This window comes from Barbus barbus (assembly GCF_936440315.1).
Source record: "Barbus barbus genome assembly, chromosome: 12".
NCBI lineage: Eukaryota > Metazoa > Chordata > Actinopteri > Cypriniformes > Cyprinidae > Barbus > Barbus barbus.
Window position 1 is genome coordinate 21,385,506 of NC_136740.1, and position 121,896 is coordinate 21,507,401.

At 36.8% G+C, this 121,896-nt stretch overlaps 2 protein-coding genes across 2 annotated transcripts; both read right to left on the reverse strand.

The window, feature by feature from the left end:
* Positions 1-22,701: 22,701 nt before the first annotated feature.
* On the reverse strand, positions 22,702-30,660 carry LOC306877678 (melanin-concentrating hormone receptor 2-like; the record flags this gene model as incomplete). The annotated part of the gene is made up of 5 exons (XM_079429580.1): positions 22,702-23,014; positions 24,026-24,145; positions 24,683-24,877; positions 26,681-26,890; positions 30,446-30,660. 5 exons carry the CDS (start codon positions 30,658-30,660, stop codon positions 22,702-22,704), a joined length of 1,053 nt encoding a protein of 350 aa, XP_079285706.1.
* A 1,723-nt stretch (positions 30,661-32,383) lies between these two features.
* On the reverse strand, positions 32,384-120,640 carry LOC306878503 (NADP-dependent malic enzyme-like). Its single transcript, XM_079430937.1, has 14 exons — positions 120,419-120,640; positions 99,352-99,485; positions 94,696-94,845; positions 69,390-69,465; positions 67,963-68,124; positions 46,179-46,282; positions 39,224-39,333; positions 37,781-37,878; positions 37,356-37,469; positions 35,724-35,829; positions 35,490-35,632; positions 35,232-35,405; positions 34,206-34,304; positions 32,384-34,092 (listed from the first exon to the last, which is right to left on the reverse strand). The coding sequence occupies exons 1-14, from the start codon at positions 120,545-120,547 to the stop codon at positions 33,925-33,927; spliced, it is 1,767 nt and encodes a 588-aa protein (XP_079287063.1). The 5' UTR covers positions 120,548-120,640; the 3' UTR covers positions 32,384-33,924.
* Between the last annotated feature and the right edge of the window lie 1,256 nt (positions 120,641-121,896).

The following is a 121,896-nucleotide window of genomic DNA, read 5'->3' on the forward strand; positions in this document are numbered from 1 at the left end:
AGTTACCGAATCAATAAACAAATTTTGATTTTGAGTTCTGAAATATTGACAGTTCAAGGGGGAAAATACTTACAGTAGCAAATGAAGAGTGTGGAAAAACATTGTTTTCTTTTCCCTTTTTATAAGAATGTTAGCATATTTTGAGGAGCCCTTCTTGCATGCTAGCACCACTTCTCTGGTGAACAAACACTTCACAGAACATCTTTATTATGTAGAGGTTTAATAAGATCATCTATTTAAAATCAAACAAGAGTTCAATCATTTCAAGTAATCTTAGAGACCATAAGTCATTAAATTAAATTATTTTTTTTACCTTTATAGAGGGCATTTTCCCACTAATCTCATTAACTTTCATTTCAAATTCTTACACATGATCTATAAATTCAATTATAATAATGTGATTGTTATTATCTATACGTTATCAAATTAAATGATTTACACTGAAAAATACAACTACGTTAAATTATGAGATTCTTTAAAAAAAATTTAAAATACAAACAAGAAATGAAGGTGGAAATTATACTTTTCAACTACATGAAAACGCCAGTAGGAGCCAGTAGTGAGCGTTTAATGAGTTTGTCTTTGAGTTGTTCATTCAAACTACTCGTTCAAACGGCAGATTCATCAGATGTTTATGCATGGGCTAATGAAACTGTGTTCAGGTGTTCAGGTGTGTTTGATTAGTGTTGGAGCTAAACTTGTCTAACGGGTAAGCGTTGTCTACCCCTGCTCTAAGCGCTGGTTATTCACTCCACCTACAATCCCTGCCGTAACTGAGACTCAAACCCGCGACCTTCAGGTTACAAGTTCGACTCTCTATCAGGCCATGACTGCCCCTCAGAGAGCGGCTTCATAAAACCAGGAAATAATCGAAGCGTTTATCAGAGAAGGGACAGAGCGGTGTAGAATAAAGGTTAATTATGTGAATATGAATGCGTTTTAAAAAAAAACAAAGCATGAACACGTTAGACTGCACCCCATAAACACAATCAAGCCTAGAAAAAAAAAACAGTCAACCACCCCTTTCATTTTTTGCAAATGTCACACTTTTTAATTTTAATATAACACAAAGATAATGAAAGCTCATCTCACATTTGCCAAAAAATATCTTGATTATCCCCAAAGATTTTTGGGCAAATATTCTGTGGACTGATGAGACAAAAGTTGAACTTTTTGGAAGGTGTGTGTCCCGTTACATCTGGCATAAAACCAACACAGCATTTAATAAAAAGAACATCATACCAACAGTCAAACATGGTGGTGGTAGTGTGATGGTCTGGGGCTGTTTTGTAGCTTCAGAACCTGGACAACTTGCCATAATTGATGGAACCATGAATTCTGCACTCTATCCTGAAGGAGAATGTCCGGCTGTCAGTTTGTGACCTTAAACAGTCCATTCATGCTCAGAAACCCTCCAATGTGGCTGAATTAAAACAATTCTGCAAAGAAGAGTGGGCCAAAATTTCTGCAGAGCAATGTTAAAGACTTGTTGCCAATTATCGCAAACGCTTGACTGCAGTTGTTGCTGCAAAGGGTGGCACAACCAGTTATTAGATTTAGGGGGCAATTACTTTTCACGTAGTGCCAGGCAGGTTTGGACAGCTTTTTTCCCTTAATAAATGAAATCATTATTTCAAAACTGCATTTTGTACTTACTCGGGTTACCTTTGTATAATATTAAAATTAGTTTGATGATCTGAATCTTTTAAGTGTGACAACTAAAACAATAAAAAAAATAAAATAGGAAGGTGGCAAAAACCTTTTCACGGCACTGTATGTGTCTTAGATTTATCCAACAAGCACTGAATGAGGAGCACTGAAGAAAGCATGGGCTGAAACGTCTGCTCTCTGGTCTGTTTTTAATACACTTTGCACTTATGTCACTTTTTCACTTTTGCATATGAAAAATAAAAACAAAATTTGGGTAGACCTTTTTTGGACTGTTTGAATTTTTCATGTGCGGACAAATTCAGCTACCTATTAGATTTATCCAATAAAGTCTTATTTATATTGAAAAGTATATTGTGTTTTGTGCTTACAAGTTAATGTCTTAAACTGCTGATCTTTTTACTGTGCTAATTAATTGTGTTTTCACTATATTTTGGATTTTGATATGTATTGCAGAGTTGATGTTATACAGCTCATTCACTGAATCGCTGGCCGACTCAGTGATCAGCCATAAAACAGTGATTCTGTCCAAATTCCCTATAAAATAAAAAATTCCCTTTGAGCTAAATTGACCTGTTTCCCTTACACCCAGTTTTAATTAACTTCACTCAAAATGCAGAAAAATGTTGTCCTTTCAGTACAGAATACAGTTCTCACTCCGGTTCATTACAGAACTGTGTGTGAACGTAACCAAACGTGGTACTCTAAAACAGGACTGCCAACTGTATGACTGAATAGAAGGCATACCATCACCAGGACCTTCCATCTCTTTCCCCATTTCCTTAACAGGTCCAAGAAATGTAATGGGTTCTGTCTGTTCTAACAATCATGGTAGTGCCGAATGTTTGGTGAAAAAAAACATTTTCTGTCTGTGGAAAAAAAGACAACCCCCACCAAATTACTTTCCTGCAACTACTAGAGCTTGTAGTAATTACTTTAATGATGTCCCTGCATCTCAGCCGCCATGCCACGAGCAATAGAAAGCCGACCACAAAATAAAAGTTCAATGAAGGCACATGGGAGACACAATCATCTCATTAAATGATGCAGAGACAGAAAGTACAGAAGGAAAGAAATTGTGTTTTTTTTCCTCACACATATAATGCAAAAAAACCTATTAAGGTAATATTTTCTAGGACTCTATGTGTGCCAGGAAAAAGAGGATGTCGAATACTTGCAAAGCAGTAAATTACTTGCAGACATTTTAAAATGTGCCAGTAGTAGGTTTACTTAAGTGATAATGATCCAATTCTGTGTTCTCAATGCCAGATGTATGAGGATGTATCCTATTACGGCCGTCCATAGCAATGAATGCGACAGCTCCAAAAATCACAGCAGACACGGTCAGTGGAGAATTGCACGGGGGCATTGATATCCACAGCTGTTCTATTTCATATCAGCTAGCAGGGACAGAGATCCAGGGCTCACCCTCACTGGCTAACCCTTACCTCCGCAAAAAATATGAAATTTGATTTCAATTGGTCCTGAAAGGTAGATGGCAGGCCTTGTTGCAACAACAATGACATCCACACGCTTCACCAGGTTTTCACGTCAAGGGGCACTGCTGCGCTTTTATTATTTATATGTAACTTTCATTTTTTTCAGAGCAAAAGAACTGCATTTTTTTTGTTTTGGGCTTGGTTGGATGCAGGGTGTGTACAGGCACGGAAGGTTTTTCGGCCAATCTGGGAATCATTTACTTGCATTTTCCATCTGCATAATGAGCTGGGCAGCCAATGACAGTGCTGGCTGGCCGAAGACAGGGTGGCATGCCTTCAGATTTAATGGGCGTGCGGAGGAAACTTCCAATGCTTTCTGACATCTCTCATAGCAAACTAAATGTGCTCTGGGTCAGGGAGTGTCTATTATGAAAATAAGAGACGAACAAGTCAATTATACTTCGCTGACTGCATTGCCAGGGGTCCTCATTAGAATGATCAGGAAGGTCCGTGCCGCTGCGCTCCTCTCCTCTCCTCTGTGTAGCTCCTGATTAAGCTGTGGAGGAATGACAAGACCCTGTGCTACTCTTTATCTTATGGAGTGCATCTACGCAAACGTGTTCATGGAGTGGAATCAAATAGACATGTAATCCACAAACAAACCTCATGAGGCCATACAGGCGCAAGGCCACACACTGTGGGGGCAACGTCTCGCAAGCCGGTAAGAAACAGTTGACATGCTCGGATTAAAAAAGAGAAAAAAAAAGTGCAAGACGCAGGACTCAGAGGTCAGGAAGCTGATAGTGTCATGGATCATGATGCATCCAGGTAACACTTTTGGCAGGGGATGTTGGGAACTGTCATGCACAGACTGGACACATGGCTTAGGGTGAGAGGGCGGGGCTATAGAGTGGATCCAGATGAAAAGCCTGGGGTTTGGTGGGCGGATCGGTGCACACTCCTGTTTCTCATTGTTTGGAGACTGGGATTCACTGACAATGACAGGATCTGTGGAGACAGGGTACAGGGAATCTGGCTTGTTCTAGTGCTTGTATCTTGTTCAGTAGAGTGAAATTCAGGCTCTAATTAATTGATCTGTGCATGTACAAAAACATCTGCAAAAATCCTGCAATGCTACACATAATATATATATATATAAAAATAAATGTTTCCACCTACACTATTATTCAAAATTTTAGCATCTGTAAAATATAATGTTTATAAAAGAAGTCTCTCATGCTCTGCAAGGCTGCATTTATTTGATCAAAAATATAGTAAAACAGTAATTGTGATTTTGCATATTTTAAAATGTAATTTATTGCTGTGATGGCAAAACAGAATTTTCAGCAGCCGTTATTCCAGTCTTTAGAAACTATTCTAATATGCTGATGTGGTGCTCAAATGACATTTCTTTATTGCAGATGAAAATATTGCAGATGAAAATGGTTATTTTTGTGAAAACCTTTTTCAGGATTGTTTAATGAATAATAGGTTCGAAAAAAAAAACCTGCATTTATCTTAAATAGATTTTTTTTTTTTAATTGTATGTACCTTTGCTGAATCAAAGTATAATTTCTGTTAAAACCCCAAACATTTTGAATGGTAGTGTACATTATAACATATCTATGGATATTAAATATTAATATTAGATAAAACATATTGAATATCAATTAGTTTATTTAACAGAAACATGAAAACATCTAGAACTAATTAAAATAAAATAAAAATAATTATTTATATTAATATATCTAATGGGGAAACATTTATACTACAAACTGATAGAGACATGCTGTAATTATTCACATCTCTAAAATTTTTATTTTTTGAATATAGCTTTGTTGAAAAAAAAACGTATGCATTCTTTGCATTCTACTATGGGAAAAACCAATGCCTGCTTTATTTTACTGCATTTCAGCAGAAAATACAAAAGGTTCTCATCCAGCATATTATTCGCTCCCCTCTTTAGGTGCTCTTTGAAACATGGATGATTTAATGACATCTTATTTCCTAAATTTGTTCTGGCACCAAAAGCACTAATAAAACCACTGCAAATCGACATTCCCTGAGGTATTTAAAAGGCCATGCGCTTGTGTTACCTGAAGGGAGACATAGTGAGTACATGCAACCACATCCAGCGCGCATGTTAAAAGACAAAGCCCTCAACCCCCTATCTGTTGTGCAGACTTAATATAGCTCAAGGCTACGCAAATTTACGTCTTGACCTCCTTAAGTTGCCAAATCATGCAGAATAAAAAAAGCATTTTTTTCTGCTGCTGTCTGCCCTTATATGAGGATATTCTTGTTATGATAATTGGAAATTCAGTTCTTTCCCTCCAGTGTGCTTTTTAAAATGTGAGCCAGTGCGTGCAACCAAACCAACTTTAACCAGCATTACAACCTGTGTCTCATCATGATAATTGGGTTTTTGAGTTGATTTGACTGGATGACAGCGATGTCTTGAAGATTCATCATGGCAGTCTTTTTACTCAATAGTGCGTCTCAGGAGGAGGCATTTAATTAGGGAACTTAAAACAAGGTCAGTTTTGCCAAATGTTTGCTTATCCACACTTCCCTCCAAAGCTTAAAATCACAATTGTTTTTAACATCATTCTAGTTTCTACCGTTGCTTTCACTGCTCAAATCCAGGTTGAAATATAATAGATAAAAACAAAGTTTAACATATTAATGTTTAAGATCGATAATAACCACAGGTTTTCACAAATCTTAAAAAATCTGTAGTAATCGAGTCAAAAATTACTTTCACGTCTTGGCCGATAACTAATAAAAAAAAAACTCTAAATTTAAAATAAAGCACTAAAAATTAAAAAAATATATTTTAAATGCTACAAATTGTACAAATTAATTTAAGCATTAAAGCACTGTAATGTACATTTTTAATTTTTTTTTATTTATTTTGAGATTTGCTCAGGTCTACATTTAAAAGTGTTATTAAATTCAGTATTAAAACATGAAAAGTGAGCATTAGTTGAAGGCATAGTCTAAACATAAAAATAGGTGAAAAGTGCATGTACAATATCTACAATAATTATGAAAAACAAATGTCTGCCAATAACATATGAACAATATGATGCTGATGCAACATGCATCTCTATTATAAATCTACTTTATGATTACAGTATTAAACAGAAAAAAGGCCATGCTGCTTGATATGCAAGGAAGGAACTTTTACTAGAAAGAACTACTACTATTAGTTTCTTGTGTTACAAATAGTCTGATAGGAAATAATAAGACACAAAATAATGCTCATTGCATCTGTTTGAGCCTGAGAGGTCAAATGTGCCTCCCTAGGTCATGGCTTATCTAATGATGCTCTTCAAAGACCATCTTTTATCCTCCACCTACACTCAAGTTCACACCTCACAAACCAGAGAAGCAACCTGGAGTGGAACCGTGCAGCGTTCATAATTTCACAAGAGTGGAGATGTCACTACGAGAAGAGAGGGATAAACAATAATCTTTCTAATGCCAAGGATCCACAGCAGCCTAACTATTCTTGGAGTCACTCCAGACCAATGTGTTGTCCCTGTCTGGACAGTGATCTCAAGCTGGGCACACAATCACCAATGCAGCAGAGTTTACAACACCCGAAGCAGCGAGCGATGCACAGAGGAGACCAAACGACAGAAGAGGGAGCGTGGTTCTTGGTGCATCAAAGAAGATAATTAGGAAGCAGCAAAGGTCCTTCAAAAGAGAGAAATCACATCTGCTGTTTTCCCCTGCAGTTATTTTACAAACAAAATATCCATGAGTAAGGTAGAATGTCTGAACATTTACATTCAGAAGAATTGAATCCCTTGATATATCAGTGTCCTCTACAAGACAAACTGAAGATGACTGTGACACTTTCTAACCTCAAGTAATTTTAATGAACTTCATTAAAGTTCTCAACGGTCTTATGAATGGTGGTCAGATTTGACCAAAGTCTGTTATCAAAAGTCAGATGACAATTATATGAACAAATTTCCCATCAAATCCTTTCCCAAACAATTATCTGGCATGTTTTTTTTTTGTTTTATACTTTTACAGCATGTTCACAAATGGCTCCTTAGATATGATAGCGCAACCTCTGAAAAATAAATCAATAATGTTCTTGTAAGCATGGCATTAGCTTGTCCTAGAGAGCTGGATCTAGTGCGGAGACAATTAACCCTACTTCAATCCCTGGTCTCCTTCCTCTGTCCTCGACAAGAAGCAAACACTTTCAACTTTTCACTTTTGGTAATTTGTTTGTTCAATTCTATTTTGTTCATTTTTGTTCAAATACAGTAAATGCTATTTGTAACTCTAATGCCTGCCACAAGCTGGATAAACAAAAACGCAGCCTTGACGGCCAGAAAGAATTAGAAAGACGGAACAAAACATAACAGAGTGTACTTGAAAAAGATGCAAGGCTTAAACTAGTGGCTCTCCTGAACTATTACTGTTGAATCAGAACTTTTGAACATCTCATAAAATATAATAGCATTGGCTTTGCTTTTGGCATTGTTGGGGAGAACAAAATAGATGATGAATTATTTTATACATGTATTTCAGTTCATTACACATGATGCTGACATTTGGGGGTAGATGGTGTACATGACCTGTTCTTTACACCATCCAAATCCATTTACCTGCCTAAAGGTGTTTCCTCATTAACAAACTAATTTACAAACCCAATCTTTGCTCACGACTGTATTTACTGCATGATGGAAGTATTTATGCAGTTATGTGGTTGCGGCCGAGTGATCCTGTGTGGAAAGCTGTCTGGTCCAGATTCTTTCTAGCCATTTAACTCTGCTAATGGCCTCTCTGCTGCACCAAATGGCCCTTCTCTCCGCTCCGCCACACAGTCGTCAAACTGATATGCACTAATGTAAATATTTGGACCTATACCCCCACCCCCTCCAAAGGGCAGAAAAGGTCACAAAAGATCACACTAGTCTAATCCTCTGAGGTGCTGGTGTTAGTGACCTAAGGAATATCAATCTTTCTTCTACTCCAGATCACAAGATAATATGACCCGGTTCATCCCCGAACGGTTCAACTCACGGACAGGACAAAACAAACAAGTGACAGTAAAAGAATGACAGTGGGAAGGGGAAAAAACCTGCTTTAGAAGATCTAGACCAGGGGTGTCAAACTCAGTTCCTGGAGGGCCGGAGCCCTGCAGAGTTTAGATGCAACCCTAATTAAACACACCTGATCCAACTAATCAAGTCCTTCAGGCTTATTTGAAAACTACATGCTTTGTGTGTTGGAGCAGGGTTAGAATAAAACTCTGCAGGGCTGTGGCCCCAACAATCCTTAGCTGTTTCCCGTGATCGAATTGAACATGATATTGAACTTGAACTCAAACTTCTCCTTCATAACTTCTAAACATATACTGTTCAGCAGCCCCAAAAATTTAGCAAACATATATATTAGGTTTCAAAATGTGAAGCATGGAAATTATTCAAAACAAAGACTGAAATATTAAGAATATTATTAATTATGCTGCTTAATATAAAAAAAATAAGCATCATATTAGAATGATTTCTGAAGGATCATGTGACACTGAAGACTGAAGTAATGGCTGCTGAAAATTCAGCTTTGCCAACAAAGCAATGAATTACATTTTTTAAAATATATTAAAATAAAAATTGTAACAATGTTTCACAATATTATTATTTTACTGTATTCTTGATCAAAAAAACTTTACAGAAACACACACACACAGTTCACTGATGCATAAATTGTGGTCATTTTATGAACGGCGGGTTTGATTTTAAAATCAAAAAGTGCCATGAATACAGCATATAGTACACAAAGATATAGTCTGCATATTAAACACATCCTCTGGGTAATCTAGGTCAAAGTGTCAGGAGTCTCATTGAGGCATGTGGTTCTGGATTGTCTTCACACCTCTCTGTGCTTGGGATAATGGACTATAATTAGCAAATTTACTGGTCAGTAATTCAATTTTGATTGTTTTTCCCCTCTCTTTGCTCCAGTGACTTCTGGAGCCCTCGCCCTGCACTAAATGTCACGTCCAATCAACCTGGTGTGAGACAAGACCCAATTAGCACTGTGAGGTGATCCCTCAAAAAAGGGGGCCTAAAGGGGACTTGTCCTGAGGACATAATTGAATGAGACACCAGCTTCCATTTGGGTTTATACATCGGCCAAGCTGGATTTGAGACTCCAAAATGGTTGTTTTCGACTTTTATTTTAGATGGCAAAAAAATAGATAAACATATTTTATAATTTACAGCTTAACAGACACAATGCAACAAAGTACACTAGTCATATAAGCGATTGGGTGACTTCTTGGACTGAAGTACCATGTCTATAGCTGGATTGTTGTTTTATGTAGAAATGAATAAAATGGCCTTCAAGCTCTTGCAGTCATGAGACAGAACATACTAATGCAAAACTTACATTTAACTTAAAGAGTACCACCATCCTACTATTTATATTCACTTTATAGTAAAGTGTTACAGGCACTGAGGCAATAATGTCCTCTCCACAGTCTACTATTCTAACAATCTTCAAGGCAGTGTTGAATCATTATAGGGAAGACCTTCAGATCAAATTACTTTAGAACAGTCCACAGTAAAAGCCTGAACTTCTAACCAGATATGATTCTCCCGGCTAGGTTTAATGGGACACCAGAGTTCCAACCCGCATCCAACCAGCCCAGCGTATTAGCACCATTCAGACCCAATAACTTGTAGTCTCTGGAGCTGGGTCTGTCACATGGACTTTACTTAAATATGAGGTGGCACTGCTGAGCCAATGACCTGCCTCAGCTTACCAGTGCCTGAGGTCATGGCCAGGGATATCTCGGTCCACTCCTGTTACCCCGGGTTATCTTTAGCTGAACGACCCAGAAACCAGCAACCCAGCCATTCTATCACACAACCCCCCTCGAGAACAGCTGGTGGGTGTCACCAAGGGTGTTTGCTCAGAGGAGCAAGAAAGACCTTAGTGGTTAGGCACAAAAGAAAAGACTACATAGTGCACTTATACTCTTATCCAGTGGTCAGCAACCTATGGCACGTGTGCCAACAGTCGCAAGTAGAGGGATAATCACTGGCATGCGAGCAATAGGGAAAACTGCATACCGACGTAAATTTTAAAGTAATCATTCCTCATAGTCACACAGCCTGTTAGGAGTTATACATACTATTAAAGTCTGAAAATTAACATGCACGTCTACAGATGAGCACGCAACCACTGAGCACATGAGGCGCTTCAGATTAATGCCTCGAGCCGCGGTTAGCGGTCTAACAGTGTCAAAATAATTGAGATGGCCAATCAAATCAAAGTAGCAAAGAAGCAAAGAGCGAATTCCAGCACAGCGTTGCCAACTTAGCAATTTTCTTGCTAAATTTAGCAACTTTTCAGACCATACAAGCAACTTTTTCTTCCAAAAGCACCTAGCAAATTTAAATTTAGCTATTTTTAAAATTCATTTGGCAACTTTTAGCAACTTTTGATAAGTTGCCAATAAAAAAGCACAATTTCAATCCGAATTACACAAGAGGAAACTAAAGATGCCTAACAGTAAATGTTAAGTGTGACTTAGCTGCTATTTGCAATTGTTCAATTTAATAATAATAATTGAATAATTGTTCATTTATGATCCACTTTGTTAGTAACTTGTACCTGCGATTGTTGATCAGTTAGTAGGCTACACTGTAAGAAAAATTGAAAAGATTCTATTAATTTTCCAGGACATCCATTATCACCCTGTAACCTGAAAACTAGGGTTGCAAAAAGTTGGAAACTTTCTGGGAGTTTTTGCAATCTTCCTGGGATTTTTGGAAAGTTTCCGGAAATTTACTGAAAATTTTCCACCCTTTTGCAACCCTACTGAAAACACAATGCATAATTTTAAAATGCAGGTAAAAAAAAAAAAACAATACGGAAAATGGTTTCATATTAACATTGTAGATTGTGCCCTATTTTTACAGACATTTCTTAGAGTGTTACACTGCTTAAAGACAAAGACTATACACTGTAAAAAAAAAAAAAAAAAAAGTTAACTTTTAAGGTAAAAACTTAAAATTTTAAGGCAACCAGCTTCAGCAGATTTTTGAGTTTTCTCAACTTCTTGCTTTAAATTTATACAACAAAGTTGACAATCTCCTACAAAAATAGGTTGAGAGAACTCAAAAATCTGCTGAAGCCCTGGTTACCTTAAAATTTTAAGTTGGCTCAAATTTTTTTTCACAGTGTAGAAATCCTTGAAAGGGACTTTGTTAAAGCATAATTTTTGAGAATATGTAGTATTACTAGTTAACTAGCTATTTTAAAAAAAACTTAAATTGTAATCATTAAAAAATATGTAAGTGTTCAATAATTCAATGTATTAAAAATACAGTCATTTATATTTTAATATTATATTATGCATATTATTTTACAAACAGATCTAAATTAACATATATAAAATATTATTTTGCTGAGATTTGATGGTGTGACAATTTTGCGTTGTGATCATGCAATGACGTCATCACACAATGACATCACAACATCATTTAGCAACTTTTAGCAACAAATAGAATTTCCTTTAGCAACTTTCTCTGAAAATTAGTTGGCAACACTGTTCCAGCAGGAAGCAACAGTTTATCGTTTTAACAATGAACGAGAGCGTGGCATGGTGGCAGTTTAATATTCATTTAATATTAGTCAACTGTTTTATACAGGTGCATCTCAAATTAGAATGTCGTGAAAAAGTTAATTTTTTCTTGTAAGTTATTTCAAAAAGTGAAACTTTCATATATTTTAGATTCATTGCATGCGAAGTAAAACATTTTAAAAAGTTTTTTTTTTTTCCTTTAATTTTGATGCTTACAGCTCATGAAAGTCAAAAATCAGTAACTCAGAATATTAGAATATTTACATTTGAGTTTCAATTAATGACCATCCCTACAGTATAAATTCTGGGTATCTCTTGTTCTTTGAAACCACAATAATGGAGAAGACTGCTGACTTGGCAATGATCCAGAAGACGAACATTGACGCCCTCCACAAAGAGGGTAAGTCACAGAGGGTCATTACTAAAAGGTGTGGCTGTTTACGGAGTGCTGTAACAAAGCATATTAATTGCAAAGTTGACTGGAAGGACGAATTTGGGTAGGAAAAGGAGCATACACCCGGAGCAGTGGGCAGCCATTTTATGCTGCAGCGCCCGGGGAGCAGTTGGGGGTTCGGTGCCTTGCTCAAGGGCACCTCAGTCGTGGTATTGAGGGTGGAGAGAGAGCTGGACATTGGGAGAGCTTCACAAGGAGTGGACTGAAGCTGGAGTCAGTACATCAAGAGTCACCACGCTCAGACGTCTTCAGAAAAAGGGCTACCAAGCCACTTCTGACCCAGAGACGTCAGAAGCGTCTTACCTGGGCTGTGGAGAAAAAGAACTGGACTGTTGCTCAGTGGTCCAAAGTCCTCTTTTCAGATGAAAGTAAATTTTGCATTTAATTTGGAAATCAAGGTCCCAGAGTCTGGAGGAAGAGTGGAGAGGCACAGAATACATGTTGCTTGCTGGTGTTGGTCCACTGTGTTTTCTGAAGTCCACAGTCAACGCAGCGATCTACCAGGAAATTTTAGAGCACTTCATGCTTCCTTCTGCTGACAAGCTTTATGGAGATGCTGATTTCATTTTCCAGCAGGACTTGGAACCTGCCCACACTGCCAAAGGTACCAAAAGCTGGTTCAATGACCATGGTGGTACTGTGCTTGATCGACTCGCCTGACCTGAACCCCATAGAGAATCTATTGGGTATTGTCAAGAGGAAGATGAGAGACACCAGACCCAACAATGCAGAAGACCTGAAGGCCGCTATCAAAGCAACCTGGGCTTCCATACCACCTCAGCAGTGCCACAAACTGATCACCTCCACGCCACGCCGAATTGAGGCAGTAATTAAAGTAAAAGAAGCCCCTACCAAGTATTGAGTACATATACAGTAAATGAACATACTTTCCAGAAGGCCAACAATTCACTAAAAATGTATTTTTATTATTGGTCTTATGAAGTATTCTAATTTGTTAAGATAGTGAACTGGTGGGGACAGACAATTAACAGAAGTCGCAGGGCAGCAATGAAAACATGTTCTGAGGGGGTGTTATGGTTAACCAGAAAAATCATGAAACATTGTTGCCCTTGCTCTTATCTATTGGTAAGCCATCCTGAAGTGGATTTTATATCTAGCTTACTACATTAAAGTGATGCTCATGCTAAACTTTAAGGAGGCTAAAATACTATAGAGAATTTTTCCAACAAGAATTAATTATAAGAATAACTGCAGCCAAAAAGAGATCTTCTTCCCACACAGCATTAAAAAAGGCTGTCTCAATATATAAAAGTCTATATATAAGACTATATACACTCACTGGCCACTTTGTTAGGTACACCTTGCTAGTACCGGGTTGGACCCTCTTTTTCCTTCAGAACTGCTTTAATTCTTCATGGCATAGATTCAACAAGGTGTTGGAAACATTCCTCAGAGATTTTGGTCCATATTGACATGATAGCATCACGCAGTTGCTGCAGATTTGTCGGCTGCACATCCATGATGCGAATCTCCCGTTCCACCACATCCCAAAGGTGCTCTATTGGATTGAGATCTGGTGACTGTGGAGGCCATTTTAGTAAAGTGAACTCATGGTCATGTTCAAGAAACCAGTCTGAGATGATTTGAGCTTTGTGACATGGTGCATTATGCTGCTGGAAGTAGCCATCAGAAGATGGGTACACTGTAGTCATAAAGGGATGGACATGGTCAGCAACAATACTCAGGTAGGCTGTGGCGTTTAAACGATGCTCAATTGGTACTAAGGGGCCCAAAGTGTGCCAAGAAAATATCCCCCACACCATTACACCACCACCACCGGCCTGAACCGTTGAGACAAGGCAGGATGGATCCATGCTTTCATGTTCTTTACGCCAAACTCTGACCCTACCATCTGAATGTCACAGCAGAAATCGAGACTCATCAGACCAGGCAATGTTTTTCCAATCTTCCATTTTGGTGAGCCTGTGTGAATTGTAGCCTCCATTTTCTGTTCTTAGCTGACAGTAGCAGCACCCGGTGTGGTCTTCTGCTGCTGTAGCCCATCTGCTTCAGGGTTCGACATGTTGTGCGGTCAGAGATAGTATTCTGCATACCTTGGTTGTAACGAGTGGTTATTTGAGTTACTGTTGCCTTTCTATCATCTCTAGCCAGTCTGCCCATTCTCCTCTGACCTCTGACATCAACAAGGCATTTTCTTCCACACAACTGCCGCTCACTGGATTTTTTCTCTTTTTCGAACCATTCTCTGTAAACCCTAGAGATGGTTGTGTGTGAAAATCCCAGTAGATAGCAGTTTTTGAAATACTCAGACCAGCCCGTCTGGCACCAACAACCATTCCACGTTCAAAGTCATTTAAATCCCCTTTCTTCCCCATTCTGATGCTCAGTTTGAACTTCAGTAAGTCGTTTTTACCACATCTAGATGCCTAAATGCATTGCGTTGCTGCCATGTGATTGGCTGATTAGCAATTTGTGTTAACAAGCAATTGAACAGGTGTACCTAATAAAGTGGCCGGCGAGTGTATATAAAAAAGATGAATGAGCGCAAGAAAGTGTGAAAGCAACCCTGTTAGTTAAAGAAAGTTATAGAACATATACTTTGGCATTAGGTCAACATATTCTAGATTATTTGTATTTGACAAACTCAGACCAAACTAAATATACAATTACAAAACACTAAATCCACTCACAATATCACAATTACACACTTTCAAAAAAAGTATAAAAACTGTCACTTGCAGAACCCTTTCAAACGATACCAATATGCACACCTTTATGGTAAATATAATACAAAATTGAAAGGGTACTACCCCAGTGACAGTGTGTGTGCCTTTTCTTCTGTCAGTACACCAAATAAAAAGAAACACAATATTATCACATCATGAGATATCAATATAATATTGTAACGAGGTCCCTGCTGACTCTGAACCTTTGGACTAGGCTTTTATCTGATTGAATTACCTTTATTAGCACACACTGTTATCCATTCATTCTCTTATTTTGGATCGTTCAGTCTTTTCTTGTCTCAGGTGATGATTGAAGGTGAGTGGTGGTGGAGCTTGTGCCTGTTCAGTGACCTGGAACAGGAGCAAACAAATAAGAACATGTTAAACAAAAAACTCTAGTACACATGTATAGCTGGGAAACATCGCAACATCATTAAACCAGCGTTTTGCTGAGAAACCACAATAACACACATGTACTCTCCAGCAATAGGTGTCTGCAATTTTGATATTATGCACCTATACAAGTCTATTATTATTATGACAGCCTGGTGATCCCAGGGGCCATTTTCAATTAAGCTGCTGGCTGTTTACAGGTATTGTGCTGGACTTGTTGTACCCATGCAGCCGGCGCTCTTGTCTATTGTGCCAGGCCACAATGGTTAATGAGCTATCTACCCACGAGGACCAAGCAGAACAAATAGACAATGTGCTCTTCCCCCCTACAAAACTCTCTTGTCTAACACATACACACAGACAATGCACTGCACCTCTGCCACCGAACACACCAATCCAAGACCGACTACTGTAAATATAGGCCACTGCGAGTTCTCTCCTTTGATCTCTGTTTGCATTTCAACATCAAATGAGCTGACCTAACCTTCTCCTTGGGCCATTTAAATGGTAATGTGTAGCAGGGACTGGTTTGGGCAGCCATTCATCTCAAGGTCAAGAGGGCGATCAGACGTGCTCTCTCTGGGTTAGCGCAAGACAACAAATGTGTTTTTAACCAACCACATGCAGAATGAAGTGCAGTTTTGACACTGTATTGAATAAGAGATGCTTTGACCAGAACTGGTCAATGAACAAAATCATAGAAATGATTGACAGGCAATGAACTGGAGCTTAACTGTTATGTTTCAAAAACAATAGATTAGAAACAGTGTAATTGCAATTTGCAAACATAATTTCTAGCATACAGTTTTATAACATTACAATTGATCCTTTATTTGATTAGACAAGCATATGGAAACCTGCTGACATCAGCATAAAAAAATAAAAAGATAATCATGAATAAGTTAAAATAGTTAAATTTATTACCAGAAACAAAGCAGAAATGACAAGAAATAGGGCCTAGTTACACTGCAAGATATAAATGATGTAACTGCAAGATATAAAAGTTACGAGAAAGTCAAAATTACGAGAAATAAAATTGTAACAGAAATATAGTCACAGTGACACAAAGACAATGTTGTGAGACACACTGTAACAAATGATCACAAACATTGCAAAAAAAAGATAAGAAATATAAAGTCACAATTACAAGAAAAAAAGCTTGTAATTACGAGCAACTAAGTTAACAATAAGAGAAGCATAAATTGAGAAATATTGTGCTTCGCAATATAAATATGTAATAGTGAATTGTCATTAATACGAGACAAAGTCACATTGGGAGATATAAAGCCAAAGTTATAAGAAAGACATAAAAAATTATGAGAAAGTTGAAATTGAGAATTATCACAGTCTGACATATGCAAATATAAAGTCATAATACCAGACAAAAATTACAAAAAACAACATCAAAATGATGAGAAACAAAGTTCTAAATACGAGAAACGGTTGAAATTGAGAAAAAAAGAAAAGAAAATTAAATTACAAGAAAGTCAAAATTCTGAAGAATTGAAGTATTTTATAATAAATACACAATTGTTCATATAAAAAGTTACACTGGGAGATATAACGTTACAATTATGGCAAATAAAGTGCAATTGTTTGATATATAAAGTAATTTTTTCACTCTGTGGCAGAAGCAGGCTTTCATAAAAACAAGCCAGACCAGCACTTGTTACAAGTACTACAAGCCCTTCAGAAATGGGAGTATTGCCCACATGTTCATATTCATGTTTAGTGTTACATTAACTGAATGTCATACAAAGACAAACAGTAACATCTAATGAAGAAAAGCAAATACACTCAGAAGCGCAGTCTTCCCAAAGCGTTTGTGAGTGGCCTGTCGGGTAGGTGACATCTCATGACTCACGCTACAACAAAGTGCATCAACAGGCAGCCAGAGCAAATCCAGTGGCCCCTTGAGCAGGTAAGGAGATAAAATGCTGGCCGGATTTACATGCCACAAGTGATGCAGAGAAAGAGCCACCTCGCTCCACACTGCCACATAAAAGCAGGCCAGGTTATTAATGGGGCATGAAGAGCACTGGAGACCTCACTCGTATTACATCTCACTATTCCGATTTGAAACAGATAACACACACACACACACAATATTTTAAATGTCTAATTCTGACATTAATGTGAGGCCTTGTTCATTGTCAGTGCCCCTCACAATTCATTAAGCAACTTATTGGGCAAAAGATTCAAAATGCATGTTAATTTAATGGGGTTTCTGGTCGGGGGGAAATTATATATATAAAAAAAAAAAGCTTTGATGTTCACAAAACTTGGCAGTCAATCAATTACAGCATTAATGAAGAAACAATAAGGGATGCTATTGTTTCAAGCACATGCTTGTTAATGCTCTCCATTAGAATGCATGTAATCGTTTCAAAAACCATTAAAGCGGCCCGGCTCATGTTCGGTACAGGTGATTTCTGCGCCCTTTGTCTACTAACCTGCTTCTAATGTTAATCTGATCATGTACATCTTAAACTGCCTGACACAAAGGTAGATCAGTTCAACAAACCCACTTAGTTGATACTGATTTCAAAATAAAACCAAGGCCTTTATCTAAAAAAAAAGCAGCTCCTTACACCACCTGTAAAAAAAAGCAATTATATAAGACTTAAGTGTAATACCAAAACAAGCATGCCCATGACAAGCATTTCAACAAGATACACGACAAAAGGTTAAAGCCAAGCACACCCACACTGATTCAATTAACATGCAAATAAACTTTAATGAGGCTGTTAAAACGACTTATAATATGACAACAAGATTACGTCTTACTCCCTGAGTCTTAGAGTGGAAGCACGCTGACATTTCTACAGGCAAATAGAAGTGATAGATTGAGGTCAGATGGAAAACTGTGTCTTGGTTTGTCGCATTTTCAGCATGTGTTGATCCATCTGGAGTTGTGGAGGCTGGATAATCAGCACAAGCCACACGAGCATGTGCCGCGGTTGTGGGAGCGGGAAATGTGCAATGTGCACCATGCTTTTGCATAGTCAAATAACAACTCGGTTGAATCAACAATTTTGGTACACTAAACATCACACATCACACGTTACCTCACACAAACTGAGAGTAGCTTTTACGTGAAAGAAACAGCCTTAAAGGCCTATATTTTTTATAATAATTTCACTTAATCACTCTGAAAATATAACAGCATCCAAATAATGCTTATAATCATCCTAAAAATCATCCTGTCATCATTTGTTTACCCTTATGTCATTTCAAACCTGTATGACTTTCTTTCTTCTGTGGGACATACAATAGGATAATTTTTTCCTCTATATGATAGTAGTAAACACTAACCAGAGCGGTTTACACATTCTTCAAAATAACATCATTTGATTTCCACATTAGAAAGTAAGTCATACAGGTTTGGAACCACACTAAGGTCAGCAAATGATGATATAATTTAAATTTTTGGGTGAACGTTTAAGGGATAGTTCACCCAAAAGTGAAAATTTTGTCAAAATATGCCACTAAAAGAGAAAACATATACACAAATATCTAACAAATACTGTATATTAAACATCTGATACATTATTATACACTATTCTAGGCCTGTTTAATTTTTTATTTATTTAATGCCTCCACTAAAAACTCACGTGACCTGTATTCAGTGTCTTTGGGACAATATGTGTTTTATTAAATAATAAAATGTCTTTAATGTGGATGGAAACCCAAAATAAACATTTTAAAACCAATAAACTACTCACTTACCACTATGGGTGTCCAGTGTTTCAGCTGAGCTCATGTGCAGGTGCAGTGACACATTTATTAGGCCTACAGCCTTCACAGCAATGTAACAATGTCTTTAATCCTTAGGTCAAATCGACTATATTTATGGTTTTCACACTATTCTTGTGAGGCAGGCAGCCACACATTGATTCCACAAACACAAAGGCGCTTCCAAGTCGATGGAATATTGCAATTGCCTGTTATTTCGTCTATTACAGCTCAAAATGTATCACAAACGAGAACAGCGAGGCTCCCAAGGGAGAAAGGAAAATTAATTAAACGCGACTCTACTTCGCGCTCACACTTGTCATCTTATATCTCGGGCTTTTCACCACCCTCGCTGCACACATGGCGAGAAGCCCGATCCAATTAACAAAGAAGTTGTCAGGCATTTTCGCTTGGTTTCTGCGCGTGATACCCGCGCGCGAAACAACAGGCTGTCGGGAAACCTGCGCGCACCATTGCCTCACAGGCGAAAACCTGTGCTTTTCCCTTCACAAGGGTTTCAGCATGTACAGAGACGTCCGACAGTGGGTTGGTACTGTAGTTGATGATCAAGAAAGAATATGTCAGCGGAATGAAGTTCACATAAGATATTTTTAATAAATCAAAAGCTAATTGTTTGTTTATATTTTCCAGTGCATAATATTAGCATATAAAGGGAGAGGGGAGGGGGGTTATTTGCATATGCACAAAGTCTAGCAGGTGATACTAGAAAGGGCTTATGTAAATAATGACCGGTTTAAGTATAGTATCTCTTTTACGGCTAAGTACGAAATAACTAACTAAATATGAAGACATGAAATATAAATTTCAGTAGAAATTATTTGAAGTTTGGCTTTTATTAATTCGCTAAGAAAAATAGTCCTTAACATCTAATCTCTCCGCTTCTAAGTTTTATTATCAATACAACTTAATCAATTTAATACTAAACTGAATTCTTCCTAGACAATTTTTTTTAGTTTTAACCGTTTCTACTTTGATAATTCGCGAAAGTAGACCTGGTTTGTTTCTGTCTTTTTTGAAAAAGTATTCCAGGGAACTGTGTTATTTAACAGAAAATGTATCAGAAGGACAAAAAATAAGGAAATACGCATCATACATATTCAAAGAGAGAAAAATGATTTGATATTGCATACAAGCTGCACAGAGCTTAAAAGACATGATAATTTAACTGATTTGATTCCATTTACATTTTCAAATGAATGTCAACTCTGTATGTTTGGAAAATTATCAGCACGTGCCCTCTACTGGTGAAAAAAAATAAAATAATCAATTTTGTGGTAACTACGTCAAGCAGATGTTTTCAGATATCTCTAAAGTGAGATATCAGAAATACCCGGGATTTTCCATTTTAGTGATATAAACAGGAAATTGTTTCCACTAGTAGGAAGCAAATTTTTCTATTAATCTTCAATCAATTCTACAACTAACAGAATATTGAGGGAAAATTGGCAGAACATTATTACAATGTTCTGCGCATATTCACAAATCCGCAAAAAATAAAATATTCTTAATATAGGCTACATTTAATAATATTTACAAGAAAGTAAATATTTCAAAAATAAAATGAACATAAAAACAAAAGCTGGTGTGTGAAAAAACATGACACAAAAAAGCAGCCAAACTGCTGAGGTGGAAGTAACAAGGTCAATGCCATATGAAGCAAGTCGCAAACAAGGTCAGATTAGTAGCAGCAGCAGTAGTCAGTCACTTCGCTCACAGACCAGAATGATGATTCAAAGTTTGAGAAAGAGAAAACTGATGGAATGGGGAATAAACACAATGTGAGCTACTGTAGAAACAGGAGAATGTAAAAGCACCTTGCTGCCCAGGCTGAATCTTTATTGCTGCACTGGAATCATTGACAAAGCCAATAGCAAAACAGTTTGTATGTTATTGTATTGAATAGTATTATTGAAATGCATGGTCTCAACATGCTATGGTGACACTGAAACACTAATATTGACAAGTATTTGAACACACCAGTTGGTATTTTGCCTCTAGCTGGTTTACTAGGCCATAAAAGGCATAATTGAGAAACAGAGAGAGAGAGATAAAGCATTGGGGTGAGTTTCCAGCCATTGCCGCCAGGCATGCTTTAGGTCAGAAGTGGTCCCTGTCTGTCTCTGGTCTGGTCAGAGAATTGATTCCACTATGGGAGCTGGGCTGCAAACAGATCCCTACATCTCTGCCCGTCTGGTCAGTGACCTCTCTCTTTAGAGCTGCCAGCCACTTCATCATGATGTCCCAAAATGCCCTTAAAGAATTTCTGCATGGTGGCAACTTTTTATCCCGAGCAATACTGATTTCTCTTGTGTGTAACAATGGTGTTGCACTCACACAAGATGAGTGAAAACATGCTCACATGTCTCAATACATTATTAGGAACTAAATACATTTGCTGGTATAATGAATTTTCCTTTAAAACCTGTTGATAATACAATATAACATTCACAAGATAATAACATATCACATTTTCAAAGGTCATATACAATCAAGCTTAAAACCATAAAACAGAGACACATTATAGTACAAAGACACAATGAGATCTACTTCTGTGCCCTGAACACAGTTGTTATTATTATTATTATTATTATCTTTTATTTTCTCCAGTGATGAATACTGCAAACTGCTAAATACCCCTTCAAAACATTATTTCGATTTCAATTAAAGGCAGTGCACCATTCAGAACTGAATTTAATTATGCTTTTTCAAATGAGAACCGCATAATTACAATTCAAATTTGAAATGTAAGGAAATAGAATTTTAAATAATCATCATAGATAGATAGATAGATAGATAGATAGATAGATAGATAGATAGATAGATAGATAGATAGATAGATAGATAGATTTTGCACAACCCTTGAAGTAATAATGCACAGTACTTATGCTGTAGATTGAATTACTAAAACTAAACAGTAGAGGGAGCCAAAACGTCACAAACAATAAATAACAGCACAACATTTACAACATGGGCTTACAGGTACATCTAAAAAAAATTGAATATCGTGAAAAAGGTCAATATTTTTTGTCACTCATTTCAGAAAGTGAAACCCTTGTATTATATAGATTCATTACACATAGAGTGAAATATTTCAAGCCTTTATTTCTTGAAATTTTGATGATTATGGCTCACAGATAATGAAAACCCAAAATTCAGTGTCTCAGAAAATTAGAATATTACATAAGATCAATTAAAAAAGGATATTTTAAACAGAAATGTCAGGCTTCTGAAAAGTATGTTCATTTCTATGCACTCAATACTTGGTTGGGCCTCCTTTTGCATGAATTACTGCATCAATGCGGCGTGGCATGGAGGCAATCAGCCTGTGGTACTGCTCAGGTGTAACGGAAGCCCAGGTTGCTTTGATAGCGGCCTTCAGGTCATCTGCATTGTTGGGTCTGGTGTCTCTCATCTTCCTCTGAAAAATGAACTTTTTCACGATATTCTTTTTTTTTTTTTTAGATGTACCTGTAGTGTAAAGGTGCAAAACATGCATACATGCACATATAAAACAACGCATGCCTCCTTTATGAAATCCCTCTCAGAAACTAGAAATCAAAACAAGAAGCAGGAATCTTTCTCCAAAACAATTGTGCTTTGCCTAAGACCAACAAAGGCTTGTGAATTGATTCATCCATTTACAGTGTTATGTGTGAATTCAGCTTAAAAACTGGAGCGGGGGGCCTGGATTTCCCGTTCCACACTCGGCATACTGGGTGTATCCCGACAGACCAGCCTGTTGCGGAAGTGTCCGCTCAGTAGAATGTAGATGAAGGGGTTTATGCTGCTGGCGGCGTAGCTCAGGCACACAGACAGGTAGTAGCAGGTGTGGTACGCTAATGAGGGGCGAGGTACGCTCAGGTTAACCAGCTGCAGGACATGGTACGGCCCAACACTGACCAGGAAAACTGCTACCAGGACCAGGACCATTTTAGTAAGGCGGACCACACGCTCCCGAGGCAGGCTGGTGTTATATCTGAGAGAAAGTGGGGAATGTAGGATTTTGTCAAACAGTATAGCCTAAACATTCAATCTAAATTTAGGCTCGTTACACACAGTGTTCTAATATATAATTCTATGTAGGCTAATTACAGTTAAAGGTACAGTCCACCCAAAAAAAAAAAGGTCACTCACCTTCATGTCATTCCAAACCAGTATTACTTTTTTTCTTCTGTGGAACATAATACAAGACATTTTGATGACTGTTGGTTACTATACAGTTTTGGTTCCCACTGATTTGTCCTAAAGACAAGAAAGCCAGTGGAAGTCAATGGGAGCTGAAACTGTTTGGCTATTATCTATATTTTTAAAAAATATATATTTTTTTTATGTTCAGCAGAAGAAAGAAATTAATGTAGGTTTGAAACTACATGAGGGTGAGTAAACAACCACAGAATTTGAATTTTTAGGTGAACTATATAATTAACATGTAAATTACCAACACGGAGGAAAACCTAAAGCCATGAAAACTGTGTAAAGTGATTATTTAAACATCTTTACAGCTCAAATAATACACAACTTTTAACAGAAATAATTCTGTAGGTGCTTTTATATAATTCTTAGCTTCACATTTCTGCATTTAAATCCCCTCAAAATCAGTCACATGTATGTCCACTGCATATGCATTTTTGTTTTTTAAGAAAACATTGTATTGAACCTGAGATATTTTTTAATAGATATTAATTATAATTCATGGTTTAGCCCATAAAATCTACATCAGTATGCGCTGTCAATCTAAAACTAAAACATTTCTACTGTATAAGCAGGATAACTTTCAAAAGGGATTTCACATCTGGCAGCTTCATACAAGAAATTCACTTATTCGCTTTGCAGTATATATTCTCTTTATGGATGGCAAATTAAATATTAATGAAAGAAACCAATCTAGACCTGGCTAGAACAGTCTAGCCAGTGACTTCACAAGCCATTAAATTGGCAGATTTGCCAGTTTTACATCACGTACTTGCTGTAATGAAGGTAAAGTCACCTGTGAGCCTTTTTGTTCTTGCGATACATTCTCCAGGAGTAGCAGATAATTAGTATATAGCAGATGAGAATGAGAGGTAATGGCAAGAGGAAGGAGGTCACAGTCTGGTAGAGTGTATACCTACAGATATATGAGGATACATGCTGTCAATCATGAGTGAGAAGAGCTTTAAACCTTCCACATATCCCTACAGTATTTTTCACCCCACTTATTTTAATTAAACAAGAAGGATGGATTCCTCAGACCTGCAGACTTCTGTACATGCAATTTTCTGGTGAAGAGGAAGAGATGTTCCTCCAGAAACTATGGTATTATTGTGTTGCTTTTAAGTGACTATAAGTCTATGTGCCACTATGCTGAAAGGCAGCTTTCACAGCAGATAACAGAAAATGACTTTTTTGTGTGTGTACTTTGCAGGTTGGTAGGAGATCTCAAACAAAATGCTGAAAATGGTACGTTAAAAACAGCCATTTTGTTTGTGAGCCATTTTCGTTTCCTTTCAATAGAAGATTGTGTAACAATAGAGTAACAGAAGGACAGAATTCAGACAGAATTCAGTCAAAGCAAGACTAGGTCAATAAAAAATAAACAGCAGGTGAGAGGATCATCAGACCTGTGCAGCAAGTTATGGTACACAAGTAAAGCAGAATCAATTACCAGAGCAGTTCTTTGGGAGAGACGAGGTTAAGGGAACAACTCTCTAGCCCATCCCTGAAGCGGATCACTTTGGCATGAACCCAGGCAGGCAGAACCATGATGAAAGATGCCGCCCACACAAACAGGTTAATACGGATCGTCCTGGATCTGGTCCTGAGACTCAATAGGCGAAATGGATGAACAAGGGCCAGGTATCTAGAGCACAACAATATAAAACAATGTAAATTTTACTCCCCATATATGTATTTTCACACAAATATGGGTCGTTTTAATATTTAATTAGTTGTCCGACATCTTTGAGAAGCAAAATGTTTGATTTTAAAACATTTCCCATTACTCTGCTGGTGAAGACACAATCTGACATTTACTGTAAAGGACAGACAATCTTGCTGCTTAAAAGAAAAGCATTTGGGAGTGAGCTCTGTGTTAAATCATCTTGTGCCAAGATGTGCTTTGTCATCAGATAATTAAGATTATCTTCTCAAACCCAACAAATAACCCCCTTTAAAACAGGAGAGGAGGAAACAGAGGCTACTGCAGATGCTGGGGTTTGCACGGACATGGACAAATTCCTTGGATATATATATATATATATATATATATATATATATATATATATATATATATATATATATATATATATATATATATATATATACCCTTAATTTTGTTATTTTGCTTTTTGAGTTTCACAGCACTTTGGGTCAAATTCTTGTTCTTAATTGTGCTACATAAATTAATACATTCTTATCTATAATTGTGGTAAGAGTGGCCTCTAGTGGTGAGATTACAGAGTCGCAGCTCTTAATGAGACACTGGTGCACTTGGTTTGGACTTTGTGCTGCATAAAAACAACATTGCTGCACTGCCAGCCACAATACGAAAACCATATGCAATTCCCAGTGGAGAAGCTTCATTAAAATCTAACTGTTCATTTCATTGACAATCATAGGTAATTCATAAAGATTAATTAATTTATTTATTTAATCTGATTAAATGCATACATACACCTTGAAGTCTGCAATACAAAATAATGTTCAATGCAATGGGCAGGTCTTGTGACATTATCTTTGCCTATATTTCTGATGAAAATATTGAAGCATCAAGTGCCAGTGAAATACTGTATTTACTACTATTTTCTATTTCAATACATGTCCCACTCGCTCAAATCTGGCAAAATATATTCTGTATGTATTTATTGATATATTTTAATAAACATTAAGCTATGTTGCATTAACATCAAAATGTGGGGAGATCATTTTGGGGAGAGAAAAAAATAATTATTAATTTATTCAATTAGATTTATATATTCAGTTATACATATTTAGTGTATTTTAAACAATCACATTTTAATTTCCCTTTCCTTCCTGATGTAATAATGAATGTATCAGAGGTTTAAGGACAAAATGTGCACAAATTATCCAAATTTATGATGAAAGAGACATACAACGCACTGTAAAAGGAAAAACAAGTATGAAATCAGACTTCTGTCTCATAGAGGTAAATCATTTTATAACAACTTCTCCTTGTGACAGTTTGCCTCAGATTAATGTGTCTCTTTTTCTTCTTCGGAGAATTCATAGTATGAGCTGTTATTTTCAAAAGAGATTAAATTTAAATTTAACGTCAATGATTCATAGAGGCCACTTTTCACTGAATATTTTTAATATCATGCATCAGGACATTCAGACACCGAATCAAATCCACAACCATTTCTCATCACATGAGGTTTACACAAATACACTTTTATTTTGCGTGCATTAGAGACTATTAAAGCATTTTGATTAGGATAAACATTTTGATTTGATATATAATGATCTGCTTTTGCCAAATAAAAATAATTTTTGAAAAGAAAAATGAATCACTTGTAAAATGATTATTGTTATATTTGCTGAAAAACCCACTTAAAGTTTATCTTAATAAAGATCTGGAAATCTAATAATTTTTTTCTGAGCAAAATTTGAACCACACAGCCTCAGTATTTCTCTGATTACACACCTGTCCAGACTCATAGCAGTCATGACTGCAGCGCACGCCACCTGGTTGCAGTTATCAAGAGAGGTGATGATGGTGCAGAGGGTGCTACCGAACACCCAGTGCCCTCCACGCGCCCACTGGTGAATCAGGAATGGCATGACTGTCACATGGACCAGGTCGGCCACAGCCAAATTCCCCACATACACATCTGGCACTGTCTTTTTGGCGGACCTGCAAGAAAGACAAGAAAGAACTCGCTGTGATCTGTGATCCCTTAATGAGATACTGCTAAAGAAACAACAATTGTGTGATAATAATAATGGCAAGTTGCAAATAGCAATAAACAGGTTTACGTAACCTCCAATGAGTGACAGCGGTCACAGTGGTTGGGTCATGGCTAATTCCTGAATGAATCCATTCACTGGAGCTGTGAAAATCCTCAGAGGAATTCCTCCGCAGCTAATTAAAGAGGCTACTCATATCGGCCATCTCCAGTGTTATGGTCCACAGCTCATATCACTGTTCACATCAGCCTTGTTTTTTTTTTGTTTAGTTTAGTTTAGTTTATTTTGCACAAGGGTAAATACATACAATAAAAACACAATAAACAAACAAACAAAAAATATATAATACAACCCATATACTGTGCAGGGAGAGGCAGAAAACCCAAAGGGCTTATTTAGAGCCTCCACCTAAACAATGAAAAACAAATAAACAAAAAATCTTACTGGTTTGGTGTGGCTGTTATGTGTCATATTTCAGAATATGGAATTATTTACGAATGTATGTTTGAATGTATCCACGTAGACTATGTCTGTATATATGTATGTATTTATGAATGTACTGTATACATGTATGTAGACTATGTATGTATGTCCAGGGGTTAAATTGGGATTAGTTATGTGGGGGGACTCTATGGTATCGAGTTTATATATATATATATATATATATATATATATATATATATATATATATATATATATACAGGTCCTTTTCAAAAAATTAGCATATTGTGATAAAGTTCATTATTTTCTGTAATGTACTGATAAACATTAGACTTTCATATATTTTAGATTCATTACAACACAACTGAAGTAGTTCAAGCCTTTTATTGTTTTAATATAAAAATTGTTTTAATATTCAACACATAGTTGTTTTACCAGCTAAGAAGTTCAGCACTTTTAGAGTTTCATCCCTCTATCTGATGTAAGCATAAGTATTAGAACAGTTGCCTCACAGGTCTTTCTAAGTGATCAGCTGTGTCCTGTTGCATTAATTCTTCAGATATTAAAAGCAGGGAATGTGTCGTATCAGTTATATCCATTACTTCTGTATTCTGAATCTTGCATTCGATGATGACACACACAAACCAGGATGAAGACGAGGGAGCTGACTTTGAGAGAAAAGCAAGCAATTTGGATGCTAAAAGAAAAGAGGAAGTCAGAGCTCTAGCAAAAACAAAGGCATGGAGAAATCAAGAGTTTGTAAACCACCAGCGACACCAGCAACCAACAACAACCTGATCGGCTGAGAAAACAACAGTAGTTGATGACAGACAAATCATAAAAGCTGTGAAAATGAACCCTAAAAGACTTGTCTGTCAAATCAAGCTGGGGTGATGCTCTGACAATTTACTGTCCTTAGGAGACTTTGACACAGAATTACAGATGCTACACAGCAAGATGCAAACCTCTGACCAGCACCAAAAATAGAAAGGCAAGATTAGAGTTTGCAAAAAAGCACAAAGGTGAGCCAGAAGAGTTTTGGAACTGTGTTTATGAACCGATGAGACAAAGATGAACCTTTATCTAAGTGATGGGAAAGCAAAAATGTGGAGAAAAAAAGGGGACTGCAAATGATCCCAAGCATACAGCCTCATCTGTAAAGCATGGTGGAGGTGGTGTCATGGCATTCAACTTTACTGATGACTTAATGTATGATGGCAGTAGCTGAATGAATCTGGAAGGGTACAAAACCATCTTGCCTACCAATATTCAACAAAATGCCACCCGATTCATTTGGAAGTGCTTCATATTGCATCAGGACAATGACCCAAAACACCCTGCCAGTTCAGTCAAGGAATTTATAAGGGCAAAGAAATGGAAAGTCTTAGATTGCCCAAGTCAGTCTCCAGATTTAAATCCGATTGAACATGAATTTCACCAGCTGGAGAGCAGAGTAAAGGCAGAAACTCCCCAAAACAAGCAACAATTGGAATTGGCTGCATTAAAGGCTGGGAAAAGTATTTCAAAGGATGAGACCAAGAGTCTGGTGATGTCTATGGGTCACAGACTCACTGCTGGGATTGTGCGCAAGGGATCTGCAACTAAATAATAGCTTTTAATCTTTTATATCTGCCTTATGTTCAACTGTCCCAATACTTATGCTCACATCAATGAGTGGGATGAACTCTAAAAATGCTGTTCTTTTTATTTGGTACAACATATATGTGTTGAAACAGCTAATAATAAAATGTGACATTCTGTAGTTTTGTCTCATATTCATCTTTTAATCATATTTGCAAATGTCTTGACTCCACAGCCAACAGAGCAATTTTGTCTTTACTGTTCCAATACTTATGGAGGGCACTGTACACACACACACACACACACACACACACACACATATATATATACATATACATATACATTTAAATTGAGTACTTTAGCAGACACTTTTATCCAAAGCAACTTACAAATGAGGACAATGGAAATATATATGTATTGTGTGAGTGTGTGTGTGTGTGGTTGTTTTGCAAATATGATTTATTCTAATGCAAAATTATCTATGCTGAGTTTCTTAGTGTTGCACGTTTTGATTTCTCCTGGAGAGGCTGCGTGAACCTCGCCTCAGCAGCACAACCTTATACTGTCAATAGATGCATTATATACAGCAGCTATATCCACTATTCACCACTTACTGTAAATGTAAGAAAACCAGAATAATACTTGCGTTTTGGTGTTTACATAGTTATTTTTGGTTAGTGATGTTTTATGTCATGTTACATGTCTGAAATTAATGAAGCGTTAATGTCGAGCCGTGGAGTCTATGTGCCGGGGCTGAGTATGTCCAAACAATATTAAATGATACTGTATCAGTTTTAATTCTGCATTTTAATTTTGATACTCAGTGATTATGTTGTGATTATGTTCATAATGGAAAGAAAATGAACAAATGTGCTGTATATATGTATACATATATATATCCTTGTGATTTAAATAATTAAAATCTAGCAAATAGAAAGTAACACCTATTTAATTAATGACTTGGCTAATAAAAAAATGATTAAGAAAAGATTTTTATTTAATCATGAAATTAATTGATCTATTCTTGCCAAACTTTGCAGGAATAAATGAATCAGATGTTAAATGTACACGTATCTTATTTTAATACAGCTATCCAATTAGTAAAGCTACCAAATCCAATTACAACCTATCAATCATGATTCAAAAAACATTCTTAAATCTTCATTAACATTGTTTATCATTTGCTATGATTACATTACGATTTGTTTTTCTTTGTAATTCGAGATACTTCTTTCTAGCTACCTTTACCTTTACACAGGTAGCATATATTCGTCCATGTAGAAAGAGAAAATCTTCACCCACATTCCAGCCCACCATTCCAGGTAGAGGTATTGTGAAATTTGAGGGAAGTGGATATTTTCCATAAGCAATAACAAATTTAACACGCCATTAAGTAAATGTGTTGTTTTATTTTTATACGGACAAATGCAAAGTAAATTCATTAAAACGAGAGTTTTTCCCCATCAACCTGTAAACTCACCTTAAAATAGTCACCAAAACAAGAATATTTCCAACAAGCCCGGTGGAGCACAAAAATCCAATAAATGCAGGGAGAATTTTGGTTTCCGTGACGTGAACAATATTATAATACTCATCTGCTGGATTTCCCGCTACTGTCTCATTAGCGCGCGTGCTGTTGTCTAATTTGAGAGTAAAGTTCCAAACAACAGGCTCCAACTCCACAATGGCGTTCATCATTTGAGTTTCATTCTAGTCGACGAGAATTGGCTAAAATGCGGTAACAGCACACGTACTTGTCTGTCCATGGAAAGTCCTCGTGGGTTTCAGCATCCTCATCAACCACATAGTGCGCACTGGCGTCTCCACTCTCACCAGCGCGCGCATGTTCGCAGCTCCTTACCAGTCCGTGACTCACTCCAACTCGATATCATTAACTGGTATTATGGCAAAGATTTTACGAGATTTTATCGCTCATTGAGCCCTTCCTTCTTCAATAGCCAATCAAACTGTATTGGCTATTGAATCAAACTGTAGCTATTACAAACGATTTTTCATCATTTGATTTTTTACAGTGTATATCAGGCAAGAATGGGACCAAATTCCAACACCAAAACTCCAGAAACTCATAACCTCGATGCCCAGACCTCTTCAAACTGTTTTGAAAAGAAGAGGAGATGCTACACCATGGTAAACATGCCCCTGTCCCAACTATTTTGAGACCTGTAGAAGGCATACAATTTGAAATGAGCTCATTTTGTGCATAAAATTATAAAATTTCTCAGTTTAAACATTCGTTATGTTATCTATGTTCTATTGTGAATAAAATATTGGCTCATGTGATTTGAAATTCTTTTAGTTTTCATTTTATTCAAATTTAAAAAAACGTCCCAACATTTCCAGAATTCAGGTTGTGTGTGTATATATATATATATATATATGTGACCCTGGACTACAAAACCAGTCTTACAGCGCTGGGGTATATTTGTAGCAATAGCCAAAAATACACTGTATGAGTCAAAATTATCTATTTTTCTTTTATGCCACAAACCATTAGGATATTAAGTAAAGATCATGTTCCATGAAGATATTTTGTAAATTTCCTACCATAAATATATCAAAACTTCATTTTTGATTAATAATATGCATTGCTAAGAACTTCATTTGGACAAATTTAAAGGCGATTTTCTCAATATTTAGATTTTTTTGCACCCTCAGATTCCAGATTTTCAAATAGTTGTATCTCGGCCAAATATTGTCCTATCATAACAAACCATACATCAATGGAAAGCTTATTCATTCATTCATCACTCTTTCAGATGATGTATAAATCTCAATTTTGAAAAATTGACACTTATAACTTATAACTTTTGTGGTCCAGGGTCACATATATATTACTGCACAAACAGAAAACTTGTTTTGAGTACATTAAAAATGAATCAATGTCTTAATATTAGAATCCATCGAGGGCATTGGATCGTTTTACATTCATGTATTACTCAATTTATTCAAAATTGCTAATTCAAGGTTTATTTAATCAGTTGGTATTGCTAGCGCGACAGTTTGAGCTACAGAAAAAAAACCAGCCTACCATCTGATCATTTTCATAGGGAAAATGTGCTCTTACCATATTAAATCAACCTTTTGGATGAGAAAAATATTAATGACATTCATTGGCATAGCTGTACCACCATAGGCAAACTCTGATTCCTCTTTGAATGAAAGAGCCTTAATGAAAAGCAAACAGTGCTATCATGCAGTGTTCATGTGTTACCTTGGTTACACTTGTAGGATGTGTCATCAAAGGCCATAAAGCATACATAGAGTAAAGATCATAAACAGGCAACTCCCTTTTAACAATTTTCTTTGAAAAAGAACACTTTTTTATATTAATGTACTGAAGCAATAACTGTGCATAAAGTTAATATGAAATGACAGGCAGAGACAGAAAACTTGTTTTGAGTACATTAAAATTTAATCAAAGCCTTTATCTTAGAATCCATCGAGGGCAGTGGATCTCTTTTCCAGTGTGAGTTCCTTATCTTTATTTAGATTTCTTAAAACATTTATCTGCAATACATCACCTGAGATGGCTGCTGTAAGTAAGGAAACTTCTGATTAAACATGATTAACATGCAAATCGCATCATTTCCCACTGTGTGAACGACGTAAATGTGCAGCTAAAGAATGCAGTGTTAGATTATAATTGCAGTGTCTTAAATCCATAAATGTTGAGGGTATTCCTGAAGGAACAGCACAGATATGAACACTTGGTATATGTGCAACAAATTGCAGTAAATGAGATATCCAGAGTCCCAGTGAGGTAAATAGAGTGAGATAAGCTTGAATCAGTTAACTGAATTCTTTATTAAACACTGTGCACGGCGCAGACTTTTTCAAATGAACAAATGATACATCATATCTCCTTAATGGAATTTTGTATTGTTTTTTCAAAAATTATGTTTACCTGGCCATACCCGGAGTGATGTAATAAGTGGAATGTTTGTATTGATGACAGGGAATGAATATTACACAGTGTACTTTGTTTGAAGAGGAAAGCATGCTTTACTGCAGTCATGTAGGTAAGGTCTTACATGTTAAGAGCTTCATTGCACACTAGCTGAACCAGGTTGAAAAACAATGATTTGAGCTTAAAGAGACAAAATTATTTTACAGTTGTTGCCAGGTTTTATTGCCAATTTGAAAAATGTGATCAAAGCCTAATGCTGACAAACATTTTATTTATTTTACAAAATTTCTCACCTAAAATAGACAGAAAATGTTCTTGTATGAATATTAACTACACAGAAAAAAGCCGGCAACCAAGTATCCCTCAAAGGGACTTCTGTGTTTTTCAAATAGATAATTTAGTCCAGATTTAAATCTAAATCTGTCATTTAAAAAGATAACTCAATGTCGTTTCTAAGTACATCACCTGCAGTAAAACATACTAAGAACAATGACACTCAACTGGCTGTCATGGCAGCTCATTAAGTTCTGCCAATGTTTCAACACAAGCACTTCAGTTTAACTGCTACAGGATGTGTACCAACTAATGAGTAATTGCCCATGGAAATATCTACAGTAATTAGTCACAGTGTTAAAATAATGTACATGAGGATTCTGTATAGCCTATATCTGGTGCCAGAATTCCACTTTTATTAAGAGAATGACTCATTAGGCAAGATTTAGATATGACAAGTATTTTAAAGGTTCAAGGGACTTAATAATTAATGCTATTATAAAACAGCTCTTAATATGGTCTGACGAAAGTCAAACAAAAATATATATAATGAGCTTTCTTGGTGCTACATGTTTCTTATGGATGATGGAAATAGTAAAGAATTCCATAAAATGTATAGAATAACACACTATCACAAAATTACAATAAATGCCATTTTATTGAGGATATTTTATGGTTTACAGTCATGTTTAATTTTATAATCTTGGTAAGAAATCACATTTAAAAGAGAATTGTCATATAAATCTCATTTTGGGAGCTCACAGTTTACATGTTTGGACAGTCATGGCATTCTCAGGCCAGCTGTATGAATCCACCTCAAACTCTTCGTAGTCTGTGCTGTAGATGAGCGAACGCACAAAAGCCTCTTTATCATGCGGCTCCGGATACAGCGTTGCCATTTTGTTTTTGTAGGCATACTCCACAATCTGTCATGATGCACATAAAACGATTACGTTAAAAAACACAAACACAAAGAATCTGTAAATAGCAACATGCATGAATCACGGCTTAGCTTGAGATGTTATTGAGTCTAGCTCACCTTCACAGTCAGCTTGATGGAAACTTCCCGGATGCTGTTGAGAGGAGGATACAGACGCCCCTCTGCAAGATCCTTCTCAGTCACCAGTTCTGCTATAGCCTATAAGCACAGGTCAAAGTTGTGATTATTATGGAAATAGCATATAGACAATGTGTCTAATTACATAATTTGTGCACATGCACAAAAGTTTGAACGTAATTATTCTTATCTTCTTTGTTTATCTGATACAACTGCTTCAAATATTCATCCTGTTCCAAATATTCAAGTGGATTTTTCTTGCCTTTGATCAGCCAGATTCAATTAAAAAGAGAGACAAACCAAAATAATTACTAAAAGATTTATTTCACCTAAACTTAATCCAGATTTCTGTTTGGCCTCTGGAACCAGTGTTGTTATTGTTAAAGGTATCTTACACCCAAAAATGAAAATTCTTTCGTCATTTACTCATCCTCATGTCGTTACAAACCTTTATGACTTTCTTTCCTTTATGGAAGACAAAAGATGGTATCTTGAAGAATGTTGGTAGTTAAAAAATTTGATCACACTTTATTTTAAGGTCAAATCCTCGCTATTCACAAACCATTGACTACAACTTTTGCCCCAATAACTTCTAATTTGCTGCTTATTAATAGATAGTAAGGTAGTTGTTAAATTTAGGTATTGGGTAGGATTAGGGATGTAAAGTATGGTCATGCAGAATATGTGCTTTAAGTACTAAAAAACAGCCAATATGTTTACAAGTCCAAAAGTCTTTTTGTAAATCTTTTTTGACCACTAAGCACCGTACAGTAATTGTTGTCCAAGCAATGTGACTGAACATGTGACCGACCACATGAGAAGCGCATTTACAGGTTTGTAGGATCACAAACTCACACCCCCACCATGAATTTATCCTCAACCTCAACAAGTTTTATCACTGAGGAACCATGCAGATGTATTGTTGCAGATGTCCCCATGAGAAACAATTTTACCATCTGAAAATAGGCTTTCGAGACAGACAGAAAAAAGCAAGTGTGATTCGATCACCTCTGCCGCAACGAGGAAAATATCTTCAGGGATGTGTCTCATTGCACAAGCGGTGACCCCCAGTCCCACTCCAGGGAACACATAAGCGTTGTTGCCCTGACCAGGGTAGAACTTCCGCCCATCGGGAAGGGTTACTGGATCAAAGGGACTCCCGCTTGCAAATATCCCCCGTCCCTGCAATATAAAACACAATAAAGCAAAAATTAAGTGATTCACTCTCTCGCCTAAATGTACATATCCTACTCCTTCCAAAAGCACCTCAGTGAGTGTGTAGCACTGCTCAGCAGTGCACTCCGCCTTGCTGGTGGGGTTGCTTAGAGCGAAGATAATAGGTCTCTTATTGAAGGATGCCATAGCCTTGATTATCTCCTCCGTGAAAGCGCCAGTCATAGCTGCCACCCCTGAAGAGAAGAAGAGAGGGATTTAGTGAGTACAATAGTCCTCACAGGGACCACTGGGACAACAGCAGTGTATATTTATTTATAAATATACCAATTATAGCAGTGGGTTTCAACTCCTTCACAACATCTTCGAGCTTCTTCATTTGAGCATGCTCATGTGCAAACCTCTCTTTCTCATGGGTGAGGTGATCCCGACCCTGAATGGGAGACAGAGAGATAACAACAGACAGAGAAAAAGATAGATGATGAAAGCATATCTGAAACATACCACAGCACACCTCACTGCACTTCATAATGAACACAGGGTCTCTCCACAATGAACAAAGAGCGTAAAAACCACCAGACGTCACACTTAGAAATGTATAAATGTCATTGCATTAGATATAGCATCAAAAAACTGACACTTTTATTAATATATCTGGCATTTATTTTCACAAAATACAGCACAAGTACTAGTTGGTTTGATAAGGCAACACTTTAAATTTCTGGTTGTCAAACACATCCATAGCTGATGTGATGAACTACACCTTCAAGAGAGGATCTGACTTCATACAGCCACTAATACAATAACTACCTCAAGACCAATGGGTTAAAAATAATCATAGAAATACAACAAAAAAGGTGAAGTTAGCACTGACAAAAGGTCTAGAACATGGCATTTGGTTTGATATTTTATCTAAAGAAATCATACTTTCAGGGGTGGGTTTTCAGGGTCCCAAGGAACTTAAAAATAAAAAAAAGTACAATTAAAAGCAATAAAAAAAATGTGTTCCAGGGAAGTGGACAGCAGTGGACAACACAGATCGCCTAAATGAAAGTGTCACTATCAAAGCCTCTCTGATCACTTTGTCTTTAATAATGTAAAATGGCAAAATTATCTGTTAAAGGATAATTCACCCAAAAATGAAAATTCTGTCATTAATTACTCGCCTTCATGTCGTTGCAAATCCGTAAGATCTTTGCTCATCTTCAGAACACAAATGAAGATATTTTTGATGAAATCCGAGAGCTTTCAGACCCTGCATAGATAACAACGCAACTGACACTTTCAAGGCCCAGGACATCGTTAAAATAGTTCATTTGATATCAGTGACTTAACTGTAATTTTATGAAGCTACAAGAATACTTTGAGTGCAAAGAAAACAAAAATTACAACTTTATTCAACATTTTTTTCTCTTCCATGTCAGTCTCCGCCGCGCGTAAACAGGAGTACCATGACGTATGCATGTGCTGATGCAGGAGCCGATGGAAACTGACACGAAATAGAAGAAAATGTTGAATAATATTGTTATTTTTGTGCACAAAAAGTATTATCGTAGCTTCATAAAATTACGGTTGAACCACTGATGTCACATGTTTCTGGACATTGCATTGGTGTCTATGTAGGGTCATAAAGCTCTCGGATTTCACCAAAACCATCTTAATTTGTGTTCTGAAGATGAACGAAGGTCTTATGGGTTTGGAAAGACTAGCCCTTTAAGCTTAAAACAACAAAACTTATGGGTTTGGAAAAACTAGCCCTTTAAGCTTAAAACAACAAAACTATCTATCGAACAACGCTGAATCAGTTAAAGAAATGTTTTAATGAAGACCTACTGTAATGTTGATGGACAATCTATTAACATGACCGGATAAGAGGTTTATAAACTCCAATACAAACCACATGGTGTGTTTGAATGTCAACACTAAATGTAAAAACATGGCCTTTAATGATGACCTCACCTTAACGATAAGTCCTTTAGAGTCCACCATCCAGATTTTCTTTACGCACTGCTCACGAGGAAGCCCCTCTTTCTCCATCGCCATAATGATGAGCTCAGCTATGCCCATTGCGGCCTGTAAACATAAAAATGCTGTTACAGATTTACATTTCACATACACTTGAACACATCTAAAGAGATGTGAACTCTGTGAACTTCACAACATTTCAATAAAAATCTCACAGCTTGACCCAAATAATGAATCTTTAATCATTCCATACATCTTAAAAACACAAGAATCATTTACTACATTTGACAGACAAGATGAACCGTGGCATATTTGCGCCCATGCACTGCTGTTGTTCACTCAGTATGGATTAAATCAAAATACTGGAAAATTGACATTTAAAACTGTTATTTGTGGATCTGCACAGCCAACACTCTCACCTCCCCTGCACCCTGAAATACAATGGTATGGTTGCTCATTTTGCTCTTGGTAATGTGAAGGGCAGCCAGCAGTCCCGCCACAGCCACAGCAGCAGTACCTATGGAACAGAACACAAATATCTTTCACTCAGGTGTTAATCTTATCTCTGAGGTAAACAGAAAAACTGTTCATAAAAGAATGAGCTGAGGCTTGAGAAGCTCATTAATTGTAGACATAAAAGTGGAGTCAATACGGAGGTGGATTTCTGGAGGACGATTCTTGCTTATCTATTCTGCCGAAGAAGAAATCCACTCTAAATGCTAGAGATCTGCTGATTTGGGGGTGAGTCTATTAAATGTACAACAGTGTGGTTGTCTTCAGAGAAGTCTAGCTTGCTTTCAATACATGGTCAATAAAATCATCATACATATGCATGAAAACAGTTTTCATGAAAAGTTTATTTCTGAATGGCCCATATATATTTATGGTGCTTTTGTTATCCCAGCACAGCCTAGACCAGTGGTTCTTAACCAAGGCGCCACAGCAAACCTCCAAGGGGGCCACAGGATGACTTAAATTACTTTATCATTAAATTAATAAATCATTATCTATAAACTGTCTAACCTAAATTAAAACACTCAAAAACACATAAAATCAAGATGTAAACTGAAAGCATGTTTCCAAATTATAACCAAATGAAATGAAAACATATAATTCTGGAATACAGAATATAACGTCTGGAATCATAAAATAAATGAAAGTTAATGAAAATATTAAATTAACCAGGGTAATTAATTCAATAAAAAATACCAGAAATATTTTAGCATACATGGAGTGGGGCCTGAATATTCTGACCTTGTGAAAAAGGTTAAGAACCACTGACCTAAAAATGAGTAAACTGTATGTGAAATATGAAACAAGCACTGAAATGAGCACAAGAAACTCCAATATCAACACCTCCCAAATAGGGTAAATTGAAAACGCCACCTCAGCTCCGCTTGCTCCACTCCAGTGGACACGTGGTTAACTCTGTGAACGGTGAGATTAACTCAATGTGCTCCACCCAAACATTTGATTGAAACTCAGTTTCACACAGTGCGATTGTGTTCAAGTTGTTGCTTGGAATGTGTCTGCAATGATTGTGTAAAAAAGGATAAAGACAGAGGCGAGGATGGTAGTAAAGAAAGTAGAAGAAAAAATGCACTCAAGATAACCCAGTCTTGCTATTGAACCATAAATACAAGAGGGATTTTAGCAGTAGAAAGGAAAAATCAGAGAAGGAGATATGGTCTGAATGACTAACTTACAATAATTGATTTCTGGATTACACTATAGACTGAGAACCGGACTAATAATAACATTTTGACTCTTTTAATACTGTATGTGTTCTCTGTGCTTTAATAATTTTGTACAGGTGAAACTTAAAACTAGTGTGCGACTAAAGTCTCTTTTTGTGCCCATACCTTGGATATCGTCATTGAACGTGAGGTACTTGTTGCGGTACTTGCTCAACAGACGAAAGGCGTTGATGTTGGCAAAATCCTCAAACTGGATAAGGCAGTTCACCCCATACCTGTGCATAACAGAAAAATCAGTGTATATTTCTTCAGAATGCAGAAACACAACAAAACCAAATATAATCTCAAAGTCATTTGTTTTCAATACAACGAATCCTTACAAAATATAGTCCAAATCCTCACAGGCTAGCCAAAAATCTCTAACAACATTGTACCATTTCATGTTAAGTGGCTAGTTAACTGCACTCCACTTCAGCCTGCAGAGGGGGCCCTCCAACTGCTCCTCAAGCCTATCACAGATGGGGTGGTTGTGGGTGTTCAATCCTGAAGGTTTTTTCCTTCTCAGTGTGGGCCTGAGACTGTTATCATTGCTTTGTAGTCATTTCCACAGCCAAACACAACTCTCAATGGTCAGAAAAGCAAATAACAACCCTTGTATGATCAGTTAGTAAATTATGTGGAGTACAGAGAAAAACCTTCCCAAATGACTATTCAAAATCAATAGCAATGATCTGCACACCCACAATCCTGTCTCTCTTGAGGACAGAACTTCATGAGAAAAACTGTGGACTTTTAAATGGACTACAGCGGCAATTCAGTGGTTTCTTAAGTTATTTGTCCAGTCAGCAGAACAACTGAAAGAACAGTACACAGCAACCAACTCATTCCCCAATGCAATATACGTAGAGGGCAGATACAGGCCCATCATATTTTGATGCAATATTCGAGGTCCCAGACACCTAGACATTAGAAACAGGATGGGTAAATACCGCAGTGTGGCTCCACAGAGAGCTGGCCTGTCACTCAATCCAATGCAAGAGGAACAGAGATCTGTATTGCTGCCTAGAGCTGTCGTACATACATATCACTGAAACACACACAGGGGGAAAATGCTCACTGTATTCACAATGACAGTGGTCTCCTGAAGCATCCAACCGTTTCTTTATTTCCAATAACAAAATCATAAAGAGAAAACACTAAATGAAAAAAACTACAACACCATAAATGTGTCGATACATGATGTGTGTGAAGTTGTTATTCAGTAAAAATCTTCCCCTCAAAATAGTCTGTTAAACTCATTAAGTCAAGTGAGTTTAATTTGATAATTGATTCAGTTTAATTAGTTAGTCATGACTGTTTGTGCAGAGGAATTTCATTTTTGGTAAACTAATCCTTTAAGCAAGATAAAACGGACAGTGTTGCATGTTCAGACATGCTACTAAAACAGAAAAACGCAATAAAGTTTTCATTGTCTCCAGAGACTTTCCAGCACCAAAGTACTCTAGGTAAACAAGGTTAACCGAGTTCAGAATCTCATCCAAAGTTTTAGCAAACCCTGTCCTGAGACCCGGCCTCAGATTGGTCCTTCTAATCAAACTGCAGTCTAAACTCTGACATATCTGCTGGAGGAGGAGAAGGCAGGAAATCAGTCAAGAGAGACTGACAGAGTAATTGCTCGTGGATTTGGAGGAGAACTTTGGCAGATATAAATAGGACATAGAGAAGGTGAGTCATAATCCCAGCATGCTCTCTGATCTGTTGAAGTGCATCATCTGAGGAGGAAGATGAAAAATTAGATCATATCCTCCTGATCTTGCTCAACAGTGGTTATAAGCATGTGATGTCAATATTAGCATAAGAACAAGAAAAACTGTTTAATATTTGAGGTAATACAGAGTGAACTATGGCTCTCAGGGGGTTATTTTTATAAATGTGCCTGAGAGAGAGACAGAAAAAGACAGAAACAACCAACCGACAAAACAAAGCACCCATGTGGTGCATTGTGGTCTCATTCTCGCCAAAGCTTGTTGTCTTTTTCTGGCGCCTCGTTCAATGAGATCCATAATGCACCTCTGCGTCTGTTGTAAAACTCAAACAAAGAGCTGGCCGGAGATCAGCTGCACTGGACCTCTCTACCAAAATTCAGGCCAGACAATGACAGACACACCCAAGCAAACTGAGAGCTGCAGGGACTCTGTCTCTCCTCATTTGCCTTTACCTCCAGACAGGGCAGAAAATGCTGCGAGTGTTAAGAGGAGCTCTTAACTCAAGCTAATGTTAAATCAACTCAGTGCACTAGGACAGCTGTGCTATGCTTTTAGGAACAGAAAAGGCATGCAAAAATCCCATTTTACACACAGGCTACTTGCTTGAGTTCTCTAAGTCAACAGATCAGCATCTGAGAATGAGGAAACTTCCTAGGATGGAATAACAACTTTTAGAAAAACTTTTCTCCAAGCCCTATAGCTGCTGCACGTCCTTTGACCCTTTTGGCATTCTGTTCTTTGGAAAAAGGCACAAGTAAGTGGTGAACACACACCTGTGAGACAGAGTTGAGTCAAAATGGCAAAAATCCAAGAAAATTAAGCCTATTTTTATGATGCTTATTAAAACAGACATTGTTTTCATGAAAACAAAACAATATATATTTACCTATATATAATCTAATGTGAATCAAGGAAACAAACAAATAAAAAGTATTTCTGCAGTTCATTTTTAGCCTGGATGTTTTGGTCCCTGTAAATGTAGGCAAAAACTGATCCTTCCAAAGCCAAACAAACACATGCACACACTCTCACACACAAACTGTAACATTCAGAATGACCTATCAAACAAACAGAGCAGCCTCAGAGTAGTTCTGGTATTAATACACACACAGCATGTGTAAACTTACACACGGCCGACTCCTCAGCTCACACAGAGAAGGATGAACACCTGTATATTTAGAACATTCATTTATTATTTTCAAAATTCTACCATGCAAAACATCTCATAATTTTCAAATCTATTTGTCAGGCATATGGAAGCTGAAGTCTGTAGCCAGGAAATGCTATACAAACCATAATACACTTCAGTCTCTGTCTAAATGATCTTAGTAAGGAAGCCTGACCTCCATCACTCTTAAAGAGGAATGCAGTAAATGCGCTCAGAGCCCATGAGAAACTGCTAAACCCATATCCACGCCATGGCTAACAAAACACAACAAGGCCCTTTGTTTCAATCCGTGATGATTTACTACTTATTTCTTTCAAACATAAATGATTTACCTGCACAGACAAAAGTCTACTACAGTCTATTTTGATGAAGCACTGAGATTTGATGCTAACTGGCCAAATCTCACTGTTGCACTTCAGTACTTCACTAACAGAAACACAACATGGCTGTTGGGAATTAAGTGGCTCAGAGTAGAGAAAATAGAGATGAAAAACATAACCACTAGGTTTAGGTTTAGCATAATTAATTAAACCTGCACAGCTTACTGTTTTCATTACAACATTTCAACTAAATACTTCTAAAACACAACCATATTTTTGATATTGTCAGAAATGCCCCATATCATTACTATCAGGTCAAGGTTAAGTGGGACAGGCAATACATTGATTCATGGTGAGCATGCAGCTCTTCAATGTTCTTCTCCAGCACATACAGGCTTCCACGGGGCCCATGGGGCTTCACAGGCTGCTCTTTCTGTTAAACACTCCTTCAAACATCATTCCAAAATATCAAGCGACATTCCCCTACATCTCCTATCCAAACATGGCTTCGTAACGGTGCCCTGAGATGGCCTGTGTTACCATGGTGATAACTGGAACACCGTCACCACTAGAGCTCTGTGAAAAGCAATGAGCTCTAATGAAATAATTTGACATGGGAATTGTGCCGGTGCACACAGAGGGGCTACAGAAGACTTTTCAGTCTGTCCTGGGAGAAGACAGAAAACAAAGTCAACCCCCCTCAAACTACTTCGGCACCACAACACAAAGCCTGAGATCATAAAACATCATAAAAGAAGTATAACAACCCCCCGCGAAAATAATACTACCTAAAATGCTGCTTTACTTTTGGATGCGTGTTTCTTTATATGGTGCCGTACACTCTTTACCCAAAATAAAGACCTCAAAGCACGTCTGTGCCCACTATCTGCTCTAGCTCTTCTCGTTAAAGCCATTGTGGGGCAGAAAAGTGGCCTGAAGGGGATTGGTGTCATTATTCTTCATCACTTGTGTCCGAATTTACAGAAAAAGGCTTGATGGGAAACAGAGCACCTGCGGGCTGTTAAACTTATAGTCTGAAAGCCTGAACCTCAATGAAAGCTAGAGAATTTTCATGATTTTCCTTTGTCTTCTTTTCACATTTTTTTCAAACTGGCATAGCTATTCTGCACAAATGCTATTTATCTCTACTCTCAATATGCAGTGAAATAAAGACAAACTTTTGGCTTTCACTGACCTCAAAATGTACAACTGGAGTGCAATTTCCCAATAAACTGTTGGGTGTGGTTTCTTCTAAAACTCTTCAAATTTAGAACCGAGAGACATTTATAACTGTTCCTGTACCTCAAAGAACAGAAAATGGTGCTAGCAATGACAATTCTCTACATGTGATTCATATTTTTAACTCTTGAGTGTGAATCACCTTAGGATGCTAATTGGGTTTGACTCCCAATTAAAGTAAAAACAAATGGTCTAAAAAGGTCTTATGCCTTCAGTGCAGTCTAAGCTGTTTTAGATAAACGCATACATTTATTTTAACCCTCATTCAACAAGCGAATGTTACTTTTCAGGACTTTTCCTGAAGCATTGACCCTCTGAAATGTAAAATTATAAGGAGTTTATTAAAAATCACCAGGACTGTAATCATTTGTTCAGTCGTCAACCTATAATCATTCATTTTCCGCCAACTCTGCACTTTTGGGGAAATGCGATGCTGTTCCCTGTAGTTGCATGTCCACCCCACTATTATAGAATCATGGCGATATTCAGCCAGCTGGAGGGAAATCAGACACTGGGGTTTTTGAGTTCTGTTTAAATACAGCCATGTGTAGCACTATGCTCCTATGACAACCACTGTCAAACCAGGCCACACCAGCGCCTAAAGCAACCGAGAGAACTTTGACCAAGTCCCTGGTTCTTAAATATTAATGGTGTTTACCAGTGCAGAACTTGCCGCTATGTTTCAGGTGGTTGCCATGCTGTTGCTGGTTGGTTGCTGTTGCTAGATGGTTGATATTCTGGTCTCTAGATACCATTTGTGTCCCTCCTTCAATTTAAGTCTAAGATATATATTTTTCTCATACATCCTATGGAACAGCTTTTGCGTACAACAGTTAGCGGAAGTGAGAGAAAAGAGATAAAAAAGCATCAAATTTGCTACAGGAGGCCTTTATTTACCCCCTGAAACTGTGTGAGGCACATTTTATAATGGATGGATGCATTTATTTGACTACTTTTGGACTGTTGAAAAAAAACACCCATCTAGTGCTATTCTAACACTTGGAGGAGCAAGGATAATTTTTAATATAACTCTGATTGGATTCGTCTGAAAGAAGAAAGTCATATACACATAGGATGCCTTGAGGGTGAATAAAACATGGGCTAATTTTCATTTTTGGGTGAACTAACCCTTTAAAGGGGTCATGAACTGATAAACCAAAATTCCCTTGATCTTTTGACATTATAAGAGTCATTGTACTATAAAACATTCTGTAAGTTTCAGAACTCAAAACTTTCTCGTTAGTCTAAAAATAGCTTATATTGAAGCCAGGTTGTAGATTGTACCAATCTATGATGTAATAGTGTGGCTAAACACCACCTCAGCAGAAGATGATCAACACCTGCTTCTACATCACTGCTTGTTTAGCCCCGCCCACCGATTCGCACATGTAGTGTAAATGACAAGAGAGGAAAAAGCAGGTCTACTCAGAAACCAAGCGATAAAGATGGCTCTGAAGACTACAAGACACTGTGCAGTGCCAAGCTGTGGACAAACAGTCTTTGCATTGCCTTCCTTCTGTTCCCAATATTAGGAAAGAGTGGATGAACTTTATTTTTAATTAATATTCAGACCACATCAGTAAGAACTTGGTCCTTTGTTCACTTCGTTTTACTGCATATTCGTTTACAAGGCGCAATTCGATGCAAGATTTTCAGAAACACTGAAACTGAAAGATGATGCTGTGCCGACAATATTGGATCCAACAGTAATGTCACAACACACAAGTGTGAGTAACTGTTATTATTACTGTTATTATTATTACTGTATGTCGTCACTATTGCTTTGTCTGTTAAACAGATTGTTTGATGTGAGTATTTATGCATTTTTAACCTAAATCACTGCAGCGTCCATCTGCGAAGGACATACGCTGTCAAACATACACAAATGTTAGCCAATCATAGCAGTGGGCGTTTACTTCAAAGTCAACAATCCGAAACGCCTATTCAAACAGAGCGTTCTGATGAGTGGGGTCAAAACAGGACAGAAAATAGCCTATTACTTCTAAATTATGTTTTTTGATGTAAAAATCTTTATAACATAAGTGAACCTCAGAGAACAGTACGGAATAAAAAAAACAAAGGCAGTTAATGACGCCTTTAACAAATTCCACTAATAAAGACCCAAAAAGTTTTATTCTCCATGCTAACAATGTTACATTAGAGTTCATTGAACATATTTGAGACAGAAAATATTAATCTCCCAACATCCAGAGTGAAATGAAAGATGAGCTGTCAAACAATAAAATGACATAAAAAGATCAAATAGCCCAAACTGACATCTTCGAAGACTATCGAAGACAAATGGCACAAGATCGTGAACCATTCTATGCATCAGTGAGCTGATTGAGCCATCAGGCATTGGGGCTGGTTATGGGCTGAATTACATCACCGCATTGCTCAGTATCGAGTATGATATGTGGGAGAGAACTGATGAGGCGTGCAGTCAGCGATCCGGTTCAGGTCTCTGCCACTGGAGTCGTCGCTCAGAGCCCACAAACCTAGAGGCATGCGCTTCACCCCACATTCCTGCAACGCAATGGCTCAGCTATGCTCTCCAGGCATTTCCATCAGCAGCCAGTGGAAGGAAGCGTGTGTTGTGTGGGAGGGGTACAGTGGGTTTACTATACCTGTCTGTGATAGCCTTCATAAATTCATCCAGAAGCTCATCATAGGCCTGTCCACGTACTCTTTTATGCCTCAGACCAATGTACAGAGGGTCCTTTAGGAGCTCCTGTGACAGGGAAAGAGAGAAGAAAAGGTTTTCACTTCTATAATTCTAGGCATCATGAGCATGACAAGACAATTCATCATTGTACTTTAAACGAGTGTGGGGGGGTCTCGGGCTCGAAATGAAAATACAATACCATCAAAACTCAAAAGTGAATGTTTATTATGTGCACAGCTCCTCTTTAATTAGATTGCATTTGGTAATCTGGTTACCCTGCAGCTGTATAAACTGCTCACATTTATTTGTGCCTGTAAGCGTATGTTTAAAAGACAGACAGACTGAGAACAAGAGAAAGAGAAATGCAAGAAAACATAAAAGGAGAAAGAAAGAGGCCAACATGTGAAGAAAACGAACTGCACTGCATTTTCAATTTGGAAGTCTAGCAGCTGTCACTCTTGTACAGATCTGCAGACTTCACACTGAGAGTGACTAACACTATAGGAAAAACAGAAGGGAAGCAGAGAGAGAATGCGAGCGTCATATAAAAATTCTGCACGCCCCATCACTGTCAGCGTGCCAGTCAAGCAGAAAAGAAAATGGATTAACAGAGCACCTGCATCACTCTCAGCAGTACTGACGTGTGGTGCAACAAGTCTGGAAGTTTTTCCACATGTTTTGATCACGGTGAATGAGGAAGTGCTTTCATCAGAACTCATTCCCACATGGCACACAAAATTTCAGGCATAATCTTATCTGACGATCTGTCCTCGGTATTAAAGCTTCTTTTATCTGATAGGACTAGTGAAAGAGAAAAAATAGAAGTTGCTGTGTGGCATTGAAATTGAAGTCCTAAGAAGTTTTCAAATTTATTTATGTTGTCTTTAAAGTCAACAAGTGCACACAGGTTTTAAGAAATATCGGTTGCTACTTTCATCTTCAGCTTTTCCCTCACTTCTTTCAAAATTTATCACATCAATTATTCATCATATCATATCAAGTTCGCAAAGTCATAAGTAAAGTCAAGTAATAAAAAGGGATAGTTGGATGCTGATTGGTCTAAGCAAATAAATAAATACATTTTAAACAAAAAAAATACCCAAAAAAGAAAAAGAAAAACTGTCATAATTTTCTTATATAGTTTATCATACTTTCTTCTGTGTAACACAAAATATGATATTTTGAATAATGTTGATAAAAGTTTTGGTGACCATTGACTGGTGACCAATGTATGTATAAAAACACAGATATTAAAAATAAGTAGCAGTAGTACATTTCTTTTTAATGCCATGTCAGCATCTTAGGCTATTTTCATGGCAAAAACAATAAAAAAATACAAGTATAACAAATACAATAAAAAACAGCAAACAAAAAAAACACAAGTTATAATACACAAGATTGTTTTTTACATTAACATATGATAAAAATTCTAAAACTTTTTTGGGGAAAATTATACAAAATAACTCTAAGTGAGTTCTATTAATAATAATAATATTTATATGGACGGATGGACGGACGGACGGACGGACAGACAGACAGACAGATAGACAGATAGATAGATAGATAGATAGATAGATAGATAGATAGATAGATAGATAGATAGATAGATAGATAGATAGATAGATAGATAGATAGATAGATAGATAGATAGATAGATAGATAGATAGATAGATAGAACAAAATGTGTGGCGTAAAACAAGACAAAATCATGATAATCGTGGTGGCATGCTGGCTGAGAAAAAACAAAAACAAAATATAGCTGCGAGCAGCGATGACGGGCCCAAGCCGTCAGCATACGCCACCCCGGTGGCATCGATAAAACGGTGCCCAGCGAGCACAAGCATCACAGTAACCCTCTGGCAGTTTGGTTTTAAGGGATACGGCAATTAAAGGGTTAATCCAAACCATCAACTCTGTGAAACACACACACACAGAACAACATATAAAACTTTAAATTCTGTGAAAATATATTTTTCATTGGTAGTTCATGTTAGTTAATGCATTTACTAATGCTAAAAAATGAGAAATTATTATAGTTACCAAAAGCTTTTAATGATTTATAAGCATTTTTTAATGATTTATTTTTCCATTAACTAACATGAATAATTTTTTCTAACAAATTAATAAAGTAAAAAAAATATTGTTAATATTTAATGTTATTTGTGAATTAACCAATCTTAAAAACCTATATTATTTAACTGTTGTTAGTTAACATCAACAATAATTATATTCCATTTAATGTTTATCAAAATTAATTCCAAAATGTGTTAATATATTATTCAAATTTAAAGTTTTATTTTTTGAACATGACTATTTTTCTAACATTAAAAACATTTTGTTCATTGTTAGTTCATTGTAAGTTCATACTATCAATGAAGAATTAACATGCTGTGAAAAATAAATTTTTCATTGTTAGTTCATGTTAATTAATGCATTTCCCAATGTTAACAATTGAGACCTTATTATAAAGTGTTATCAAAATCTTTAATGCTTTATAAGCATTTTTTAAGGATTTTATTGAGAAGTTTAAACAGACCCTCTCTCTCTCTCTCTCTCTCTCTCTCTCTCTCTCTCCCCCTCCACACTCACTGAACTCACACAGTCAGTCACTCACCCAGTCACCCACCGCACACATTAGGAGCACAGAGACAGGAGAACTCTGATAGTTTTAATTTTCTGCTCTCCATAGTGTATTGTAAATTCATGAAATTAAGCACATATCCTCACACTGTATTGTTCTGTGTATGTAATTTTTTATGAAGTGTTTGGAAGCTGCTCTTAAAAGATAAAAAAAAATTGTGTTCTCTTTTTTCTGTAACTTTAATAAATTGCCATTAAAACACCGTTCAAGATATTCTAAATCCGTCCGCAATTTAGCATCTTCAGTATTTTGGCATCATGAGAAAAAATGTTTGGTGTGATTTCCGTGTTTCTGCTTGGAGGAGTATGAATTTGTTTACAGCCCGTTTAAAAAAAAAAAAAACACATAAAAAAAAAATAGCCGATTTCCTGTTGGTCGTAGCTAATGACTGTAAATTAGAAAGTTGTCCGGCTTAACATGAACAATTTATGTACCGAGTTTGGTGTCTGTAGCTATCATTATATATATATATAATCATTAATAATTATATACCATTTAATGTTGATCAATATTAATTCCAAAATGTGTTTATATATTATTACATTTTAAAGTTTATCTTTTGAACATGACTATTTTTCTAACATTAAAAAGATTAATAAATGCTTTAAAAAAAATTGTTCTTTGTTAGTTCATACTATCATGGAAGAATTAACATGCTGTAAAAATATATTTTTCATTGTTAGTTCACGTTAATTAATGCATTTCCTACTGTTAAGAATTGAGACCTTATTATAAAGTGTTATCAAAATCTTTAATGATTTATAAGCATTTTTTAAAGATTTTAAAAAACAGACCCTCTCTCTCTCTTTCTCTCTCTCACCCAGCTCCTCAATCCACACAGTCACTCACACAGTCACTCACAGCCCACCCCACCCCCACCCCACACTCAGCTGCAGGCTGGCAGGGATCTCTCACTCAGAAGCAGTATATCAACTCTCTGATAGTTTTAAAACTTTCTCCTAAGCATAGTGTATTGTAAATTCATGAAATTAATCACATATCCTCAGACTGTATTGTTCTGTGTATGTAATTTTTTATGAAGTGTTTGGAAGCTGCTTTAAAAAGAAGAAAAAAAAATAAAAAATCTATTTTTTACTGTAACTTGAATAAATTGCCATTAAATCATCGTTTAAGATATCCTAAATCCGTCCGCAATTTAGCATCTTCAGTATTTTGGCATCATGATAAAAAATGTTTGGTGTGATTTCCGTGTTTTTGCTTGGAGGAGTATTAATTTGTTTACAGCCTGTTTTAAAAAAAAACCCACATTAAAATAAATATAGCCGACTTCCTGTTGGTCGTAGCTAATGACTGTAAATTAGAAAGTTGTCCGGATTAATAAGAACAATTTATGTACCGAGTTTGGGGTCTGTAGCTAAAACTAACCCCCCCATTTTTGACAAAAGGTGGCGCTATAGAGTGCCTCTTCCACGCCCGTTTATGAGCTTTTTCCAGTGTCTAACTATCATTAATACTCATATGTGTGTTGAGTTTCATGACATTCTAAACATGTTATCTGCCTCAAAATCACCAGAAACGAATTTTCAACTTTGACACGTTGCCATGGTAACATAATTTTAGATATCAATCTTCCCTTCACAGTTTTACATCGGCCGTGTTTTGACATTATTCTGGTGAAGTTTGAAGCAAATCGAGTAAAAATAAGATGCTGAATTCAAAGCATTTTGAAAACGACACACTTCCTGCAGCCAGTTGGTGGCGCTATAACTTTCAGTCATAATAGTCACATCTATCCGATCGGCATCACACAACGAACAAATCAATGAAGTTTGATCTACATCATACAATGTATGTGGACGTTATTAGGCATTTCCTGTGTCTCATTTTTCGCCATAACTTCATAGCCTCGCCACGGGCAAACCGTTCGACATATCAAAAATATCTTCGCAATTTAGCGTCCCCAATGTCTTGAGATCATGTTCACCGAGTTTGGTGGCAATCGTATGGAAATCCTCAGAGGAGTATATCAAATTCCAGAGCATGCGCTTTTTAAACAGCCCTGAATAGCAGACTTCCTGTTGGGCGGAGCCTAAGACATGCAGCGTGAAAGTTGTTCAGCTCAATGAGTTCTATATGTGTACCGAGTTTCATATGAATACGTGCAAGTATGTGTGAGCTATACATCAAGTTTTCTGACAATTTTCCAGGGGGCGCCGTAGAGCCCCTGTGCCACGCCCGGGTCCCAGCCTCAGCGGCGTCCTAATGGCCGCAGGTTCCAATGTGCGTGCCAATTTTCAAGAGTTTTCGGGCACGTTAAGGCCCCCAAAAGTACCCGGATAGTCGAAATAAAAAATAATAAAAAAAAATATAGCTGCGAGCAGCGATGACGGGCCCAAGCCGCCAGTGCATACGCCACCCCGGTGGCATCGATAAAACGGTGCCCAGCAAGCACAAGCATCACAGTAACCCTCTGGCAGTTTGGTTTTAAGGGATACGGCAATTAAAGGGTTAATCCAAACCATCAACTCTGTGAAACACACACACACAGAATAACATATAAAACTTTAAATTCTGTGAAAATATATTTTTCATTGGTAGTTGATGCTAGTTAATGCATTTACTAATGCTAACAAATGAGAAATTATTATAGTTACCAAAGGTTTTAATGATTTATAAGCATTTTTTAATGATTTATTTTTCCATTAACTAACATTAATAATTTTTTCTAACACAAATGAATAAAGTAAAAAATATATTGTTAATATTTAATGTTATTTGTGAATTAACCAATGTTAAAAAACAACATTATTTAACTGTTGTTAATTTACATCATTAATAAATATATACCATTTAATGTTTATCAAAATCAATTCCAAAATGTGTTAATATATTATTACATTTTAATGTTTTATCTTTTGAACATGACTATTTTTCTAATATTACAAATATTTTGTTCATTGTTAGTTCATTGTAAGTTCATACTATCAATGAAGAATTAACATGCTGTAAAAAATATATTTTTCATTGTTAGTTCATGTTAATTAATGCATTCCCTACTGTTAACAAATGAGACTTAATTATAAAGTGTTATCAAAACCTTTAATGCTTTATAAGCATTTTTTAAGGATTTTATTGAGATGTTTAAACAGACCCTCTCTCTCTCTCCCTCTCTCTCTCCCCCTCCACACTCACTGAACTCACACAGTCAGTCACTCACCCAGTCACCTACCGCAAACATTAGAAGCACAGAGACAGGAGAACTCTGATAGTTTTTAAATTTTCTCCTCTCCATAGTGTATTGTAAATTCATGAAATTAATCACATATCTCAGACTGTATTGTTCTGTGTATGTAATTTTTTATGAAGTGTTTGGAAGCTGCTCTTAAAAGAAAAAAAAAAAAGAAAAGTTTTCTCTTTTTTACTGTAACTTTAATAAATTGCCATTAAATCATCGTTCAAGATATCCTAAATCCGTCCGCAATTTAGCATCTTCAGTATTTTGGCATCATAAGAAAAAATGTTTGGTGTGATTTACGTGTTTCTGTTTGGAGGAGTATGAATTTGTTTACAGCCTGTTTTAAAAAAAACCCACATTAAAATAAATATAGCCGACTTCCTGTTGGTCGTAGCTAATGACTGTAAATTAGAAAGTTGTCCGGATTAATAAGAACAATTTATGTACCGAGTTTGGTGTCTGTAGCTATCATTATATATATATATATATAAAATCATTAATAATTATATACCATTTAATATTGATCAATATTAATTCCAAAATGTGTTAATATATTATTAAATTTTAAAGTTTATCTTTTGAACATGACTATTTTTCTAACATTAAAAAGATTAATAAATGCTTTAAAAAAAATTGTTCTTTGTTAGTTCATACTATCATGGAAGAATTAACATGCTGTAAAAATATATTTTTCATTGTTAGTTCAGTTAATTAATGCATTTCCTAATGTTAAGAAATGAGACCTTATTATAAAGTGTTATAAAAATCTTTAATGATTTATAAGCATTTTTTTAAGATTTTAAAAAACAGACCCTCTCTCTCTCTTTCTCTCTCTCACCCACTGCCTCAATCCACACAGTCACTGACAGCCCACCCCACCCCCACCCCTCACTCAGCTGCAGTGACAGGGAGCTCTCACTCAGAAGCAGCTCTGATAGTTTTAAAATTTTATCCTCTGCATAGTGTATTGTAAATTCATGAAATTAATCACATATCCTCAGACTGTATTGTTATGTGCATGTAATTTTTTATGAAGTGTTTGGAAGCTGCTCTTAAAAGATAAAAAAAAAAAAAAAAATCTATTTTTTACAGTAACTTTAATAAATTGCCATTAAATCATCGTTCAAGATATCCTAAATCCGTCCGCAATTTAGCATCTTCAGTATTTTGGCATCATGAGAAAAAATGTTTGGTGTGATTTACGTGTTTCTGTTTGGAGGAGTATGAATTTGTTTACAGCCTGTTTTAAAAAAAAACCCACTTTAAAATAAATATAGCCGACTTCCTGTTGGTCGTAGCTAATGACTGTAAATTAGAAAGTTGTCCGGATTAATAAGAACAATTTATGTACCGAGTTTGGTGTCTGTAGCTAAAACTAACCCCCCCATTTTTGACAAAAGGTGGCGCTATAGAGTGCCTCTTCCACGCCCGTTTATGAGCTTTTTCCAGTGTCTAACTATCATTAATACTGATATGTGTGTTGAGTTTCATGACATTCTAAACATGTTATCTGCCTCAAAATCCCCAGAAACGAATTTTCAACTTTGACACGTTGCCATGGCAACATAATTTTAGATATCAATATTCCCTTCACAGTTTTACATCGGCCGTGTTTTGACATTATTCTGGTGAAGTTTGAAGCAAATCGAGTAAAAATAAGATGCTGAATTCAAAGCATTTTGAAAACGACACACTTCCTGCAGCCAGTTGGTGGCGCTATAACTTTCAGTCATAATAGTCACATCTATCCGATCGGCATCATACAACGAACAAACCACTGAAGTTTGATCTACATCATACAATGTATGTGGACGTTATTAGGCATTTCCTGGGTCTCATTTTTCGCCATAACTTCATCGCCTCGCCACGGGCAAACCGTTCAACATATCAAAAATATCTTCGCAATTTAGCGTCCCCAATGTCTTGAGATCATGTTCACCTAGTTTGGTGGCAATCGTATGGAAATCCTCAGAGGAGTATATCAAATTCCAGAGCATGCGCTTTTTAAACAGCCCTGAATAGCCGACTTCCTGTTGGGCGGAGCCTAAGACATGCAGCGTGAAAGTTGTTCGGCTCAATGAGTTCTATATGTGTACCGAGTTTCATATGAATACGTGCAAGTATGTGTGAGCTATACATCAAGCTTTCTGACAATCTTCCAGGGGGCGCCGTAGAGCCCCTGTGCCACGCCCGGGTCCCAGCGTCTGTGGCGTCCTAATGGCCGCAGGTTCCAATGTGCGTGCCAATTTTCAAGAGTTTTCGGGCACGTTAAGGCCCCCAAAAGTACCCGGATAGTCGAAATAAAAAATAATAAAAAAAAAAAAAATAAATATAGCTGCGAGCAGCGATGACGGGCCCAAGCCGTCAGCATACGCCACCCCGGTGGCATCGATAAAACGGTGCCCAGCGAGCACAAGCATCACAGTAACCCTCTGGCAGTTTGGTTTTAAGGGATACGGCAATTAAAGGGTTAATCCAAACCATCAACTCTGTGAAACACACACACACAGAACAACATATAAAACTTTAAATTCTGTGAAAATATATTTTTCATTGGTAGTTGATGTTAGTTAATGCATTTACTAATGCTAACAAATGAGAAATTATTATAGTTACCAAAGGTTTTAATGATTTATAAGCATTTTTTAATGATTTATTTTTCCATTAACTAACATGAATAATTTTTTCTAACACAAATGAATAAAGTAAAAAATATATTGTTAATATTTAATGTTATTTGTGAATTAACCAATGTTAAAAAACAACATTATTTAACTGTTGTTAATTTACATCATTAATAAATATATACCATTTAATGTTGATCAAAATCAATTCCAAAATGTGTTAATATATTATTACATTTTAAAGTTTTATCTTTTGAACATGACTATTTTTCTAATATTAAAAATATTTTGTTCATTGTTAGCTCGTTGTAAGTTCATACTATCAATGAAGAATTAACATGCTGTAAAAAATATATTTTTCATTGTTAGTTCATGTTAATTAATGCATTCCCTACTGTTAACAAATGAGACTTAATTATAAAGTGTTATCAAAACCTTTAATGCTTTATAAGCATTTTTTAAGGATTTTATTGAGAAGTTTAAACAGACCCTCTCTCTCTCTCTCTCTCCCCCTCCACACTCACTGAACTCACAGTCAGTCACCCACCCAGTCACCCACCGCATACATTAGAAGCACAGAGACAGGAGATCTCTAAGTTTTAAATTTTTCTCCTCCGCATAGTGTATTGTAAATTCATGAAATTAATCACATATCCTCAGACTGTCTTGTTCTGTGTATGTAATTTTTTATGAAGTGTTTGGAAGCTGCTCTTAAAAGATAAAAAAAAAAGTTTTCTCTTTTCTGTAACTTTAATAAATTGCCATTAAATCATCGTTCAAGATATCCTAAATCCGTCCGCAATTTAGCATCTTCAGTATTTTGGCATCATGAGAAAAAATGTTTGGTGTGATTTCTGTGTTTCTGTTTGGAGGAGTATGAATTTGTTTACAGCCCGTTTTAAAAACAAAACCCACATTAAAATAAATATAGCCGACTTCCTGTTGGTTGTAGCTAATGACTGTAAATTAGAAAGTTGTCCGGATTAATAAGAACAATTTATGTACCGAGTTTGGTGTCTGTAGCTATCATTATATATATATAAACATCAATAATTATATACCATTTAATGTTGATCAAAATTAATTCCAAAATGTGTTAATATATTATTAAATTTTAAAGTTTATCTTTTGAACATGACTATTTTTCTAACATTAAAAAGATTAATAAATGCTTTAAAAAAAATTGTTCTTTGTTAGTTCATACTATCATGGAAGAATTAACATGCTGTAAAAATATATTTTTCATTGTTAGTTCATGTTAATGCATTTCCTAATGTTAAGAATTGAGACCTTATTATAAAGTGTTATCAAAATCTTTAATGATTTATAAGCATTTTTTAAAGATTTTAAAAAACAGACCCTCTCTCTCTCTTTCTCTCTCTCACCCACTGGCTCAATCCACACTGAACTCACACAGTCACTCACACAGTCACTCACACCACACCCCACCCCCACCCCTCACTCAGTAGCAGTGACAGGGAGCTCTCACTCAGAAGCAGCTCTGATAGTTTTTTAATTTTCTGCTCCGCATAGTGTATTGTAAATTCATGAAATTAATCACATATCCTCAGACTGTATTGTTCTGTGTATGTAATTTTTTATGAAGTGTTTGGAAGCTGCTCTTAAAAGAAAAAAAAAAAATAAAAATCTCTTTTTTACTGTAACTTTAATAAATTGCCATTAAATCATCGTTCAAGATATCCTAAATCCGTCCGCAATTTAGCATCTTCAGTATTTTGGCATCATGAGAAAAAATGTTTGGTGTGATTTCCGTGTTTTTGCTTGGAGGAGTATGAATTTGTTTACAGCCCGTTTTTAAAAAAAACCCACATTAAAATAAATATAGCCGACTTCCTGTTGGTCGTAGCTAATGACTGTAAATTAGAAAGTTGTCCGGATTAATAAGAACAATTTATGTACCGAGTTTGGTGTCTGTAGCTAAAACTAACCCCCCCATTTTTGACAAAAGGTGGCGCTATAGAGTGCCTCTTCCACGCCCGTTTATGAGCTTTTTCCAGTGTCTAACTATCATTAATACTGATATGTGTGTTGAGTTTCATGACATTCTAAACATGTTATCTGCCTCAAAATCACCAGAAACGAATTTTCAACTTTGACACGTTGCCATGGTAACATAATTTTAGATATCAATATTCCCTTCACAGTTTTACATCGGCCGTGTTTTGACATTATTCTGGTGAAGTTTGAAGCAAATCGAGTAAAAATAAGATGCTGAATTCAAAGCATTTTGAAAACGACACACTTCCTGCAGCCAGTTGGTGGCGCTATAACTTTCAGTCATAATAGTCACATCTATCCGATCGGCATCACACAACGAACAAATCAATGAAGTTTGATCTACATCATACAATGTATGTGGACGTTATTAGGCATTTCCTGTGTCTCATTTTTCGCCATAACTTCATCGCCTCGCCACGGGCAAACCGTTCGACATATCAAAAATATCTTCGCAATTTAGCGTCCCCAATGTCTTGAGATCATGTTCACCGAGTTTGGTGGCAATCATATGGAAATCCTCAGAGGAGTATATCAAATTCCAGAGCATGCGCTTTTTAAACAGCCCTGAATAGCCGACTTCCTGTTGGGCGGAGCCTAAAACATGCAGCGTGAAAGTTGTTCAGCTCAATGAGTTCTATATGTGTACCGAGTTTCATATGAATACGTGCAAGTATGTGTGAGCTATACATCAAGCTTTCTGACAATTTTGCAGGGGGCGCCGTAGAGCCTCTGTGCCACGCCCGGGTCCCAGCCTCAGCGGCGTCCTAATGGCCGCAGGTTCCAATGTGTGTGCCAATTTTCAAGAGTTTTCGGGCACGTTAAGGCCCCCAAAAGTACCCGGATAGTCGAAATAAAAAATAATAAAAAAAAAAAAAATAATAATCCTTAGGGGAACAATAGGGCCCTGCGCCTTACTGGCTTGGGCCCTAAAAATAATAATCCTTAGAAGAACAATAGGGCCCTGCGCCTTACTGGCTTGGGCCCTAAAAATAACAACACATAGGAAGATTGAAACTGAATAAAGGGATATTTTTCTTCCAGTACTACTTTGGATTTCTATTCAAGACTTTTACACAGCAATTGAGCTTATAAACGTGCCCTTAAAAGGGAGGACTGTCTGGTTTCAGGCGGTAAGCAAATTCATCAGTGTGGGGGCAGAAACGGAGAGCGCAGTCTGACATATGAAAAGGTAACTGCAGGCAGATTTATTGTCTTTTCATAATGCCCTTTTAAGTGCACACTCAGTGGGAGGGGATATACTTCCAGATATACTTTGTTGTGACTTTGTTTTTTAATTTCAAGACAGTCGCTATAAAAGGAGCTTCACTGAACCTCCCGGGAACCCAAACAAACATCAGACTGCCACACCTCCTCAGAAGTGGATCATGACATGTTGTGCCATCTATCCCATCAATGGGGCAGAGCCAAAACAAGCTCTTCCCGCACTACATTTGTAGGATAATCATAGATAGCACTGGAAAAAAAAAAAACTGTTTACATTATTGGTTGTGGCTGTGATTTTGAAAATATTTATTCCATTTATTTAGCAAGGATGCATTACATTAAATGCATCCTTGCAGTACAGATGTTTATAATGTTACAAAAGATTTACATTTTAAATACCATAAATAAAAATCCAGTAAGACATCAAAATATTATTTAATGATTTCTGAAGGATCATGTGACATTGACGACTGGAGTACTGTCTTGGCTGCTGAAAATTCAGCTTTGCCATTAGAAAAATAACTTGCATTTTAAATAACTTGCAATAGTGATAATTGTGATAATATTTCACAATATTACATTTTTAATATAAATAAATATAAATATATTTAAACATTTTACCGACTCCCAATCCTAAACTTAACCTTTAAGTATGACTGGTTGATGAAAATGTAGGCTACTGGGACCAACAAGGATTCAGAAACACATCCAACTTCACAAATCGTTTTTCCATATTAAATTTCCTATCAGTATCTCTTGATCTCACCATTTGATGAAAACCAGAAGCTGTCATTACAAAAAGCTCTGTAATAAATGCAATATCTGAAAATCTAATAGGCCTATATCAGATTACAAACTAAAGTAATCTCTAAAATAACAGATATACCTGGACAGAAAATTTGCTGTATGTGAAACAGATCCACCGGAGATAATTCCTGCAAAATCAGGACAAAATCTGGTCCTAGATCTGCACAACTACTAAGAAGTTCTTTTGTAAAAATTAGTCATTAAGTGATGAGAGGAAGCCTTTTTCTCTCAGGGATTATTAGTGGGTTTTGGTGAACCGTGCTTTGTGTGTGTGAACCAGGGTGCGAACTACGGGGGAGCTAGGGGGCTCCCCTTAATAAGACATGGGCTCCCCTGAAAATGTGATTTGTGAAATTTTGGGGGGTCTCAAAATATATTGACAATGTGTTATTTTGACGTGCAATTTCAGTTTTGTGTAATTTGATAATCTTGGATTATTATGTGTAAAATTGCAAAAATATCATTCATTCATGCATGAAGGCGATTTAAACCTAATTCACTTCAATAAAGATACCCCCCCCCCCCCCCATGTCCACGGTACAGTTCGAACACTGGTGTGAACTGTACGTGTATGTAGTCTTTCAGGTGAGATTAAGGCACAGGAACAGTCAGGGTCTGCTAGCCACAGAATGAGAAAATAAGTGTCAGAGAGAGCATGAGAGAGAGGTCTTTTTGCCAATGCCACCCACAACCAAAACAGACAGCACTTTGTTTGCGGTGACATCATTTGGTTTCCTTTCAGTATGTGAAATGTATGCGTGTGGATGAGGTCACATGAGGTGATAGCGCTAGTAAGTGCCCCTGCTGTCAATCAACAGAAGCAGCCTCTGAATGATATATAAGATAACATCATCAGAGAACATATTCCCCTTTTACAGCAGAGACACATACACTGATGTGGTGTCAGTGATCATAATCTGTTGTCTGGAGGTCTGTAGTGTATACAGAAGCTCAGAGATCTGTTTAGACCAGGCACAATATTCCAGCAACTCTCACAGGAGGTGTTTACATAGAGAAACAACAAAAAAGGAAATTCACAGATAGTGTGTACATTGGGTTTGATTGCAGTCTATAAGTCTCTGTTTTGGCTGTTTTTGTTTGTAAAATCTGGTTCTACATAGCAGCTACTAAATCACTGAACTTGCCAAAAAAAAAAAAAAAAAAAAAAATGTTTTATAAAAAAACTTATATATCTTATTATTGTTGTATAATAACAACAATAATAAGATATATAATATAATATATAATAACAGCTTGACTTATAAATACAATACACTGCCTTCTGTAATTATTAATAATGTGATATCATTAAACATTTTAATTACAAATACAATATACTGCCTTATATATAAACAAAATTGTCAAAATCTCATATGAATCAGTATAAACACAAACATACATATAAAACACAAACACATAAAATATAAATTATTAATTTCTCAAAAGAAATAAGATTTATTGTCAAATATAATAATATTTTCTAAATATGCAATTTTACTTATAATTATACTAAGTTCTTATACTTTTATATAAACATACACACAAACTAAAATATGAATTTCTCAGAAGGCTCATGAGTCAAATACAACCCGAATTCCAGAAATGTTGGGACGTTTAAAAAACGAATAAAATGAAAACTAAAAGAATCACATGAGCCATTATTTTATTCACAATAGAACATAGATAACATAAATAAATTGTACAATTTTATGCACAAAATGAGCTCATTTCAAATTCGATGCCTGCTACAGGTCTCAAAATAGTTGGGACGGGGGCATGTTTACCATGATGTAGCATCTCTTCATTTCAAAACAGTTTGAAGACATCTGGGAATCAATGTTATGCGTTTCTGGAGTTTTGGTGTTGGAATTTGGTCCCATTCTTGCCTGATATATGTTTCCAGCTGCTGAAGAGTTCGTGGTCATCTTTGATGTATTTTTTCGTTTAATGATGCGCCAAATGTTCTTTATAGGTGAAAGATCTAGACTGCAAGCAGGCCAATTCAGCACCCGGACTCTTCTACTACAAAGCCATGCTGTTGTAATAGCCGCAGTATGTGGTTTTGCATTGTGAGGGTTAGGGTTAGGCTTTCCCTGTAATAGACATCATCTGGAGGGGAGCATATGTTGCTCTTAAACCTTTATATACCTTTCAGCATTCATAGTGCCTTCCAAAACATGCAAACTGCCCATACCGTATGCACTTATGCACCCCAATACCATCAGAGATGCTGGCTTTTAAACTGAACGCTGATGACATGCTGGAAGGTGTCCCTCCTCTTTTGCCCGGAGGACACAGCGTCTGTGATTTCCAACAAGAATGTCAAATCCATAGAACCATAGAACACCATAGAACACTTTTCCACTTTGAAACAGTCCATTTTAAATGAGCCTTGGACCACAGGACACGACAGCGCTTCTGGACCATGCTCACATATGACTTCCTTTTTGCATGATAGAGCTTTAGTTGGCATCTGCAGATGGCACGGTGGATTGTGTTTACCGACAGTGGTTTCTGGAAGTGTTCCTGGGTAATGTCAATAACAGAATCATGCTGATGAGTGATGCAGTGTCGTCTGAGGGCCCGAAGACCACAGGAATGCAACAAAGGTCTTCGGCCTTGTCCCTTACGCACAGAGATTTCTCCAGTTTCTTTGAAACTTTTGATGATATTATGCACTGTAGATGATTAGCAAAACCTTTGCAATTTGACGTTGAGGAACGTTGTTTTTAAAGTATTCCACAATCTTTTTACGCACTCTTTCACAGATTGGAGCGCCTCTGCCCATCTTTACTTCTGAGAGACTCTGCCTCTCTAAGACATCCCTTTTAGGTTACAGACCTGATGTCAATTTACTTAATTAGTTGCTAGATGTTCTCTCAGCTGAATCTTTTCAAAATTTCTTGTTTTTTCAGAGGCCTGTAGCCACCAGCAAATTTGAAATGAGCTCATTTAGTGGATAAAAGTGTAAAATTTGTTTAAACATTTGTTATGTTATCTATGTTCTGTTGTGAATAAAATATTGGCTCATGTGATTTGAAAGTCTTTTAGTTTTCATTTTATTCAAATTTAAAAAACGTCCCAACATTTCCGGAATTCAGGTTGTATAATAATAATGTCAGACCTCTGTTGTGTGTGTCTTTTGTTTCCACATGCTCCCTGTGTTTCCATGCCCATATTTGGTTTGTTTCCTGTCCTTGTCTGATGCCAGGTGTGTGTTTCGCTAATTATCCCTAGTATTTAAGTACTGTCTGTGTTGTGGTATGTCGTCTGGTCTACTCGTTACCCCCGGTGTTTGATGTCTGTGTTTGCCTTGCCTTGTCCTGCCCTGCCATGATGTCTCCATTAAAGACATATTATTTGAGTTCAAGATTCAAGATTCAAGATTCAAGTGTTTTATTTGTCACATACACAATTATACAGGGTATAACCAGCAGTGAAATGTAGGCCAGGTCCGCTCCAAGGACAGTGCAATTATATAGATACAAATATTAAGAAGGAGAAGTACAAAACATAAAAAAAAAAAAAAAAAAAGAATAAAATAAAATAAGGTAAAAAAAATATAATATAAATGTGCAGGTCAGTATGTTGTTGACTTAAATAGTAATAAGAGGAATGTGCAAAAATAATGTGCAAAAAGTTGTACAGGGTATTTGAATAGCAGCAGTATGAGGTAGAGAAAAATTATGAATAGCTTATTGATATGGTGATATTTACATGGAGTCAAGTGACGTTATGACACAGAGTTAGAGTTTAGGAGCCTGATGGCCTGGGGGAAGAAGCTCCTCCTAAGTCTCTCAGTTTTTGCCATCAGGCTACGGAAGCGTTTACCAGATGGAAGCAAAGTGAATAGTCGGTTACCAGGGTGATTAGAGTCCTTGATGATTTTAACAGCTCTACTTTTGCAGCGTTTGAGGTAGATGTCCTGCAGAGAGGGGAGAGCAGACCCTGAGATGCGCTCAGCTAAGCGCACAACTCTCTGTAGAGCTTTGCAGTCCTGATTGGAGCTGTTTCCATACCACACTGAGATGCACTGAGTCAATACACTTTCTATGGTCCCTGAATAGAAAGTTTTCAGGATTGCTGGTGAGACCCTGAATTTCCTCAGCTGTCGCAGATGGTACAGTCTTTGCCTGGCTTTCTTAACCTGTGATTGGATGTGTGTAGTCCAAGTCAGGTTCTCGGAGATGTTTACGCCGAGGTACTTGAAGCTACTCACCCTCTCCACAGGGGTCCCACTGATCCTGAGAGGAGAGTAGGGCTGCTGCTGTCTCTTCCTAAAGTCCATGATCAGCTCTTTAGTTTTGCTCACATTCAGAGAGAGACAGTTGTCCTGGCACCATGATGTGAGTCTCTCTACCTCATCCAAGTATGCGGTCTCATTGTTGTTGGAGATGAGGCCCAGAACCACAGTGTCATCAGCGAATTTGACAATAGATGTGGAGCTGTGAGAGGACACGCAGTCGTGCATGTAGAGAGAGTAGAGCAGGGGACTCAGGACACAGCCCTGTGGGGCTCCTATGTTCAGAGTGATGGAGTTTGAGGTGAACTGGCCAACTTTCACCACTTGAGGTCTGCTGGTGAGGAAGTCTTGAATCCAGTCACAGAGTGAGGAGTTTAGGCCGAGGTCTGTGAGTTTAGATGCCAGCTTGATGGGGACTATAGTGTTGAAAGCTGAGCTATAGTCAATGAATAGCAGCCTTACATAATTCCCATTGTTGCTGTCCAAGTGTGTGAGGGAAGAGTGGAGAACGTGAGAAATGGCATCGTCCGTGGATCTATTTGGGCGATAGGCAAACTGAAGAGGGTCCAAAGTATCAGGGATGGAGGAGCAGATGTGGCTCTTTACAAGTCTCTCAAAAACCTTCATGACTATAGATGTGAGGGCAACTGGGCGATAGTCATTCAGGCAAGAGGATTTATTGTTCTTCGGCACAGGGATAATAATGGATTTTTTGAATGAAGTGGGAACCACGGAGGCAGCAAGGGACTCATTAAAAATGGAAGTGAACAAACCAGCGAGCTGATCGGCGCAGGACCTCAGAACACGGCCGGTTATCCCATCAGGTCCGGCTGCTTTCCTGACGTTCACTTTCTTTAGTGCCCTCCGAACCTCATCCTCCGACACGGTGATTACAGGATCGTCGCTGCTCTGCCTGTTGCTTCCTGACACGCTGGTCGGCAGAAACGCGCCGTCGCCGTTGCCATCGAAGCGGCCGTAGAAGATGTTTAACTCGTCGGCCAGCAACGGATCTGCTCTCACCTCCGCGGAGGATTTGTTTCCGAAGTCACAGATGGTCCTCAGTCCCTGCCACATCCGTCGAGAGTCGTTGAGCTGGAAATGAGACTCAATTCTCTCTCTGTATCTGTGTTTGGCGGCTCTTACTGCGCGTCGGAGAGCATAGCACGATGATTTGTACTCGCTCGTATTCCCAGACAGAAGAGCCTCATTGTAAGCTCCACTGAGATTTTGCTTAAACTTACTTTTTTACCTACTTTTACTTTCTCTTTTTACACATTTCACGTCGGCACTGATCACCTACAACATCCTTGTCTCCGTGTTCCTTGTTCCTCCCTGCTGTGTGCACCATGACTAATAATAATAATAATAATGGCATGCTAAATAAAAAATATTTACTAATACTATAGTTATATAAACTTAGGATTTTATATAATGTTTTAATATAATTTTTTTTATAATAAAATATACAATATCAAATATCTAAAACAATATTTTCATAGTATTTATTTCAGTATATAAAACTCTAAATTAACATTCATAAATGTAAAATATTTACAAAACAATAAAATATTCATTAAAAATTGTATACGTAATAGTGCATATCTTTACAAAGGGTTGCAAATAACAGCTGTGAATATTTACACTGAGATGCAAATAGTATCTGACAGGAAATCCAGTTTGCTGACACGAACAATTAGCACACTTAAGCTCTTCACAAAAAGCCTGCACAAAGCACCTCCATGTTATTTGCACATCTTGAACTTTCTCTAGCAGCCAGACCACAGACAGCGTTCTTTACCGATTAGAGTTTAACCAGAGCGTACAGGGCCTGGATCAAACACCCATAAATTATGTATGCTGATCATGGATCAGATTCCTCAATGTCTGGTATTGAGAGTGTTTGGAGAGTCAAACTGATCCAGGTGCAGTCATCCAGCTCCCTCTGAGGGGCTGAAAGAGAGGAGACAGCCTGACCCCAGTCAGTAGGCGTCTTGCTCCTTTAGAAATAACAGTAGACTTAATCCTTTAATAACACTCATTTAATCATCTGACTGCACAGTCCTATAAAACACGCGCACACACAGCGGTGGGGGTATAAGCAGTGAATTCATCAATCATTAGATCTGTCATCTCTTCAGAATATCCTGAAAAAGAGGTCTTAATTACCTCAGACTTCATCCAAAGTCGGCCAAATGGTGCAGCAGAAGAAGTCTTTCAATTTAGGCTTGTAGAGGGACGGAAGACTAAACAGAGACCCATGTGTGCAGGTATGAAACTGCGTATGCGTTTCTGTCTGTCGACGTTGAGATCGTTTTAATAACAAAAACAGATGCTTTATTGCGAACACATGCATGCAACATTAACCCAGACAGCGCGAAATAAACAAATAAATAAAGTTTAACCAAAACAAATTATAAATCAATGAAACAAAATTGCAAAAAAATTACTTTTTTCTCTTCATTCCTTCAGCTGAACACACTTGGATGCAGATGCAGACAGGGGGCCAAAATCTAGAGAGTCAACTCATTAAAGTGTTTTGATGCCTGAGGATACGTTGAATAGCTGACTGGCCACTCCGAATTTAGCATTGCAACAGTAGACACATGTGGAGCTGGCCTGCTGGATACTGAAGCAGAAGCAAATGGGAAAACTGACTCAGAGCAGTTACACAACAGTGTTACTTACCCTCTTACTCATTTATGAGCTTTTGTACAGACTCACAAGAGTGTGAAGCTGTCTGATGTTTTCTGATGTAAAATTTTGAAATTTTAGTCTAAAAGCAAGAATGGTTGACATGACAACTGATCTCATATTAATTGAGACATATATACATTATAAATATATATGCATACCTTGAATTTCAAGATGCTTTGGCCAAAAGCAAATGCCAAATGTATAAATAATGCAATGTAGGAAGTTTCATCTTTTTGAATTATCGCAGAAGCTATTATTCCAGTCTTCAGTCTCACATGAACTTTCAAAAATCATTCTAATATGCTGATTTTGTGTTAAATTATTAGCCAATATTTTTTGGTGTTTAAATATTAATAATGGTTATAGTTATCATCAATAATGAAAACAGTTTTTGCTGCTTCACATTTTTGTGGAAACTATGATTTCTTTTCAGAATTTTTTAATGAATAGAAAGTTCAAATGAAAAGTAAATGAATGTCTTTACCCCAATACTTTGAAAGGTAGTGTATCACAATTTCCACAATCAATCAATCAAAAAAAATTAAAATAATAAGCAGAAAAATAAAAATAAAAACCAGCAAAAACTGTTTTTATCATTGATAATATGTGACCCTGGACCACAAAATCAGTCTTAAGTCGCTGGGGTATATTTGTAGCAATAGACAACAATACATTGTATGGATCAAAATTATTGATTTTTCTTTTATGCCAAAAATCATTAGGCTATTAAGTATATCATTAGGATATTAAGTAAAGATTATGTTTCATGAAGATATTTAGTAAATTTCTTACTGTAAATATATCAAAACTTCATTTTTGATTAATAATATGCATTGCTATGAACTTGGGCAACTTTAAAGGCGATTTTCTCAATATAAAAAAAGTAAAGTAAAGTAAAGTCGTGACGTATTGTCAAGTATGGTGACCCATACTCGAAATTGGTGCTCTGCGTTTAACCCATCCAAGTGCACACACACAGCAGTGAGTAGTGAACAAATGCACACACACACACACACACACACCGTGAACACACACCCGGAGCAGTGGGCAGCCATGCTGCAGCGCCCGGGGAGCAATTGGGGGTTCGGTGCCTTGCTCAAGGGCACCTCAGTCGTGGTATTGAGGGTGGAGAGAGCGCTGAACATTCACTCCCCCCACCTACAATCCCTGCCGGCCGGGGACTCGAACCCGCAACCTTTCGATTACGAGTCCGACTCTCTAACCATTAGGCCACGACTATATTATAATATTTTTTTTGCACCCTCAGATTCCAGATGTTGTCCTAACAAACCATACATCAATGGAAAGATTATTTATTCAGCTTTCAGATGATGTATAAATATAAATTTTTTAAAATTGACACATAAGACTGGTTTTGTGGTCCAGGGTCACATATAAAGAAATGTTTCTTGAGCACCATGTCAGTAGATTAAAAATTATTTCTGATGGATCATGTGGCACTGAAGACAGGAGTAACTGCTGCTGAAAAAGGAATATATAATGTTTTTAAATATAATAAAATATGTTTCATTGTATTTTTTATCAAATAAATGCAGCTTTGGTGAGCATAAAAGACTTGAAAATGTAACAAAATGTAAACATTAAAAAAACTTTTTTCCTCCATTACTTTGTATGTATAATAAACCTGAAGAAATTTACCATGAAAGCTCTAATTTTAACCTAAAATGTTGAAGTTAAAAAAGTGCATGTCCATGTATTTTTTTTTTTTTAAAGAACTACAGTATGAACTATGTAAAAATATTTATTTATACATAGCTATAACTTAACTAGAATGAAAAGTGTTTCTAAAACACAAAAGTTTGAAAGTCACACACTGTTTCTCAGTCTTTTCCTCTCTCACTTCTCTTCCTCTCTCCCTCCATCTGAAATTTGGCATCTGTGATGGCATGGCTAAGCCACTGCTCTGGCACAGAAAGAAGTGCCAGGTGTCCACTGGCACAAAGCCTTGGTAGATGAGGCAGTGGTTTTCTATTTCTGCGGTGCCACACCCTTGGCCCTGTTAAGAATGACATAGGCTTTACGCTCACTAAATTTACCTCTGAACTCACTGGGCTATTCATATCCTTCAGCTACTGCAGAAGTCACCTCTGCCCTTCTGCTACAACATTGAAAGCTGCGACCGGTGAAAACAAACAAGTTGGAGGATTAGAGTCGTGAGAGAGGATGTGGCTGCTAAGAATAGTTAAGTCCCTCTTTGATAATATCAGAGTAAGTGAGATGGCAAGCATGTGTCAGCAGTCACGGTCTGGTTGGCTGTGGTGCCACAGGTCTGCCTACCTCATTGTCTGTCCCTACGTCCAGCATAACAGGAAGGCACTGCTGAGGCGGCATTCCACCACAGGCGGTGTAGAGGGCCAGTTTACCCACAGGGATGCCCATGCCATAGCAGCCCAGATCCCCCAGGCCCAGAATCCTCTCTCCATCTGTTACCACTACAGCCTAGCAAAGAATACAACCAAAAGTACAAAAGTTATTAAGACAGCCAGAAAATTCACAAACAGACTGCATAAATAGGCAAAAAAATAAAATAATAATAAAAATAATAATAATAATAAGCATAAAAACAAAACAAAACAAAAAACATACTAAGCAAAATCTGGGCTATTCAAACAATACAATAAAAGCAGTATATTGTACAATCTTATTCTAATTTAAAATAAAGCTTTTCTAGCTTAATATATTTCAATATTGATTTTTTTCCTGTGATGGCAAAGCTGAATTTTCCGCAGCCATGTCATATGATCCTTCAGAAAGCATTTGAATGTGCTTATTTGGTGATAATTATGAATTTTACACCTTTTTAGGATTCTTTGATGAATAGACAGTTTTAAAAAGCAAGATTAATTTGAAATATAAAATCTTTTGTACCATTATAAACATTTTTGCTGTCACTTTAATGCATTTTTGTTGATTAAAAGTATTACTTACCCCTTTTGAATGGTAGTGTATTGTGGTTTCCTCAATACAGAAACATTCCTCAATATAGAAATATTAAGCAGCAAAAACTGTTTTCAACATTGATAACAATAAGAAATGTTTCTTTATCAGTAAATCAGTATATTAGAATGATATCTGAAGGATCATGTGACACTGAAGACTGGAGGGATGATGCTGAAATTTCTGCTTTGCCATCAGATGAATAAATTACATTTTAAAATTATTTTTTTAAATAGAAATCTACAAACCGTGCTGGATGAATGTATGCACTTAATTATCAAATCACTTCCTTCATGATTTTGTCTTGGATTAAACACATTTATATTTGATTGGCTAGGTTGGCTTGTGAGTCTGCCCTCCAGCAAGAACAGCTTTTCTGTTTTTATAATCACATTTTTCCATATTCGCAATAAACTAACAAATTCAAAATAACAGCATGAACTGTGCAATTTAATCCCATTACCGGACACAATTGATCCCAAAACAAGAACATGTTTTTTTCAGTTAACACTGTGATACAGATGCAGAAGGTGTTTAACATTTTTACTGCTTCATTTCATGCCACCCCGTACATCATTACCTTAATAACTTTTAAAAGCTTAACAAGCAGATTAATATGACTTTTTGGCATTGTTTTCACAGTGTGACTGAATCAATGACTTTGGAATTGGTGAAACCCTGGAGAGTGTTAATTTTTCTGACAGTCAGAGTTCTGGTACATTGTGTAATAGTACAGGGTGGTGTAGTTGGGAGTGGGCAAAACTCACACGAATGTCCTTCTCTGGCCAGCTCTGAAGTAGTGTGGAGATGTGGGAGCGGTCATGAATTGTAATAAATAGGCCCCTAGAAGACAGAAAAACAGAGTAAAATGATAAAACATGGTCAACTGAATTGATTCTGCTTTGTGTCCATGTCAGAAGTGCTTCCATTCAGTATATATGGAATCAAATTATCAAAACAAAACGGTGGACATCTAAAATGAGGAGGCAGAGTCTGTATTTTTAAGTCATTAAGTAAAAAATTCATGTTCCAGCTGCATTTGGATCAATTCAAGCTTGAAGGTCTAAAAGTATTGATATTCACAAGCTCCTGCTATCAGTGCTGGGCGAAATAACGGTTCAAACGGTAAACCGTTTTGATTTAGCCTATGCACACGGTATGAATAATAATTAAAAAAAAAACAGCCAAGTGGCTAAGCAATTTAGAGGACAGCCCTGTTAACTGCATACACTTCTGACTAATGGTTAGAGAACTATTAGTAAGACACAGCTAATTCTTTAACTGGGCAAATACACCAACTGTAAACAGCCATTAACAGAAGCCAGAGACACTGAAGACAAATGTAAAGAAGAGAAAATACCGTAGCAGGCAAAGCAAGATCACTGTTCAATACGCAAAAAAATTTGAAAAAAATCCTAAATACTGAATTGAGAGTTTATATGAATGTATCTCTAAGGGGAACTGACTGTCTTCAGAAAAGTTTATATGGTATTTTCTTTTCATCTTACCTCCATGTAATGCATAAGTATGTAAAAGCGCGATAATTTAGGAAACGATTTATCATCGCTGTCCAATAAGTGCCACCTGCTGGCAGAGAATGAATTTTCGTTCTCATCTGCTGTTTCTGTTTCGTGCAGATGTTTTATGCTGCATAATTTCACAAAGCTAAGGTCTGAGCATTCTGTTTATTTGATGTATCTGTTAATGTCTATCTTTTTTTTAAATGACAGTTTCTCCTGTTATGTGACTCACAACTTTGTGTTACCCCCTTTTAGTAACTGAAATAAAGCAGAAATAAAATAAAATATAAATATGAGGTGAAAAGAAATGTTTCTTTGGCAACAAACTGAAAAAAAAAAAATTAAGTTGAAGTACTAAAATTACTAAAACTGAAAAAAAAAAAATTAACTAAACCAAAATATTAATATATAAAAAACCCAAACTAATAAAAAGTACAACAAAATTACTAAAACTTAAAATGAACATGTAAAAATAAATGGAAATTAAAAATATCAACAAACACTATAATAGTATATAATTAACACTAAAATAGCACTGGTCTGTTTCAGGAGCTCAGTGAAAACGCATTGAAACTCAATGAAAATCCCTCTAAATCTTTATATTTTGCTGTTATTGTGTTGCTATAGAAAACGTTGCTAATATATTTTCTCATTCAGTTTCACTTTATTTCTCTACTCTCAATTATTTTCACATCCAGATTTTTGAGATAACATGGCCTCCTAAAAGAAAACAACCTTGAATAAAAAAATAAAAATAAAAGCAAGTAAAAATTAACAGATGACAGAATGCAATAATCAAGAGCACAGATAAATATTCTTTTGAGCATACACAACTTTATAATCAGTATCATCGGTCTTGCAGCGAACAAGAATGAATCAATTCTAATCAACCTCCCAATGGAACGTTCTATCATCCCCACATGTGCTAATAATAAGGAGGTTTTTTTATGCCCACCCATAACCTTCTGACCATAAACAAATCAACAGCTTCATTCCCTGGGCTACTGGAGAACAGTTTCTCAAAAAAGCTTCTCAAATGCAGATCCCGTGACCATTTGTGATTGAGTTTGGAGTGTAAGGATCATTGATTTTGAGACTCGTTACACTAAAAATGCAAAAAGAAAGAAGGAACAAACCACTTTCAACCAAAAGTCTTTGTTGGTTGAGCATGGCTACACTGGTCTACAAATCACACCAGCAGTGTTTATTAAATCTGGAAAATCATGTTTGTTGAAGGTGGCAGGGATCATGTTTAAGTAGAGGTTATACTTGACCGATTCATCGAGATGAACAAACGCTCACACTCAGATTTTCTGATCCATACATACTTAATGCAAGATTTGCTCAGATGTGGCACATGTTTGAACAGTTTTATGTGTGGTCTGTGAATGGTGTTTGATCTTGGTGTGTGGCATGTCTTACTTGCTAATGCTTGTAGGGAAAAGAGGTGTGAACCGTTGTAAATTACTGGATGAATAAATGTGCTTAGTTTTGTTTTACATAGACTTTAGTGTTAGAAGATGCAGTAGCTAAAAGCAAATGCACAGTGTATGGTCCAAAACTGTTAAAAGATCTGTTGTGGTTTTCCCCTCATCATGCATAAGACGATTCACGGTGGAAGAGAACATCATAGAGCAGTCAAAACCTGGGAGATTTTACTTTTAAGTGTTTTTGAGAGGGAAAGAGGTTTCCAAGGCATCACAGTGGCAGTTCACATGTTCTTGGACTTGATTCTCTCTGTCGTTCAAACTCTCACTCTTGACCGCTTTTTCTCTACAGTTTTTATTTTCTGGTCTCATGAGATCCACTGAGCATAGCTGAATGAGCAGAACTCCTGGGACATCCTTCATCTTGAACTCAAAGGTATCTTGAGGACATACACCTACTGTAGATCTTTCTTCCTTCCACCCACGGCTTCATGGAAAACTTCCAATCTCTCAGTCAGCCTGAGTTCACAGAATCCATAAAACACAAATCATTCTTACATCTGGAAGAATCTTAAAATTAGACTTCACCAGGTGGACTAGATATGAGTCCAAGAATCCTGCTTAAAGAAGACACAAATGGAGGCCATCTTTTGACAGGAAGAACTCAGGCAATGACATGAAATCTGAAGATTGGTATAAGTCATATGACTCCAGAAATAAAGTTTAGACATCATTTTAGGCATCAACAAGATGTTGCTAAATTCCAGTGCAGTGGAAAGGCACACAAGCGCTCTTCCTCAGTAGCTGACCCACGGTCAAATGAAAAGCACACACCTGGGAGCAGGGATCATGCTCGAAACACAAAAATAATTCACACCGCATGCACCTGACACAGAATTCTTTAGAAGCCATTCATCTTCAAGCAACATAATTAAATATCTGCTAAAGCTTCAGTAAACAAACGTGAAAGTATAATAGATTAAATGGATAACAGATTTTATCAATAATATGTGCGGCAGTATTGTGAAAACCTCACTTGAATATATCCATTGAAGGCCTCACAACTGGTGACCATTATCTTTCTCAGATCCAAAAGTTAAAGGACAGTTAAAATAATTTTAAATATACGCCTATGATATCCAATAATTCTGTGCATGTGGTTTAGCTGTTGGTCATAAGCATCAAAATGGCATCTAAAGGAGTGGTTGCATGTCATTTAATTAATATCTTCCCCGTTTTTCCAATGTGTGATTCCAGTTCTACTAGGAAATAAGAATAGTTTAACAGAATTTAGCTTCGTTATGTCTTAAGTTCTTGCAAATTTGTTTAACATCATTGCAAATGATGTTATGATGCCTTGGAAACCTGTTTCCCTCTCAAAAACACTTAAAAGTAAAATCTCCCAGGTTTTGACTGCTCTATGATGTTCTCTTCCACAGTGAATCATCTTATTCATGATGAGGGGAAAACCACAACAGATCTTTTAACAGTTTTGGACCATACACAGACTTCATGTTTTTGAAGAACTGAGCATTTCTTTTAAGTGCATGAATGCACTGTCCACTTGACAACTCTATTCAATGTGGGTTGAACCTGAAACTGTGATAAAAAGCAGTAAGCATAGCAACTGACGGACTACAAAAAAAATGTATGCAAACTAATATACCTACCACAATGTAATGTGTAATGTGATTCATTGTTCTTCATTTTATAATGAACTTTTCACTTAACCTCACTTAACAGTTAAATAGTTTCAACAATAATTTGTTATGGTACTGAAACTGGCACTGAGAATTTCACTGATTTTGTTACAGACTAAATTAAATACAATTTTGGACAAAACTAGTCTGGCATGATATGAAAAATTAAAATTTTAGACAACCAGCTAATTAAATGAGGAAGTGCTTTCTGTGCAGATTCATAATAGAGGCTCCCTCATTTAACATTAATATTCAGATTATTCTCTGTAAGTGCCAGCTTTACTCTGCAGCAATTAACTTGTTCTTTTAAAAGTCACTTGAAGAAATACAGCAGTGAGAAAGACAAATGCTCTGATATACGATCTAAAAAAAATTAATCAGTGGAGGGAGACAACAAAAGGCCATGAGACATTAAAGTGAAGATGACCTTTGTAGAAGCCACAAATAAGCCAAATGCAATCAGCTATGAAAACTAATTTTCACTCTATCACAATCATTTTCCAACTTCTGCAACACTGACAAAAATGTATATATACATATACATATATATATTTCTGAAGAAAAAGCATGGTTAGGAAAGGTGTGGTAATATGTTACTCCTCTCTGAAATGTATCCACAACTACTGTACAAAGCATCAGAATTTCAGAAATTAGCTCAGAATATATTTCATAGATACAAAAATCATGAATTTGTAGATTGTATTGTGACATTGTACTCATATGCAACTTTTCAAATACAGTATTTCTCTATGCACATCCTGCAAATCTACCATTTGCCTGCAGCACCCTTATAAAGCGAGATCTTTGATTTTCTCCAACAGTGTAAATCACATACTATTAAATAAGGAACCTTCAAATCTGGTTTGAATGCTTTGACTTTGTTCCTGAAACTCACCCATTGTTAAGTTTACTAAAGTTACAAATTCTTCATGTATCGGAGTAGGCATCAATATGTCATATAACTTCACGGAACAAACTTCCAGGCATACTGTGACACATCTGCAGCATGGGACCTGGGATCAGTCTAATCAAATTCATTTATTAACACATGAATTTTAAATGCAAAATTAAAACATATCCGCTCTTATAGATTTCCTATGGGAAATTCTACTTTCAAAATAATTTAAAAGCTTCAGATGTAAAAACCATCTGAAAAAGTCCATCTGAGATTTTTTTATATATATATATATATATATATATATATGAGCATTTTTATCAAGCTCCTATGGTTAGGTTCTGTCATTTTACTTTATTGGCAATGAAAATGTTATAAATCAATTATTGAATGTCTTAATTTCAAAAATGGCCAATGTTATAGGAGCCTATAAAATAAAAATCTCAGATGGACTTAGAGGTTTTTGCATCTTAAGTCTTCACATACATACATACATACATACATATATATATATATATATATATATATATATATATATATATATAAATATATATAGCCATGGCCAAAAATATCGGCACCCTTGCAATTCTGTCAGAAAATGCAACCCTTCTCTCAGAAAATTGTTGCAGTTGCAAATGTTTTCGTACTCACATGTTTTTTGTTTTGTTTTTTGCATTCGAACAACAGAAAAAAAACAGACGAAAAAAAAGTCAAAAGTTTATTTTTCAAAAGTAAAAGTCTTTACTGCAGTGCTGATTAAAAAAAAATCTGTTGTCGCAATCTAAAGGTGGAACAATGTAGCTAAAATCACAATCACGAACACACGCACCATGTCTCAATACTAAACACTACTGAATACTATTATTATTTATATAAAAATACTAATAATTGAATAATCATATTTAATAAACAACAACAACAGCCATTATAAAAGTTGCTAGGCGATTCAGTCAACCGTAAACAAAAGCACCGCGATATACAGGAGATCCTGTCTCCGAAAACGTTGAAGCAAATTTTCAAATAGACCTTATCTTTATTAACAAACCGCATCCTTTAATTTTATTATTTTTTTTTTATTTTGACATACTGCCAAGTATGGTGACCCATACTCGGAATTCATGCTCTGCATTTAACCCATCCAACGTGCACACACACAGCAGTGAACACACACCCGGAGCAGTGGGCAGCCATGCTGCGGCGCCCGGGGAGCAGTTGGGGGTTCGGTGCCTTGGCCAAGGGCACCTCAGTCGTGGTATTGAGGGTGGAGAGAGCGCTGGACATTCACTCCCCCCACCTACAATCCCTGCCGGCCCGAGACTCGAACCCGCAACCTTTGGATTACGAGTCCGACTCTCTAACCATTAGGCCACGACTTCCCGACTTTAAGTCCACGACTTTAAGTCCAAGCAAGCACATTCTTGCCTAAAAAAATCCTTAAAACTACATTCCGTTACACAAAAAAGCATTATTTTTTAATTATAGTGGATTTGGGCGTCCGCCATGACACTAGATCGATAACACGTAGATAGACCCGGCTAGAACAAGCGGAGTGATACAACATTGTGAAAGGGCGTTCCTGTAGCGATACCAGTAGAATGTCTCACGGTTCTCAACCAATCAGATTTGAGAACCAGAACAAACTGTTGTATAAATATGGATATTTTGAAAATATTTACATGTATATACATTTATATATTTAAATTATTATATTTTATATTATATATAAATATATTTAATATATAAACATAACATATTATTCTTAAATATATACCTGTACATGCACGTGTGTGTATTTATATATACATAATAAATATACATGGTACACACTAATATATTATGCAAACAAAAACTTATTTTGGAAGCGATTTAGCGTTTGACAGCACTACTCACACACACACACACACACACACACACACACACACACACACACACACACACACAAATAAATGAAAAGATTATATGAACAAAATCCTTAAAAAAACTATTATAATTAATGCATAGAAATATACAAAATACATACAGTATACATAAATCTAAAATAGAAAAATCTAAATAATGTTAATATTATTAATCAGTAATATCTGGAAATAAACTGCTGAAAAATTCTAAGTCACCTATCCCAAAGACAGAACAATCCCATGGAGATCTGGTTTAAATAAATATAGAAAAAGAAATGACGATAAAGGACAGAGATAGGAATGGGACATGAGTTTAAATTATGTGGCTGGATTTGACCAATTTCTGGCCCCAAATAACACTGCCAATACAATACTTTCAGCATGTGGTTACTGGTTTCTTGACACAGACTCCTTCCTAATCCTGATCTATGAGATAATTACAGGACAGAAAGTTCATCTGAGTGGAAAGAAGTGTAGGAGAGGAGAGGAGAGGAGAGGAGAGACAAAAAACATGCAGTCATTGTGAAAGTATGAAAAAACCACACAAATGGTCTCAGCTGATTATTGTGCACAGCACTGGGCACCTGGTCTTTGAAAGGAGGGGAAGATTTAAGCTCCACCTTTATGATCCGCCTATGATATGTACCGAGTTTGCAAATGGAAATTTGCCCAGAGCAAGCAGTTAAAAAATAAAGTTCTGTAAACACTGACTTGCGTCAAACGTCCTTCTGGGGACACAATCCACTAGCAATAAAACAGAGAGCCTAAAATCTGTGAGAGCGCTGTGTGGGAGTGTGCAAGGACGTGCGTGTGCTCTGAGGGATGGAAAAGTGCTTGGCTGGAACGAGATGGGGGGACGCGGATGAAAAACGAAGAATCAGCTGGACAAACACACCATCCGTTCTTTCCAACTCCCTCTCCTCCGCTCTATGCGGGCCACTAGCAGCAACAATAGACTCCTCTCCACCCAGCCGCCGAAGGCAGCCAAACTTTCCTCTTTTCCAGTAAGAGAAGTGTATTGCATGAGACATTCATCTCTCTGAACCCACCACCCTTTTCCTTAAAGCTTGTGCAAAGCCATTTCAGCTCCTGAAATCAGAGAATTATAATCCCAGACCATCATCGTCAGACCTCGAGTGCTAGCCTGAGGGTTTGCATCGCTCTCATTATGAGCAGGCCAGACACGGCTGAGGGCTTTTAGATGAAAAATAACTGCTAGAAACGAATAAATACAATGATTAAAGTGTGTGTAGATGATACTGGCCTTCCTCCTTCAATAAATTGTGGTGAAAATCAGCTGCATTTGAATGTCTGTGGGTCAGAGGGGGCTGTCCGTCTATATTTGTGGGAGTCACAGACAGTTCCTCGACCCGGCATCCAGGCAGCCAGAAGAGTCAAATTACCCAAGCTTACATAACAGTGAAACACACACACACAATGCTAATGGAATAAGCCCTCTGCAGTCAAAGTAAAAAGGACAGATAAATTACAGCCATGCTCCATTTTTCCATCAATTACCATGCAGGAATTGTTGCGTTTTGGCATAACGTTGGCTATGAAACAGCTGACATGCTTAAAAGGCTACATCAAAATAACGTAAATGGCTCATTGTGCCACAAGATGACTTCTATTCTGCAACAAAGGCCAAAACTGCACTAACATCCCATATGAAAATAGTATTAGCTGTGTCTGACCACACTGAGACTGTTTTAAGAAAAGTTCATTTAGAGAGCCTTGGAAATTATATAAAAGGCAAAGTTACAGCATTATTAAATATTGCTTGTGTGACTATGATTTATGGATTGTACAATTTTGCTATATTTTCTAGATGAATGAGGGCTGCATTTTCTACAAGCATGTAAAATATAACAGTGTCTTGTGGGACAGCTGTACACAAATCACTCTTAATGTGATTCACATGTCTCATCGGACCCCATTTCAACAGAAGATTAACGTAAGGTTCATGTAAAATAGTACAATAAGCCAGATTTGATCATTTAGTGAAAAAAACCCATCGTCCTCAAAATAGCTTAAGATTATCTAAACTCTGACTCCTGCAGCGATAAAAAAAGAAAGTACTAATAATAAATAAATAAATAAATTTTATGTGAAAAAGTGTGCGTGTGTGTGTGTGTGAGTATGTGAACAAGTTTCCTGAGTTAAAGGGATAGTTCACCCAAAAATGAAAATTCTGTCATTAATTACTCACCCTCGTGTCATTCCAAACCTGTAAGACCTTTGTTCATCTTTGGAACACAAATTAAGGTATTTTTGATGAAATCTGAGAGCTTTCTGACCTTCTATAAACTGCAACGCAACTGACACATTCAAGGGCCAGAAAGGTTGTTGTCATTCCGCTACATGTTGGGACATACAGTGGAACGAAATGTCGTGTCTCGCAGGACCACGGTGCAACATAAATACAGACATACAACAATGAAGTAAAAAACACTATAAACCTATACACAACTAACCTACTGACAGATTTTAACTATAAGTATACTATATATAAGTATTTACCCTATACAAACTAAAAAATAAAAGATAAAAAATACAAACTATACGAATGCTTCACATAAATATTTACCCTATACAAACTAAAAAATAAAAGATAAAAAATTAAAATTATACGAATGCTTCATAAATACTGTACATGTGCAAGGAGAAACATTTTGAGTCAAGCAGCTGGTTGGGGAACAGTGAAGGATTTGTAGTGCATGAGCATGTAAACATACATATATTTTGTCTTTTGTGGGATTGCGTACACGCAGCAGTGTGTGTAAAGTGTCTAGTGCACATAGAGGAGAGTATGTTACTACAGGTGGTTTGTACAGGCCCACTCACCTGTGTGTAGCACACTTCGAATTACACAAAAAAGTTCCATACAGTTTTTCTTTGGTGTGGTATGGTTGGGGGGGGGGGGGGGGGGGGGGGGGGGGGGTCCATGTTTCCATGTTTCAGGAGGTAGGGGTTTGCATGGGATTTCAGAGGGGGGCGGGGTGGTTTGAGTTCAGGGCTCTCACAGCCTGGGGGAAAAAGCTATTGAGCAGTCTGGCGTAGTGGGCTCTGATGCTCTGGTACTGTCTTCCTGATGGTTCGAGCTGGAAGAGACTGTGGGAGGGATGAGTGGAGTCCTTCACGATGCTGTTGGTTTTGCTGGAGCATCGTGCAAGGAAAATGTCCAGGATGGAGGGGAGAGGGGCACCGATGATCTTTGCAGCTGTGTTCACTGATGTTTTGATGTTGTGCATGACTAGCCTCTCAAAGCACTTCATCATGATTGGAGTCAGTGCTATGGGACGGTAGTCATTTAGACAGGACACAGGTGATTTCTTTGGTACTGGTATGATTGTTGTGGATTTGAGACATGTGGGGACGACTGCCTTGCTCAGCGAAGTGTTGAAGATATCTGTTAGGACATCTGTCAGCTGTGCAGCACAGTCTCTCAGAACACGGCCAGATATGTTGTCAGTTAATCCTAGATAGGGTCTTCCTTACGTCGGCTGGAGACAGACAGAGCGCCCGGTCGTTGGGAGGTGTGGGCAGTTTTTGTGCAGGTGTGTCATTCTGCATTTCAAACCGTGAATAAAAGTGGTTGAGTGCATCGGGGAGGGATGTGTTATCATCACAGGCCTGTAGTCAGTGATGGTCTGAATGGCTTGCCACAGGCTCCGTGTGTCTCTGCTGTCTGTGAAGTGATTGTTGATTTTTTGAGCATATGACCGTTTTGCATTTTTGATGCCACAGGACAGATTGGCTCTTGCTGTTTTGAGGACTGCTTTATCTCCTGATCTGAATGCTTCATCTCTGGTCTTTAGCAGCCCACGAACCTCTGCTGTCATCCATGGCTTCTGGTTTGCACATGTTGTGATGGTCTTGGTGACTATCACATCATCAGTGCACTTTTTGATGTAAGCAGTCACAGTTTCAGTGTTTCAGTGGTTCAACCATAATTTTATCAAGCTACAATAATACTTTTAGTGTGCAAAGAAAACAAAAATAACGACTTTATTCAACAATTTCCTCTCTTCTATGTCAAGTGTTTGATGCATGTTCACAAGAGTACCGCAACGCATGTGTGTGGTGCTGCTGACGCAGGAGCCAGCGTTCTGATATAGAATGTCCATCTGTCTTAGTTAATCATCTGTATATTCTGTTTTATGTACAGCATGCATCTTCCTCTGCTTGTAAACAAGGTCAGAACAATGGCTCCTGCATCAGCAGCACCACACACATACATCATGGTGTGAACGTGTACGCAACACAGACTGACATGAGAAGAGAAGAAATTGTTGAATAAAGTCATTATTTTTTATTCTTTGCACAAAAAATTACGGTTGAATTGCTGATGTCACATGGACTATTTTAACAATGTCCTTTCTGGGCCTTGAATGTGTCAGTTGTGTGTCAATTTTGAATTTTGGGTGAACTAACCCTTTAAGAGACATTGATCACAAGCTGTTTTATTTGAGGTCTTTCTTTCATGCTGATGGAGTGATTACATGAGACATGACACATTTCCCTCATTTGATACGTTCCACACAGCTACTTGAACTGAGGTGCAACAGCAATCTGTCACGCCACATTTAAGTGTCAAAACTGCATTTATTGTTAGAATTTTGTGATAAAATGTACAGGATTTGAGACTTCACAAAGCACAAAGCTCTTATTATTATTTTAAATGTTTTAGTAATTATTGACAATTAATAAAAAATAGCATTACAGATATACACACATATATATATGCTTGTCAAATTAATTCAGAATGTCACACAATAATATTGCATCATTTCGAGCAGCATAAATTGGCATAAGAATTTCCCCAGATTTTCAGCTCAGTTGACAAAACATTCTTCACCGTCATCACCAATTACATCGCAATGGAGTCACGCAGAGCTAGTCAAAGTTTCCATAAACTTATAAGAAACATTTACAAAGCTGTCAATTACCTGACATTTTTATCCGAAGAACAACAAGTTTCAGAGTCATTCTCAAGGACACAATGGTGATCATTCATGGTTTGCTCCTTAAGGGGTTTAAAAATTCAACTAGACATTCCCCACCCCATTTTACATCTGATTCAATCGTGTATCTTCCCTTTTGGCATGTGGGTACAAGTGAGAAGGCTTGGGTTAGGTGCAAAGTGGACAAATCCTATAATCAAACAGAAAATTTGAAAAACAGCCTAAATTGTTCATGACATTTTTATTTAGGTAAAGCTTTTTTCCAAATAAATACATCAACAATATTCCAAAGCCTACTCTGTTGACTGTGGGTGTGCTGCACCCACGGTGCCCATTAAATCTCTGCTATAGTGTGATGATTACTGCCAATTTCCCCTAAGCAAAGCATCCGAATCATCTTGAACAACTGTGTTTATGTGTCTAATGAGAATGAATATTCAAAGAAAAGGTCTATTCAAACAACATACCATGGGCAAGGTGCTCTGCATATAAAGAGGATTTCATAATCACACCCGAGCAGCACAAAAATCTTAAAAACCATTGTAAACATCAAACAACATCTAAACAGTTTGCCATGCAGTCAAATTATCCACCCACTGCTAGCATGGCATGGTGGTCCATGGCGTTCATATTTCTCCAAAATTTTGACGCCATGGAGATGCAAGCTAAAAATAAGTCAGACTCCAATATTTTAATGATGACAAATTCCCACATATCAGAATTATATGCACAAATGAAGAGGTAAATTGACACAGAAGAGTTACCTTCTTTTTTTCTTTTTTTTTACCTCCGGTCACGCAATTTCTTTTTTGCTGAAATGCCTGTCATGCTTTTTGTGTCCTCATTAAATATGATTACCATCCAGAGATCAAATTTATTCAGAAATTTTGCACCTCACTCTTTTTAAAGTACTGAAGTGATGTGCAACCTCTCGATGCCTTCCAATTTATAAAACTCCAAGACTAAGTGCACTTAAAGGAAACATAAATGATTTAATAATGTCAGGTTTTAAACAGGTTTTTAAGGCCACGAGTCCTACCTGTGTGTATGGTATTCACATCTACAAACAAAGTTTTGGGTTCTATCCACATTATATAAAAGATAAATCTGAATTTAAAATGTCCTGTTACACATAATTATTTATGAGTTTGCATCCGGAACCAAACGTCAACAGATTTGCTAAAAAGAAAATGAGCAACATGACAATTCGAGACTAATGAACTGAAGAACGTCTGAGTTTTTGTCCCTAAAGGTTACTTTCCCACAGTTTCAAGGAGGACAAACTTGCCAACAGGCTTTTTTGTTTAACTAAATCACATTTAAAGTCTGTTCAGGCTGAGATTCTGCTTTCCCACAGGAGTTGAACTTATTGCAGCTGATAAAATAATAAGGCACTAAAATTAAGTGTAGAAACGTCAGCACAGTGACCTATTGGAGAAGGCCTTTTTTAAATATGACACCACACAGAGTTATAAAACGTTGCAATAGTGTTCTGCACTGCAAGAGAGCCTGCAAAAGAGAGTTCTTTCCTCCCCTTGAGAAAATCATAGCACGCTGCATAGTGTTTCACAAGCTCTTATTAAACACACTCTGGCATCTTCAATTCATTCCCAAACTATTAAAAGATCTCTTTACGGTCAGGCCAAAGACTTTTTGCTGTGACTTCACTTCATTTCAGAGAAACAGTACAGGCAGACCGGAGTCTGGAGCTTGACTTAGTACTAAACTTCATATAAGGATTTTTTTTTTTCTTCTGCACACTAGGTTTAAAGAGATTAAAGTTTGTCTGAAAATGAATTCATTATTGTATGACATTCTTCTTCCATTGTACACAAAAAGAGAAATTTGTAATAATATACTGGGGTTTTTCCATGCAGTTACAATGAAAGGACCCTAAAAGTAATATATTCAACAAGTGCACCTGGAACTGAAAGAACTATATTTAAGTTGTCATTCACTGATAATTCTGCTTTCTGGGAAATGGACTCGTCTAGTTTGTAAACGATTCATTCAGCCCAATTCATATTACTCGTAGGTTAAGTAACTATTTAATCTTAAAACAACAGAGAACGAGCATTATGTGATTTGTTAAGCATAGATCATGGTATAATGTCTTATCTCTGCAAAACAGGTGAAAATGCTTTCGTAACATTATCAAAATATTCTTATCACTGACAAATAATGGTGCACATGGCTAAGACCTTACAACCTCTAACAAATGTTATTACAGATTGCTTGTTATGCGAGATTTATGTTTTGTTAAACACTGCTTAAATTCGATACACTACTTTAAAATGTTTTCAATGTCTTTTTAGAATCCACCCAACCAATGAGCTTAAGCTTCTTGTCAAGGTGACTGGAATTTAAAACAACCTCCAAAAGCCAAAAATAAAATAAAAAAAATATTTTTTATTAAAAATGATTAACACATCTGGATCAACAGCTAACCTAAAATAAAACATCTGGACTGTGATTTTTTTGGCCTCTAAGACTGACGACCACATGTTTAAGAGTATATAAAAATGCAAATAATTATTACAACATTGTTTGCGTGTACAACACCTGTTTTTCTCTGTGTGATATACATTATTGCCTCCTTTATAAGAGCTGACACTAAAACCTGGTAAATGTGTATTGCTAACCTTGAGGTCAGAACAGTGTATTTGTACAATATGTGAGAGTCACTGTGTCAGGTGGCTTGACGCTCCCTTTAGTGGGAGATTCTTCAAATCCTTTTAGGACTATAAAGGGATGTATAGCTCAAATGCATCTTCAAGAGGTCTGGTGTTACACTGAAAGCTACAGTACTCTCTAAAGTAGGCAACTTCACATTTAACAATTTTGCCTCACAAAAAAATTATTCCGTTATGTTTGAACACATACACTGCCATTCAAATGTCTGATGTCAATATGATATATTTTTTTTAAATAAATTAATACTAGACTGATAGACTGATCAAATAGACTGATCAAAAACAACAATAAAAGAAAGTATAATGTTACAAAATATATCTATGTCTAATAAATGCTGTTCTTTTGAACTCTCAGTTTCCAAAAAAATAAAAAATAGATATTAAAAAACTTATTAAACAGTACTTTTTCAATATTGATAATATTAAGAAAATATAAAAAATTGTATTATAATAAATCATTCCTGAACACCAAATCAGTATATTAGAATGATTTCTGAAGGATCATGTAAATCTGTGATAGCTGCTGAAAATGTAGCTTTGCAATATGATTTAATATTATAAAATTTTATTTTATAATATCTTAAACTAGAAAAACACTTGTTTTAAATTATTTTACTGCATTTTTAATATATTTATATATTTCTAAATGCTTGTGGCCATTGTACAAGACTTTTATTCATTTCATGCTAAATTAATTCATCATGCCTAAATTTAGTATGTCCTGCAGCCTCAATTTCAATTTCTGGTACAAGAACCACAGGATTGCAAACCCTGTGACACATGGGACTGCAAACATGCAGCACATTTTAATAATTCTCTGTATCAAAAAAACAAAACAAAAAAAAACTATAAAGTCAACACAGCAAACATGTACCATTTCAGCTGATCAAAACAGCTCTCTTCAAGAAAAAAACAACAACAACAAAAAACTATTCTTATAAGCCTAATAGAAGCTTTTTTTGCCCTCTGAACAATATCTCATCATATAAAGAAACAATCCCACAGAGATGACTCTAACTCCTACTTGGGATAAAGCAAAAAAGCAGAACGTGCCGGCATGTCGCAGTGGTTGGAAAATGAGGTTTCTGAATAACTGGAGGGCAATCACATCCATCACAGAATGGTAAACCATTCAACCTCTTTCCACTAGGAAATGGGTTCTTCTTAAATGAGTCCTGTGATATTCAGTGCTTCACATACTCTACAGCAAAGAATCTAAAAGGCATGCAAATCCACAGGACAGGAAGATGCTGGGGGCCTCTATAACACAAATGGTTTTTTAAATTGCTCTGGCATCTGTACTAGCACTTAATAACTTAAAAATGTTCCCTAATTTTCAGTCTTATTTAATATTATTATACCACAGCGTTCAATTGCTGGATACTTCCATGGGGAAATAACACTATAAAAACTCTTCATCATGAACAACTATATCAACCAAAAATGCCAACGCTACACCTTATTTGTTTCACCAGCCTCACTCGCTTTAGGGCAAGGCTCCACAATTTTACAAGGACGAAAATAATCTCAACAACCAATTTCAATGGCCAATTTCAATGATTTGTTACAGAGAAATGCTGGCCCGGAATTTGGTAACATTGAATATTGCACAGACTTTTAACAAAATCTACTATAAAACACTGTGGCTTCAAATCACCCAAAGGTCACAATACAACACAGAGAAAGACAAAAGTACTGTATGTATATATATATATATATATATATATATATATATATATTCTATAATTAGTGATGCCCACCACACTGCAATTGGATCAAGAAGGCCCAAAATTCATGTCTCCAAGGTGTCTAGTGACTGTAGACAACGTTAAAAAAAGGGTAGCAGTAATAAGCTAAGCACAAAGTGTGACATTACAATTTTACATTAAGAAGTATACACAGTGCCTTGCAAAAGTATTCATTTTTTTCACATTTTGTTTTGTTCCTGCCTTATGTTAAACTGCTATAAATGACTTTTTTTCCACATCAATCTACACTCCATACACCATAATGGTAAAGCAAAAAACTGATTTTTAACATCTTTGCAAATTTATTAAAAATAAAAAAACTTAAATGATTCCATTGCATAAGTATTCATACCCTTATCTGGAACAGCTGACATTTAGCTCAGGAGCATACATATTGCTTGTAGATGTCACTACATTTCAAGTGAAGTTAACCTGTGGCAAATTCAATTGAATGGGTATGATTAGGAAAGGCACATACGTTATAATAAAAGGTCTAACAGCTGATAATGCATATCAGAGCAAAAACCAAGCCCTGAGGTCAAAGAACTGCCTGTAGAGCTCAAAAACAAGTTTGTGTCAAGCCACAAAAAAAAACTCTGCTTCACTGAAGTGTCACAGAAGAATGTAGTCTCTAATATCCTTAATGGACGAAGTTTGAAACAACCAGGACTCTTCCTAGGGCTGGACATCTGTTCAAACTGAGCAACTGATGGAGAAGGGCTTTGGTTAGTGTGGTGACCAAGAACCTGATGGTCACTCTAGTTGAGCTCCATGATCATATATGCAGATGGGAGAAATCTACAGAAGGAAATCTACAAACATCACTGCAACACTCAACAAATCTGAGCTTTATTGGCAGTGTGGCAAGACTCAATCCTCTCTTCAGGTAAGACACATGAAAACACACTTGGAATGTGCAAAAAAGCACCTAAAGGACCCTCAGACTCTGAGAAATAAGATTCTCTGGTCTGATGAACCTCAATTCCAAACATCATGTTTGAAGGAAACCAGCTCTGCTCATCACCTGCAGAGTACCATCCCAAAAGAAAAGTGTGCTGGTAGCAGCCTCATGTTGTGGGGCTGTTTTTCAGCGGCAGGGACTGAGAGACTCATCAGAGTAGAAGAAAAGCTTAATGCACCAAATTATTGAGATAGCCTTAATGAAGTCCAGAGCATTCAGAACCTCAGACTGGGCAGAAGATTCACCTTCCAACAGGACAATGACCCTAAGCACACAGCAAGAGTCAATTATAGACAACTCTGTGAATGTCCTTGAGTGGCCCAGCCTGAGCTTGAACCCAATGAAACATTTCTGGAGAAACCCGAAAATGTGCATTTGCCCCATCCAACCTGACAAAGCTTGAGAGGTGAAGAGGTGAGGTGAAGAATGGCAGATAATTGCCATATGCTGATGAGCAAAGCTTGTTGCATCAAACAAAAAAGACTTGAGACTGTAAAGGTGCTTCAGCTAAATATTTAGTTCAGGGTATGAATACTTATGCAATGTACTTATTTAAGTTTTTTTATATTAAATAAATTTACGAATCTATGACAGGTCTGTTTTTGCTTTGTCAAATATGGTGTATGGAGTGTAGATTGATGTGGAAAAAAAGTTATTTAAAGCAGTTTAACATAAGGCAGCAACATAACAAAATGTGAAAAAAATGAAGGGGTATGAATACTTTCGCAAGGCACTATATACCCCACATGGAACCGAGAGAGAAATTAAACTTTACACAACCTAAAGCTATGTGTTTACTCTGGATGTGATTTTTATACTCCACCAAGCCTATACTACATGAGCTCCTCAAAATCAGCAAGAGAATTAATCCCAAATGTTATGCCATATTATTTTTCAAATCCTTGTAATTGCAAACTTATTTTTTTTTTAATGCAAGAATACATCTTGACTTAAACTGATGACTTTCTAGAACCCAGTAATCAACCGTTCAATGCGATTGCTGTGAAAAGGTACAATTGCTCTCTCAAAACAGGGGGTAAATGAAGGAAAAGGGAGTTTCTAAAGTCCTAGATGCTCATCGATCTGATCTTAGTCTTAATGTGTGTGTGTGTGTGTGTGGGGGGGGGGGGGGGGGGGGGGGGGGTGCAACTTTGATGAAACCTCAAAAATGAAAGAGTGCAAGTTTTAAACCTCTTTCTGGGGGCCACAACGTTTAAGGAGACATGTCCACCCTATATTCTGCATAAATGACAAGTCCTATAAGAAATCTCTCTGTCATTACCTGAGGAATAATAACAGGTAAGATCTCAGACCACACACTTAATCCATGTTGCCTTTCTAAACAGGTCAATAAACTGCTGTAATTAGACTGTGTTTTACACCTAAGCAATTACACAACTGCAGTTTTGACCTTTGGAGCTGCAACTGCAAACCCCTCAGAATCTAGCCAAAATTATCTTAACTACCAGGCAACAGGAGTTTTTCTTTTAAATTCCAAATACCTAATGATGCGGCTATATCGCTTTCAAAATATTTTTTTTTAAATTTAGTAATACACTAAAAATGTTCACTAATTTGCATTTAGTTCGCAACTTAGTCGAGAGTTCTGGGTCATGGAAAGGCCATTCATATCTATTTGTCAACATTCCCAGACAACACCTCTGACATTTCACTAGAAAGTTCACCCTCAGAAATTAGAGGTCTGTTCACTAGTGTTCATGAGAAGATCAATGGGACAAGAGTCAGCAAGAATATCTGTCTAACCATCACTGCAGAAGGTCAACTCACACTGAACCACTATGTTGGGTTCAAAAATTTGTTATGAACCCTTCTGGACACACACAGGAAATCTGGCATGGTAAATTTCAACAATCTTTTGTAAAGTCTGGTTATCTTGAGTGATAAGAAACTGGACAATATATTTAAAAAATTAATTCCGTTTCTGTTAAAAAAACAATGCAAATTAATTTACCTGTACTTTCCCCCCAGGCCATTAATTCCGATAATGCTGCAGTATTTTGTCTGAGTGTGAGATTCAAGGCATTAATACCCAGAGCACCTCAGACTGTGTATTTCACATTTTTGTGATTAGCGCTCTAATTTAAGATTGTTGCTCCAAAACCTGGTGGTCTGTTTGACACATTTAACACCCACGAACACAGTGTACATAAAAAAAGAGATTTGTTCCAAAAAGAAGAATCAAATCACTTGTTTGTTTTCTGTTTAAAGTGAGAAATCTACAAATTGTAATCCATTACTCATTTCAAATTACATGACAAAAATGATAGTTAACAAATAGAAAAGGTTGCAGCGCCAAACACTCATTCAAAAGTCCGGCCAATAATATAAGGTTTTATATCAAATTTAGCCCAAAAAGGTTTATATAATTTATTACTCAGAGCTCACAAAATTGTGCAAAAAAGTGCAAAGGTGCAAAAGTGCAAAACGTTTTCGGGTACTAACCCTTCCTCAGTGCCTGCGCTCATTAAAACATGTATTACCGTAATACACTTAATATCACAAAAATACAAAAATTACACATATATATATATATCTCACAACATATATCCAAATACAACAAATACATTTACAAATCATCCAAAATGATCCATATACAACTGTATCAAAAAAGTATACATAGACATGTATACCAATAAAAATCTCATGACTCCAAACAAAAGGTCTTTGCATCAGTTTTTATATACAATAAGTAAACATCATACCCAAGTACTCTTTAGAGTCCCCATAGATCCTTAAATTATTATAAAAAACAATTCAAAAGACAAATCTTAATTCATACCAAGAGGGTATAGACTTTTAAGATAAAAAAATCCACCTACATTCCTTCTGCAAGAGTCTACGTTCTAAATTATACACGGACAAGATAACAGATACATTTAAGATAGATTTAACTAAAAAGTCCTTAATATTCCTCGCTCTATAATGAAAAAAAGGGGCAAATGCAAAAAAATAATTTTGCCCACCGAATCACTGGATAATATATACCAATGTTTCTTAATAATATCTTTAATGGAATAACTAGTAGAGTATGTGGTTGTGCATACTACGGAGTAAGATTTATACTTAGCTGGTGTACAGACTGCATTTCTAACTCTCTCCAAAAATGATTTAGTAACAAAAATTATAGTTAGTAACTTAATCCATTACATTACACATTTTTAGGTTGTTAGGCTGATTACTTTTAGATTAATTTTGACCTAACTCATTTATCAAATTAATTTAAGTAAGGCAATCTTGTACCATATTGATATAAAAATACAAAGAGTAAGAAAATATATTCCATTTGTCGTAATTAATAACATAACGTGCATTAAACATTACATTATGTCAAGGTTTCCCAAACTTGGGTTCGTAAAGGAACTGCAGTGGGTTTGTAAGTTTGATGAAAAGCTAATAATTAATAAAATCATAAAAATGTAAAATCAAATTAAATACTTTTAAAGTAACAACAATCAAAACAAAACACAACAAAAGACAAAATATTTTATGTCTACCTGCATGTCACATGACCATTAAGCAATGTCAGAGAACTGTGAACATACAAATGTGATACTTAATTATTAAATATTTATTTTAAAATCTCAGGGATACTTAAGATATTAGGTGAAATAGTTTCAGATGACAAAACAATCTTTCGGAACACCCCTGTGTTCCCACGCTCTGAAACATGCGTCTATACTGTTTGAGGAGCTTTTGGAGTTGGTGACTAGAGCTATGGCCAAATTAAACATTGACTGGCTGACTGAAGTGCAGGAAGAGCGTGTTGCAGTGTTGCAGGCATATCAAGTTGACCTGCTTATAGAGATGGACGAGGGAGAAGATATTAAGAACGACGACATTGCAGAGCTGCGTCGGGCCACAGATCTTTCACTTCAGGCTACCAAGGAGACCACCAAAGCTATTGGGCGGTCCATGGCAGCTGTGGCCACCGAACGGCATCTGTGGCTGACCCTGTCCAACATCAAAGAAAAGGACAGGGTCTTTCTTATGGACAGAAGAGCGGTGTCATCTAGTGAACCCTGCCACCCCCGGTGCTTCAGGGCACAGCGGTCTGCAGTGAGCGCAGCTCTCAGCTTCCGCCTAGAAATGTAGTAGTTCTGGGAGGCTCGCTACCTCCAAGGAGGTCTCTAGAACAGTTAGATCGGCCGTGCCCTGCCGGTCCTACGCTTCAGGGCACCAATTTCACCATTCTAATTACACCAGAGGTCAGTCTCGAGAGACTGATTCCCTTAGCAGACTATCTTCCTTCCCAGAAGGAGGCTATCAAGGTGGTCCCTCCTCGCAACAGAGAGTCCAGGTTTTACAGGCGGTATTTCACCGTTCCAAAGAAGGATGGGGGGGTTGTGTCCAATATTAGATCTGCATCTGTTGAACCGCTCAGTCAAGTGACTCAAGTTCAAAATGCTCACGCTCAAACAAGTTGTGTCTCAGATCAGGTCCGAGGACTGGTTTGTGACCCATATTTCCATATATTCATCCTTCCTCAACACAGGAAGTTCCTGAGGTTTGCTTTCGGGGGCAAAGCATACCAATACCGGGTTCTTCCGTTCGGCCTTGCACTCTCACCCGGCACGTTTACCAAGTGTATGGATGCTGCGCTGGCTCCACTGAGACTACAGGGCATCCGCATACTCAATTACGTCGACAATTGGTTGATACTAGCTCAATCAGGGCAAACAGCGGTTCAACATCGAGATGTCGTTCTTGCCCACATGAAACGGTTGGGGTTAAGACTAAACGCAAAGAAAAGTGTGCTTTCTCCAGAACAGAGGACCACTTATCTAGGCGTAGTGTGGGATTCGACCACGATGCAGGCACGTCTGTCTCCAGCTCGGATCAAGCCGATCCTCACGGCAGTCAAGAGAGTAAGAGAAGGCCAGTCACTCACTGTCAAACAGTTTTAGAGACTGTTGGGTCTGATGGCAGCTGTATCCAACGTGATACCTTTTGGCCTGCTGTACATGAGACCCTTGCTGTGGTGGCTCAGGACCAAAGGGATTTCCCCGAGGGACAACCCATGATCAAGGTCACGCGGCTAGGCTTACAGGCCTTAGACATGTGGAATTAACCATGGTTCCTGACACAAGGCCCCATGTTGGGGGCTCCTTTTTGGCATGTAACACTAACAACAGACACCTCCATCACGTGCTAGGGGGCGGTCATGAGTGGCCGCTCCGCCCAAGGTCTGTGGGAGGGTCCCCATCTTATGTGGCACATAAATTGCCTGGAAATGCTGGCCGTGTTTCTGGCATTGAAACATTTTCCCCCAGACCTGAGAAGCTATCATGTACTACTTCGCACAGACAACACATCGGTGGTCTCCTACATAATCCGGCAGAAGGGTCTGCATTCGCGCTCCATTTACAGGCTGGCACACCAGATCCTTCAGAAGTCGAACCAGTTATTTGTTTGTTATGGTCCTTATAAGAAAGGTCTTCCTGCAGACAAGCAGAACCTCAGCAGGTGGATAGTGGATGCTATCACTACTTCTTACGAGTCCTCTGATCTCCCCTCTCCCTTGGGGGTCAGGGCTCATTCCACTAGAGGCATGGCGGCCTCTAAGTCCTTTTCGTCCGGTGTTTCAATGCACGAAATTTGTGACATTGCAGGATGGTCCACCCCTCTGACCTTCGTCAGGTTCTACAGCCTTGACCTTCAGGCCACTCATGGCTCCTCAGTTCTCTCGACCTAGCTGTGCTGATCCACACTGGTCAGGGATTGGTCAGTCTGGGGATGTGGGCATACTCGTTCCCAATGCATTTTACGACGCAGCTCGAGTTCCTGAAGGGGAACATCACTAGGTAACGTATGTATCCCTAGTTCCCTGAGGAAACGAGACGCTGCGTCTCGTAGCCATACTTCCTGCATCCCCGCGAGCGCTTTCTTCTCAATCCAGAAGCTGCTGCTGTCTCTACCGCATGTGCTTTTATACTTCCTGGTCCCTACGTCATCCCCATCAGTGATGTCACCCGGGATTCCCTCGGATGGATTACACATGTGTTTCAGAGCGTGAGAACACAGGGGTGTTCCCAAAGCGTTTTGCTACGCAGTGTCTCGTTCCCTCGGGGAACTAGGGTTACATACGTAACCTAGTGACGTTCTTAAACCTAAAAATGATGCAGTTCAGGACGCGACAAAAAAATGCAGTTCAAATGCTGTGTAACAGCATATTTATGTGTGTAAATTAAAGGGGTGTTTGACTGTTTTTTTTTCTAGGCTTCATTGTGTTTATGGGGTGCAATCTAACGTGTTAATACTTAGTTTGTTAAAAAATGCATTATTCTTCACATAATTGACCTTTATTTAACACCGCTATGTCGCTTCTCTGATAAACGCGCTGATCATTTCCTGCTTTTATGAAGCCTCTCCCTCAGCGGCATGTGCTCCGGCTGTATTGTAAACAATGGCGTTTCATATATTGCTTATCAATTTGAGCATGATTGAGACGCATAGGATATTCAGAGGATCGCGCAGTACCTGTGCAAGCACGGTTTTTAATGGTGGGCCTATGTTTTTTGTTGTCTCATACTTTTAGATACGCTGTTATTATGCTATTGCTTATGTTAGCTTATAATATAAGGTTTTATCATGATTAAAGCTTTAATACAGCAAGGCAACTGCATGCACGGCCATGTTTAACGCTTGTCATAGCCATGTGAAAATAAGTTGATGATTTGAATGAGAGAGAGAGAGAGAGAGAGAGAGAGAGAGCGAGAGAGAGAGAGAGAGAGAAAGATGCAGAGCAGAGCGTGTGCAGAGCAGGATGACGCGAGGAACAGGATTAAGAACTTTGATTGCTTTAGAACATTGATTTTGAAACTTCGTTAAGAAGACAGAATCGCGATTCATACAGTATGAATAGATTTTTACATGCATCCCTAGTTTTCTTCCTCTTCTCTAAAGCAGCACAGCATTGCCCCGCCCCCTTCGTTGCATGTTCCCGGGGGTGGGGTTTATCTGGGTTTATGATGTCACTAGCCCGGAATTATTTTGTTGTAGTCCCTTACCAGCCATTCGCTGTAGGCGATGCTATGCTAATTCTGAAAAAGACAATTTCTCCCTTTGCATTGAACTTTGAGCTTCGTAACTTTGCAGATGTTGTTTATGCTCACACAGCTACATTACATACTAACAAAAGTTAAAAAGGTGAAATTGTATTATATGACCCCTTTAAAGGTTTGGGAAAACAAGGGTGAGTAAATGATGACAGAATAACAGAATATTAATTTTTTGAATATTCATCTTTTTAACATGCGAAACAAACACTGGGTCAAATATTCAAGTAATATTAGTGATATTACCAAGTGAATAATGAATTTGTACCATAAACACAGTAGTTTGATTGGACACAGTCATCAACAAAAGATATGGAAATCTTTTCTCCTTCATTTTACTTCTATTCATCTCGCTATCCTAACTGTGCACAATTATATGGTTAGTTGCATTTAGCATAGTTTTTCCCCTGCTGTCCTTCCACACTATCAGAACAGACCTGGGGCACATTTTTGGGTTGCAACCCACCAGTTAAGAACTACTGTCCTGTATCACAAAATCAGAAGTAATGAACCTGCTAGGCATTCTTTCCAAATACTTTGCATTCAGGGAGATTGTGGAAGACTCTTGTGTAACGTTGAGGGTGTGGAATGCTCTAAAATTTCCCCTCATTTGAGGATCCTAGGAAAGCCCTCAAAAATTAATCACTGAAAACAATGAAAAGACTTGAAACGCATTCTTATATTTGATCATGTCCAGACGTAACTCACTCCACAAAGTAGAGCATTAAGGGGAAAAAAGCCAAAAAATAGGCATAATTTCATAGATAAAATGGGTGATAATGGCTGCTAATCACAAGTTGATCCAGCAAAGGAAGCCGAGAATGATAACAATCTCACAACAATGCCAAGCTCGTCAAATGAACTAAAGGTTACGCTTATTATACTGGCATATACTTCAAGGAGTCAAAAAAAAATCTGACAGCACAGTCTCCAAATTCCACCATACAATAGATTTCTGTGATGACAGGATGTATATTCAGCTCTCCAAGCAGATGTTTAAACTTTCCAGAGGCGTTCAGTTTCGTTTGCCTGGAGGCGAGATATTGTAGAACAATTCAAAAAGCAGAGAAACAATGCCAGGAGCTGAAAGAAAATCTGTCAGTTGGATGGATGTGTTTGCTTAAGGAACGTGTTGAAGGAGAAAGAACTTAACTATAAAAACAAATTAAATTACATTCAGTGGTCTCTTACCTAGGTCTCCTGAAAGTGAGGCCGTACTGCTGGCATGCTAGGCCGACCGTTGGCGTGTACACAATGGGCATGAATCTCTCTATATCTGAGGTCAAGACTCGGTAAAACAGCTTCTCATTACGGTCCTGAAGGCCCATCAGAAAGACGTATCTGTAAGAAAGAACATAAATACGTCAACATGCATTAAAGGACATTTTATAACAATGTTCAGCAAATGCTAAAGGAAAAAAGCAACCACAGCTAGAAAGCAGGAAAGACACAAGGTTTGGAGAGTAGCATGGGTTTTCAGGACCTCCTGGGATTATATTGCTCTACATTAAAGGGATAGATCACGCAAAAATTACCCCATGATTTAATCACCCTCAAGCCATCCTAGGTGTATATGACTTTCTTCTTTCAGACAAAAACATTTTGAGTTATATTAAAAAATATCCTGGATTTTGATATAAGGCAAAAGGAGACTGGTTTTCCTTTGGTCCACTCGTGGAAGCAGAGACTGTGGTTATTAAAGTTTAAAATTTTGATATTTTCTAACACAAATGGATTGCTTCACTTCAGAAAGCCTTTATTAACCCCCCAGAGTCGAGTTGGAGCACTCTTTATAATGGAAAAGAAATCACGACCACTATTTACTGCAATTATAAAGCTTGGATGAGCCAGGATATTTTTAAACATAACTCTGATTGTATTCGTCTGAAAGAAGAAAGTCATTTACACCTAGGTTGGCTTGAGGTGAAATAGGATGGATTTCTGGGTAAACTATCCCTTTAAGGGAGGTTTAAGTAAACCTACCCAATCATGGGGTATGTATTTTTTCAAAAACGCTTTAGAAAACTGAGTCGGGCCCAGTACCAAAACAAACTTGTAACCAATCAGCATTAAGGGGCGTGTCTAATTATGATGCAGAGGAGAGAGCGCTCAGTGCACATGACGGACATTAGCCGAGCCGAGCAACAACAGAAATATAGAGATGGCGGATAAAAAACAAAAGAGGAAAACGTCTATGGGACAAAATAAGTCTTACCCCATGTGAACACCGGACGCCACTCCGCGCCGCAACAGCTAAAGTCTGTCTACACTGGACGCGACAAAGCGACCATTGAAAATCATTTGAAATTGTGTCACTATGTCATAAATAGAACGAGGCAGCAGTTTACTGTTGGGGATTTGTCGTGTCACGTCGCGGCGCAGCATCCAGTGTAGACAGCATCACTGATTATAATGAGTTTTGCTTTGTTTCACAGAACTAATCGTTGCCTGGGATGTGTACGAATGTGTGGGGCGGAGCTATCAAATAAGGGGTGAGACCCTTTTGGGGTAGGGGATTTCAGTTTGTTTTGGTGATTTCAATATATCAACATTGGCTACCACAAATCACTTACCCCACCTTTAAAGTCGGCATCACAGACTTATGTTTGCAAAGACTGATGAGTAGACTGGTAAATTTAATGTTAAAGTTTGCTGCCAAAATGGGGCTTCTGAATACAGTATTTGACAGGGAATCGGAGGGAACGTCAGATGCATTGGTTTAATCAGTCAGACCTATTTAATTCTTAATCTGTGATTATGGAAGAAAAGAGCAAATTTCCAAATCTCCTACCCGTATTTGAGCCGTCACAATTCAGCTGGTGTGACACCAGTTAATTGGAGGAACAGACAAGCCCACATCCACAAGAGTGTGACAAGGACTGAGGAGAAAATGTGTGAAAGAGAATGAAAGATACTAATAATACACTAAATGTTAAACAAATCATTCTGACATACCCCTCCTTGGTGACGATGACACCAAAATAGTCATAGTTTTTTTTTAACTATAAAGGATTTAATTTAGCTGTGTAGGCAGAGGGACACATATTAGGAAATAAATTACATGAAAATGCCAACAAATATAGTACAGATATGACCAGACTGTCACATTAAAAAGTCTTGACTGCTGCCTCCAAACAAAGCTCAAGAATAATTGAGGATTTTCCTTGCTTATGTCAAAAAGCTAGGAAAAATACACAACGTGCACAAAAATGCCCCCAGAGAGCTTAGACACAAGTTCCTTGTTATAGAAATACGTTCAAGAGAAATACGTTCAAGTTCTACATCTGACCCAAATTAACAAGACCGCGTCACATTCCCCATCAGTCCGAGCGAGCTTTCCATCAAGGCAAAAGCATAATATCTCTCTTGTTTGGCTCAGAAAAAGCGTGCCCACCTTCCTGAGGCAGGAGGAAACAGATGTTTACCAGGACTGTAAAAGGTGGGTTGAGAAGAAATCGAACTCTGCAGGAATGTTGTCAGCTCTGTCGTGACAGTCATGATAACTTAGACCCCATCGTTCTGACATCGTTTGTGAGGGTGAAATGTGTGAGTGATATTTTGCCACCTTGTTACCTAACTGTGTCTCAGGAGAGTCAACCAAACGTCCTTCTTGAGACTCGGCTACACTAGCTGGATTGGCCGTCTTCTATTTTGGCAAAGACAGCTGCTGTTGTAAAGCTGTATGTATTCCCAATAAACTGTTGGAAGTAATGGCATTCACAGAGTTTATACTGTTCCTGCTATATGTGGTGGCATTGTGAAGGGGAAGCCAGTACTTTAAAATGAGGTGCTTAGACTATGTTAACAAGCGTGATAATTCTGGACCTTAAGGAATATTCTCCTTGCATACGCTTAAATCAGATAGACAGCTTCTTTCTTAATGCATTTCTCTTTCTTTCAAACTTTTCCAACCAAACTTTCAAACTTAAATGTTCTTCCTGATGTGAAAGGCTGCACAATACTTCAATAACTTAAAAATCACAATATGATAATGCTTTCAGTGAGTGTACAATCAATTTAAATGATATTTAAATATATTACAAAGCTAAATGATATAACCAAGACGTTCTTTTGGCACTAAGTCATCAGTGGCGGGTGACTTGGGCTGACTCATCCTCTCAGAGTAGTATGCTATCAGAGACAGCTTGTAGTATGTATGTATCGTGACAGCTTGTTAATCGTTCCGCATATGTTATCACACTCACACACACACACACACACACACACACACACACACACACACACACATACACCACAAGTTTTGTGCCAAGTCTAATCTAAGAGATCTGCGTCAACCGAAAACTTTGACTTTCTGAAACCTTTTGAAATATTATAATCATTCAGTTGTTGCTTTCCATTGCCATATGCATATCATGAATTGTACATTTGCGATATTTCAATAATTTCAGTATTTTGCATTTCCACTGATGTGTTAGTCCTTTTCCTGTTGTTAAAAGTCAAAAGGAAACAACAATCGCGTATTACGGCAAAACACACATCAAGTTAAATCGTATTCTGCATTTCAGCAATATTTCCACAAAATGCTTTCTCCAAAATCACTTAAGCTCAAAACCATGCATTTACAATATTTACATACTGCACTACACACACACTCACAAAAAAAATAAATTATGAATGTCACACTATTCCTTACAAGTCACGACATTCCATTAACTCTGTGCCTATATCTGTGCATTTAAATACCAAGTGCCATCTGTTGCAAATCACCACCCTATTTATGAGCTCATCCAATCATCATATAAAGAAGCCAGCTTCTAGGCAGCACAAAAATACAGAGACTGAAAGCCCAATGTATGATAATGAATGCAGATCTCAAATCACACATCAATACTACACAAGTAGCTTTGATTTAGTTTATTCAAATGCCTAGAGAGAGAGAGATTACGCATAATCAATGCTTTCTGCAGTCCCCGCTGCTTGATATTAATCAAACAAAGGATCAGAATGAGAATCTGTGTATCATGCGATGAATTAGCTCTGTTGTGAAATGTCTACTCACTACTGCTCCTCAGTCCACTGACCACTGCTTATGGCAGAGACTGGTTTCAGAGGCCAGTACTGTACTTGGTCAACAAACTGTCAAAACTATTTGTCTCCCTAATCAAAGCCAATAAATGCTTTTACTCTCTTTTTTCATCTTTGACAAAAATACCCTTCAAATTTTTTTAATTAAAAATTGTTGGCATGTTTCTCATCCCTTCACAAAATTTAGGCAGCATAACATCAAAATAGCTCTGATAGTCTGGGAAAGAATCCCTCATTGCTCCAGCAGTCAGTGATATGTATGCTGAGGTCAGGGTCAATAGACTGAAAGAGACCCATCCAGAAATAAATCATGTCCACTGTCTGGCAAAGACTGTTACATGACTAGTAGCCTTGAGATATAACGGAGACATAATTTCCAGGCCTGTAAAACATGGGAACAGATCCCCTACTGCTTTGGGAGTGGCATAACAGCAGGGGCTAATGAATTCTGGGAAATGCTAACTGAGAAGATAGTTGAAGTCCTATTGCTATTGATGTTATTTAGATGATACTTTGATGATGCCTTTTATGTCCCGTCAACCAGCAGGGGTATTCAGCTCTTGATATCCCTTTGCTTTGCAGTTCAGAAAAACAGAGAAAGCAAACAAACCCCCCTTGCCGTAACAAAGGATCAACTTTTATTGTCCAAATGCAGTAAGTCTTATATCTAACACTATTTCTGTGATCTGATAGGTGTGAAATCTAGTTACAGAGAACAACAGATTGATATGAGACAAAAAATATAGTGGAGCAGGACTGTCTGACAGCAACAGGGTGGATGCCAGTGAACCATTTCCTCACCTGTCCAAGTCATCCTTTTTCAGCTCGTAGTTTCTGAGGACACGCAATACCTGCACATCCTGGCTGAGGAAGCAAGGAGGCAACAAGCCATGAATTCCAAGCTGCAAGCGCTCTTCCAGGGAGAAGGCCATCCCCTGCAGAGAGGACACAGAAGAGTCAACTATTTAAATTTGTTTTTCAATGTTCAGTTTAAAATTGGAGTGAAGTGAATGTTGGAATCCATTTTATTTCTATAATGTGACATTTCAAAATGAAACAGCATATTTAACAAGTAAAAATTTTATGACAAAACGTGATTAATTCATTGGGAATTGATTGCATGATAAGAAAAGTAGGCGATATACACTTTTTGGGTACCATATCAGCATATTAGAATGATTTCTGAAGAATCATGTGACACCGAAGACTGGAGTAATGGCTGCTAACCTCATAAGCATTAATACATTTGTTATATTAAAATAATAATCATGTTTTAATATTATATTAAAACATTATGATAATGAATATACTGTATTTTAAAATAGAAACAGTTCTGCATGTTGAGAATAAATGACTTATTTCATAAACATTATTTTATATAAATATGTATATATAAAATATTATTTTATAGAAACTAAATAAAGCCAATGTCGACTTCCTGTTGATTTTTCCTGTTCACATTTACATTAATTACACTTGCATTCTGTGGAAATATGTAAAATCTCTACAAGAGCTATTAAAGTAATAATAAACATATATACTTTGCATTCATTTCAATAATTAATCTTTACTCAACTAAGCCTCTGTAGCTGTATTATTAAAAGATTGTTTGGAAAAGCTTAAATAAATCAACATATTTCCCTTCCATATGTCACAGATGAATAAAAGGCCTTATGTAGTTGCTCATACAGTTCTATTCCCAATTCACTGTTTGTTATATGAGGAAGTCTGTAATGCAAGCAAAGCCAAGGAATGGTCACTGAGGTCACAGTTGGATCGCACCACAGTGTGGCGCACAGCCAAAAGGGCAAGACTGCTGCTTTGCTGCCGTGACCTTTGACATTTACCCTGACCCTGAACTCTACAAAACAAATGCTACAGCCAGGGGGCCCTAAGTTCATATTACCAGACTCCACATGTGCACTGTTGAGTAAGACTGTGCTCCACAGAGATGAATGCCTATTTAGGAATATCTGTGTGGACCAAAAGCTGTGGCATTTGAAGCCAGCCTGTCTTTTCCTTAATGACAGACTTGCATCATCATTGCCGCGCCTCTGGCTGCTCCTTCAGAAAAACCACTAAGGAAGGCCCAAAACCCTGAAAGGCTGTGCTAGATTTGCTTTTTAAACAAGTATATGCAAGTTTGGTTTTTCAGCCCTTTTTCATCTGGTTATGTTAATTGGTCTGTTTGTAAAAATGATTTTGGCCTTGTAAACACATGAAGATATAAAAATATAATAATATAAAAACACATGAAGATATAAAATATAATGTCCACTACAGAGGCAAAAACTTAGTAGAGGAGGATATGGCAAGTTCCTTTTGGTCTCACTTGTGTCAATAACACCACATCTTGTTGCACGTGTGCAGACTAGTGAATTTCTCTGAGGCCTCACATGTCACAGTTGTAAGTCTGGATGTCCTGTACAGAGCACATTCAAGGCTTTATAGAGATACTAAATGATCGGAAGTTTCACCATGACCACACCCTCTCCTAGGTCTTTAAAGATGGCTAAATTTAATTTAGTGAAACATTTTACATCCTTATGGATATATTATTATATTTTGTAATTATCATTTAAATCTGAATAATTTTCAAATTGTTTGTCATAAAGCAACATCTCAGGAAAATGTTATGGGTTTTCAAATTCAAATATGACTTCCTGTTATGAAACAGGACATCATTTCATACACGTCCACTATAGAGGACACCAGGACTAAAAGCATGTTTATTATGCATTTTGGGAGACATAACAATTGAATAGGAAAATAAATTATATATCTATTTTGTTATGAAATATTAGATATTATTATGAAAATCTGGCCAATTATTACTCCCTTTATGACAATTCTTTTTTCAATATGCTGTCCCAACAGCAACACATTAATATGCAAATTAGATACAGTATAGATACACTGTGTTTAAAGGGAAAACCAGTTTATGGAAATTTTTACACACATATTGCATAAAACAAAATGGTATATCAAATCATTTTGTTATATATTTTATAACATAGTTGAGAATCACCCTTAAACAAAGTTTAGAAGAAAAAAAATCCTGAAACCTAAAAATGTATTGGTGATTTAAAAAGAAAAATCCCATTATTTTTGCCTTTTTGATGTCTATTCATGCCATTTCATTTTTAGAAAAAAATAGAATAAAACATGAATAAAATATAATTTTTAAAAAAATTTAATTTTCCATTTTTTTCTAATGCTCTAAACAATGTAATGACATGAAGAAATATTAAATTCACAAAGCTTTTTTTTGGGGGGGGGGGGGGATTCTGCTGCTGCATCATGAGATAAAAATTAAATGCTATATTTCCGTAATATCTGCAAGCCAATTTATCTTAATTACATCAACACAATGCAAAATTTTGCAAATTAGATCAAAACCAGGCAAAATAGACAAAATATATTATTGATTTATGTATAATCTAAATAATGATAAAAAATACATCAATATACTATTTAAAATATATATTAATATCTACCTGTACTTATTGAAACTTCAAACACTCAACTGTTCTCAGAAAATGGCTCTTTAGCAACAGTACAAATACAACCAACAGCCCTAAACAAACATCATGTAACAGTACTTTTTGGCTTCTAGAAAGATGCTGTGGCAAGCATACAGACTTATTACTCAGTAGCCATTGGATGTTATTTGTAGTTTCTATCATGTCTGTCATCTTCTGAAGTTAACTGTGCAGTGCGCCACTGATGGTCTGTATTTAAGAGCTCTGCCATGTCTGAATTGCAACCTTTGTGATTAAAAACGGACATTCTATTTTGCTCGAAAAGCTGGTGGTTTATGCAAGACTATCCCTAGACACTTATGATTCCATCAGATTTCCTTTCTGTTTGTTTGTAGGGTTGTTAAAACACTAACTATACCGTATATTAGAGACTGGGAGAGCTGTTGAAAACATATCCAAGACAACTTTGACTTAAATAAGCATTTCATTGACCTTTACTGACACATGCAAATGGCTAAATGTGCTTAGGTAGGGTGTCTACAAGCCAACATACTCCTGTAACTAGTGATTTTAGAAGATTGATAATGAGTCAAAAGCAACAGCAACAGACATTCTGAATGAGAACAGCTCTAACTAATCAAATATAATTACTCAGACAGCGCTGCGAACACTGAATGGTTCCTTGTGTCATATGTGTAATGGAGACATCAGTGGAACCGGGCCCAAGCAGCAAATTAATGTCTCTGACAACGGAGCTGCAGGCAGAACTCCGGAGGGCACGTCCACAGGCCCTAGGACTGGCATTCTGATTGTGGCCACGGATGGCTGGACTGGGGAAAGTGGTCTGTTTGATGGCACGCATGGATGGCAAGATTAGAGCAATGAGTCCCGGAGCTCTTCGTGTGGGAAACGGTGAGGAACTTGGCACTGGTTAAGAGTGACACTGTGTTGCCAAGATGACAAGATGAGCGAGTGCGAGACTTGCTCTATCTATAAAAAACACAACAGAAGCACGGCTATCTAGATAAAAAGGATTGTAAAAAATAGGACATGAAAAGAATGGCAAACAAAATAAAAAGTCTATGGATGCATCATATAAAAAGCACTTAAAGGGATAGTTTACACATTGGTGAAAACCCGCAGGAAGCCTTCAAAGCCACAATGAAACAGAAATAGAGAGATAACTTTTCTCTGTATTGTGGCAAATACGAGTGAAACAGATTATCGAAAAAGAAAAAAGTGGGTACATCTGTTTATCAGTACTTCTCATTACAAGTTTGGAAAGATGGTTGCACATGCACATTATAAGTGACTAAATCTTAGAGCTTAGAGAGATAGGTTTATGTGGAACAAAGACGCAGTGCATGTATTTAAATAAATCTCAGCCTTTGCAAATTCATGATAACACTAAGTTATATCACAATTTCAGTTTTATTGTGCAGTATTGTATTGTGCAGCCCTACAAACCTGAATAACTGTCTTTCTTCTTTCTGTGGTGTTCAAATAACACTGAAACATCAAAACCTCATCTTTTGTGCTCCACAGAATAGAGAAAACCACAGGTTTGCAACAACATAATGATAAGTAAATGATGAACTATCTCTTTAAGAGTCAAAATGCAAAGAATTGCTTATATCATAGGGTCTGCCATGTTTTGTTGGCTCAGATTATTACAGCTTTGCTTTTGTAGCAGTAAAGGGACAGGCAGAGCAGGAATGTGTGAACGCTTCCACATGCGTAAAAACCACAATAAAGAGTGTGTGTCTTGTGCCAGTGTGTATTATGCCCACACAAGCTCAAGCAAGGAGAGCTGATGTGCATGCCAACCTGTAATCATAAGATCAATGCCACCACCCTTCTACTTTGGCCATGACCAGCACCACCCCAAACACACAGCACTAAGTACTCTGTGGTAAACATATAAGCCTTGTATTTGACCTGACAAAAGCCAGTCTACAGCCTTCAAAAGCTCTTCTAGACTTCAAGCAAGAGGTCACGTTGAAGAACACAGGGATTCCAGTTCAAACAACTCAATCCGAATCCTGAAATTCCCGGTACTTCTACACGGAAAATGTTGCAGCTGGTCCATAAAGGTGCCAAAAAAGCACCAAGGTAGAAGAAAAGCAAAGCAAGGGTGTTCTTCAGTGGAACTTTACAATGGAAGTGATGTTTTCTGATCCTGTAATGGAGAGTTCATGAGAGCCCGTGAAACTCATCAGTGTCAACAGCACTATAATGAGCTGCTTTAGAAGAAACATTGCAATTTCATGTTCTCAATGGTGAGAAAAGTTGAGCTGAGCCATCGACATAACCTCTGCCATCCAAAATTGTTCCTCATAATTTGAAATTTGACTTTTCTTATCACATAGTCTGGACTGACTTAATGTTCTTGGAGTGAGACCAACGCACTGCTCAAGGGAGTTTCTTCAACTTTGGGCAATTTTATGTTCCAGTGGTTGGTTTTTATTTTATGAAAACGGATTTATTTTTTATTTTATTCTTTTTTTGTTTTATGAAGATCATATAAAAAAAAATAAAAGTTGATTTTTTGAACTGTTTCACCCAAGACTTAAAATCTTAAACAATGAAAAACTATCATCATAAAAAATGAATTACATATGATAGTCTAAACAACAAGAGCAATAAATAAACTATTTCAAATATTTTAAATAATTTCCATCCTGTGTAACATTTCCACATAATTTCCACCCTGATGAAAATTTTGTTCCTAACCCCCCCCATATTATTTGTCTACTGGACTTTCGGATGAGTGTTTGGCGCTATGGCCTTCTCTATTCATTTGTACAAGTAAAGACAACAAATAAGAAAAACAAGGTAAATATCACTAGCAACTTGCAAGCAGAATATTTATATTGGGTGTCATGTACAACCAAGCTATAACTGTCAAATTATCTCAAAAATTAATAAAAAGTTATAAAAATGTAATTATTGCAAAATCATATATTCTGGGACGCAATGAATTTGGAAAAGTCACTGTGGGAATTTTCATTACTGGGAATTGGTGGGAATTATCATTGCCTTTTGAAAATAATGGATTGTGAGAGTGGGAAAAACATGTTTTAAAAGATATATATATATTTTCTAAAACTTCACAGGGTCAGAAGTGTCTATAGTTAAAAAATAAATAAATAAAAACACCCCTATATGCATATCTGCAAGAATAGACCAACAATTACACATCAAACATAACTCTCATCTTGATCCAAACACAAACCATGGTTTGAAATTTGATCCATTTCAGGACGTGAGAAAGGAAATCTTTCATGTCAGTCAAATACACAAACTGACTCTCTTTCTCAGAGATCAGAGGCTGAGTTTTTGTTCTGATGTGCTTTTCACATTCTCACATTTCTCCTATGACCAAGTGAAGACCTTCATCCGAGCAAAAACACTGAAAAGTGTTTTGTTAAGAGAATGATTTGACCTGATGCAGCTGCCATGCTAGTGATGAGACACAGAGCCAAAAAGTCCCAGGCTACCTTACATCAATTAATTGTACCAATCACATGATCCACCTCCAGGTCCAGCGGGAGCTGCATGGGAGATTGCTCTGGCATTGATGATGACAGAGGATGTTTTTTCCAGCTGTCTGAGACTCAGTTGAGACTGCTGAATCCAAATAAAATGAGAGTGGGTTTGTGCAGGAGATGTTTACTGATTTGAGAAGATTTAAATCATGGGTTTGGGTTAAAGGGTCATTTTAAAGGGTAAAAATGTCTTCACAGTTATAAGCAGACACAAACTGAATGCTGGAGGAAAAAAACCCCCAAAAAAACATAAGACTGCCCAGTCTGGTTCGGCTGCCTGATGGTGAAACCAAAAAGAGTTTTTCACATAGTTCCAATAGAAGCTGTCACGGGGTACAACTCAGACTAGACCTTTCCAGCTAACCAAATAGGGAATGTATGAACACATGCTATTCTCATAAACACCCTCGTCACTTAAATTGCTGTATTAATGCCATATGCATCTTCCCACGCTCTTAATTCAGGCCAGAAGCATCCATTTCAGAGCTGCTAAAAGAGCCAAGACACAAACAAAGGATAACCAAGGAAAGAAACTTATGACTTTTAGGACACAAGCAGAAGGTCAAGGGTGGAGAGAGTGAATGTCATTTTGAGTGACATAGCGGTTAAACTTGATTACTGAATGTTTGTTGTTCAATTCCCTCCAGAAACAAGCCATGAGACATCAGCAGAGCTTGTGCTAAGTTAAAGGGATAGTTCACACAAAAATGAAAATTCTGTCATTATTTACACTCCCTTATGTCATTCCAAGCCTATTTGACTTTCTTTTGCAGAACACAAAATAAGACATTATGAAAAAAACTTTTCAACTGTTTTCACCCATACAATTGTATAGACAAAAAAAAAAAACTCACACGTATGATTTTGGTATGATGGGAGGGTGAGTAAATAATTATAGCATTTTCATATTTGGGTGAAGTATTCCTTTAATTCTTCTGATCTATGATGACTTTGCATGAAACTCTTTCAACAAATTTCATCGCCTCTGGTCTGTGTAAAAAAAAAAAAAACTCTATAAAAGAATCCCTCAAATGGAAAGCAACCAACTAGGCAAAAAGACAAAACAAGAAGCAAATAATCTCAAATGCAGAAAGACAAACACGTGTGAACCTTGAGGAAAATGCAATAAGCATGATCCACATGTGCACCATTAATTCGTAAGATGACTCTAAACGGCAAAAATATGTATTTGAACAGTGAGCAATAACTGAAATTACAGTCCTTTAGCAGCTGGAGGAGGGCATGACTCACATGCACAAACAAAAAGAGAAGGCTGCATCAACAAAAATCAATGTGAAACAACTTCTCCAAAACATCAGCAAAAGTACAGAAATCCCCCTCCATCAATATTAGACTGTCTGGCTTCGAACCAACCCTGTGTTTTATGAATTGTGGTATCACTTTTTAGTGGTAAGCAAACTATGGTACCAGAAGTATGACTCAGATTCTTGACTTCGCTGCTTGATACTTTCCACAGAGATCGCTCTGTTTACACGCAGCACTCTACTGAAAGTTCAATGACAAAACCCTCAATAAGTGAACGGACACACACTCACATATCAATCACTTCACCACTTATCTCTCAACACCAACAAAGAGGAAAAAGGATCGGCATATAAACTGGAGAAATAAACAGTGATGAAAAGCTGATCTTTTAAGAGTAATACTTCAAGTTCAGGTAATTCTCTTGGACTGCTTTTTTATAACAAGCAGCTATAATTCAATCAGGGCCACACATATACAAAACGAATATTCCAATGGAAAGGTATCATTTTAAATCTCTTTATCACCTTAATGCTTCCCTGTGGGTTTTCAAACTTTTTAATGGCACAAATCTCCAAATATGACAATCCCCTTCGAAGAAATCCCCTCAAAAATATAAAAGCAACTATATTTTTTCACATATTCAGATCTATTTATATTGTGAAAAAAATATATGAATGTTATAAATGTGTAAAATCTAATTTGGAAAATATTTACTTTTTAATTTGACACTGTGTCTTTTTTTCCTATCCATCAATTAGAAATCGAACTGAAACATAAAATAATCTTTCCCTCTTGCATTTTAAAGCTATAACTCAAAGGCAGAAACTCGCATTAAGTAAAAAAGCAAGTATTCAGACGGCTCCACAAGGAGTCCTATGAAAAGATTTTTATGTAAAATATCTATAAATATTTAGTTCAGCAGTGAAATATGTATATTCTAAAAGTCTTCTGCTACAGCTGGATGAGAAACCAGTCAAATATTGAAAGACAATAAAGTATGCTGACAGCTCCACAAGCAATCCGATGATTAAACTCATTTTTAATAGACATCACTATCAGGAATGGTTTGTAAAGTGTTTGTTCATATGTGAAGGAGAAAACAAAAAAATAGAGAGATGAAATTAAAACACCGAACGGCTTCTGTTCCCTGTTATGTGATCTGCTCTAAATCAAATGGGTCCTGAGCTCAGGGTCCTTCTCCAAAACAAACTATGACATGAACAAAAACTTTGACCCTGAACACCAGAAGACAAATTTCTTCCTGCACAAATACCTTTCTTATGACTGATGCAATCTCTCCCTAAAGTTAAGGGTTGCAATTTTTGTTATCTGTTTAGCCGGAGAAAATCACAGTATCTATCTACACTCGGCTGAATCTGGGGTGAGTCTACAGACTTTTTCCAAAATAGCAGCCAAAAAAAGATAAAAAGATCCTCCTTCAATTCCAATATATATTTTTAATTTTTTTCAGAAGAAAAACCAAGACACTGACAAGTTGAATACATTGGTATTTTTTTACTGTGCTAATTAATTGTGACCACCATAGACACTGCTGAGGTGTTTGCTGGTCTTTTCAGTAAAGTCAAGCCATTGTGGTGAGATTGAAAAGATGCTGTCAACAGCATTGTTTTCTTGTTTGCCCTTATTTGTATCTACTTGTTTTTATTCTAAATGTCAAAATACTTGAGAATTAACTTTAAGGAAAAAAACTAAGATTTTTCAAGACTAAAACAAAAAGCCAGACACACACCTGTACATTATTTATCTTTCTGAATCATTTTTGTGGCTGACTGAACGTGGGTATGCTAATCTTAAAGTACACATCTGCACAATGCAGCATTGTTAAAAGCTCTTTCAATATGCTTCTAATCTAAATAATTATTCATATCTGAGAAGCCACAATCCAGCCGAGCAACAGAGCAGCAAATTTACTAAAGACAAAATTCCAGAGCCATCTGTTTCCAGCGAGGCTAGTGAGGATTTAACTAATAGACACAAAGCTAAAAATACATTTTCTTTTGTGCTGCTGTCACACTCTGACTTTTGACCCTGCTATGTTAAGTAAGATGACTGTTAAGGAGGGTTGCCATAGCTGTGGGACACAAACAGATCACGAACAGTGAAATTCCCCTTCCTCTGCATTCAATTCTACTTTCAAAACAGTCACCATGTTGTCCACAAAGGTGCCAAAGGGTTATAAAAGGGGGGTAGATTTCTATGGTTTCTGTTAAAGTTGTAAAATGTTCTTTCAGTCCAAGATGGCTGGTGGACTTTTAAACAGCAAGTGAAATCTTTACAGGCCTGGATTGCAGGTGTAGAGCTTGCAGTGAATACATTTTCAGTCATGACCTCTAACAATGGTACAAAAGCTGTCTAATCTAACACCTTAAAGTTTAAATCTTGTTAAATAAAATAAATGTCTCTATTTGTGTTAAGGTGACATTTACAAGGAGATTATTTATAATGAAGATTTTTTTATCCCTTATTGCTTCTCATTGTGCCTGTTATCATATAAAAGGGGTCATACCCTTTTTTCTAAAAAGAAAAACAAAGATCAGTTAAGTCACAGTGACGAACCATTTGCTACTTGCTGATCACAGTAGTTGCTATTAGAGACAGTCCTATTCAATAAAGAGTCTGATCAGACAAAAACTGTGCAGAACGAGTCATTAATATTTCAGTTTTCCCAAAAAAGAAAGACATTTAAATGTGTCTGCTAAAAGTTAAAACAGCAGATAAAATTATCACAATAATCCACATGACTCCAGCCCATCAATTATTGCCCTCTGAAGTGAAATGCTGCATGAAAAATCCTTCAAACCATTGCTTCTGGCTAAAATATGAACTCTTTATCCATAATATTGCTTTCTTACTTGGAAAAAATCATCTTGCCTAAATCAGGAAATAAATATGGACACATCAAGCACAGTTTGCAGGTGAAAACAGTCCAACACATTACTAAACAAAAATGGATTCTTATGTGACAACAGGGGATGGACGTTTTCACTGGAGGAAGCATTAGTATGGATTATTGAATGGTATTTTGGCCAGAAACAACAGTTAAATTCATGAATGAATGATTTGTGTCTTACAAATATACAGCTTTTCACTTCACAAGACATTAAGTGATGAAACAAACTCATCTTGGATGGCCTGAAATTGAGTTAATTTTCAGCAAATTTTCATTTTTAGGTGTAAATAAGATTAAACACCACACAACTTTAAATTCAGTTGAAAGTTGAAAGTCCAATTTTTCAATTGGGTTTTGAAATAGTAGTAAAAGAGTAGATATAAAGGTTGGGACATGCCACAGGCCAGACTCGAACTTCAGTTCCCATGAGTCAACACCCCCCGACTGGGGTTATTTGATTTAAATTAGAAGACATCCTTTCTTTTATTAAATTAATAGACTCCGAAGATCCAATTGCATAATGGATGCTAAATAAAATTCCAAGCCCTCATGGCTAGCGAGTCAAGGCTGGGTAAATATGTAGTCAATTCCACCAGACTCATGACCTGTTCTCAAGTACAACAAACCTGACAGTTATTTTTTAATCTTCATTTCTTTTAAATGTGCACCACTTTACTTTATCATTCTCAAAATGGTCTGTTATCATCTCCCTTTGAACAAAAAACAAGCATCTCCAGCTGTATCTTTTCATCAGAGCACTGAGGAACAGGATCAGAACAATTACAGAAAAGATTAAATAGGAAACCAAAGAGGAGAGTTTGCAAGTAACAGAGAGAACGACCTAGGTGACAAGGCAACCTGATACAAAGCATTCTGTGTAATCTAGAAAATAGCTGGACTTTGTAATATGAGACTTTGTGGTTACTATTCAGAAACTCAGAATATGGATGGATATGAGAACTCAAGTGACAGCAATGATCGATCGAAACACAACTAAACTTAAATTTACACAGATTAAAGGAGAACAACTGCAGAGAACAGAGTGTTAGGCTCTTTAGACATGCTACTTTTCATCTTGATACTTGTCAGACTGTGTCAGTGTGCTAAAGTGCAAACGATACAATGGATTTTCTGATTTGGTTTAAATGGATTTAAGGTAAATATCGATTTAATCCGTCTTTCTTTTTGTTTTCTGTTTTTTAATATGGTAACTGCCATGTTTTGCCGGATGAAAAACAGCTCCAAACAGCAGTTGTCTGAATTATTTTATTTTAGACTTCACAAACTGATTCAAACTGTTATGCTAGCCAGTTTGACCGACTCAAAGAACTGATTGAAAAGAGTGATTTTGCTTAGTTTGCTTAAGTAAAATGTTTTGCTGCTGTTTTTACCTTGGAAAGATTTCATAACCTAGTTACTGACATCTTTAGAATGCCTCATGTCCTCAATACAAAGGGTAAATTACCATCTGCCTGTCAGATGAATTCCTCCATAAACTGTCCATTCAAATAGGTCCATTAGTCTGAATTATGGGTGACCAATGTATTTGTCTCTTGATGTTGTGTGGATGGAAGATGAATGACATCTGATTTGATCTCAAATGGGGTTGCCATGCAAACAAACATTAGATAATTATGAGTCAAAGAGTGTATGTTGTTGTTTTCCACTTGCTGCACAAGCTGTGCCATTGACAAGGACACTTCACCTCACATCCAATCATAAAATCTCAATGTAACAGACACCAATGACAGTGTTAAATAAAAACAGCCAGACATTCTGCACTAGCTGATCCAAGCAAATTGACAGAGCAGAGCAGTGAAAGCAGGCATTGCTACATTCCGCAAGGGCTCTTTCCCAACAGGAAAAGTAAACATGATGCTTTATTAAATGGTCTTCCATATGTTTTGATTCTGTCCAACCAATCATGTTTCAGATCAAAGCAAAATACTGGAATTCTATAACTAAAAGTTTCTACCCATTCTCTCATTCTCTCTAAGAATTTGACACGTTTCATTTCTTCACAAAAGTAAATGCCACCTGATGGATGACTAAATGGACTGTTAGTTAAATAGCCCTGAAAAAAGCTAAAGGCTGATGCAATGATTCCAGGGAAACTGACAGATGTAAAAATTGCACTCGTTTGTTTGTGTTCCTCTCCTTTTGTAGAGTTTTTTTGTTGCTTATATATTGTAATCTATTCTCTTCTGTTCTAAAGTGTGTCTCATGTCTTGTCAATTTTGTTTAATTTTTCATGCCTTAATTTCTTTTGTTCTCCCATGTTCATCTGTCAAACGTTTTTCTAATTAATATAATATTTGATTTAATTAATATAATCTTTATTTAATAAAAATAATATATTTGAGTTAATCTTGCCAGAACCATTTTGTTCTTTGCATCTGTAGTCTTGATCTAAGAATCAAAGATTATTTCAAATGTGACAAGCAGTCCAAATACACAGCAGGAGCCATAACCATGATCAGAAGCCTTTCTCAGTGGACACATACTGGGCTCAAGGAAGATAATTCAACTTTTTAAAGATTCCAATCTACCACAAAAATTGCATATGGTAAATATCAAACCATTTTCTGAAAGCTTTGAAATATTTTGGCCTTCATGTATTAATAAATTAAAAAGATAAACAGAAATATCAAGCAACACCCAAGCAGGTGCTTTCAAAACATAACCTTGATGTTTAAGTTGATGCAGATAAGTGGTACCTATTTTGCTTAAAGATTCAAATGAGTTAGAATGGAGCAACAGTTCCTGTGATCACCATAATAATTCTGGGTTTGTTCTTTAAAAGCATCTGCCAAAGGAATAGATTCAATGTGAGATATATGTTCTTGTCTTCTGAATTTATTTTGCACTGGATTGTTGACAAAGTGACTGTTGAAGCTCATTGCTACACAGTATCAGCATCGCTCTCCCTTTGGGGCTATATTACATCCTTCTTACATCTAGTTAAGTCATTCACATGCCCACCCACAGGGTGGCCATCCATGTGAAAAACTGCACATCTTTAAGAAAACAAAAGACAAAAGCTTAAAAATCCTTCTCTTTTTCTGTGAGCAAAGACTGTGACCACTCTCGCCATTCCCCATGGGAAGTCTGAGTAAAAAAGGCAAGCAAGCACAAAATCAGAGCAGATTAAAAATCCCATGAGCCCCTCAAAATGAGATTACTCTCACCCATTCCTATAACAAAACACTCTGTATATGCAATCCATGTAAAGTTCTCAAATCTGATAAGCGCTGTACTCAAGTTGCTGTTAACATAATTGATTTTTTTACATCTTTGCTCATTCCCATCATATTTCTCATCATATTGCTTCAGTGCATTAATAATGAAAAAGACTAGTCAAAGTTTAAAATAGATATTAATATGACCGTGTAGTAACTCTCAGATATGTTGGTTAACCTTCAGTTGTCAAGAGCATATGTATCAGATTAGAGCTGTACATCAATACTGCCTTAGGTCTGGCATCATTTATTAAGTCGTTTTATTTAATTCATGACATATAAAAGCAAAGCCAAACAATATGGATTTTAAATCAAATCTGACAACCAAAGGAAAAATCTTGTTAAAAATCAATAAATGAGATTTGACAGCTGCAAATTCTTGTACTGAATACCAAAGCATACGTTACGTTGGTTTTATAACAACATTATTTTGTAATGTTTGTTGCACATCCACTTTGCTTAAGGTTTGTCAAATCAAATTATTCATTAATCAGCGTGATTCAGGGAGTGAGAAATAGAAAAAAATGGAATGGATCTACAGCAGAATGACTGAAAGTGTGATAAGATGTAAATGTTGTACATTTTTAGATACGAATGAAAATAATTCTAAACACAGCCAAATGAATCGTTTTGGGACTCACACACGTAGATGTCTCAGTGCCGAATGAATCAGTGTTTGAAAAAAAAACTATTAAGTGAAAAATTCACTGAATCATAAAGACAGTTCTTTAATTCATTTCTGAATGAGTCAGCATTTTTAAACAAATCTATTGGAATAAATTCATTGATTGATTCACATACAGGTAATGGAGTATTGATATAACCTGCAGAAAAAAGTCTGATTCTAAAGAATCTTACTGTAAATTAGTCATTCTCACAGAATGAATACATTTACAGTACATAAACTGCATATAGGCTACTATAAAAAAATTGAAATAATTATTAACAGAGGTCATTACAATCTAGGAGAACTGTACTTAACTGCAAAGCATATGATGGGCTGATTGTGTAAGACATTTTCTAGGAACGATTTTAACTACATCAAATCAAATTAAATATGTTTCATCGGGTTTCTTCCTATTAAGAAACGTGGTATACATTTTACCTCAATGTTTACACATGAAAAAGCCCAGCCTTGCTGAAATTTTTGCTATTAGGGTCGCCAAAACAATCAAAGTATTCAGATTTGTATTTTTTATTGTTCAAACACATATCATGAATATATGATTAAAATGCCTCCTGTACATATTATGATGTTAAAAATGCACTATAATATCTGAGACTAACCATTTCCAAGCTAAATGACATTAATGAATTGCATCATGTCTCAGTTATAAATACTGTTCTGCTGAAACACTGTCTGAAGTGTAACAATTTGTCAAAGAGAAAAATGTGAAGGACAAATAAGCCTGGAGATTGCGATCAGAAGGTGGTCCGAGTGATCTGTGCATGCATGCATGTCTGTGTCTTTGTAGAGCTGGATAAGGGTGACTGGTACTTAATCTCTCTGTGAACAGTAGAGCACTTTCCTCATTTAACCACTTCACTCATGTAACATCTAGTGCTGGAATGCTTTACCGCTGCCCTGTGGGTGGTCAGTATCTCCCATATGCACCTGGGCACACCTGGACTGCCATACATACATACACACTGTTGGAGCCCACCTAGAAAGAGGTGACCGACAGCAGCACCTGACCCTCCCCGAGAGCTTGCATGCTCTTCAGTCCAGACAAAACGAGTCCTGTTTCATCAACTTGTCATTAGCATACAGACTCTACACACATTTATAAGCATCTCAGTTGAATGTATATAGGCACTGTCCTAATAATACCCATACATGAAGTATTCTGTGATTTAAGGCTTGATCGCACCAAGAAAGTTAACTATAAAGACAACTATGTCGCAGCGTCCACACCAATGCACGATAATGTTCTGTTTATTATTATATTATAGCAGACTCTTTGATTGTTTTAAATTTAAAATTATTTTTTAAAACCACATCTGTCATTATAGTTATTATCTTTGTTGTGAACGGGTCTCATCAGCACAATCCATCAAAAGAAAAAGGATCTTTAATATAACAACATGGCATTATGTTGCAGCCTCAACTCCCTGAGAACATTTCTACAGCTTATAGGCTAGAAGTGAAACTAATTAAAATGTTTGAGAAGCCAACAGGACATCTGAAATTTTTAAATCAGGTACCATTGTGGTTTAGCGTAAAGTTGTCTTTTTCTTCCATCAAGATTTACTTTATGCACCCTTCTTCATCTAAAGATAAAAACATTAGCATTGAAATAAAAGCACTTACATTCATTCAATTTTCATTCATTCAATATATATATATATATATATATATATATATATATATATATATATATATATATATAAAAGCTTCAAAAGAACATAATTAAATTCAGGAATGTTCTTTCTATGGAATTACATTGAACACAATGAAAATATAAAGGACTGAGCAGAATTCAAAAACACATCACAGCGCAACATATCAGACCATGTGCACTGCCTTTCATTGATGAAATCATTCCACTTAACATAATATTTTAATTTGTATTATTATTTATTTATTAGTTTTTGTAAATTGGCTTGTAGGTTTTTCTGGTATAGAACAATAAATAAAGTAATTTTTCATTTAGCATAGTACTAAATTAAATATGTCTGGATGAAAAAATAATGCATGAATTTCCAACATGTTTATCTGAATGTGCATTTCTATACATTCTATTATTATTATTATTCAATAATTTTAATAATTACAATTATTCTCCTAATGCCAATGACTAAGTAAAATTACATTTTATGAATTTAAATTGATTCGTGCAGACAATGAAATTGTGTCAAATTGTGCAACCAAATATTACTGCCCTGCTTTACTTTATAGTGGAGAAATGAAAAGCTCTGCGCTTGGTTACACTTGACAGCCTTTGACGTTTTGCTTATTTTATGTACCTCACCCATATTTACCTTCATTTAAATGCAAAACTAACCTCAACCCCCTTCAAGATTAAACACTCCACATTTGAAACCGAACAGGACAAGCATGTGTGCTGGGAAAACAGCAGTAACCATGCTAACTAGTTGTGGCAATGCTCTAGTTAGCCTATTCCACTTAGCCCCTACTGGTAGATGCTGGAAATACACAACAAAGCAGCAAAAAGAATCAGTGAATTATGACTAAATAAATAAATACAATACTATATTATATACAGTACAGGTTATCAATAGATGTGTGAATCAATTTAAGTTTACTTAACATTTGCCATCAGCTTTCCTAAAGATTGTAATAACGTAGATACCTCCACTGAAATGAATGGGAATGCTAACAGACTAATTTCCCTCGATATTCCAGACATCTTTTAGTCTCTAACAACAGCTCATTGACACTTGGTGGCAACTGGCACACATAACAACCACAAGGGGGCCTTAAAGTCTCCAGTGCTCAGCCCAAAAGGTGCCACATTTCCAACTGAGCTCTTGTTTTCAACCCGCAAGTTGAATGGGCATCTGTTAGTCACCTGTGCTCCTAAAAGCACATTTCCCCATGTGAAACAGGATCTCGGCTTGGATGCTAGAAGAGTTTTGTGCTGCGTTGTTTGCGTTTTTGGTCTCTGGCATGGCATGGAGCCAGGGGCCAGCACTGTTGGCCTCGATTCACACAGGCGGTCATTAATGAGAGATAAAGCAGAGACACAGAGGAGGTCTGTGGAGAGCAGGGCAGCTCCCTTTTTCTCTCCTTTGCTCCACAGAGACCTCTTTCTCCTCGCTCTCGTCTCTTACTGTGCAAAGCGTCCCTCAAACACAAGGATAATATCCTGCCTGCACTTCAGGCAGAGACAGGGAAGGGCTGTTGAGAAGGGAGGAGGTCAGAGGGGATATCGGGGAGGGGCGCTGAGAGAAAACTCCAGCTTGCGGACGTGAGGCTTCTACGCTTGCAGTCCCACAGCATCAATTAGCATGTTGTCCTCTGCTTCTTTGCAGCTGAGAGTGAGAAAACAGGAGAACACTCAAGCACTGTGATTGCCGGGCCCATGGGAAGGCAACAATGTGCCACTGGAGAACCACAGTGTACCGAGTGTACGGTCTCACACAGCTCCTCTCAGGGGTCATTTCCTACCTTCTCTCTTAATTTCCTTGTTTTGGGTCATGGGTTCTGGAGGTTGGCTTTTCAGAGAGCTGTATGAAAGAGCGAATGTTTCACTCGATGTGGGACTGTATTTACAAGCGAGTAGGACTATCTAAGCATGAAATAAGACCCATCAGATGAATGACTGATATGTCATTGATTACAAAAACCTCAAGCTGAGCAATGTCCAACAGACACATCACAGTCCAGAAAATAAAAATGTGTAAAAAAAAGAAGCAAACATTTCACCAAAGTACTTTGTGGTAAACAATTGAGTTATAAACATATGACCTATATATAAACATTGACCTTATCCATCTATCTATCTATCTGTCTGTCTATCAATCTAATAAAGGCAAGATGAAAAACATTTCCTAACTTTTCTAAAAGTTCTTGTTTTCAAAAAATGTTCTTGTTATTTCCTTACATTCTAATTCAACATAATGTAATTCTTCATTCTGCATCCATTCTTAATTCATCCCTGATGAATGGATGCATGGCCTTCAACCTTGAGTCTGACGTAATGACACAGGCTCTTTAGCTGTTTGATAATCATTCTGCTAATTGTGATATCAATCGCGCACAGTCTTTTGTGCTGAAGGTTCATTCTTTTGTTTATGTAATCCTCTTTCCTTTATAATGTCAGAAATTTCGCAATTCACACAATTTTCCTGACGCCTTCAGCAAAGGCTGATTCTCAAGCGTATAAAGAAACGGAGCAAAACCCGAGCCTCTCTTTTAATTAATCTCATTAAATCACGTCTCTTGTCTATAAAACAAGACAATAACACTGAATTTAGCTCATTAGAGGCAAGGACGTGGGTGGAAGTGGAAAGCCACGTCATAAAAACATGAAAGCCTTAGAGCTGCTCTCACACCCCGAAGCACCACATTAGCTTTAAGTTTGGCACCAGTCTGGCAACTTCCAGCACCACAGACACAGCAGCTGCATTAATGAGAGCCATTATTTTAAGATTTTGTTTGATTACAGGAAAGGGGACCATGGAGGGTAATAAAGTGTCACCCCTAAATGCAAAAACACGGGCACTTTGTTTCAAAATCATATGCCATCATAAGTTATTTCATTCAAATTTTATATAGCAGGATAAACAAAATAGCACATCAATTGAAAATACATTGAAATCGACACTGTGCCTGCAACATGCCCCTGAGCCACATGTCAACCCTTAGTTTATTTTACAGTAAGAAACGTTTGAACTCAATATCCAAGGTCGATTATAAATATTTAACATCTTGCAATTACAGAAAGACCTCTTCAGATTAAAGTGATCTAAAAACACAGCCTATATTCTTAAAAAACAGCATCATGACCTCTATAATGAGTGGGTCACTAGAAATGTTTTACTTCAATAGGCAGTCTTGATTAAAGAGTGCCTTTGCATCATTTATAGGCCTACGAAAATGTTATTTTTTAACTGGGGTCAACATAGCTGAAATGAAGTGAGTGTGCACTAAAAAAAGACAACACACAGACCCGTGATCTTCATACCTCAATCAACCCTATGCATTCATGTATACATAAAGACACCTTTCAGAGCTTTCTGGTAGTGTGCACCTGGACTGAAAATATGACCTCATTCTGTGGCATCTCTTGTGCAGATTAGAAGTCATTAACCTTAACGACAGGCGGTGTGCTGTGTTGTCATCAGTATCTGACCTGTGGCTGAATGCCAAGAGACGTGACATTTGATCAGACTATGGTCCTTCATTTCAGCACGGAAATCTGATGCAAATGGTTCAAGTGGACGTAAAGGCCACCTTAATGAAACAAAAGTGCAGAGTACAGGCCCACGCAGCAAACGACTAGAAAAGTCCAAAGAGAAATTGACCAAAGATCAGCAACAGCAAGTTACAAATAAGGGTCAAACGGTGACACGATAAACTCTAAATATAACTGCTAATAAGATAAAGAGTAAAGAATAATAAGATAAAAATTAAACATTGGTAGTATTTTAAATGTATACTGTGCTGGCTCAAATGCTAACCAGGGAACTGCAAGTTATAGTAGTGATCTGATGCTGTCAGATAGTGTGTTGTGTATATAAAGTGTTTTTTTTTTGTTTTTTTTTATAGAAAATCATCTCTGAAAGCCATGAAATTGAAGGAACCACTCTAATGAATTAAAACGTAAATCTAGCATAGCAAACAGTAGACAGCTAATAAATATGCTAACCTGCCAATGTTATGAAATTGTGTACAATATTAAACAAAAAAGCATGTTGCAAAAAAAACCTGAAAATAATTCCAAAGGGCAAACAATGCTCTACCCCTTTAACTGTTTTCTCAAACAGCTGGTAGTTTGGTAGCAGATTAAAATTTTAAAAACATAGTGAATCATAGTCATGTTTGGTAGGTTTGGACTTCACACTGAATAAAGAGCAAAAGCTAAACACTATCAATGTTAAATAAACAATAAATACACCAGTCAATTGGCTAAGGTCAGTAATGTTTTCATTCAAGGCCAGAATGAAAAAAGAGCAAGAATCGGTTATTTCACTCTCTAGAGTAAGCATCAAAAGATTTTCTCTTAAGCATTTATTTTAGTTACCAGAAACTGTTAATTTTAAGGTTAAAAGAGACAATGGTCTGTTCTGTAACATTATAAGTTGGCATTGAACTAGCAGGTCTTGCAATTTTATTTTACTAACAAATTAGATATAATTTTTGGAACACTTGAGAGTTCCAAAAATTGAATATTTTAAATAAAATATAAGAACTTGCATTCGTAAATGGAAATCTAACCCTAATATAAACAAAAAAAAAAAAAAAAAGTTTTTAATTCAGTACATACATTATACATACAAGCAAACAAAGCAAATTTGGACTCTGCAGCCTCACTGGTGCATCCAGAGCAAGTTCTTAAGGTGATGCCATAGCAACGACTGGTCAGCACCTTGGACAGAGGCTGCTGTTGATCTTACCAAAAGATTATAAACATAAGGATTATAGGTCTTGTATTAGTCTTTATTTTGAAGTATAGCGTGATTTGAGCCTAATAACAAAATTTGTGGAGATCAAAACTGGTAAATATAGACTATATTAAAATAAAACTCGTCATGACCAACTTCAGTTCACGAGCACCTGTAAACTACAAATGTACTCGCTTTTGACACAGACAGCAACTGAGGACAAAGTGTGTGGCCCTTTAAGCCTAATTATAGTTCCTCTCGAAACTGATATCCACTGCCTTGCTGTCGTTTTAGCAAACAGTCAACACAAAATGTTATTTTTTAAAGTTATTAAAACATTGTCTTTTTTACCTTATTCGAGTGGGGGTTGCGTGTAACATCATACCCCCTCTTCTTCGTGTAAACAAAGGTTTTGTTTTGGTCTGCTGACTTCTGCATCTCCCACTCGACAGATTCCTGTTTGACTAAAGCATGTGCCATGTTGCTTCCCCTTTAAATAGCGCTGAACTCAACAAGTGCACGCGCTCCGTCAGACAGGAAGAGGTTACACAGAGAGAGTATCAGGTTGCGTGTGTGCTCTTATCGCCAAACTATTAGCTGTAAAAGTCGATAATAGACTGGCCAATCTTATCTGAAGCAGAACATAAAAGTGTTTTGTAAGATTTCCACGCGTGGTTTCAAAGAAACTTTCCCATGGCAGGAACAGGGGAAAAAATAGACCGGGGCTAGTTGTCACAAAAGCTGTCGAAATATTTTGAGTTACATTTAGTCGATACACAAAAGTGTTTGCTATAGCAGTGGTTTTATATATTGGTTTTAAATACTTGGTTCAATAATTTATTAAATATCTTTTAATAAATAGAATATAAATAAAATATCTTTTGTTAATTCTACCTGAGACTCAGCATCATATTTTTGCTATAGCCAAGATGTCAGGTAAGCAATAAAAGTATTAATGTAATGTAATAAATAAATACATACATAATTATTATTAGTAGTATTATTTGACCTATACAAATCTGTTTAGCATTAGGTTCAGTAGTGGCCCCATGCCCCCCAATAAAAAAAAATAAAAGAGTTTAAATGAGCAGTTTCCTTTAAATGAGCAGTTTCATTTGGCAATAACAAATATTCAATCTGTTTTTAACCTAACCTAGAAATTAACTTATAAAACCAATCCTGAAAAATCTACCCTGCATATTTGTGATATTTTAATTTAATCATAACACGTTGCTATAGGTAATAATTTATACACAACATCTGTAAAAATAGGGCACACAGTATTAATATGAAGGAATTTTCCTTTTTTTTTTACCTGTATTTTGAATTTTGTGCTTAATTGCTTTGTGTTTTAGAGTTAAAGGAAATATCCAGAAAATGAATGGATAATGTCCTGGCAGAAAATTACTAGTACTTTTCTCTTTTTTTTACAATTTACACTGTTTGAACAATTTTATATAAAAAAATAGAACCAAACTGGTGTGGTGGTGTGGTATCAGGTGATGACTAGCAAAGCAAGGTCACAAGGTCGCAACAGAAGTTCGCAAATAGCTCCTGATGAGGTAATATGGCTTTGAATAATCCAAAATTGCTGAGTAAGACATGTACTGCAATGTCTAGGTAAAAGGTAGCCTCAACCTCAGACATGATACTGCACACAAAACTTTATTGCATTCATGGCTCAGTTTGCCTCTTCATCAGATTTTTGAATAGACAAAGCTTATTGTTCCCAGTATAGACTTTTAGATAGTGTGTGTCTTTGTGTCACTGTGAGCATTATCTCACTCACCTTACAGTGTACAAGGCCATTGAATTAGCTGAACTGTCTC

Excerpts from the sequence above, each read along its gene's own strand:
- LOC306878503 (XM_079430937.1), bottom strand. The coding sequence starts at position 120,547 with ATGGCACATGCTTTAGTCAAACAGGAATCTGTCGAGTGGGAGATGCAG. Across the intron at positions 69,466-94,695 it reads CTCACTTTCAGGAGACCTAG|GGGCCTATTTATTACAATTC; the intron begins GTAAGAGACCAC and ends TCTGTCTTCTAG. Across the intron at positions 35,406-35,489 it reads AGTGCTACACACTCACTGAG|GGACGGGGGATATTTGCAAG; the intron begins GTGCTTTTGGAA and ends TTTATATTGCAG.